Below are 117,825 nucleotides of genomic sequence, written 5' to 3'. Positions count from 1 at the left end.
CTGTGTTCATATATCTAAGGCATTCAAATGAATCAACCCTACCTTCATTTGAAATATTATAATTTGCATTAAACTGGATGAATTCTTAGATGTAACAGGCTGTGAGTGATGTGTCTGTCTAATTTGTGTTGAATTTGGAGTACAGTGCTGTATGAATATTTTTCCTGATTATATATTAATATATTTTACTAACTATGCTTGGGCTGAGTATGAAACTGATCAAATACAATTTATTATATAATACAACCAAAAATCATCATGATGAGATTAGACCAATTACACTAGAGATATCAGAAAAACAATATGAATTCATTGAAAGTAAAAAGAAATGCAGAATTTGTGTTAAGAACTATAACAAGAGTCCAAAAAGTTTTTACCTATACTTTCTTGATTACACAAAATCATTTGACAGAGTGAGACATAAATATGTTTTTGAATTGATACATAGAAGGGAAAAATTGAAGACTGCTTCAAAACACTTACTGATGCTGATAGAAATTTTAGTAAATAGATCGCTATAAAAAAGGAGTGCAAAAAGATTGTGTTTTACCTCTGAATTTTTTGCAATCCTTTCAGTGAAATGACCATTAGATATCTACCAGAGTTACCAGATATTTTAGTAGGTGGTTAGAATATAAATATTGTGAGCTATCAAGATGTGACAGTGAATGGACACAGAGGAAAACCCACTAAGAATCTTGGACATAACAGTAACAAATAGTTAAACCCCCTTGGAATTAAGAACATATTTACAGAAAGCAGAATAAGATTATTAAATGCTATATCTGATCAATGTTAGTATATTGATGCATTAGTTGAAATAAAAGCAATACAATGGAAGATAAATTAAAAGCACCAGCAATGTGGTCTCAGATGTATGAAGAGGGTTAGTTAGTTCATAAGCGCAACTAATGAGGAAGTCTTATCGAAAATTGGTACAGAGAAAAACCTTTGCAAAAAGTTCACCAAGAGCCAATTACAATTCTTTACATACGTACTTAAGAGAGAGGAAACTAAGCATTTGGCAGCAACTGGTAAAATTGACAGAAGCAGAGAAAAAAGAAAGGAAATGGGGAAATATATTTAGTTTAAGAAGTGGAACAGATACACAATTTCAGAACAACACCAGGATGTTGTCTGTTATCAAGGACCATGTTTTCATGAGACCTCTTTGCTCTCCTAATTTTTTTAAGCGACCCCCTGCCCTTTTTATACTCCTTTAGGGTATCCACTGTTCTGAGACATTGGTATTGATCATAAGTTTCCTTTTTGTTCCTCATCTAACCATGTTCATCCTTTGACATACAGGTTTAGAACATAGAACATAGAACATAGAAGGATACAGCGCAGTACAGGCCCTTCGGCCCTCGATGTTGCGCCGACCGAATCCTACCTAACCTATTAGGTTTCTTTTAACTTATTGATTCCCCCTACTTCTTTATAGGAATATATTGGTCTCACAATTATCCTTTTGAATATTTCCCTTTACTTTCCAGTAAGTTGCTGCTTCCAGTCTACTTTGGCCAGATCCTGTCTTATCATTAAAACATCAGTCTTCCCTCAAGTCAGAACCTTTATTTCTGGTCCATCTTTATCCTTAACTACCTTCAACCGTACCAAATTATGGTTACTATCACCAAAACACCTGATTGGTTTTGTTCCCTGAAATTAGATCTGTTGCTTGTGTGTATATGTGGGCTTTTAAAAGCTCTCCTGGACACATTTTAAGAAATCTGCCTCCTTTTAGCGTATTGTATTTTGTCTATCCCAGTTAATATTTGGGAAGTTAAAAACTGCAGCACAGTGGCTCAGTGGTTAGTACTACTACCTCATAGCACCAGGGACCTGAGTTCAATTCCACCCTCATGTGACTGTCTGTGTGGAGTTTGCACATTCTCCCTGTGTCTGTGTGGGTTTCTGCTGGGTGCTCCAGTTTCCTCCCACAGTCCAAAGATGTGCAAGTTAGGTGGATTGGCCATTCGACATTGCCCATAGTGTTCAGCGATGTGTAGGTTAGTTGTATTGGCCATGGGAAATGTCAGGTTATAGAGTAGGAGGTGGGGATGGGTCTTGGGGGGATGCTTTTCAGAGGATTGGACTTGTTGAGCTGAATGGCCTGCTTCCACACTCTGGGGATTCTATGATAATTACTCCATTATACTTTCTATCCCTCCTTGACTTTTGGGCTACACCCCTAGTAGAATTTTTGCCGTTTTTGTTTTTAGATTCAACCAACACAGCCTCATTTGAGGAACATTCTGAAATAACATTCCTCTTTACTGGAATGGTTGACTCCTTGATCAACATTACAACATCACTCCACCTGCTTTTACTAACCTCCTATCTCACTTAGAGATTCTGTACCACGGAATATTGAGTAGTCCTATTCTTCCTTCAACCATTATAGTAATGATATCACACTGATGCATAAATCAACACCCTCAACTCATCTGTTACTCTCAAGACTCTTTGTATTAAAATAAATGCCATCCAGCCATCCCATTGTCCCTGTGGCTTAACCTAATTATATTCGCTCTGCCTTATAGACAGACTCAGTTCTTCTATACTTGTACATCACCCCGTACTATATTTCCACTTTATAAGCCATCCTCCTGCCAATTCATTGAAATCCTTACCAACCAAAAGTATATTGTGCTTGTTGCAGTTTAGGTGCAACCCATCAGATTTGCACCGGTCCCACCTTCCCCACAAATACACCCAGTGACCCAGGAAGCTAAAATCCTCTCTCTGCTCCAACTCTCCCGCTGCGCATTCACCCACTCTATCTGCCTTTTCCTATATTCACTAGTGCATGGCACAGAAGTAATTCAGAGAATAAAACCTTTGAGGTCCTGTTTTTTAATCTGAAATTCTTGAAACAAGACCCTTTCTGCCAAATCATTGGTACCAATGTGAACAACTGTTCACCTTCATCTCCAACATGCCCTGCAGCTGTTCAATGATATCTTTGACCCAGTTCCAGGGAGGCAACATCTGTACCCCTCCCTACTGAATTTCTCACTGCTATTGTTCACTATGTCTTTCTGCTACCTCCTTTGTGCAACTAGGCTCTAGTTATACTCCCGAAAGGAAGCAAAAATCGCACTGTTTACCAACACACACAAAAAAAATTAGTTCTTGAGTGAGGTGCACTCTGGGATTTTCTGGCTGACTGCCTGCCACCTTTATGACTGGTGATCACTCATGCTGTCTCTGACTGCATTTCATTAAGCTGTGGGATGACTACATCTCAAAACACACTTATCATTACTGTGCCAAGCTTCAAATCATTGCACTCAAGCTGATTGATCAATGGAACTTCCTGCAGATGTAGTTATCCACATTGTCAAGAGCGTCTAAGATTTCCCTCATACTGCAGGCCATGCAATGCACAAGACTGAACTCCCCTACCATACCTTTCATACCTAGAAAGCATGGCGTTCCAACCGGAACTCTATCAACAAACACATCGAGTTAGACCCCATCTACCACCCCATGAGAAAAGGAACAGGAACAGCCTGCATCACCACCATGCTGACTGCAGGATACTCTCCCCAGTCTGCTTCACCACGATGCTGACTGCAGGATACTCTCCCCAGTCTGCTTCACCATGATGCTGACTGAAGAAATAACATCACCACTGGAAATGATATCACCAACCCAAAGAAACCCAAACATATAAACAGAAAGCAGGAATTTTCAGCATTGCTTCGCATGAGGTCCACTGAAAATGTTACCTAGTAAGGTAACGAAATGTCTGGAAATGAACCTTTCAGCTCAGTGAGCAAACCTACATCCAAAACCTCAACCTGAGCTACAAATCTTCTCAAAACTTGCTAATACCTTTCATAAATTTACTTCCATTATGTCAGCTTTACTTTCTTTACCTTCCATTGGCTTACTTATATTATTTTATTATTTTAGTCCAGATTCCCACTCATTTCTGATGCTTAATGATACACTTTGCTAATTTATGGAAGTCATAGAGATTTTACAGCACAGAAAGAGGCTCTTCAGCCCATTATGTATGTGCCGGTCATCAAACATCCATAACAATTGGCACATTGTTCCTAACAGCTGTTTCTTAGTAACTAATGAAGTTATAGAATTTCTGTGATGTCACTTTTATTGTTGCTTCAATAAGAACCAACTGCAGGATACTCTTCCAGTCTGCTTCACCACGATGCTGACTGCAGGATACTCTCTCCAGCCTGCATCACCATCATGCTGACTGCAGGATACTCTCCCCAGTCTGCTTCACCACGATGCTGACTGCAGGATACTCTCTCCAGCCTGCATCACCATCATGCTGACTGCAGGATACTCTCCCCAGTCTGCTTCACCACGATGCTGACTGCAGGATACTCTCCCCAGTCTGCTTCACCATGATGCTGACTGCAGGATACTCTCTCCAGCCTGTATCACCACCATGCTGACTGCAGGATACTCTCCCCAGTCTGCTTCACCACGATGCTGATGGCAGGATACTCTCCCCAGTCGGGTTCACCACGGTGCTGACTGTAGGATACTCTCTCCAGTCTGCATCACCACGGTGCTGACTGCAGAGTACTCTCCCAGTCTGCTTCACCACGATGCTGACTGCAGGATACTGTCTCCAGTCTGCATCACCACGGTGCTGACTGCAGGATACTCTCTCCAGTCTGCATCACCACGGTGCTGACTGCAGGATACCCTCACCAGCCTATTTTTTTTAATTTCAAAAATATACTATATTCATAAAATTATTTGGATCTCTATACAATTGGTCATGCCATTCTTGTTCACACATTACATTGCTTTTCATACAGACATCGAAATTTATTTTTCCTATATACAAGTCTGTACATTTACTATGCAGCTCTTCTGCTGAGGCGTCAGCAGAGCCCAAATGACTGGGTGGCCCCCCTGTTCTTCTTAGGCAGGCTGATGCTACATGGTGGTCTTTCCCCAGCGCGCCTTGGCAGCAGCTGCCCCAAGCTTCAGTGTGAACCTCAACACATAGTCCTGGACCTTCGAAAGTGCCAGCCTGCAACACTCAGTCAGGATCAACTCCTTCAGCTGGAAGATCAATAGGTTTCGGACTGCCCAAAGAGTGTCTTTCACTGAGTTGATGATCCTCCAGGCACAAGTTGATGTTCATCTCGGTGTGCGTCCCTGGGAACTGACTGTAGAGCACGGAGTCCCGCGTCACAGATGAACCTCAACAAACACCATGGCATTCCTCTCCAGACTTCTTCTACATAGGCACATTCCAGAAGGAGGTGTGTGACAGTCTCGTTTCCCCCCCACCCCCGCAGCCGCTTCGAGAGCAGTGAGCGGTGTGGCAGAGAGTCCGGGTGTGCATAAGGGATCTCACAGGCAGAGCCCTTCTCACCACCAGTCAAGCCATGTCTTGGAGCTTGTTGGAAAGTCCTGGCGATGAGGCATTCTGCCAAATGACTTTAACAGTCTGCTCAGGGAACCATTCGATAGGATCCACCCTCTCCTTTTCCCAAAGGGTCTCAAGGACACTATATGCTGACCACTTCCTGATGGACTTGTGGTCAAAGGTGATTTTCTTCATAAATTTCTCCACGAAGGACAGGTGATATGGAATGGTCCAACTACTAGGAGCGTTCTGCAGCAGCGAGGCCAGGCCCATCCTTCGCAACACTGGGGACAGGTAGAATCTCAGTACGTAGTGACACTTGGTGTTTGCGTACCGGGGATCCACGCACAGCTTGATGCAGCCACACACAAAGGTGGCCATCAGGGTGAGGGTGGCATTGGGTGTGTTTTTTCCCCTGTTGCCCAGATCTTTATACATCGAGTCTCTTCGGACACAGTCCATCTTTGATCTCCATATAAACTGGAAGATGGTCCAGGTGACTGCAGCGGCACAGGTTCTGGGAATAGGTCAGACCTGTGCCACGTAAAACAGCAATGACAGTGCCTCACACCTGATGACCAGGTTTTTTTCCCACGATGGAGAGCGACCGTAGCTTCCACCTGCCCAGTTTCTGCCTCACTTTGCTAACACGCTCCTCTCAAGACTTGGTGCACTCCCCAGCCCCCCCGAACCAAATAACCAGCACCTTCACGTGGTCAGTCCTGACGGTGAAGGGGATCGAGGATTGGTCGGCTCAGTTCCCGAAGAGCATGGCCTTGCTCTTGCCACGGTTTACCTTGGACCCTGAGGCGCGTTCGAACTGGTCACATATGCACATGAGTCTGTGCAGGGACAGTGGATCTGAGCAGAAAACGGCAACGTCATCCATGTTCAGGGAGGCCTTAACTTGTGGGCCCCCGCTGCCAGGTATAGTCACCCCTCTCAGGCTCGCATCCTTCCTGATGGACTCGGCAAATGGCTCTATGCAGCACACAAACAAGGCAGGAGAGAGAAGGCAGCGCTGCCTGACTCCAGATCTGACTGGGAAGCTATCTGATTCCCTCCCATTGATTGAGACTGCACTGACAATGTTGGTGTAGAGCAGTCTGATCCAATTGCAGATTCCCTCCCCAAAACCCATTTCGGAGAGAACATCTCTCATATATGTGTGTGATATCCAGTCAAAGGCTTTCTCCTGGTCCAGGCTGATGAGGCAGGTGTCCAATCCTCCGTCCTGCACGTAGGTGATCATATCCCTGAGGAGTGCGAGACTCAGCGATCTTCCTGCCCGGTACAGCATAGGTTTGGTCAGGGTGAATCACCGACCCCAGAGCAGACCTGACCCGGTTGGCGATAACCTTTGACAAAATTTTGTAATCCACATTCAATAGTGAGATTGGTCTCCAATTTCTGATTTCCTCCCTCTCCCCCTTCCACTTGTAGATGAGGGTGATGATGCCTTTCCTCATGGATTCACTCATGAAACCTGCCCGAAGCATACTGACATACACCTCCAGCAGGTCCTGGCCAATCAAGTCCCACAGAGCAGAATAGAGCTCGACCGGTAAGCTGTCGCTTCCAGGAGTTTTATTCTTTTCGAAGGACTCGAGGGCCTTGGTCAGCTCGTCCGGAGATAGCAGCTCTAAGACTTCCGTGATAGAGGACAGGAACGACTGGGAGACCATGCTGTCAGTTGGCTTTGAGTCATATAGACTGGCATAGAAGGATTTGCTGATCCTCATGATCTGAAAATATGTTGCTGGAAAAGCACAGCAGGTCAGGCAGCATCCAAAGAGCAGGAGATTCGACGTTTTGGGCATGATCCCTTCTTCGGGAATGAGGAGGGTGTGTCCAGCAGGCTAAGATAAAAGGTAGGGAGGAGGGACTTGGGGAGGGGCCTTTGAAATGCAATAGGTGGAAGGAAGTCAAGGTGAGGGTGATAGGCCGGAGTGGGGGTGGGCGGAGAGGTCAGGAAGAAGATTGCAGGTTAGGAAGGCGGTGCTGAGTTCGAAGGATTTGACTGAGACAAGGTGGGGGGAGGGGAAATGAGGAAACTGGAGAAATCTAGGATCATCCCTTGTGGTTGGAGAGTTCCTAGGCAGAAGATGAGGCGCTCTTCCTCCAGCCGTTGTGTTGCTATGGTCTGGCGATGGTGGAGTCCAAGGACCTGCATGTCCTTGGCAGAGTGGGAGGGGGAGTTGAAGTGTTGAGCCACGGGGTGGTTGGGTTGGTTGGTCCGGGTGTCCCAGAGGTGTTTCCTGAAACGTTCCGCAAGTAGGCGGCCTGTCACCCCAATATAGAGGAGGCCACATCGGGTGCAGCGGACGCAGTAAATGATGTGTGTGGAGGTGCAGGTGAATTTGTGGCGGATATGGAAGGATCCCTCGGGGCCTTGGAGGCAAGTAAGGGGGAAAGTGTGGGCACAAGTTTTGCATTTCTTGCAATTGCGGGGGAAGGTGCCAAGAGTGGAGGTTGGGTTGGTGGGGGGTGTGGACCTGACGAGGGAGTCACGAAGGGAGTGGTCTTTCCGGAATGCTGATAGGGGAGGGGAGGGATCCTCATGATGTCAGCCTGAGATGACGTTATCGAGCCATCTTCTTACTTCAGGCTGTGAGCACGGAGCTCTCTTTGTGCATCTTCTGGAAGAAGAAACGTGAGCAAGTCTCATCCTGCTCCATGGAGCGGACCCTGGACTGGAAGATTATCTTGGAGGACTCCGAGGCAAAGAGCGAGACTTGCTGGCCCCTCACCTCCTTGAGGTCCTCTGTGACATCGACCCCCATCGTCTGCAGCAGGAGCAGGTTCTGCATACTTTCCTGGAGGTGGGATAGTTTTCCCCACCTCTCTCTCACCTCCTGAACACCTTTGAGGATGAAGAACCTCTTGATGTTCCCTTTTACTGTTTCCCACCAGTCTGCTGGGGCTTCATGGTTCTCCAACCTGCGTAGTCCCTGTTGAGCTCCTCAATGTTTCCCGGGGTCAACAGCTTTGTGTTCAGCTTCCAAGTTTCCTTACCAGCCTGCTGCTCATCCTGTAGGTGACAGTCGACAGCAGGAGGCAGTGGTCAGAGAATAACACCGGTTTGACGTTGGTGAATCTGACCGAGAATGTTCAGGACACAAACAGGTAATCTATCCTTGAGCGTATAGACCTATCTGCCCATGACCAGGTGTATCTACGCTGCGCTTCTTCTGCAGGGGTGCTGATGACGTCATGCAGCTTGGCATCTTTTCCAGTTTCCATCAGGGTTCTGGACATGGCATCCAGTTTACTGTCCCCCCCCCCCCCACACCACTGCCGGATCGTCCATCTGCATCAATGATACAGTTGAAGTCTCTGGCCAGAATGACCGGCCTGACATAGCCAGCAACAGTGGAAGCTGCTGCAGGACGGCCAACTGTTCACTCTTATCCACTGGGGCGTACACGTTAATCAGTCTCAGGGGAGCGTTTCTGTACATGACGTCAGTGACAAGGAAGCGCCCGCCCACCACCTCCTTGACCTGGGAGATGGTGAAGTTGCCTCCTCGCAACAGGATACCCAGGCCGGAGGCGCAGCTGCCGTTGCCCCCTGACCAAACTGACGGCCCATGGGCCCACGAGCTTGACCATAGCTGCTGAGGTGCAGTATCCCACACTCCTGCAGAAACAGGACATCGGCTTTAACGTTGGCCAGGAAGGCCATCATAGAAACACATCGTGTAGCAGAATTGATGTTGCGCACATTGATACTGGCAATTATTATCACCATTTTAATAGTTTACGAGGTTACCAGTGTCTATTTGATGCTGGTCTTGCCTCTCTGGTGTAGCTGCGTGCATCCCCGTGGTGACGGCAAACTGCTGGACAGTCCCAGGGCTGAGGTAGCTGTCCGGCTTCACGCTGGGGCCATTTCTCCGCTCTGGTATCTTCGGGTTGGGCCCAGGGTCCACACAGTCCAGTTCTCTGTCTAACAGCGGGGCTGTCACAGGACCGCTGCTCCCAGTTACCTGGAGCTGTGGGGCTGTGGGCAACACTGGGTTCTCACCGGGTGGGGGATGGTCTTTACCCATCCACTCAGAGGGATCGTCTTTTCTGTTTGGGTGGTGCTGCCCTCCTTTTCCCCCGCGGCGCTCTGTCTCTTCCTCTGGTGACGACCCTCCTTGTGCCCGTCCTCACCATCTGAGGAGCTGCCTGTATCCTTGTCGTGTAGGTGTTGCTTCCCCCTTTGCTGGGTGGCTCTGGGGGCCTAGTGAGGTTTCCTCTTCCTGCTTTTGACAGTAATCCAATCCTCTGCCTTCCTTATTTCCTTCTCTTCCATTTCCTTCCTCTGTCTTGAAGGAGCTTGGATTGGCTGCTGCATCTCCCCGCTGTCTGCTGTCTGCTCCGCTATAGCCTGCCCTTCTTTCTGGGTGCCATCAGACACCGTTCCCCTGCTGGTTTGTGGTATCTTGCTGGTTTTATGCGGTTCACGGCTCGCATTGCCATCTCCAGCCATCTGTGCATATGAGGCGGCCCCTTGTCTTGGGCAGGCTTTGTACATGTGGTCTGCCTCTCTGCACAGATTACAGTTCTTGGCCTCTTTACATTCCTTAGTCAGGTGGCCTTCCTGCTTGCAGTTTCGACAGATGGTCACCTTACAATCCACTACCATGTGGCCTGACCTCCCATAGATTCGGCACACTTTCGGATGCCCTGCGTATGTCAGGTAACCTCTGCTTCCTCCGATTGCAAAGCTGGAGGATGGGTGGAGGATGTTCCTACTGGCATCGACCCTCAGGGTTACCCTGACCTTCCGCTTGCTGGTCCAGATCCCGAAAGGATCGACCACATCAGTGCTTTCTCCGTTGACCTGGACATATCATCTCAGGAAAGTCAGGACATCAGCTGCTGGGACGTGGGGGTAACAACCCGACTCCCCTGTGCAGGAAGCACACACAACGGGATCGCCAACAAGATGGAGAACAGAGGTTCCCCTTCCTTCTACTTGAAAACCTTCAGGAGCTGCTCGCAATTTTTCACACTCCTGAAGGTCACATCAAAATAGCCTGCCCCAGGGAAATCCTGCTGGCAGTACACTGCATCGAACCCGCAGCACTCCAGCAGAGGATACTCTCTCCAGACTGCATCACCATGGTGCTGACTGCAGGATACTCTCCCCAGCCTGCATCACCACGGTGCTGACTGCAGGGTACTCTCCCCAGTCTGCATCACCACGATGCTGACTGCAGGATACTCTCCCCAGCCTGCATCACCACGGTGCTGACTGCAGGATACTCTCCCCAACCTGCTTACCATGATACTGATTGCAGGATAGTCACCACAGTCTGCTTCACTGCAGGATGTTCTGCCCATTTTTTAAATTGCAAAATTTAAATTTATTCATTAAAGATTATCTGTAAGTACACACAAAAGGTCCTATACTAATTCAATACTGTCTTTGCAGAGAGAGAAAAAAATACTTTTGAATTTGACATTTTCAAAAGCTTCTTTGCAGCTGCAAAACAAGTATTTTCTACTCATACAGAGAACTATTTATTTTGAGGCAATGTGGTGGATCTAAGAACTGAATGGACCTTTGTTATATTTCGGCAGAAAGACCTTACAATAATGGTCTTTCCCCACTGCGCCTTAGTTGCAGTTGCCACAATCCTTAGTGTTATAGAGTCATACAGCATGGAAAATGACCCTTTGGTCCAACTAGTCCATGCTGACCATGGTCTCAAACTGAGCAATCTCACATGCATGCATTTGGTCCATATCCCTCCAAACCTTTCTTATTCATGAACATATCCAAATGTATTTTAATCTTTTTTAATTGTACCTGTATCCACCACGTACTCTCCCAGTTCAATCTGCAAACAAACCACCCTGTATAAAAAAGCTGCCCTTCACATCTTTTTAAAATCGTTTTCCTCTCAACTTAAACATGTGCACCCTAGTTTTAAACTCCCCCATCCTAGGGAAAAGACCCTTGCTATTCACCTTATCTACGCCCTTCATGATTTTGTAAACTTCTATAAGGTCACCCCTCAACCACCTACGCTTCAGTGAAATAAATCCCTATCGAGCCTATCTCTATAACTCAAACCCTCCAGTCCCAGTTACATCCTGTAAATTTTTTTCTGAACACTCAGGATGTAGTGTGCCAGTCCCTTCAAATATGCCAGTCTGCAATACTTGGTTGAGGTCAACTGTTTGTAGCAGAAGACCGACAAGTTTCACCAGGCTTTGTGTGTGGGAAAACATGTCTCTCAAACTTGATTGAGTTTTTTTGAAAAAGTAACAAAGAAGATTGATGAGGGCAGAGCAGTAGATGTAATCTATATGGACTTTAGTAAGGCGTTCGACAAGGTTCCCCATGGGAGACTGATTAGCCAGGTTAGATCTCATGGAATACAGGGAGTACTAGCCATTTGGATACAGAACTGGCTCAAAGATAGAAGATAGAGGGTTGTGGTGGAGACTGGAGGCCTGTGACCACTGGAGTGCTACAAGGATCGGTGCTGGGCCCTCTACTTTTTGTCATTTATATAACTGATTTGGATGCGAGCATAAGAGGTACAGTTAGTAAGTTTGCAGATGACACCAAAATTGGAGGTGTAGTGAACAGCAAAGAGGGTTACCTCAGATTACAACAGGATCTGGACCAGATGGGCCAATGGGCTGAGAAGTGGCAGATGGAGTTTAATTCAGATAAATGCAAGGTGCTGCATTTTGGGAAAGCAAATCTTAGCAGGACTTATACACTTAATAGTAAGGGAGTGTTGCCGAACAAAGAGATCTTGGAGTGCAGCTTCATAGTTCCTTGAAAGTGGAGTCGCAGGTAGATAGGATAGTGGAGAAGGCGTTTGGTATGTTTTCCATTATTGGTCAGAGTATTGAGTACAGGAGTTGGGAGGACACGTTATGGCTGTACAGGACATCGGTTAGGCCACTGTTGGAATATTGTGTGCAATTCTGGTCTCCTTCCTATCAGAAAGATGTTGTGAAACTTGGAAGGGTTTAGAAAAGATTTACAAGGATGTTGCCAGGGTTGGAGGATCTGAGCTACAAGGAGAGGCTGAACAGGCTGGAGCTGTTTTCCCTGGAGCGAAGGAGGCTGAGGGGTGACCTTATAGAGGTTTACAAAATTATGAGGGGCATAGATAGGATAAATAGACATGTTTTTCCCTGGGGTCGAGGAGTCCAGAACTAGAGGGCAGAGGGTTAGGGTGAGAGGGGAAAGATAAAAAAGAGACCTAAGGGACAACTTTTTCAGACAGAGGGTGGTACGTGTTTGGAATGAGCTGCCAGAGGATGTGGTGGAGGCTGGTACAATTGCAACATTTAAGAGGCATTTGGATGGGTATATGAATGGGAAGGGTTTAGAGGAATATAGGCTGGGTGCTGGCAGGTGGGACTAGATTGGGGTGGGATATCTGGTCGGCATGGACGGGTTGATCTGAAGGGTCTGTTTCCATCTCTATGACTCTATAACTCTATAACAGTCAATATTTTTCTCAGTTTGTGTCCCAGAGAACAGACCATAGAGCGTAGACTCCTGTGTCACAGAGCTGCTCGGGCCAAACCTCGACAAAAACCATTACATTGCTCTGCAGACCTTCCTTACAAAGGCGGTTTCCAGAAGAAGGTGAGTGACAGACTCCTCACTAGTGCAGTGCTTTGAAGATATTGTGCGATGGCACACAAAGACTGGGCGTACAATGAATGATCTGATGGGCAGTGCTCTTCTCACCAGCAGCTAAGCTATGTCTCGATGCTTGCTGGGATGTTCTGGTGATGAGGCAATCTCCCCAATGACTTTAACAAGATCAACCCTCTTCTTTTCCCACAGAGTCTCGAGGATGCTCCATACTGATCACTTCCTGATTGTCTTATGGTCAAAGGTGCTTTTCTTTGCAAATTTTTCCAACAGGTGAAAAAGATTGGTGTACCTACTGGAAGCACACCACAGCAACACATCCAGACCCCTCCTTTGCAACACTTAGGGTAGTAAAACCTCAGTTCATAGTGACTCTTGGTGCTTGTGTACAGAGGGTCTATTCACAAAGGTGGTCATGAGGATGAGGGTAGCATTGGTACCTTCTTTCCCTGTTATCTAGAACATTTTCTATGCTGTCCCTGTGGACATAGTCCATCTTTGATTGCCAGATGAGGTGGAAGGTGGGTCAGATGATTGGGGTGGAGCAGGCTTGGGGAGTAGGTTAGATCTAAGGCATCTACAACTACATCGACAATACCTCACACCTGATGAGAAGGTTTTTCACCCACAATGGAGAGGGAGTGGTACTCCGGTCTGCCTAGTTTCTGTCTCACTTTGATGATAAACTCCTTCTACATTTGGTGCATGCCTTGGCCTCTCCTGACCATCAGATCATCTGCCCTGATGGTGAAGGGTATAAGATCAGTTGGTCAAAGTTCTAAAGAACATGGCCTTGTTCTTGCCTCAATTTACCTTGGCTTCTGAGACCAGTTTGAAATGGTTGCATATGCTTATGTGTCTGTGCACTGACAGCAGATCCGAGCAGAAAACAACAATGCATCCATGTAGAGGATGACCTGCAAGTCTCCCTGCCTGGATTAGTCACCCCTTCCTGATTGAATCAGTAAAAGGTTTAATGCAACAGGCAAACAAGGCATCAGGAAGTGGTCAGCCTTGCCAGATTTCAGATCTGATTGGGAAGATTTCTCATTGTCCATCATTGATTGAGACTGCAATAACAATGTTTGTGTGTGATTTACATCCTGTATGTGGATCACATTGCCATTTTCTGCTCAATTTCACTGTCAGCATGAGCATCTGCAACCAGTTTAAACTGGCCTCAGGAGCCAAGGAGGCAAGAGCAAGACTATGTTCTTTGGGACTGGGCCAATCGATCCTTTGTACCCTTCACCATCAGGACAAATTATCTGAAGATGCTGGGAATATGGTTTGGACAGGCTGGGTGTGTGTAAAAACTTGGAAGGAGTGTGCCGCCATGGTGAGGCAAAAACTTGGCTAATGGGAGCACTGCTCCCTCTACATTTTGGGTAAACTCCCTGGTGTGAGATACTCTTGGTATTATTGTTATAGGGGCAGGTCTGACTCATTCCTTGAACCCATGCTTTTGCAGTCACCTAAGCCATCTTCCACTTCATCTAGAGGTCAAAGATGGACCGTGTTGCCAGGGACACCACGTACAAAGTGCTCGATAAAAGGAATAAAGACATACCCAACATACTCGAGGTAATACTTACATGTCAGTTGAAACTCATTAGCTACGTTACTGCCAATATACAAAGCTGAGTACCTTATAACTGCTGATTTTCTCTGGACTGGTTTACTGTGATGCTGACTGCAGGACAATCGCCCTGCTTGAGAGAAGATAGTTAAAACCTAATCTAGTTGTTGCATGCTTCAACTGAATATTAGTTTATTTAGGGAGGGCAGTGTTGAAGCGAAATAAGATTATATTTGTGGACTTCTTAAGTTCTAACACTTTTATAAATCAGGTTAATACTATCGGAAGGATGTTGTGAAACTTGGAAAGGTTCAGAAAAGATTTACAATGATATTGCCAGGGTTGGAGGATTTGAGCTGTAGGGAGAGGCTGAATAGGCTGCACCTGTTTTCCTTGGAGCATCTGAGGCTGAGGGGTGACTTTATAGAGGTTTATAAAATCATGAGGGGTATGAATAGGATAAACACCTTGGGGTGGGGTAGCCCAGAACTAGAGGGCATAGATTTAGATTAAGAGGGGAAAGATATAAAAGTGACCTAAAGGGCAACTTTTTCACACAGAGGGTGGTGTGTGTATGGAATGAGCTGCCAGAGGAAGTGGTGGAGGCTGGTACAATTACAACATTTAAAAGGCATCTGGATGGGTATATGAATAGGAAGGGTTTGGAGGGATATGGGCCAAGTGCTGGCAAATGGGACTAGATTAGCGTAGGATATCTGGCTGGCATGGACGAGTTGGACCGAAGGGTCTACATCTCTATGACTCTGATATAATAAATGTACGTATGTCTGACTGTTTTGAATGAATATGATGGTGTGCACCATAGAGTAAATGTGAGGTTCTATGTCCATGAAGCGGGAGTTTGAGAGTGGCTGAACGTGTGGTCTTCAGTGAGCCATAGGCGGTTCCGGAGAGGTTGAGGTTGTAACGGGCTGGGTTGAGCTGTCGTTCAGGCTGAGCTGGGCGGAGTGAGTGTTGGTGATTGGGCGCTGCAGTGGTTTACTGGGGCTGGTCCGGAGCTGCTTGCTGTGGGGAGTGGGCGCGGACAGTCAGTCAGTTGGGCACAGTGAGTTGTGGAGCGGTGTGGATTGTGGGCATGATGCCGATGGGGAGAGTGTGGCTCCTGGCTGTCCTGCTACGGGCGGCTGCTGTGAGCGGTCTCTCCTCAGGAGAACTTTACCCTCATGGGGAGGACGCTGGGGACAAGTTGCTAGCTCCCGGGGACGATGTCACCTCGGAGCCGGTCAAGTTGGGCCAAACGCTGCGTCTATTCGACAGGACTGTTAGAAACCTTTATGTAAGTATTCCTCATCCGGAAAAAAAAAGTTAACAAAAAAGTCTTCCCAAGTTTGCTGCTGGGGTGAAATCTTGTGATTTTTTTCTGGGTGGGCGGGGAGGGAGGATTTCATTTCTGTGAGAAACCGTTGATCAAATATTTTATTATTTATTTTGTCGATGGTTCCAAGACGAGGTGCAAAAAAACCCAACTTGTGCCCACAATCTAATGATTAATAAATATGTTCGTTTAAATTGGAATTTCACCCGTTTAGACCAGCCTTTCAAAGACTTTTCAGTTAGCGTCAACCGTAATCCGCATTGGTTCAGTTTTCATGATAACATCAGATTAAACAGTTGTGTGAAGGCAGATATATATATTCGTGCAGTTGTGCACATGTTGAAATATCCACCTAGAAAATTAAGTGAAGATTGAATGACCTACATCAGAAATTAGTCCATCCCTCCTTTAAGGTGGTCGGCGTAGGAATCTGTTTATTTTCAGCAATCTCTCTGTTTCTTCGATCATCAGTCTGTGTGTTTTCTTTTTCAATTTAGTTTCCTGGACCTGGTTTAACTGCCCGTTGTTCGGAAAGTTATGTGGAAAGTTAGTTCTCGAGTCTAAAGTCAGGCAATTTGATTCCCGCGAGAACCTGTTTCTGTTTTGAATGTGCATATTGCAGGTGATTGGAGAAAATGGGGTTTCATCTGCTTGCATCCTTCAGGGCAGTAATTCCGAAAATCGAGTCGTTAGCATGTTCTAAGGAGAGTATATTAGCAGAGATTGTTTCCTCTTGGGAGGAGGGTGGGTGGAGAGGATCGAGCTGAAGGGACATAATCTTGAACTTTTGAGTTAATTTATTCAATAATGAAATCACGTTGTACCAAACTGATACATACTTTGTCAGAAAAAATCTCTGTAATGGAGTAAGTAGAAAATTTGATTTTTTTTTGTGTGTGAAAGGACATCAGAAGATGTTATGTTTGAGACACAGACCAAATGGCAGTAAAGGATGGAGGCGCTTAATGATCTTGTTTCTGGTGGCTGTGATTTCAGGTGTAATTAGGGTGGTACAGCGCAAGAAGAGTTATTTTCTATTTTTTAAAATATATATATGTATATAATTTTGAAAATCATACTTGTGATCTGTTGTGTGACTAAAGGTAAACACAAATGGAATCATTACCATCAGCAAACCTTCTGCAGAAGTAAATTATGTCGACACTTTTCCACCAAGATTTGGTGCGATTGCAGCATTTCTGGCTGATCTGGACACTTCTGATGAAGTGGGGAAGATCTACTACAGGCAGGAGTCATCACAAGAAATTCTCCATCGTGCTGCATTGATGATAAGCAAAGGCTTCCCTGACCTAAACTTCAATCCAGACAACATTTTCATTGCCACTTGGGCCAATGTGACCGCTCATGAGGAGCTCAGACGAGGAGACCAACCACAGAATAAGGTAATGAGGTTGGTACAATCCTAGAGTGAAATAAATGGGAAATCAGAAGGAGAAGTTATTTACTGGGTTTGATGTTGGAAGTAAATCCTGTCCTCTGCAGAGTTAGCTAATGATCCAGGATAAGGGTCACATTTGCAATAAATGCCCTAGGCTAGGGAGGAGATGTTAAAACATTACAGCGCATTCCAAATGGATGTTCACTGGCTCCTGGTATAGGTATGTGCTGATATTTAGATTAGATCATGGTATGTGCCTTAACAAAATCCCTTCTATAACTATATGAAATGCTTAATGTTCAGGATTTAGATTATGGTAAAGCCAGAGATTGCTTGGAATACAGTACCAGTGCTCGAGTGACTATTAGTAAAATTGACTTCTTCAAATGAGTGGGAGTAAATTTTTAGTGCACAATCCTGAGACTTGCCTCAGACAGCTGTTCTCATCGGATCCTAAGATTCCCACACTGTGCATATGGTGACACCTGGCACTATTTCGACCTCTTGCTCCAACAACACCACATAGTGCTGACTCAGAGCTGCCCTGCTTCCCCAGTTCCCTTTTATCCTCCAGCTCATTTGCTGTTCTGACAAGAAACTTTTTTTCTTTTCCTTTCAGGCATAAAGGAATACATAAAATACAGCACCTTGGGGATTCCCATGCCCCTCCAAAACGTACCTTACTGCCTCTTCTCTTTGATTTCATCTCCTCTCTCCCAACTCCACCTCTTGTCAAGTATTTATTATGATCTTGTATTCTCCGATGCTGAGCGTTATATACTCTGCAAAAGATTTGGTTTTGGGTACAACATGAACTCTTCTGTTGCCTTTGCCTCATACCCATTTCTTTGGATAAGAGTCTTCTCCCTATGCCACAGATCCCTTTGCCCACCTCCAACACTTTTTCCTCCATTTGGATCTCTGGCTGTTCATCTGCACATGACCCATTCATTGAGAACTATCATGTGATATTGGTCACCTCAATTTCTTTGCCCCTGACCCCTTACCTATTTGACCCATATCTCCTTCTGAACTGACTGCAGTCTGTCCTTTCAGATACAACCCTGACTTTGTAATCAAGCCTGTCAATAAGGATGGTGCTTTTATTGTTTTGCGGACTGACCTCTACATTGCAGAGGCTAAGCGCCAGCTCTCAAACAGCTCCACCTTTCTCCCCCTGGACCATGACCATACCATGGAACATTCTGACACTTTTCACAATCAGGTCATGACAATATTCAAGCTTTGAATTTGGGCCACTGTTGTGGGGGGTGGGGGGGAGAAAAAAGTTGGGAAGCAGTGCTATAAACTGTCCCAACGTAGTCATCCATAGAGTTTGTTCAAGAAGTGTGCTTGGAATGATCAATGACTCCTTCACCAATTGTCTTTCACCAATTGTCTTCCGGGCTTGTAAAATTCAGTCTCTGATTGTGTAGATGTCACTGGCTAGGATGATGTTTATTTCCCATCCTCAATTGCCATTGAGAAGGTGGAGATGAGCACTGTTTTTGATCTGCTGCAGCCCATGTGATGTTGGTAATACCCACAGTGCTTCTGGAAATGAATTCAAAGACTTTGACTCAGTGATAGTGAAGGAACAATGGTACAGTTCCTAGTCAACATGGTATGTGGGTTGGAGGGGAACTTGCAGCTGATGTCCCAGGTATCTGCTGCCCTTGATCCTTCTTGATGGTAGGGATATCAGGTTTGGAAGGTGCTATCCAAGGGGTCTTGGTGAGCTGTTGCAGTGCATCCTGCACATACTGCTGCCATTGTGCAGTGGTCATGTAGGGAACGGCTGTAAAACAGTTTGGGAGCCCTTTGCGGAAGTTCCTGCAAAAATTCATGTTATAATGACTGGATCACTGATTTGAGTGTTCATTGTGGGATAAATTGACCGGGACACCAGTAATAACTCCCAGGTCTCTGAAATACTGCAGTGGGATCTGTTCTGTCCCTTTGATTTAATGTCTCGCCCAAAGCTCAGCACCTCCAGCAGTGCAATGGAGTCTGGAGTTATCAGCCGAGGGTAAATGTATCAAGTTGCTTGGGGGGGGAGGGCTTGAACTCACAACTATCTGATTCAGAGGTCAGAATATTCACACTGAGCCATAGCAGATTAATTTGTTATAACTTCCAACATTCTCATGGAATGCAAGGAGAACTAGCCATTTGGATACAGAACTGGCTCAAAGGTAGAAGACAGAGGTGGTGGTGGAGGGTTGTTTTTCAGACTGGAGGCCTGTGACCAGTGGAGTGCCACAAGGATCGGTGCTGGGCCCTCAACTTTTTGACATTTACATAAATGATTTGGATACGAGCATAAGAGATACAGTTAGTAAGTTTGCAGATGACACCAAAATTGGAGATGAAGTGGACAGCAAAGAGGGTTACCTTAGATTACAACAGGATCTAGACCAGATGGGCCAATGGGCTGAGAAGTGGCAGATGGAGTTTATGCATTTTGGGAAAACAAATCTTAGCAGGACTTATACACTTAATAGTAAGGTCATAGGGAGTGTTGCTGAACAAAGAGACCTTGGAGTGCAGGTTCATAGCTCCTTGAAAGTGGAGTCGCAGGTAGATAGGATAGTGAAGAAGACATTTGGTATGCTTTCCTTTATTGTTCAGAGTATTGATTACAGGAGTTGGGAGGTCATGTTGTGGCTGTACAGGACATTGGTTAGGCCACTGTTGGAATATTGCGTGCAATTCTGGTCTCCTTCTTATCGGAAAGATGTTGTGAAACTTGAAAGGGTTCAGAAAAGATTTACAAGGCTGAGGGGCGACCTTGTGGAAGTTTACAAAATTATGAGGATATGGATAGGATAAATAGACAAGTCTTTTCCCTGGTGTCGGGGAGTCCAGAACTAGAGGGCGTAGGTTTAGGGTGAGAGGGGAAAGATATAAAAGAGATCTAAGGGGCAACTTTTTCATGCAGATGTATGGAATGAGCTGCCAGAGGATGTGCAGGAGGCTGGTGCAATTGCAACATTTAAGAGGCATTTGGGTGGGTATATGAATAGGAAGGGTTTGGAGGGATATGGGCCGGGTGCTGGCAGGTGGGACTAGATTGGGTTGGGATATCTGGTCGGCATGGACGGGTTGGACCGAAGGGTCTGTTTCCATATTGTACATCTCTATGACTCTATGTGAAATGATATTTTGATGGCTTTTTGTGTTACCAGAGAAATACCTTCCAGGTGATATTGGCTTCTGATGAATCCAGCTCCTATGCTATTCTGTTCTACCCTGAAGATGGCTTGCAGTTTTATGGAACACATTCCAAATCAGCAAATAACATTGACTCAGAATTACCAGCTCGAGTGGGCTTCAGCAGAGGGGAAAGCAGTTTTGTGCTATTTACACTCGAGGGACCGTCGTATGCAGTTACATCTGGCAGCGAACAATCTGTTAAAAACCTTTACCAGTAAGCAAATTTAACATTTCTTCATCTGAAATGTCTCTTAATCTTTATTCCTTCTGTCAGACAGAAATTGGACAAATATTTGTCAAGGAGAAACTTACAGGGCTTTGGAGAAGGAATATTGATGTGACTTAAATAGCTCAGTTGATAAAACACAATGATCTGAACGTCCTCTTTTGAAGCTGGAGAATTCTGATTCTATTCTGTTGTGATTTCCACCCTGTGTGAAAAAAGTTATTGCTCTTCTTTGTTGCCATGTAAACTTTTTTGACACTTTCTTGAATATATAATGATCTCAAGAGAAATTGTGTCCTAATGTCCTTATGTTTATGGTGGTCAGGAAAGCTTATTGACTTTGGTTTTCTTTGTTTGACAGCTTCCGTTTTAAGAACATGTTGCATTGTTCCCTCCTGTTTATAAGATTAAGTGATTTAACTAAGACATTTTAAGAATTGGAATGGAAATATACAGATTATTTTCCCTGGCATGGGGGGAAAGCCTGGAACGTGGGGATCAGAAAACTTCGCAATTGGGACTGGCATTTTCAACCCCTCAAAGGGTTATGAAAGTCTGAACCTGTGTCTCCTAAAAAGCTGCTAAGGCTTTGGGTTTGGTTAAGAATTTCAAGGATGTAATTTTGGATATATTTTAGTTAGGTAAGGGTGCTGAGGATTTTGGAACCAAGATTGGTAATTAGAGTTGAGAGCTGAAAATGTGTTGCTGGTTAAAGCGCAGCAGGTCAGGCAGCATCCAAGGAACAGGAAATTCGACGTTTCGGCAAAAGCCCTTCATCAGGCTTTTGACTGAAACGTCGAATTTCCTGTTCCTTGGATGCTGCCTGACCTGCTGCGCTTTAACCAGCAACACATTTTCAGCTCTGATCTCCAGCATCTGCAGACCTCACTTTTTACTCACTAATTAGAGTTGAGAAGCCATGATCTAATTGATTGGCAGAATAGGCATGAAAAGCTAAATGATTAAACTGTTCTTCAGTGTACCACTTACATTTGATGCCTAGTGGGAATGGAATCTTGTATATAAGCTTATTTTGATCGTGACCTTTCAGGTCTTGGCCAAACTTGTATGTTGTGGTAAGTATACAGTATATGCATAAAATGGATGGTTTATGCAGCTGTGTTGCATAGAAAGGATCGTGCTGATCTTCACATGTTTCAGTCCTTATTCAAGCAGGAACAGTATATAGTGTCAAAGATGAGGTTACCAGACAATCCTTTCATTTGATGATAAGACTCCTGCTGACAACCAGAAAGTTGTCAGGAATTGTTGTGTGTATTCAGCCTACAATGCAATCACTGGTATGCACACATCTGTTTCTGGTGTCATTCCTGTTGATGGGTGGCAAGTGGTGCAGTGATTTTTAAAATACCTAAAGAGCTGCCACTTGTAGACCTAATGTAACCACAGCTACTTCATTAAAAGTTGCATTTCTTTGAACAAGAGAGCAATTTGGATAAATGCAGAAATTTCCTACACAGCCTCACTTGGTGGTAATGGAACTCTTTTAATTCCAAGGTCAAGGTTTTGAGTTCCACATTTGTTCTTAATTTTTGTCCTAATTATTTTATGAAAAAAAATTTGACAGGTGTCACTTTCAGGTTTTTTGAATTCGCTACTGGAATAGCTTTTGAAAAAACAGCATTGCTTTATTAATTGCAAGCCTTTATCTTAAAACGTTCCATCATAAATGTAGCTCCAAAAATATGTTGAAATGGAAACAGTTACAAAGCACCTAGTGCAGCAGGGAGCATTGTTTGGTTATAGAAAGCAGAGCTGCATTTAAACCATCTCTCACTTTAAACAGTTACAGACTGACACTACCTGTGCATACACAGGATGTGCATTCCATTGTTTGCTTCCAGTGCCATTGCATTGAACTTAAAGATTAATATACTAATTAGGGTGATAGCTGCCCTTTTACATTTGTAGAAAACCAACTTACATTAAAGATTTTCTGTTGATGTGTTAAGACTTTTGGTCCTTCTTCTCTCATGGATAAATGTGTTTGTTACTAAAATGCTATCTTTGTAACCTTCAATGTAACAATGTTTCACGTAGTTCAAGCCATTTCTGTGCCAAGGCAGCATGTTTTCTTCAAGTTTGTTATCAAATCCATTTTCCTCCATTCTAACAATGGTTGTAAGTTCTTCTATTACGTTGAAAAAAACAGTAGGCTATCTTCAAGTCGGTAACTGCATGCCTTATTTTAGATCCCCAGAGATTTTTGATTAGCTGTAGTTTGTAATCTGATTATGTCTCATTTAGTCATCGATGTCTTCAGCTACATATTATCATGCAGTTTTTATTCTACATTATCAGCACCCAGTGAGATGTTGAAGAACAGAGTATGAATGAATTGCAACTTAGGGCATACACTGACTACATAAACATTAAAAGTGAGAGTGAAAAATGATAACTAACAAAGGCAGAAATGCCTAGAGGAAGTATTTATGATCATCACCTTTTCCCAGCTGCTATTAGTTCTGAAGAAGAGACACTGGGCTTGGAACTTGAACTGTATTTTCTCTCCATAGATGCTGCCAGAGCAGCTGAGTTTCTTCAGCTATTTCTGCCTTTATTTCAGATCTCTAACATCTGCAGTTTAGATTAGATTAGAGTCCCTACAGTGTGGAAACAGGCCCTTCGGCCCAACCAGTCCACACCAACCCTCCAAAGAGTAACCCACCCAGACCCATTCTCTCTGACTAATGCACCTAGCACTGTGGGCAATTTAGGAGAAAGTGAGGACTGCAGATGCTGGAGATCAGAGCTGAAAAATGTGTTGCTGGAAAAGCGCAGTAGGTCACGCTAGAAGGGCTTATGCCTGAAACATCGATTCTCCTGCTCCTTGGCTGCTGCCAGACCTGCTGAGCTTTTCCAGCAAAACATTTTTCAGCTATGGGCAATTCACCTAACCTGCACATCTTTGCACTGTGGGAGGAAACCGGAGCAAACCCACGCAGACACGGGGAGAATGTGCAAACTCCACGCACAGTCGCCAGAGGCTGGAATCGAACCTGAGACCCTGGTGTTGTGAGGCAGCAGTGCTAACACTGAGTCACCGTGCTGACCTTAAAAGCCTACTGTACCTGGTATTCCCAGGCGGTCTCCCATCCACGTACTGACCAGGCCTAAGTCTGCTTAGCTTCGGAGATCAGGTGTTTTCAGACTAGTATGGCCACCAGTTCTTTTTCATTTTCCATTAAAATAAAATAATATTGGTTGAAGATGATATATTACAAATAATTTTTTTTAAAAAAGGGGAAGCAAGGTGAAACAACAGTATTAGATGATAAAACAATGTAAAGTCTTCAACAGATGCATAAATATCAAAAGAAAAATTAAGGTAAGATAGTGTCAGTAATGGGTGCGCACGTTAAACTCATACATGTGGTAAAATGTCGCATTGTTAATTAGTCTCAGTGTTTATAGTCGTCATTGTCTACAGGTTTAGTACAAGAGGACAGGACGATTACAAATGTTGTGCTCTTGTTCAAGAAAGGAGGTAAAGATGACCCAGGTAGTTATAGACCAGTGAGCCTTACGTCTGTTGTAGGAAAAGTCTTGAGGTAGGATTCATAATCCTCTAGTAAGCAACAATTTGATTAAATAGTCAACATGGATTCGTCATGGGCAGGTTGTGTCTCACAAACCTTATTGAGATTTTTGAGAAGGTGACCAAGCATGTGGAGGAGGGTGGGGTGGGCAGTTGACGTGGTGTACATGGACTTCAGTAAAGCCTTTGATAAGGTTGCACATAGTAGGCTATTGGACAAAATGTGGAGGCATGGGATTGAAGATGATTTAGCAGTTTGGATTAGAAACTGGCTTTCTGTCAGAAGGCAACGAGTGGTGGTTGATGGAACATGGTCAGCCTGGAGTCCAGTTACTAGTGGTGTGCCACAAGGAACCATTTGTTTTGGAACCATTGCTGTTTGTCATTTTTATAAATGACTTGGATGCAGGCATAGGTGGATACTAAGGCCATGGAGTGGCGGGTAGTGTGGAAGAATGTTGTAGGGAGACTTGGGATTAACTGCAGAATTGGGCTGAAAGTTGGCAAATGGTATTCAATGCAGATAAATGTGAGGTGATTCACTTTGGGAAGAATAACAGGAAGGCAGAATACTGGGTCAATGGAAAGATTCTTGGTAGTGTAGATGTGCAGAGGCATCTTGGTGTCCATGTACATAGATCCCTGAAAGTTGCTACCCAGGTTGAGAGTGCTGTTAAGAAGGCATACGGTGTGTTAGGTTTTATAGATAGAGGGATTGAGTTCCAGAATTGTGATGTCTTGTTGCAACTGTACAAAATGCTAGTGCTGCCACACTTGGAATATTGTGTGCAGTTCTGGTCGCCCCATTACAGGAAGGATGTGGAAGCATTGGAAAAGGTGCAGAGGAGATTTACCAGGATCTTGTTTGGTCTGGAGTGAAAGTCTTATAAGGAAAGGCTGAGGAACTTGGGTCTGTTTTCATTGGAGAGAAGAAGGCTAGGAGGGAATTTAATAGAGACATAGAAGATGATCAGAGGATTAGATAGGGTGGACGGTGAGAGTCTTTTTCCTAGGATGATGACATCTGCTTGTATGAGGGAGCATAGCTGCAAATTGACGGGTTATAGATTTAAGATAGATGTTAGAGGTAGGTTCTTTACTCAAGAGCGTGGTAAGGGCGTGGAATGCCTTGCCTGCCAATGTAGTTAACTCAGCCACATTAGGAACATTTAAACAGTCCTTGGATAAGCATATGGATGATGATGGGATAGTGTAGGGTGATGGGCTTAATTTACTTCACAGGTCAGCGCACCTTCGAGGGCCGAAGGGCCTGTTCTGTGCTGTATTGTTCTATGTTTCCCAGAATTAAAAAGCAGACAGGTAATGCTAAACTTGTCTTGAACTTTGATTTGAAACTCTTGCATGGAACTGGAACCTTGTGATTCAGAGGTGTATGCTACCGACAGAAGCATGGCTGACACACACAGCATGGAGAGGCAATGGAAAAAGTGCAAGATTAATAAGTATGATATCAGAACTAATTGATTATAAAGAATTATTATTAGGAAAAGGATGGCCAATAGGAGGTTTTTAAAAGTGATAATCAGATTAGCTTAAAGATGTTTCCACTTTGTAGGAGATTTAAAAATAAGTTTAACCCCAATAAGTGGGAATTTAGTGGAAAAAGAAACGCATGCTTGAAGGAAAATTTTATAACATGGCAATTTCAATGCATTCTGTAAAGGAAAAATAAAACTATTCTTTTCACAGAGACAGTAATGCTGGAGAACAAGGAGTTTGGATCTTCCATCTTGGCAGTTCTTCTAACCAGACCATTTTTTCTGCCGCTGTAAGCATGTTCCATACTGATTATGTGCAGAGTACTTTTAGTACTGTTCCAACCATTGACCATCAGAGGAACTCCTATGTGGATATAACCGAGAATGGGTCAGACCCAGAATATAATCTTCCTGAAGAAGGTAAAGTTGACATACCAGAGGATGCTGTAGTGTACAAGGTAGCTTCACAGCAGAATGTGGAAAACTTGACTCCAGAAGAACCCCGCTATGTAGAGGAGTTTCCGGTTCGCACACACATCAAAGTCAAGCCAGTCCAGTTCCAGCATCCACAGTTTCCCCAGCGCAGAGTTGAACTATTGGATACAGAGTTGGATGTGACTGGGAATGGTATGATGATTTGTTGATTATGTATACTTGTTACAAACTATCTATTTATAAAATCCATAAATTGGGTGAGTGCATAAAATGATCTAGTAATTTGTGATGAACAAATTATGTGCAGTTGTGAATGATCACAAATTGTTAAGTGTTTTCCATCACTCCTCTTTAACAAAACTGAAGAAAAATTCTGTCATGAACTTCCCAACTACTGTCTTGAAATTGCTGTATTTGACCTGTTAATATGAGATATTGTGGCATGCAGTGCGATACACTTTGTTCGTGATGTGGTTTATGGGTCTGACATGAAAGTTAAGAGGCTTGGTCTGGAAAGGTAACAATAAAGCTGTGGACTCACTCCTCCAGGCAGTAAATTAGTCCTAGAGAAATTTTAATCCAAAATTTTATCAAATAAGATCTTAAAGTTGCTTTGTCTCCTTCCAATTCACCCTTACCCCGTATTTATTTTTCTGTATGTAGTTGACATTAATTTGTGCTCTTGCCTACTCTGCTATTTCTCTGTCCTTTAAATTTAGGTGATTAATAAATATATTGTTGATCCTGGCATTCATGAGGTCTCAGTTGCCCTACTTTCCTTGCCATAACATTATTATTTTGCACTTTAGCACCAGATAAAGCACAAGAATATTACAACATTAAGGGTGAGGAAAGGAAATGAAACTTGTGGCACAAAGCATCCCTCCAACCAACTCTCTTTTCTTGAAATACTTGTGAATTTGCTCAATGAATGAGTTTGATCTAAGGGTGGTAATATATGCAGATATTGTGTTTCATGATTTTAGCCAAATTCAGTTCTGAAATTGAAAAAGACACTGTATGATTTTAAAATCCTGAATGTATCCTGTATTTTCTTGAATTCCACTTTCTCCTTTCTTGATGTCTTGATTTTTATAGACAATAGGTGCAGGAGTAGGCCATTCTGCCCTTCGAGCCAGCACCACCATTCATTATGATCATGCTGATCATCCTCAATAAGTATCCTGTTCCTGCCTTATCCCCATAACCCTTGATTCCACCATCCTTAAGAGCTCTATCCAACTCTTTCTTGAAAGTATCCAGAGACTTGGCCTCCACAGCCTTCTGGGGCAGAGCATTCCATACACCCACCACTCTCTGAGTGAAGTAGTTTCTCCTCAACTCTGTTCTAAGTGGCTTAACCCTTATTTTTAAGCTGTGTCCTCTGGTTTGGGACTCACCAATCAGCGGAAACATGCTTCCTGCATCCAGAGTGTCCAAGCCTTTAATAATCTTATACCTCTCAATCAGATTCCCTCTCAGCCTTCTAAACTCAAGCGTATACAAGCCCAGTCGCTCCAATCTTTCAGTGTAAGATAGTCCAGCCATTCTGGGAATTGACCTCGTGAACCTACGCTGCACTCCCTCAATAGCCAGAATGTCTTTCCTCAAATTTGGAGATCAAAACTGCACACAATATTCCAGGTGCAGTCTCACCAGGGCCCTGTACAGCTGCAGAAAGATCTCTTTGCTTCTATACTCAATTCCTCTTGTTATGAAGGCCAGCATGCTATTAGCTTTCTTCACTACCTGCTGTACCTGCATGCTTGCTTTCATTGACAGATGTACAAGAACAACTAGATCTCGTTGTACTGCCCCTTTACCTAACTTGACTCTATTTAGGTAGTAATCTTCCTTCACTTTCTTGCCACCAAAGTAGATAACCACACATTTATCCACATTAAACTGCATCTGCCATGCACCCATCCACTCACCTAGCCTGTCCAGGTCACCCTGTATTCTCCTAACATCCTCCTCACATTTCACCCTGCCACCCAGCTTTGTGTCTTTTTTCTTTCTGAAATGTGGTTCCTCGATTTCCATTTATTCCCCATTCCGGGAAAATCCCTTGGTGGGATGTAGTTTCAGCATGGGAGTGCGCTGGTAGAATCGCATCTATTGTGACTATTCAAAATGAATTTAAAATGCTCTCAAAGTCTAGGCATTGCTGGCAAGACTAACATTTATTCCTAATTACCTCTGAGAAGATGGCAGCAAGATAATTTGAACTTCTGCAACCTAAGTGCTATAGATACTCTGACAATCTGGTTAAGGAAGGAATTCCAGGACTTTGTCCCAGTAGTAGTGAAGAAATAGTAATGCAGTTGTTGTTATTCCAAAACACTGCAGAGATTCTACATGTTAGAATTTGCATGGAGATGCAGTCAAAGAAATCTTGACTAGTCTTAGTATTACATTTGTTGGATGGGACAAATTGCAGCTACGTGGAGGATCAAACTCCCAATGTGTAACTTGGTGGAGAGGCTGTGTGCAGTCATGATATGAGTCAATCAATGAACCTCAGAATACCCAGTCTATGAGCCTCTCCAGTTGTCCAAAAATTTATCTAGCTTGTCCAGTTGAATCTCTGGTCACCTTGGGCGACTCCCCACCATCCTACTCCTTCTACATTCCAACCCTGCAGAAGATTGAGAGTGATTTGGCAATGGAAATGCTATTGAATGTCATCTGGTTTTCTGCTTTCAATATCATCAATGATGACCATTACCTGGAACTTGTATGAAGATTACTTTTTATAGGTTATGTTTGTGTTAGGCTCAATCTGTTCTCAACCAGACCTATTTGCTGGGTAGTGATTAGGGACAGCAATCCTGGCCAGTTCTTTTCCCCACCCTGGCTGGGTACATGAAGCAGAACCCTTAACACTGCTGTAGTCGATTAGCTGACTCATGGATGCCAGTGATAGAAGACTTTGATACTTTCAATCTGACTCAGCTGCTCACTGCTTTAGAGTCGAGAGTGTGGTGCAGGAAAAGCACAGCAGGTCAGGCAGCATCCAAGGAGCAGGACAATCAATGTATCGGACAAAAGTCCTTCATCGGGAATTCGTCTCTAATCTCCACCATCTGCAGTCCTCACTTTCGCCTTGCTCAATGATTTAATCAACTGAAAACAGAAATATTGTGCTAAGGAATTTGTCTTTCTCATGAATAAATTACAACAATAATGTTTTACAAGATAAACTGTTCTTTAAGTTTTTGTACTGGCATTTCCTACAGTGCTGTTGGATTTGTAATTTTATCTTCTGTCTTAAAATATGCTCAAACCGCTTTCTTTCTAGTCTGGTTAAAATCCTATTCTGCAGGAGAAGTTGCCTGTCTGACAGTGGTTGGCTGAGTGCCACTTTAAATATATGGTTTTAATTTTGGATCGGAACCTTTTCCATCCTGTATCAGTATAACTGCTGATACCTTAACTTTAACATTCACGTCCACATGTTCGAATCTCTCCTTGGCTTCTCCAATCTATCGCTAAGCTCTATCATTCCTCCAAAGTTTCTGTGCTCCTCTGTTCTGGTTTCATACATCCCAATTTCCGTCACTCAGCAAATGGCAGCCATATCTTTAGCTGCCTAGACTTTAAGATCTGAAATTTCATCACTTTCAACTGTTCTCTGTTTATAAATTCTACCAAGACACCCAACATTTATTTCTCCTTCCCCCACACCCTGCCTCCCTGCTGACATTCACTTTGTCAGGTCCCTTTACAATTGTTTTAAGTTTCAATAAGACCACCTCTCATTCTTCTCAATTCCAATAGGTGTAGCCCTAGCTTGCTCAAGCTTTCATCATAACCTTGCTGTTTCATCACAGAAATCAGTTGAATGCAATTGTATCTTTTCTTAAGGAGAACAACGCTGTGCTTAGCACTCTAGCTGTAGTCAAACTAAGGTCCTATACAGCTGCAGGAACACTTCACTACTTTGATACTCAATTTCCCTTGCAATAAACATCAATTTGCCTTCCGAATCGTCTGATGTACCCTGTGTGAAAACTTGATACATGATCCAGGTCCTTCTGTACCATTTGGGTTCTACAGTCTCACTCGATTTAAATAGTATACTGTTTTTGTATACTTTTCTGCTGAAGTGAACAAGTCCATGTGTACTCACAATATGTTCCATGTGACAAATTTGTTCTGCCTCACTTAACCTGTCTAAATTCCTTTTATCGAATCTTCATGTCCTCTTAACACTTTCTGCCTATCTTTGTGCTATTAGCAATTTTAGCTGTCACAGATTTGGTCCCATCATCCAAGTAATTGATATAGATTGTATTAGAGTAATGGAGTTTTACATCATGAAAAGAGGGCCTTTGGTCTATTATACCCTCACCGATCATCAAGCATTTATCTATTTTAATCCCATTTTCCAGCACTTAGCCTGTAGTCTTATATGCCATGCCATTCAAGTGTTCATTGATAACAGTACTCTTGATATTAGGCCTTTATTAGATGCTTCTACTTATACTGTATCTGTCTTTTTCTTGACAGTTGAAAGCTTAATTAAAGAGAGACCCATTTTATCTGCCCATCCCTACCTAACCTCTGTTAGTGCCACCCAAATGTAACCTAATTTAGCTAAGGTTGAAAATTTTTTTTTCTGGAAGTTTGTTCATGTTATATTTTTTTCCTCTTTCTCAGTTTTCTCATACAATACAGAAAGACAGCTCACCTGTGCCAACAGCCGTCATGTGTGTTCGATTCATGGCCAGTGCAGAGACTATGTGGCAGGTTTCTGCTGTCACTGTAATCCTGGTTATTATGGAAATGGCAAGCAGTGTGTTGCGGAAGGTAAGTCTGGTCTGCTTCCCATTCTTCACTGCAAGATCAAAAAGCTTAGTTTAGTGAAAGAGAAAAAACGTAGAAATGGAATGCAGTATTTGAATGAATAATCTTTAGAAAGAGCAGTCTTTGGTCCTTTTTAGAGTGGTAGCTTAGCAAATGGGCATTTGGCAGAACACAAACACAGTCACAAGAGTAAAGAGTGATGGAAATGTTCTTTATCGAGTAAGTTCATTTATTGACTGATCTTTAATTTAGAAAAGCTGCAAATCTGATTATTTCCCCCACTAAAAGCCCATAATGCCTGTTTCATGTTGCCTTGCGCTGTTTGCACATCACATAAGGATTAGGGGACTATGACGGTTGTGAATGGGAGGGAGTTTGACCCATTGAGATTATTCTATGGGTGACCCGCAACACTTATGTGAGTGATTCTTTTTTGTATTAGTCAAAACCAGTGAGCATCACAGTTCATGTAACCATAATGGAGCATTCAAAAAGAGTTGGTCACTCATTCCCTTAAAATCTATTTCCAGTTGATCACAGCTGATCCATGGAAGGGTCACTGGATCCAAAATGTTAACTTTGATTTCTCTTTACAGATGCTGCCAGACATGCTGAGCTTTTCAAAGTTAGATTAGATTATCTACAGTGTGGAAACAGGCCCTTCGGCCTAACAAGCCCACACCGACCCTCCAAAGAGCAACCCACCCAGACACATTCCCCTACATTTGCCCCTGACTAATGCACCTAACACCACAGGCCAATTCACCTAACCTGCACATCTTTTGGACTGTGGGAGGAAACCGGAGTACCCGGAGGAAACTCACGGAGACACGGGGAGAATGTTCAAACTCCACACAGACAGTTGCCCGAGGCTGGAATCAAACCTGGGACCCTAGTGCTGTGAGGCAGCAGTGCTAACCACTGAGCCACCGTGCTGCCTGTACCTACTCTGTACCTCAGCTGCATTTATCCAGTTATTCTCTTACTCAAATACTACCTATTGATGCCATTACCTAATCAATAATAGTGAGTAATCAATCTTGAAGCCCTAATTGATCTCAGCATCCACAGCCTCTTGAATCATAGAATTGTTACAGCACCAATGTAGGATGATTGCTCTGTCATTTCTGAAACATCTCCCTCTAGGAACAACTTGTGTCACTTCCCTGCCCCTGTCTCCATAGCCTTGAAATATTTTTCTCTTCAGATGTTTATCTAATTTCCTTTTGTAAGCTATGATTGCATTTGTCCCTATGATGCTATCAGGCAGTGCAATCCATATCCTAACCACTCCTGCACAAATTTGACTTTTCTGTTATTACTTTTTCTTTTGGTACGTGATCCTTGTGTGGAATTTCTACCAGTGGGAAAAATTTCTTCCTATCTACTTTTGTCTAGACTCCACATGAACTTCAAGGTCTTTGTCAAGTCTCCTCTTGACTTCCCGTTCATAAAGGAGGACAGCCCTAGTTTCTCCAATCTATCCATGTAACTGATATCACTCGTCCCTGGAACTATTCTTGTAAATCATTGCTGCATCCTCTCTTAAAAAAAAATTCGCAACCTCCCTAAAGTACAGTACTGTATTTGGACACAATATTTCAGTTAAGGCAGAACCAATGCTTTATACATGTTTATCACAACATAGGCAGTGTGGTGGCTCAGTGGTTAGCACTGTAGCCTCACAGCACCAGGGACTTGGGTTTGATTCCCACATCAGGCGACTGTCTGTGTAGAGTTTGCTCATTCTCCCTGTGTCGGTGTGGGTTTCCTCCGGGTGCTCCGGTTTCCTCCCACAATCCAAAGATGTGCAGGTCGGGTGAATTGGCTATGCTCAATTGTCCATAATGGTACATGCATTACTCAGAGGTAGATATAAGGGAGGGAAATGGGTCTGGGTGGGTTACTCTTCGGAGGGTCGGTGTGGAGTTGTTGAGCTGAAGGGCTGTTTCCACACTGTAGTGAATTTAACTCTCTGGACTTCTGTATGCCTTTATTTTCAAACCACTCTCTCATCTTTCTCTACTTCAATCAACAATTTGAGCATGTCTACTAATCGGTGTCTCCTTTCCTACATTACTCCTTTAGAATTCTACCTGTTTATTTTATGTTGCTGTCCTTGTTCTTCTAGCCAAAATATATCACTTTAAATTCTGCTGCAATAAATTTCATTGCCATTTGTCTGTGCATTCCATCAGCCATCTATATCCTGTTGAAATCTATTACCGTCCTTCTCAGTTCGCAATACTTTTGGAAGTGTACCTTGTGCATCTAAGTCTAAGTTATTAATGTGGATCAAGAGAAGCAGTGGTCCTTGTACCGACTCCTCGGAAACCCCACATTCCTCAGTCCAAAAACAGCCATTTGCCACTACTTGTCCGCCATCTTCATATCTCTGCTGCCACTCTGCCTTTTATGAGCTGCAGGTCTATTACATGGCAATTCATCAAACACCTTTTGGAAGCCTAGGTACACCATATAAAGCACCTTTCTCTAATCAGCCCGCTGTTATTTCATCACAAAACACAGGTTAAGCATGATATGCCTGTGACCATCCACATTGTTTTTCCTTTATTAATCTGATTTGTTCAAATGACTGCTAATTTTGTCCCGGGTTATCATTTATAAAAGGTGTTTCACCACTAATGCTACACTGGCTGGGCTGTTGTTGCTGGGTTTATCATACCACCAGTTTTTGTACAATGCAGTAGTATTTGCAGTTCTCTCTAATTTTGTGACATCACTCCCATATCTAAGGAGAATTGGAAGATTATGGCCAGTATATACACAATTTACTCTTGCTTTCCTTAGTATCCTCAGATGGATACCATCAGTCCTAGTGACTTCAGACCTTCAGGTATAGCCAGCCTTTCTAATATTTCTATAACAATTTTTAGCTCATTCAGTATCTAAACTACTGCTTCACTCACTTTGACTTTGCCAGTATCATTTTTTATTGTTAAAGAAGGACACAAAGTATTTATTTCGTACCTCAGTCTCTATTTTTAGATTTCTTTTTCTGATCCATCATTGACCTTCCCCTCCACTTGTACCCTTTACTATCCTTGTGGCTGTAGAAGACTTCTTCAACACTCTTGTACTGTTAGTGGACAGTCTGTTCTCATAGCCATGACAAGAAAATAAGTATCATGTTTGCATCTTTATTCTTATCCATTTCACACTGACCTGAAAATCACTGGATAGCAATAGACGTAGAAAGCCCTAGCTGATCAATTCTTATGTTAAACAGATTAAATCCTGAAATAAAAATACACAGTATTAGAAAAAACTCAGCAAATCTGACAGCATCTGCAGAGAGGGAAGCAGAGTAATATTTTGAGTCCAATATAATCCTACTTCGGAACTGCTGTGTTCATTCATTTAGTGACATGATCCCAAATCATGAGGTGGGCCATTTTGAGGTTGGGATAAGGAAGAATTTCTTAATTCCGAAAGTGGTGAATCCTAGGAATTCTCTACGCCAGAGGTTTATGATACTTGAACATGTTCAAGACACAAATTGATAGATTCTGAAGACTGTAATTATGGGGAGATAATCCATCTCAATACCACTTTACTGCATTATTAACTATGATTTAATTGAATAGGGGTAGCAGGCTGAATGGCCTACTCCTGTTTCTATGAGTTCTGAAAAAGTTATATTGGACTCAAAATGTCAACTGTTTTTCTCTGCACAGGCGGTGCCAACTCTGCTGAGTTTCTCCGACATTTTGTTCTTTCACTGAGGCTTCAAACGTCTGCAAGAATTTGCTTTTAAATTCCATCCAGAAGTGAGTTTAAAAATCTTCTGACTTTTTTAAACAGGATCTCCGCAGCGTGTCAATGGAAAGGTAAATGCAAAGATTTTTGTAGGAACCAATCCAGTACCTATTCAGTTTGAAAACATCGACCTGCATTCGTATGTGGTGGTAAACGATGGGCGATCATATACAGCTATAAGTCGAATCCCTACAACCCTAGGCTGGTCTCTTCTGCCACTATCATCTGTTGGAAGTATCATTGGTTGGATGTTTGCTCTGGAGCAACCTGGCTATGAAAATGGATTCAGTATTGTTGGTAAGTAGTCTCCACTCCAAAATACTGGGTCATGTACATACGACTTGGATTGTTACTGACTTGGATTGTTACTGACTTGGATTGTTACTGACTTGGATTGTTACACCATTGGCAGCCATGCCTTCAGCTACTTCAGTTTGAAGCTCTGTTAAAGTCCCTTCTTAAAACGCCTCTAGTGTTACAAAGGCAAAAGTATGTTTGAAATTTTCCTTGCCTTGTTGAATGGAAAGCAGTGAGGAAAAGAAAGCATTGTAAGAGGTGGTCATAAGGTGATCAAATTCATCTTTGCAAATGGTCAACAAGATGCAGTCACCCAGTTTAATACCATGAAATTTGTATAGGAAATGATGGGAAGATAAAGGACTACAAAGGGTCTGGTGCAGACACGAGTCTCTAAAGCAGAAATGAAATAACTGGTTAACATTTGACGAAGTTGATAGGTGGAGAGGGGAGGGAACTTTGATTAAATGCTGCAGAGCAAGCTGGGATAATGTGTTTTCTGGGAACGATAACAATAGGAAGGTTTGGGTATTGACACGAAATATGAAGAATGAGGGAGATTGATCCAAATGTCAGTAATGGTGAGGTTTATATCCATGACAATTTGAGAGAATAGTTTAAAAACCTTTTTGTAAAATTTAATAGAGACACATTTTGCTACAATCACTAATCATTGTTTTCTGGAGCCTGTGTTACAGTATTTCCCAGAAAAATGACCAAATTCTGTTGTCGACAACAAACTACTGAATCTTTCTGTTTACAATGGTGTAACCAGGAGTACTGAAACAGTGCCAGATCTGTCATCCCACTAGAGGAATGCAGCTCCTTGAGTAAGAGAAAAGACAGATGGAAATGTTAATCTTTCAGTGACAGTTTGCAAATACATCTTTTACCATAAATTATTAGCTCCATTAAACTTGTGGAATAGAAGTGAAGGGCTAAAGAAAATCTAACTGCTGTAATGTTCTCTTTTCTTGAGCTAACCTTTCTCAGCATTTGTTTCCATGGACAAAGTTTTGTGTTGTCCATGATATGATCCCAGACCAGACTATCAAATATAAATTATGATCTGGTCAGAGACCAGGAATTTGTTTTCTTAAAGTTTACAATTGAACTTGAAACCTCGTGCTGCTCCATCATGGACTGTCTTAACTGCTCATGTTCTGCCTGATCATTCTCCTTCCCTGGGACTACATTCCCCTCGATTCTGCAAATTGCACTCCAGGCACAACCTCGGCTTTTCACAGGCAGCTATCTTCATCAATCTGTTTTGAGTGTTCATACTGTTCATGTTTTGAGTGAAAGTGTCCTTCTGCTTTCACTGTTGAGTGGCCTAGTTCAAATTTTAATATTAGGCCTGTTGTTCTGAACTCCCTGCCAGCGAAAGTATGTCTACTTCAGTCATCTTAAACATCAGATGCCTCCTCCAGTTCCATCTGTGTGCTGTGAGCTAAACCTAATTCCTGTATTTCACATCTCTTACAAAGAACTACATATAATTTATAGCACAGTAACTGGTCACTTTGGGTGGTGAGTTCTGCATTCCCTATTCACTCTGAGTTAAGATAGTCACTAATAAATCTAACAATCAGAAGAAACTATCTTGTATTTATGCTCCTGAGTTTTGGGAGGCTCTTTGGCTGGAATATGAACTTTAGCATCTTCTTCAGTGTCAAAAGGATTAGTTGGGGTAACTGATCCTTTTCAAGAATATCAACACTGTTTAGGTCATCAAGCCACATGAACAATTTAGCTTGGAGGAGCTATGAAGATAATTGCAGCAATCCATTTCAGGGTTTTGCAGATTGTTCTAACCTTTTGCATGTTTATAGAACTGTCATCTTTTTCATTGTACGTTACCTAGAAAATTCTGCTGATAAACACTTTGAGAATAATTTGAGAACTAGGCCTAATGTTCTAGGAGAAATTGAGGACTGCAGATGCTGGAGATCAGAGCTTAAAAATGTGTTGCTGGAAAAGCGCAGCAGGTCGGCAGCATCAAAGGAGCAGGAGAATCGACATTTCGGGCATAAGCCCTTCTTCAGGAATCTTCTAGGAATATGAATTTGAATCTACCCATGCTAGATGGTATAATTTGAATTCAGTAAAATCTGCAATTTTAAATAAAACTAGTCTCACAGTAACCATGTAACCACTGTCATTTGTCACTAAAAATAAATTGTCATCTTTCAAAGAAGGAAATCTGTCATCCTTGCCTGGTCTGGCTTACATGTGACTCCACAGCAATTTGAAATAGCTGAACAAACCTCTCAGCTCAAGGATAAATAGGAATGGGCAATAAATGATGTCCTTGCCAGTGGCACTCACGTCCTATATAGCAATAAAAAAGGAACTGTGTTTTCATGTTGCATATACTGAGTTTGAACAAACTCTGTCTGAACACAGGAAATGCCCTTTTGTTACAACATGGACTCCAATATGCAAAGTTTGGCCTTGTGATTAAATTTAAGAAATCCTTATGGAAATTCTGTTGACGGCCAAAGTGGAACATTTGCAAAATTGCAGATCATTGTATGTTCTACGATCATTTGGGAACTTATAACATCTGTCTTCATCCATATGGTTAGCATATTAATTGAATCCAAACCTCTTGAGGGAACTTGCGGAATAGTGATATTCTGTCACTGCAAGACTGTATTGCACGTGTTGTGTTTCTGAGTCCATCTCCTGTTCTAATCATCAGTTCCCACTGCCTTGCCTGTAATATTTAGTACCGGTGTTCAAATTGCTTCAGTACTTCATCTCCCCCTTAAATAACTCAACAGAGGCCAGTATCCCGTCACCAAGTTTATTTACATATGAACAGTTTTGATTATAGTACTACCTCCTATAGAGTCAGGCACCAGAGCCTTGAGTATGGGAAGATCAGACTTAACTTGGTGCGAAGTCTTCTACTCATTAGCAACTCTGCTGCTGCTATCCTTGCAGTTGCATGTCGGAGGGTCCTATAATCAAACTAGAACTTGGCGTTTTACCGAGGCAAAGTTTGGACCACTCTTTCTGCCAGGCCATTGGATGATGGTTGGTATGGAGCTGCCCTTCTATGACAAATTCCATTCGACCTGTTAAAAATAACCACATTCCCTGTTAGTAAACAACGACCCGTTATCTGTAACCAACACTTGCAGGACTCCGTGTGTTGAAAAATGTGTTGCTGGAAAAGTGCAGCAGGTCAGGCAGCATCCAAGGAGCAGGAGAATCGACGTTTCGGGCATAAGCCGTTCTACGTCGATTCTCCTGCTCCTTGGATGCTGCCTGACCTGCTGCGCTTTTTCAGTAACACATTTTTCAGCTCTGATCTCCAGCATCTGCAGTCCTCACTTTCTCCTAGTGGACTCTGTGTGTTGCAAAAGATATGTGCAATTTTTCTATCACTGTCCCAGTGTTTGACAAATGGACCCTATGTACGTATGGCCAAGAGTTGGGCATCTCCAATGACCAACAGCATTGATACCATGAAAGGTCCTGCATAATCGACATGTAATGGAGTCCAAGGTTTACCCAGCCATTGCTGTAGATCTGGGGGAGCTGCTGGTGGTAATTTTTGTCCTTGTTGATACACTGTGCCATGCCCGACTAACACAGCTATTTCTGCATCCAATCCTGTGGCACCAGACAGAACATCTTGTCAACATCTTCATTTTGTAGACCCCTGGATGACCCTTGTGGAGTTCAGCCAGAGTTCAGGAGTTTGCTCAGGACAATCACTCTGACTTATCATAACTCTATCCAATCCTCAACTGTGAGCTGGTCTGTCCAGGTCCAAAAAGATTTAAATCTAGTTTGCCAGCCCTTTGGATTCCCCCCATTTAATATCAGGCCTTTCAGTTTGGATAGGACTGGATCTTTTTGTGTCCAAAATCTGATGATGTTAGCTAAGACTTTGGCGGGGGAGGGGGGGTGGGGGGTGGGGGGTGGTGGTGGGGGTGGTGAAGAGGAGTGTGTCCATAAAATGCATCATCATTACAGACTCTTACATGGTGGCTACCACCAGTGCTATATCTATTAACGGGAGACAGCTCAATGCATCTGCATCCACTACTCTGCCTCCCAGACAGTGTTCCAACTTGTAATTATTGGCACTTAGTATTATAGCCCAACACTGAATGCAGCACAAACCTATGGGCAGCACTGCTTAGTCGTCTTTAGGCACACCGAGTAGGGGTTTGTGATTAACATGAATTTTTGTTCATAATGGTATTGATAGAACTTCCTGACTCCAAATATGACCAGCAATCCTCCTTTTTCTCTCTGGGCATATTTACGCACTGCATTAGCCAAAGTCTTAGATGCATAAGCTATTGGGCATTCCTCTCCATTTGGCCACCTATGAGCTAAGTAAAAACAATGACTGCAGATGCTGGAAACCAGATTCTGGATCAGTGATGCTGGAAGAACACAGCAGTTCAGGCAACATCCAACAAGCAGCGAAATCGACGTTTCGGGCAAAAGCCCTTCATCAGGAATAAAGGCAGAGAGCTGGAAGCATGGAGAGATAAGCTAGAGCAGGGTGGGGGTGGGGAGAGAGTAGCATAGAGTACAATGGGTGAGTGGGGGAGGAGATGAAGGTGATAGGTCAGGGAGGAGAAGGTGGAGTGGATAGGTGGAAAAGAAGATAAGCCGGTTGGACAAGTCCGGACAAGTCATGGGGAGAGTGCTGAACTGGAAGTTTGAAACTACGATGAGGTGGGGGAAGGGGAAAGGAGGAAGCTGTTGAAGTCCCCATTGATGCCCTGGGGTTGAAGTGTTCCGAGGTGGAAGATGAGGCGTTCTTCCTCCAGGCGTCTGGTGGTGAGGGAGCAGCGGTGAAGGAGGCCCAGCACCTCCATGTCCTCGGCAGAGTGGGAGGGGGAGTTGAAATGTTGGGCCATGGGGCGGTGTGGTTGATTGGTGTGGGTATCTCGGAGATGTTCCCTAAAGCGCTCTGCTAGGAGGCGCCCAGTCTCCCCAATGTAGAGGAGACCGCTTCGGGAGCAACGGATACAATAAATGATATGAGTGGTTTTTCTGGTGGTGAGGGAGCGGCGGTGAATTTTTTCTGGTGGTGAGGGAACGGCGGTATGAGCTAATACCACCCTGATGCCACATGGGGAGGCATTACATGTCGATACTAGATCCTTCCTGGAATCACAGTGTGCCAACACCCTAGAGGATGATAGCCATTTCCTTTCCTTTATTGAAAACTAGGGTTTGTCTATGCGACCATTTTCAAGGCTGACCCTTTATTAAGGAGTTGATGCCAGGTTATATATGAACTTTCCATCATATTTACCAGACCAAAATATGTCCTAAGCTCCTGAACAGACATTTGATCACCCTCACATTATTGTCCAATGCGTGCAATCTGCTCTTGTCAACTCTGTAACCCAAGTAGGTAACTTGTGGAACACACATTTTCTCCCTTTTTAGGCATATACCTCTCTTAGAAATATGGTTTGGGACAACATCCAAGTTCTCTAAGTGTCACTTTATTAGTTTTCCCTGTTATCAGAACATCACTAGGCAAATGGCGATTTGAGGTAGACCTTTCAAAATGTCCCCCATCATCCGCTGAAAAATTGAACAGGCTGATGATACCCCACCTAGACAAGGAGGAAGCTGGAAGAACACAGCAAGTCAGGCAGTGTCAGGAGGTGGAGAAGTCAACGTTTCAGGTGTAATCTCGCTTCAGGACTGAAAGAAGGGTTACATGTGAAACGCTAACTTCTCCACCTCCTGATGCTGTCTGGCTTGTTGTGTTCTTCCAGCCTCCTGCTTGTCTATCTTGGATTCCAGCATCTGCAGTTTTTGTGTCTTTTAAGACGATACCCCAAATGGCAGTCTCATATATCAGTACAAGCCCTTAGTTATTAATTATATCATACTTTAGGGAATCTTGGTCTAAGTGGAAATGCACATAATCAGTTTATGACCAGCTTCATGAAGGACAGCGCCCTCCCCCGTCCCCCGTCGGCTTTGTGTATAAATCCTCCATCTGAGGGATTGGATATTTATCCAGCTGGAAAAAAATGGTTTTCTGTTTGTTTAAAATCCCCACCTATCGGGCTTCAAAATTGGTACACCTGGTGCTGCCCGTTACCCAAATTAGACTGCTTTGAGAACCTTCATTTTCCAGCCTTCTGATTTCTCCTTCTACTTTTACCCGTAAGGCAAATGGCACTGGATGGGCCTTGTGGAATCATGCAATTGTGACCTGGTCAACATGCAAAGTTGCCTTGGCTCCTCTGATCATCCCTCACCCTTCCTGTGTATACTTCCAGGTATTTAATTAGGACTTCATTCAGGCAGCTATTTTCTAATTGAAAAACTTTGAACCAATCTAGGTGAATCTGTTGCAAACAATTTCACCCCATCATACTTAAGCCTGAGCCTTTTATTATAATCACTGCTAACTGACCCAATTGCTTCGCTGAAGTTTTACACATAATCTGTAACGTTTTCCCGGTGTAAGAGCTCAGCCTAGCTGTGGTCTTGTACAAAGTTAAGGGTTGGTATTCAGAGCGAACTTTGTTTAAAAAACTGGTTCTGTGATCACTGATATGGCCCCCCCAGTATCGACCTCCATTAGAACCAGATGCCTGTTTAACTAGACATTTATCTTGATCGCTTCTGACTTGGATGTTGCTAAACAATTTAAACTGTTCCATGCTAGATGCAGGGGGATTTTACAGGGTATGAACTCTCCAGGATACACTCCTGAATACAGAACATCCTCAGTTATCCGAACATCAATTATCTGAATTTTGGATTATTTGAACAAAATCTCCTGTAAACATGTTACATCAAAGAGGTGTTACTGACACTGATGTGACGATCGCTTCTTTTGTTTACAATGATTAAAAGTGAATTCGGTTTATAGAAACGCTGCCAAGAACAGTCCTGGATTCTCGCTCTCTCTCTCTAAACGAAGACAGAATGACACAGTGTGCAAATTCAGAGCGCTGCATAGTGTCTTTCTCAATGGTGATTTCTAACCCTAACAGAGTGGAGGTGGGGGAGCTGTGTTAAAACTGTTTTCAGAGCACATACACACACAGAGCAGCTTTGCAGCAATCCCCTAACTTTGCAACTGACAGATGTGAAAATTGTCAATTTTCTGTGAGGAAATAGGAAAATGGGTTTGACACAAATCTCCATCTGATTCACACCATCCCAATACCTGCCTCTGAGCAGCAAACAAATGGAAAATAAAAGATCAGAGACTGCAAGTCCCTTACTTGGTTTGTACTTTTCACATTCTCGACAGCACGTTTGAAGTCTCCAAATCTGAAAGGAGATGAGTTTTTGAACATGTTTTGTTTTAAAGATAACATAGTGGCTGTGTCTAACCAGGAGGTCACAGTCCATTACTTCATTTTGTTCTGGAGTCCCATTGGGGAGAAGAGATAAGAGGCATTTGGCCAATTCAGTCCATCCTCTGGCTGGAAATGTGGAGAGTTGAAAGCATACTACATGGGGGGGAGGGGATGGTGTTTCCTGACCCACTGGGCTGCTGCCTGGTCTCCTGAATGGGGAGCAGACTCAAAGTGCTCACTCTGTCAATCCCGTTGACGTGAAGCAGATGATGAAGGAGCGATGCTCTGAAAGCTAGTGCTTCCACATAAACCTATTGGACCATAACCTGGTGTTGTGTGATTTTTAACTTTATACACCCCAGCCCAACACCGGCTCCTCCAAATCCTGAGAGAGAGGGGAAAAAGGAAACTTCAGAAAACTGTGTCAGAGGAGAGGCATTGAACTAGCTATCCAAACAATCAATTATCTGAACAAAATACTGCCCGCCCATCTCATTCATATAATCAAGGTTGTTCTGTACTGGTCTGTCTTACAATCTTACTAAATTTAGGCCTAGCAGGACAGTTTGCTATCTTGAGTCCATATACCAGCAACTTGCCAGCCAGAATCTTTAGAAAATGTTAACCCTTTCAGCAAAGCTTGACTTTGTTTTAGGGGTTTGCTGTGGGCAGACCCAGAGTCACTGTGATCAGAATATTTCCTGAGTGAGGCTATGCAATTTTCTGCAGTCAAATGGTGTTCCCAAACTCAGTCAGATTGGTGTGGGTGTCCACTTCCATCAAGATTAGAGTGGTGCTGAAAAGGCACAGCACCACTCTAATCTTGGTGGAAGTGGACACCCTCACCCTCATTCCTGATGAAGGGCTCCTGCCGGAAACATTGATTTTCCTGCTCATCGGATGCTGCCTGACCTGCTGTGCTTTTCTAGCACCACTCTAATCTTGACTCTGACCTTCAGTGTCTGCAGTCCTCAGTTTCCCCTGTCCACTTCTATTGGAATACCTTGCAACTTGTGCTCCACTTATTGAATTTTCCAATGACAAAACTAGTTGTAATCCTGTTTGAAGTCAAGTTGAGCTTCAGCTAGCAGGTATTACATCATTCATAGTTACATCATTCATCTCGCATAACCAGATGGTCTCTAAGCAACTCATTCAGAGGCTTCTGCCAGTCGTTTTAACCTAGTCAAAAACTCTGATATGGATATCCCACATTCTCGAATTGCCAAGTAAAAGTGATAGCATCTCAGAATTAAAGGAGGTTTGGGATCGTAATGTTCCTTAACTATGTCAGTCAACTCTTGAAAGATTTTAGTATCTGGTACCTCAGGGAAAGTTAGACTCTTAAGAGCAGAAAAAGCTGCAGCTCCACAAATCAATCTAGGGAATTACATGTTTCTCGTCTGCCACAATGTCGGTTGCCTGGGAAAAAAAACGTACTCTTTCCACATACTGGGCACAGTCATTGACATCAAGAATGAATGAATCAAGCTATCCAAACAAAAGGCATGATCTACGAAATGCTTACCCCAATCTTAAGAGGACTGTTGCTAGTGAATTTCTTAAGGAGCAACTTTCCTTTTGTTGGCACTGAAATAACTTGACAGAGACTGGTATCCTGTCACCAAATCACTCTTTTGTACACACGTGAACAGTCCTTAGCTACAGTATTGCCCCATACAACATCAGGCACTGGATTGTTGGGTTCGGCATTGGAGTTCTTGATGTCATTTCATCCCCATTCCTGTAACCTCTTGCAAACCCTACAACCTTTCCTTTCTCTGTAACCTCCCTGAACCTCTCCCATCCTCCCTCACTCTGTAACCTGTTCCAGTCCCACAATCCTCCCTGTCTCTATAATCACCTCCACTGCATACAACCTGCTGAGAGAGCACTGCATTTCTCTTGTGAATCGCTGATTTGCTTGAGGCTATTATCAGGTGCTGTATCTTCATTTGCCTGGGCCCTAAGCTCTTGAATTGCCTTTATAAACCTCTGGTGCATTTTCACCCCCTCTTTTAGGACACACCTCCCCAAAAAAACACAGCTCTTTGACCAAACTTGACCTATTGTTTTATGTAGCTGAGTATCAGATGTGTGACTGCTTCCAGTTCTTTGCAGTGACTCCAGACATGAGGGATGCTATATAAATTTGAATTGTTATATTGCCATATGTTATTCCATGTTGTGATACTGGTTGTAACTGGCTGGTCTTGATGTTTTATTTCCCACCAGGTGGTGAGTTCAGCCGTCGAGCGGAGGTGACTTTTACACCTGGTAATGAAAAGCTTACCATCAATCAACAGTTCAGTGGTATTGATGAGCATAACCATCTCACCATCACCACCTCCCTAGAAGGACGAGTCCCTGAAATTCCACAGGAGTCAACTGTGCATATAGAACCATACAATGAATTGTACCACTACTCGAGCTCTGGTAAGCAAACAGAGGAAAGCTCTTTCTTATTTATAGTCAAACAATATTGATAAACATTGAACAAATCACTGACAAGTTCAGGTCCATTGTAAATGAGCTAACAGATGGATGGGCGAAGAAAACTCAACATGTTGGGTAGAAGCCTTTTATTACATCTTCTATTTAGCTCTACAGAAGAGTCACCTTTGGAATAGAACTTATCTTTTTCCCTCCACTAGTTCTGTGTCAGCTGTCAGCTGCTGGAGAAATGATGTGGAATGTTTTTTCTCTTTTATGTTCTGGTGGTTTGATGAATGCAGGAACACTGCCAGGTACCACAGAGGATCCCCAGCTCAATCTGTCAGTTTTGTTCTATTAGCTACCTCCTAGGCTCACTGGCAAGGCCCTAACCAAATGATTGACAGATATTGATAGTTTGCTTCCATTATTATAACCAGGCCTGATAACGACTTTGTTTAACATGCCAGTGCATGTCATGTAAGAATTTAATATTAGTTTCCAAGACACTGCTGCAAGCAAAGTCCAGTTGATAAATTATAGTGGCAGTTCACTGAAAGAAATGCTTTGTGTGATTTACTTTAAAAAATAATTTCCTTGGATATTTCCGTTGTAGACAGGATTTTAACAAATCTGTGTGTTGAGGATTATACAAACAAGCAATTACAATCCTGTTTGATTTCCACTGGGTGTGGGAAAGTGGTGTGTCGCAGACATGGCCATTATAATAGTAACATACATTGCATTGGTGCGAACTTGAAAAGGAGAAACTTCCAGGGCTTTGGGGAAAATGCAGGAAGTGGGATTAATTCAATGGCTCTTTCAGAAAATCAGCAGTCAACAGACTAGCTTCCTTCTGCCATATCAGGATTACAAACATTGATTGTTGCTTTTTAAACAGTGGTTGTAGTTCAGAAAATGCATGCCCTTTAACATTTCTGAGCATTCAACAACATTTTTTTTGTTCTGAAGTGTCGTATTGGAATCGGAAGGTTAAGTGTTTTTCTCTCCACAGATGTTGCCAGACCTGCTGAATTTCTCCAGCATTTATTATTTTTATAGCAAATTTCTCAGTTTACACATCATATCTTCAAATGTGTTCTTTCATCTCCAAAGTGTTTTCTGACATTACTCTCTGAATAGCCAGTTCCAGTTTTATGATTATGCTCCTTTTGTTCTGAGGTCCATCCACCACAGGAAATATTTTCCCTCTGATGTACTCTATCAACTCCTTTTAATCATATTAAATGTAGATGTTTTATAACTTGTAGATAATGTGGTGCACTATGTTTTGTGCTTCTGATGAGATTGATGGTGCAAGTCACAATATTAGATCAGCTATCAGCTTGGATGGATGGAATTCCTTGAAGTTTCTTTTCTTCCTCCAAATCCATTCTGGCATTTCATGACCACTCAGTGTGTTATTTCTGCCCAGTTAAGGGATGGTTAGCTTAGTTGCTTGCATTGCAGAATGGTGTCAACAATCCAGGATCAATTCATGCATCACCTGAGGTGACCGTGAAGGTTTATCTTCTCAACTTCATTTCCCCCAGTTAAACCCAGCCCCAATTGTGCCTTTTTTTGTTTACTGAGGATCATGAGTCTTTGAATCTGAATATTTTTATGACAGATGTGGGTCAATCTTTACTAAGTGAGGAGATGAAAAGTTGTCGGTGCAGAAATAGTGTAATCAGATCAGCCATGATATTAATAAATGATGGAGCAGGCTTGAGATATCATAATGAGGTTGTGAAAGTCATGGTATGAAATCAAGTTATTTAAAAAAATATTTGTTTAACAATGTAACTGATTCCTGAAATCTGAGAATGATTATCTTTATTCTCTTCTCCCTCCAGCGATCACTTCCTCTTCAAACATACAGTACACAATAGAATTTCCTGGTGGAGCCTCACGGAGCCATTCCTTCCAATTGAAACAGACTATCACCTTCCAGGGCTGTATCTATGATGATGATGATGCACGACTTGCACCTGCCACTCAGCAGCTGTCTGTTGACCGCACATTTGTCCTGTATGATAAAAATGAGCAGATACTCCGATATGCAATGAGCAACAAGATTGGGCCAGTTCAAGGTATTTGTCTGTACTATTTACCAAGTGAAGTACAATTTCAAACTACATTGCAAAAGAGAGATGCACAATGAATGGTTGTTAGCTAATTACCAGTTTTACAGTACAACATTTGCTTTTGAGTGTAGAATAAAGAGAGATTATTTTTACATGCTCATGACAATGGGGTTGACTTGTTTCAATTCAGACTCTTTAAAAATAATCTTGATTGTCAGCCCTGTTGGAGATATTATGAAATATCTAATTAAGAAAAATGGTTGTTCATCCTGTTGCATGGAATTTACAGCATGAAGGCATACCGTTCAAGCCCACTTATAATTAAATGCAGTGGTCATAACTGCAGTTTTACAATGCAAAAGGAGGCCACTTGGCCCATTGTGCTTGCACCTCTCCTGGTGACCTACCAGCATATTAAATAATTGGTTGAGCTTGGGGTGGATAAATCCATTTAGTAATTCTGATTCCCCGTGTTCCTGAATCAATACGATACCTTTGGTACAGTTCCATTTAGAGACCAGTCAGTGTATTTAAGGCTTCACTGGTTTAATGGGAACAGGATCAAAGGAGCAGCACAAGGGTCTTGTGGGAAAAAAGACCTCTGGGAAGGATTGAGCAGAGATAGATGAGACTAATGTAGGGCTCAAGTTAAGGCCTAGAGCAGGATTGACCATTAAAATCTCAAAAACAGGGAATGTACATTGATTGATGTAGGAAAAGAGATTAGATCAGTTAGAGCTAAATCCACAGGAGTTTACAAGAATGAGGGGAGAATCTCATAGAAACCATAAAATTGTAACAGGAATTGGTGGTAACTTCAGGAAGGATCTCCCAAATGATCACGGAGTCCAGAATGATGGGTCACAGTCTAAGAATACAGAGTAGGCACTTCAAGGCTCACATGAGGGAAAGTTTCTTAACTCAGAGTGGTGAGCCTGTGGAATTCTCTAGAACAGAAAATGGTTGAGGCTAAACATTGACTGTTTTCAGGAAATATTTGTATATAGTTCTTGGGGCTAAAGGGATGAAAAGGTATGGGGAAAAAACAGTAACAGGGCCATGAGTTGGATGATAGGCTGTGACCATTTTGGCTGGCAGACGAAGCTCGAAGGGCTGAATGACCTACTCCTGTTCTTATTTTCTATGTTCCTTAACGTGGCAAAGACTGCCAATGAGATTATTTCAATCTTAATTTTAAACAGTCCATAAACTTTTTCCACTTGTTGGAGTTGAGGCTGTAGAGGACAGTGAACGGGGTTTAAGAACATGGTTTAAAGAAAAGAAAATGTGGGTTCTAAAATGATCCTGAAGCAGTGAGCTGTATTAGAGCACAAGGGCAGAACCTGAGAGTGTTTGAAGTCACCTAACCAAATCTAACGGTGGATGAATTCTGATTTATCCTTTCAACTTGTGCCTCTTGGACCAAAGGGAGTGTAGGTGACTGCCATAACAAGGGTTTATGGGCATGGCAAGAGAGCATGTAATGGTTTTGGTAGGGATTAGGACATCAAAAGTGGAGGTGAGAATGTATTTGAGCAGATCAATAATTGCAGCAATGTGGGTAGAGGCTATTCATTTGAGATTTTAAAATGTGCCTGTAATTGAACTTTTTTTTTCCATCCAGGGGCTCCTACAGTAGAAGATAGGATTTGGGCTTGAAAGGTGAATGAATAATTTGAAGATGTGTTTAGAGTTGACCTTTATCTATAATTAATTCAGTGGGAATCACTGTGAATTGGCAAAGTTTCCAGTGTAGCCTAAATATAGGTTGGGACTTTATATTCCAAAAACTTCCTTTGCCCTTTAAGCCAAGATTCTCCAAAAAAGATTGAAGTACTTTATTGTGTCTTACAAAGAGCAGCCTAATGACTAATCGTCAGATAATGGAAATTGAGAGAATGAGAGTATTAACTTAGTTTGAGAAATTCCACAAGCATTCCATCATACTCTGAAGCTACTCAATGTGGTTTTTACATTATATGGTATAGAACATTGTGTACACATCTAGTTTTTCCTTTCATTCTTCTTGAGTTCTTTTAAAGGCATTATTTTCCATTATCCTTGTCCATCACCAGCTAAGAGAGGAGGTTGTTATTCTCAAATCTTTGTCAGTGCAGATTTGAAACCTGCTGTTCGTGAGACGTGATAATGATTTGACCTTTGCTTCCGTGAGATTAACTTGCTGCCCCTAATTGGTTGCTTTGGGTCAGAAGAGCTGTAACATGCTTTTTGTTATACAGCATTTTCAATATCACAAAATATCTTGGTGCTCTAAAGGAGCACAGTCAGTCAGGCAAAAGTTTACATTTGGTCCATAGAGAGATATCAAGACACCAGCGGAAATTTGATTTAAGGGGCATCTTGAGGAGGAGAGAAAAACTGCAAGATTTAAGGAACTTCAGAGCATAGGCCCTTGGCAGCTTTTTGCATTGTTGTGGTTCTGTTCGCCGAGCTGGGAGTTTGTGTTGCAAATGTTTCGTCCCCTTTCTAGATGACATCCTCAGTGCTTGGAAGTCTCCTGTGAAGCGCTTCTGTGATGTTTCCTCCGGCATTTATAGTGGCTTGTCTCTGCCGCTTCCAGTTGTCAGTCGCTGTCCGCTGCAGTGGCTGGTATATTGGGTCCAGGTCAATGTGTTTGTTGATAGAATCTGTGCATGACTGCCATGCCTCTAGGAATTCCCTGGCTGTTCTCTGTTTGACTTGCCCTATAATAGTAGTGTTTTTTTGCATGGCTGAAGAAAAGCAAATTGAAGTGCACAAGAGGCCAGAATTGAATGAGCACAGAGTTTTTGGTAGTTGGCAGTGCAGGAGGGGATTGCAGAGCTGAGACATTTGGTAGGCCTTAGAGGGATTTGAAAATAAGGATGGTGACTTCAAATTGGGTTTAATATCTGACGATGTTGCAAGGTAGACTATCTAGTCCCAATGTGATGGCTGAATTGGATACAGACCATTGAACTGTGGATGAGCTAAATCATTGGAAAGAGGTGGGATAAGTAGACAGAGTAGATGGGGAGAAACTGTTCCCATTTAGGAACTGATTCAAGAAGAAAACATTTATGTCCAGAGACGAAATAGCTCCACTTCACAGAAGAGAAAACAGCCATAGACAGCTAAAGAGATAAGGGGCAGCGTAAAACTAAAGGAACCCAAGATCCTATTGAATAGAAAAGATGCATAGATCAGCAAAAGGCAACAGAGCAGCTGATTCCTGTTGCAGAGCTTATGCTTGAAGTGTTGACTCTACTGCTCCTTGGATGTACTTTTCCAACACTACACTTTTTGATTTTGCTCTCCAGATCAACAGCAATCTCACTTTCTCTGCAGAGCAGCTTATAAGAGTTGTGATAAACGTCAGGAAAGGAAACTTGCCAGGGACTTCAAAATCAATACGAAGAAATGTTATTATTACATAAAGGGAAAGCAGATGGTTAGTAAAGATGTTGGACAACTAAAGACTAAAAGTAGGGCTATTGACAATGGCCATGGGAAAAGGGCAGATGTTGAATAATTAGGAACAATAACAGAAATTGCTGGAGAAACTTGGCAGATCTGGCAGCATCTGTGGAGAGAAAGGAGAATTAATGTTTTGAGTCAAGTGACTCTTCTTTAGATGTAGTTCTGACATTAACTCTCCTTTCTCTCCTTAGTTGCTGCCAGACCTGCTGAGCTTTTACAACAATTTTTGTTTTTGTTTCTGATTTACAGCATCCACAGTTTTTAGTCTTTTATGTTGAATAATTACTTTGCCTCAATACTTAGAGTAGAAAAGAAGGAGAGCTTGCTGGAAGTCCCAGGAAAATTAACAGTGGATTGATGACAGGTACGGAATAAAATTAACCTAAGTAAGACATCGGTAGGGAGGAAATTAATGCAATTAAAGATATCAAATTCCCTGGGATTTGAAGGTGTTAAAGAAAGTAGGGGAGCACATTGTAGGCGTCCTAACTATAATCTTACAGAATTCTCCAGATACAGGAGTTATAGTTCTGGATTGGAAAATTCCACATTTCACTCCACTTCTAAGAAAGGTGAAAGAGGAAAACCAGGAATTGCAGACCAGTTAGCTTAACATTATTCACAAATGACTTCTATAAAGGTATAGAAGTATTATATCAGGATTTACTGATGAAATAAAGTTAGGCAGCATTATAGACAGTGTAGATGATAGCATAAACTTAGGGCTATTGATAGACTAAGTGAATGGACATAACTATGGCAGGTGGAGTTTAGTATAATCCAGTGTGAGGTCATCCATTTTTAACCAAATAAGGATAGATCAGGGTACTTTCTAGATGGAATGAAGTTGAATACATTCAATGTTCAAAGAAACTTGGGAGTTAGGTGCATAGATCTTTAAAGTTTCACAAACAGGTGCAGAAAATAGTCAAGAAAGGTAATGAAATGGCTGGTCTTTCTGTCTAGAGGGCTGGAATGCAAGGATGCAAACGTTATGCGGCAGTTATACAAAGTCTTGGTTAGTCCTCACTTGGAGTAGTGAGAGTACTACACCATAACAAGGTCATATTAGCCTTGGAGGGAGCACAGTGTAGGTTTACAAGAATGATATGTGGGCTTAAGGTGTTATTATGAGAGATTATATAAATTAGGCCTGTTTTCTGTACAATTCAGAAGTGTTGATCTGATTGCAGTCTTCATGGTTTTAGCAGGAAAAGGCAGGGTATATAAGATCAACTGCTTCCACTGGTTGGAGATTCGAGAACTAGAGGACAAAGTCTGAGAATTAGGGCCAGGCCATTCAGGAGAAATATTATGAAGCACCTCTACATACAGAGGATGGTAGAGGCTTGGAACTGTTTTCCAGAAATAGCAGTGGATGCAAGATCAGTTGTAAATTTTAAATCTGAGAGAGAATTTTTAGTTAATCCAATTAAGGGATATAGACAAAGGCAGTTATATGGAGTGAGGCCACAGATCAGCCATGATCTCATTGAATGGTGAGACAGGCCTGAATTGCTAAATGGCTTACTCCTGTTCATGTGTTCCTAGTTTTTTAAAGTATCTTGTAAAGAAGTGAGCTGAGGAAAAAGGTTTTTCAGAGTGAATAGTTAGGGTGTGGAATTCATTGCCTGTAGGTGTGGTAGAGGCAGGTTCAGCTGAGACATTCAAGATGGCATTGGATGATTGCTTCTATTTAATTAATGTGCAAGGACAGGAGTGGGGTGGAAAAGCAGGAGATTGACATTAAGTTGAAATACTCAAGAGGTATTTTGGACTGAATGGCTTCCAACACAATTCTGTGACAAAGGCATGGATGAGGGTTTCAACAGTAACTATGTAGAGGATTGATATACTGTGTCACTCCTAAACTGATGTGTTTGGACCAGCGGTGAGGTTTTCAGAATCATTGTCTGCTTTTGAATGTGTACATCCAGGGTAAGTGTTTTTGATATATTCAGCTTCACATAAAATTGAAATATGTTGTCATAGACATTTAACTGGATTTTTAAATATTAAAGGCATCAAGAGGAGTGAGAATAAAGTAGGAATATGGCATTGAGATAGAAGATCAGCCATGATCATTTTGAAGAGCCAAATAGTCTACTCCTGCTCCTAGTTTCTATGATGCTTTCAAGCATTGGAAAAATCTTAAATCCTCAAAACAGAAAAAACAAATTGATGAGAGTGAATGTATAAATCTGATTAGAAATTGTTTCCCCAAAACACTTGCACCTGCCAACACAGATTTAATGCAAATACAGGTAACCCCTGCTGTCCGAAAGTAGAGCATTCCCAGGAAACCTTTCGTAAGCTGAAAATGGCGTAAAGTGAAGCTGCATGATTTATATGGGGAAAGGTATCAGCATTTCTCATATAAAAATGAAAATCCTCTTTGGATTCATGAAAACAGATACTAAAGTAGGTCTTTTGTAAAAGCAAAATTGGGTAAAGCGAACTTTCAAAAAGCAGGGAATACCTGTACTTTGTTGTTGAAAAGATGCATTCTAGCAATGATTTTCTTTAGCCCTCAAAAGCAGGTTAATATTTTATGGTCACTATTGATCAGCATGGCAAGGCTTTAAATCTTTTTATATTTCAGCTTCTATTTCCAATTTTATTATTTATCCCTTCCATTCCTGGAGAAATAGCAATGCTGCAGGAAGTGTTTAAAAAAAACAAATTTGCAATGATGACATGAGAATCAAGAAGTTATAAGTATCAGGAAAGACTGAACAAACTGCGACTTTTCTATAAAATCAGAATGTCCTAACAGAAGTATATACAAATATGAAAAGGTTTGGTAGGGTAGATATAGAGATGATGTTTCCCCTTGAGAGTGGTCAATACTAGGCCCACAAACTTAATGTAGTCCTTATAATACCAATAAGAAATTCAGGAGATACCTCTTGACGAGACAGTGATTAAAAGGAGTAACTTACTACCATGGATTTGGTTGATGTGAATAGCATTGCTGCACTCAAAGGGAAGTCGGTTAAGTACGTGAAGCAGAAGGGAATTGGAGAGTATGTTGCAAGGATGAGATGAAGTTAGGCAGAAAGAGTCTCATAGACTACTTGAGCTGAACAGACTGATTTGGCAGCAGAAAAACAATGCAGTTATGTGTACTCTGACTGAAAACGTAAATTTGACCTTTTGTTCTCCCATTCAGTGTCACAGTGTACAGGAAAAAAATGTAATCTCTGCTTGTTTGGAAAATATAGGCTTTTAGTTTAAAAAAAACGAATGTCAATTGGATCAGTTTTGAAGCTTGTTGCAGATGGCTAATTAGATAACTGATGCTTGAAAAGGGAACATACCACAGCCAACCTCTCTCTGACCCCAAACTGATGCACAGTTAAGTTTTGGAACTCAGGAGCAGTTTGCATTCCTAGCAATATACAAGTGAAAAGCTTCCAGCTTGTAGGCTTACAGTATTCCATTCTGTGTAAATAAAGGATGTGTTAGTGCTTGATTTTGCTATTTAATTAACATTTTTATAAGCAAGACAAAAGTGCTTAGTCCAACCCAAAACAGTTCCTAGCATAAGTACATTTCAAGTACTTTATTGGTTGCTGATTCTCCTCCTTCCAAAGGGTGGAGAGGTTTCCAGAACTACTATTGTAAAGGAGGGTCCTCATACCTGATTAAAGTCTTTAATTGATCTAAATAGTAGCAGGTTAGAATTCAATTTAAAATTTCAGTTTTATGAAGATTGCCATTCCTGATTGCCTTGAGCAACTTCAGCTGAAATTAATAATAGATATAGGAGTGAGGCTTCTTCCTAGCTTGGTTGTGCTCTTCTGAAGAAAGGTGCTTTAATATTTGGCACCTTTAATATTTTTATTTTTCTTAAAAAGGACTTGTCGCACTACCTGCAGAGATCTCAAAGCAAAGAGCCAGGAAAGTAGCATTGAGAAAATTGGTTGCCACACCTTCTAATTTACAATGTGACTATAATTCATAGGTATTCATTGACTGTAAATAATTCTGGAATGTTCTGATTATTTGAAAGATGCAAAGAATGTAAGTTAAATTGACAATATTAGTGATGTGCAACTGCGCAGGAAGCTTGGTCACAAATTGTTTCTTCTACTTATGTAACCTTAAAACATTTCCTCTTATTTTTGTCTTTGAACCTGCAATGTATCATTGTATATATCAAAATTGTAGCCAATGGTGTAGGAGCTGTATGTTTCATTGGTAGACTTTGTTCAAGCCCTACCATAGGACCTTAATGGTAAAGGGAGGGGCGATCATAAGGTGGCTAAACAGGTTGAGTATCAACTTCTACATCTATCCAATATGCCTGAAGAGATGCAGTAAGAGCAGGAGCGTTTCTTGGTCAGTTGTCCACTAGCAGGCATGACAAACCACTTAGAGTCTCTTGCCAAATATAATCATGGACCAACATAAACCCAGAGAAAATGCATGATAATCAGTGGCCTCTTAGGTATGATTAGATTAGATTAGACTTAGTGTGGAAACAGGCCCTTCGGCCCAACAAGTCCACACCGACCCGCCGAAGCGCAACCCACCCATACCCCTACATTTACCCCTTACCTAACACTACGGGCAATTTAGCATGGCCAATTCACCTGACCCGCACATATTTGTGACTGTGGGAGGAAACCGGAGCACCCGGAGGAAACCCACGCAGACACGGGGAGAACGTGCAAACTCCACACAGTCAGTCGCCTGAGGCGGGAATTGAACCCGGGTCTACAGGCGCTGTGAGGCAGCAGTGCTAACCACTGTGCCACCATGCCGCCCACAAATATCTGAAGAGAGAGCAAGATCAACCGTGTTACACATTTAGGTTTTTATAATTAACTCAAAACGATCTTTTGCTGCCTAACCTGCTGTGCTTTGACCAGCAACACATTTGCAGCTCTGATCTCCAGCATCTGCAGACCTCATTTTTTACTCAAAACGATCTTAAAATGCTTCTTCTTTTGCATGTATTAATTCACTTGGCTTTTATTCATGATAAAATATAGCACAAATTCTGAGTATTCAAATGTTACAAGTTCCTTTTAGAACTGTTAACTATTTGTTGGGGTGGTTCCATCTCTTATGTTCATGCTATAGCATTTCTGGTTCAACAGACAAGAGTTTATCAAGTTCTCAAATCGGTGGAGAAAATGTAAAAGCACAATCCTCCAAGCAGTGTGAAGAAGGCAAAAAGCTCCCTGTTGCCCTCTCAGAGCTTGTGGGTTCAAGTCCCACACCTGAAGCATAACTGCAAAATCCAGAATAATTCTCTCAATATAGTGATTGAGGGAGGGCTGCACTCTTAGAGTTGCTGCATTTACAACTAATGTTAAATCTAAGCTCTGTCTATACTGTTGGATGGTGAATTGGATCCCATGATGATATTTTGAAGAGGAGTGAGGCAGCCCTCTGTGCTGTCCCATATTTATCCTTCAACTAATATCACTCAAATAGATTGTGTGGTCATTATTGCAATGCTTTTGTGGGAGCTTGTGTGTAGAAGGTGGCTGCCACATTTCCTGCATTACAGCAGAATCCACAATTCAAAAGGTACTTGGCTGTAAAATGCTTTTGGATGTCCTCAACTTGTGAAATAGCAGCCGTAGATGCATCTTATTTTTAAAGGTTAAAGCATCTGATTGAGCAGCAAAATTTGCATTCAAAGTTAACACTTGAATTACTCCTTCATTGTCATTTTATCAATTAATGCAAAATGCTCTCTCTCTTCTGTTCCATTAATTGTTGTGAGCTTTTGCAGAAGACAAGCTGACTTTGCATTTTTTTTGAGGCAGCCTTTTCTTATTCCACAGCATGTTTCCATCAGGCATATAAATTTTGCAAAAGGTATTTGTTGGTTTGAGTCATTAAGGGGCCCAGAGTGGGATTTCCTGCAAAGTTGCCCTGAGGGGAGATGTTTTTTTTCTGGTCATAGTAATTAAGGAAGAGGAAGTTGCTTATTTTTAAAGAAAGCCACTAAACATTGTTGAGAACAATTAGACCTGAATTTTGGTTATTCGAGATTACCACTTAACAGCAAAATACAGGAGTTGAGACCAAATGTAGCAGGGCAGCACAGTTACTTATGGAGAACCCACGAATATCTCTTCAGTTGCTGTTTTATTCACTTCATGGAAGGAGAACTGTTTGGCTGCAGTTCAATAAATTGATGTGCTCCAAAAGCAGCCAGTAAAGATAGTGTTGAAATGGCTTGCATTTCAGTGGTTAACTTTCTATAATTTACCCTAGGACTGAACATCAGGTTTGAAGTTTCTAAACTTGAACAAGATTGTAATGAGCGGAATTGCAGTGCATGTGGCTCAAAGGTTTTATTGGTCTGTTATCAATATTTGAGCTTCCTGCATGCTGAATGATAGAAGTATTCTTGGAATAGTGATATGAAGCAGGATTGATCATTTTTCCCCGGCTAAACTCTCTGCTTAAATTCATATTTTGTCAACACAGTGCCTTCTTGGACTGTCTATTTGGTGTTTACAATGTTGTTTGTGTGCATAGATCATTAAATAAGATCAATAACTAAAGAACTTGTAGAACTTAATTTTTTTTACTGCTGTTGATCTTGTAATTATTTGCTCTGTAGCCATGGGAGTGAAGAGTGGGTAAATTAAATCAAATCTGTATAAAATGAAGGTTGGACACCTGCTAAAGTATAACGGCCAATTCTGAGCACCTCTCTAGGGAGGATGTTCAAGCCTTTGATTTTCTAGAATAACAGCAGGGATGAGGGACTTCAGATATGTGGACAGTTGGAAAAGGTGGGCTTGCTGTCCATTACCAGTGAAGTCAAGAGAAGATTTGATAAAATTGTTCAAAATGATCAATGATTTTGATAGAGTTAAGTAAGGAAACACTGTTTTGTATTGGAAGGAGGGGGCAACAAATAGGATGTAAGATAATTTGCGTAAGAATCGGAGGGAATCGAAGGGAATTACTGGGGTAATCAGGAAGTGATTATTTGGAATGCCATGCTCACAAGATGATGGAAGGAAATGTAGTGGTAACTTTCAAAATGGAAATGAAAAGGAAAGAAAAATGTGGGGAGAGAAAAAGGATTAATTGGATATTTTTTTTCAGAGGCAAAACTGTCATAGTGCACCAAATGGCTGCCTCCTCTGCTCCTTGATTCTATGAAATATCCAGTTTCTCCCTTGCTATAGAATTGTAGTAGTTTAAAGTTGACCCAGTGCAGTGTAAAGAAATAAGTCATTGCAAAACCTAAACTGTTCTCATAGCAGAGGCATAGTGGCCTGCAATCTATATTGACAATTGATATGTCAAAAATCTAGTTGCCTAACGAACAACAAATGTGGCTCAAATCTGCTGATTGCTGTGGTTCCATATCTGTACAAAATCTGATCTGCTTTGTTTGACTGTAAGCATGCTGCTAGAGAATGAATGAAAGAAACCTATAAAGTGTATTAGAGTACCAGAAGTTGCTTCAGAGTTAAACCAACAAGATATATGAAATCCTATATGCTCAGAGTTCTTTATTGCTGTCCTCTGTACCAGCTTGACTTGGTAGTGCTATTGCCTGGAATCAAAAATCTGAAGTTTGAAGCTACATTCAAGACTCTAGCTCAGAATCTTGTCTCATCATTCAGTACACTACCTAGGAACTGTTGCTGCAGTTATACCGACCATTGAGTTTGATGCTCTTTGCGGATAAAGGTACGGAAATCCTTGTTAAAGTGGAAGTTGTGGATTGTCTGGAGAGCAAAAAAAATCAAAAGGTTGTCAATATGACCTCATAACAAAATGGTCGTGTCGGTCTTTTGTTAGTCTCAGGTGGTTTTCTTTGAGAGAATGGCAATGCAGTTCTATAGAGAGAAAGCTTTGGAGACTGTGCACTTGGTGTTTGGTGAATTCTTTGGCATTGTTCCTCTGAAGCTAGTACTGACTGTATGAAAATGGGAGTCAGTAGAAATGTTTTACCTCAGATATAATTGGTCAGTTGATAGAGTTTTAAGGGTGGGAGAGGGTTTGTCATCGAGTGGCAGTTTAATTCCTTATTATAATATCTATAAGAATATACTGATGCATTCTGATTATGGGTAAATGAGTTTCATTTTTTTCAGCCTCCTTGGTTGATGTCAACAAAGATTTAAGTTGTTTTTGGCACAAAGCTGTATCTTTCTCTAGTCAGTTAAAACGTAGTTCAGTAACTTTTCTCTATAAACAATATGACCCAATCACTAGGTTTTCTTGAGTTAAAGCAACAAGTTTAATACTTTCTAACTGAAGAGAAATAATAAAGAGACAACATCAAGCATAATAGTCTCCCTGTTGTCACTTGGACCTTTTTCACATGAGACAGCAGTTGGTAAGTTGGAGTCTTGAGTGCAATCAGCAGTAGTTAATATTAGTTATTCATTTGAAGTCCTCAGTTTGCTCTTCATCTTTTCCAGTTAATGCTGTCAAGCTGAGTACTGTTCTTCTTAAGACTGCGTTCAAGTCTGCATTCTTAATTCCATCTATCCTAGTCTAGCTAAGAAAAATCCAAGAAAAAGACGCTGTTGTGTAGTCCAAGACTGTGGAGGTAATTGTTTCCAGGTTTGATAATTGCAGTAAATGTTTCATCTCTAACATGTGAGGATTCTCATGGTTGTGTAAATCAAATTGGTGGTGAAAATCTTTTCACGCATCCCCTCAGGATCTGATCAATTGATTTTATTGGCCTTGAAGAAAGTGTGAATTTTAGCGGAAGCCTATCTTTGATCAAATCCATGTCAGTTTTATGTGCATTGTGACTTTTATCCAGGTTGTGTGGTTCAGATAAAGGGCGTTTGGTGCTGTTGATGAATTATGACTGGTCCCACTGCATCCCTGCCCCCACCCCCAACCCCAGAAGTTTAGAATGTGATTTTATCTTAAATTGGATTTAAAATGTGATCTTCTTAAAACCTGTCACAATAGGTAACTGCCTGATTAACCTGAACAGTTGGCTGGCTCTGATTAGGTGATTCCTGAGGCCACTTTTAAGTCAATGTTTCTGTCCGCGAAAATGTTAGATGTTAAATCAGTTGCTGAAATTCACAGATCAGTTGTAAGTACTTTGTTATGATGGGTGTAGACAAACTATAATACATCTGTAATTAGAGTTTAAAACTTATTCACCCAGGTTTTCCAGTAACATTAGCCACATTTAATTTATAAGTCTCCAAAGCTGCTGGTACATTGTTAAGCTTTTACCTTGTATATATTTCTCCAGTGTCAGAGGTTAGAAGTGAGCCTAACCTGTTATCAGATATTCATTTAGTTGCAGTAAGGTTCAGGGTTGAACATAAACCGTGGAAATGAGTTTGCTAGATACAGTTTGCATCACCATATTGTTTCCTTACTTCAGCAAATAGAATAATCAGTCATTTTGTTATCCAAGCTGCTAACAATTAGTAAGGCTCACGAAATAAGAAGCAAAAGAGAGATCAGAATAAAATAAATTAAATTGTGTCATAAGGATTTCCTGTCTTCCGCAATGGATCAATGATCAGGTTGTCAAGGCACCCGGGAGGTCTTTAAACAGCATCTGGAATCTTTTACATACATCTGGCACCTCAGTTTAATGTATAATCTGAAAGAGAGCTTCTGTGACAGTACAGCAATCCCATAGTCCTTCCTCGATTGTATGTTCAGTTTGATTCAGTAGAGCTTTGAACCTATGGCCTTGTAACTTGAAGTGAGAGTTTGGCCACATTTCATGTGTCTGTGTGTGTGTGTGTCCCTGACATCACTGGATGGATCAAGTTCTTGATCCCAGGTCATCTGGCCCCTTTTACATCCATGTGCTCCCAAAATTGTTCACTGAAATTAGTTATACTGCATTTCAGTCAGTGTCTGCTTTTTTTTTAAATTCAAAATTTGAAAATCAAACATTCATTTAGAGTCAGAGGGATGTATAGCATGGAAACAGACCCTTCAGTCCAACTTGTCCATGCCGACCAGATATCCCAACCCAATCTAGTCCCACAGAACTGGGAGAATGTATTGATTTGCACCCGAACATTAGGAATAACAAAATAAATTGCATTCAACTGCAGAGGTTTTTCATGAAAATGTTTGAATGAAGAGCACAGATCCCTGTGCTCCTTCAATTCTCATTCTGGTATATCCCAGTTTCAATCTCTTATAACTTAGTAGATGTATCTTCAGCAGCCAAAGCCCAAAGCTCTGGAATTTCCTAAATCCTTCTGCCTCCTTCAGTTCCCTTTCAGAGAGCCAATGAAATCTACCTCTTTGACCAAGCTTTTGTTCATTTGCCCAAGAGGTCCTTATGTGGATCAGTGTCCAATTATGTTTTATGATGTTTGATAATGTATCTTTTGTTATTTTCCTACTTTAAAGATGCTATTTAAAAACAGGTTTGTATTTGTTGGAAGAACACAGTTGAAGGATGGGTTATTCTACATCAGTTGCCATGGGAGTTAAAATGTAACAATATATCAGAAGGGCTGCTTAAGCTAGCATGTTGTTCAGCTTAAGGTAAAATAGGCAACATAATAATATCCCTTTAATTTTCCTGTGGCATCAGTCGAAGTTTGAGGAACAGTGTTATTTATAGGGCTGAATTCTAATTCTTTCCCATTTTTACAGACGATTCGAGTTTGGTGAACCAGAACCCATGCTACACGGGAACCCATGGATGTGACACCAACGCCGCATGTCGCCCAGGACAGGGGAATCGGTTCACTTGTGAATGTTCTGCTGGTTTTTATGGAGATGGCCAGACTTGCTATGGTACAAAGGAAACTGGTGAAACAGGCTGCAACTTCTTTAAAATATGCTCTTTGGTCCTATCCACCTTCAGAGAAAAACAACATTAATGCCCTTCCCCCTCCATATGTGATCATGTTGGGAGCTTTCTCAATTGGTGCTGGTCATTTTGCATTGGATTTATATCACAGTGTCCATTTGACCCAGCTGGCCTGTGCCAGTGTTTCTATTGTACATGACCTTCCTCGAAACAGACATCACCTCCCCAATTACCATATACTTGTCTTCCTATTGCTGTAAATTAACAAAATAATGGAAAGAAAAGTTTTTTTCATGCAGTGGGTGTCTTAAAATTTTATGAATTGATGATGTTGGCATTGCTGAAAAGGTCAGAATTTGTTGTCCATCCCCAATTGCACTTGAACAGAGTAGCTTGCTAGGTAAGGTCAAAGGGTATTTAAGAGCCAACCACATGACTGTATGTTTGGAGTCACAGGGGAACTAAAGCAGGTTAGTATCCCAGAGTTTCTTCTTTGAAGGACATTGGTGAACCAAGTGTGTCTTTACAGCAGTTGGTGATAATTTCTCAGGTCTCTATTACTGATGTTAGTTTTATGTTCCAGGTTTATAAAATTACTTTTAAATTCTGCATGCTTGCACAGAGGAATTTCAATCTGTGTCCCCAGTGCTTTAGCCTGGACCCCTGGATTACCAGTGCAGTGATATTGCTGCTAAAGCACTGTCCTTCCTCATCATTGATGTCTGGAATGTGTTGCCTGAGACTGTGGTAGATGATTCATTTGAAATATTCAGAAGGAATTAAACTCTTAACTGAAAAAGAAGACTATGCAGGGTTACCAGGAGAAGGCAGAAAAATGGCACTAAGGGAATTGCTCGTTTGGAGAGTTGGGACAGACACAATGGCCTGAAAAGTCTCCATCAACACTATAACAAATCTGTGTTTCTCTGAATTTTAGCCTGAAGGAGTTGTAGAATCTGAAGTTGTGGTGAGGTTTCTGTCTCTCCTGTTACTCAAACCAGAATAGTTGCAGATGTCTTTATTTACATTTCATGGGGACTGTCTTCAGTTTTGGTGAATTTCTGGGAGAAAGGAATCTATACAATTCAATTTATATTGCTAGAATGAGACTTGTCACTTAAACATTTGGCTTTGTTCATAGGACAAATACAAGAATGACAAGAATGTCAAATGACAGTAAACTGTAGGTTTTCCAGATTCCAGGAATTCAAGAAAAGGTGGAAGTGTTGAAAAAATCTTGCATTTTCAAAGAACAAATTCTTGCAAATAAATGTACATTACTAAAAACGTGAGACTGATTATCTTAAAATGGTTGTTAGGGTCACTCCGGATGAAGGGCTTATGCCCCAAAACGTTTCTCGGATGCTGCCTGACCTGGTGTACTTTTCCAGTGCCACACTTTTCAACTCTGATCTCCAGCATGTGCATTCCTCACTTTCTCCTAGTCTCTATTAGTACAATCAGGATTGTTCAGCAATTCCTACCAAGTTGCAGAAACACATCTAGCAGTAGGCATCTAAAACAACTGAGAGGGCCCGAGGTAATGTAAGAAAAATAACTGAAGATATGAGTTCAGGACTCGGGCAGAGTGAATTGGGGTTTTGGGCGAGGGACAAAAGGGAAGTGCAGAAACCGCTGATCAAAGGGTATATAACTCAGAATAATACTGACGTGGCTGTATTTTATTCAGTTTCTGTAGTACATATATTCTTTGCATACTGAATACATTGGAAATGTTAGCTGAAAGATGGGCAAATATGAGTTATATTCTGTAAAGCATATTGGTTGTTGCTTAAAGAACTATAAATACCAGAGACTGGCTTTGACATGGAATGATTCCTGGCGTGGAGCAACCTAAAGAAGTTCTTAAATTGAGAAGTCAAAATTATAATTATCTCCATTTACTCTGAATATTCTTTCTTAAGTCTATCACCTCTTGCCTTTCTGTCACAGTATTTCCTCCTGTGGTGCAGTATCAAATTTTGTCTAAGAACAGAACCTGTGATGAGCCTTATAAATATTTTACTAAGTTAAAAGGTGCTATAAAAAATTGAGTTGCTCCCCTTGAAGAAAAGTTCACAACCAAAGGTTTTACATACCTTATATACTCATGTAAAGGTTGATCTCCTGTTCCCCTGTTTTTGGCCAAACAAATTTTGTATTTTCCATATATCTCATGTAAAAGTCAGCCCTACCATATTGGATTACAAACCACATGCAAAGGAAATTGCATGTTCTGAGGAAGGGTCACTGGATCCAAAACATTAACTCAAATTTCTCTTCAGATGCTGACAGACTTGCTGAGCTTTTCCAGCAAATTCTGTTTTTGTTTCTGATTTACAGCATTTGCAGTTCTTTTGGATTTTATCTTTAAATTTTGGGTAAGGCAAGAAATAAATTGCATTAAATGGCATAGAACTATGTGTGTGTCAAAACATTTCTATTTTTAAAATTATTACTAAGCTTAAAAGGCAGTTATGCTCCTTGGTCTCTGCCGGATAAAGTTCCATGTGCTATCATTCCTTATCAGATGTTGATGAATGCAGAGACGATCCTTCCATTTGTGGAAATTACGCTGTCTGTAACAATCAGCCAGGAACTTTCCGATGTGAATGTTTCACAGGTTATCAGTTTGCAGAAGATGGCCGAACCTGTGTGGGTAAGTTGTACTTCTTGAATATGAAATGTTATTTATATTTGCAGTGTTTTTCACAGTGTACTTGGGAAGGACTTATGGAAGTGAAAACAATTATACAGTGGAAATGGAAGATGTGTTTGTTTTAAAACAGTAAATGAGGCATCAGAAACTGAGGATTGTATGACTGATAAGATGCTTGTTTGGCCCATATCATGTCTGTGCTGACCTTTTGAAAGAGCTGTTTAATTATTTCCACTCTCTTAGTCATTTGCCACAACCTGCGTTTTTTTGTTTGTCTCCTGCGTATTTATCCAATTCCTGTTTGAAAGAAATTGGGGCAGTGCATTCCTGATCAAAACTAGCTGCGTGGCCAGATTTAACAACAAAAAAAATCCTTCATCTCCTTTCTGTTTCTTTTGCTGATTGCCTTAAATTTCTGTCTTCTTGTTACTGACCTTATTAACATTAAGAACTTTATCCATATCTGTTTGAGCAAAACCATTGTTGGTTTTTTCATTCCATCTTTACAAAATTCATGCCTTCTGTCCGTTCATGGGATGAGGAGTCGACTTCTAAACTTAATTAGAGGCCAACAGACCCATTCTTTTCATTCAGTGTTTATGTTTGAATGCAATGTTTACCTCTGCTAACGACCTATTAACACTTCATCCCTGTTCATCACTTTGGCTGCACTCTTAAATTCTTTTTCTCTCCCCATGTAATGACTTACAATTCAGTCTCCTTATCCAATTACTTAATCCATTGCTGTGTTGATCTTTGGTGAACCATTGCATTTGTTCCCAGTTTAGGAGTTTTCATTACTCAGAGTTATGTATTACACTGAGAAAGGATTAAGGTGGAGTTGACCAGGCAACCATTTTGAACTATGTTTATTTACACCTCCCCAACAGAGGGTGGCAATATAAAATGTTCCAACTTTGTAGTATCAATTTCCTCCCCACTTAAAAAATAAATTAAATATAAAATGGTGCATGTTCCCAAGATACTTTATGACTAAACTAACATCAATAATATTTGTCATGGCATACTTGTTCAGCTGTAACTACACCAAAACACAAATAACTGATTCTACCAGATAATTCTTTTTCCATCAATATATATTTAATGACTATGCCATCATTTGACAAGAAATAATAAAAAGAAAAACTTTTTATTTTCATTTTTCTGCATAATTTCAATGAACCTAATTGGCTTCTTTCTCTTTCTAGGCGAAAGTGAGGACTGCAGATGCTGGAGACCAGAGTTGAAAAATGTGATGCTGGAAAAACACAGCAGGCCAGGCAGCATCCAATTCTCCTGCTCCTCGGATGCTGCCTGGCCTGCTGTGTTTTTCCAGCATCACATTTTTCAACTTCTTTCTCTTCCTCTCTAGGTTTTTTCCTTCTATTTCTGTTAGCTTGACTCCATTTAATTGTTAGGATTGTGTGAGATCCAGTGATATTTAGTCTTAATCAAAGGCCATGACATACTTAAGTCTCCTTGTGAATTCTGTGATATGAGAAGACATTCATTTTTTTTGACTTTTTCTTTCTGATATTCATTTGGGCTGTAAGGAAAAATAAGAATATAGGAGACATCTCCCACTTTCCTTTGTCAGATTTCCTGTTTCAAGGAAATCAATCTGCATGATACAAACAGTTTCTCTCCAATCCTCACTGGATACATGAATACACTTTTTGCAAGAATTCCAGTCACATACTACTACTTATCTCAGTGGTCTTTCAGCATGACCTTCTGATTATTAAGTTTCATGCTAGTGTCTCGTGACTCATTTTTACTCTGTCTTACTTTCCTTTTATTGAGGTTGGTTTAATCAAATTGAACCTTGTCCCTGTGTTTAATTACTAACTCATAAGGTAAGGTGAGCAATTTTTTTTAAGAGACTGCCGTTAATCTGTAAGAGATTTAGAGAATTGTCAATCCTGTGGCAAAGAGAAATGTGGATATTTCAGCCTAGCTTGTCACTTCACAAATAATTCTACAAAGGCTGTTTTACAATTTGTCCTGTAAGAAACAGTGCTGGGTGACAAAAGGATCAGTGCTGGGTCTACTGCTTTTCATCATTTGTATAAACGATTTTGATTGTGAATATAGGAGGTATGATTAGTAAGTTTTCAGATGACACTAAAATAGTTTGGTGTATTTGAGAAGATTATCTCTGAGTACAACATGATCAGACGTGCCAATGGGCCAAGGAGTGGCACAAGGACTTTTAATTTAGATAAATGTGAAGTGTTGCATTTTGTTAAGGCAAATTAGGGGAGGACTTATACAGTTAATGGTAAGAATCGAGAGTGTGGTGCTGGAAAAGCACAGCTGGTCAGGCAGCATCTGAGGAGCAGGAGAATTGATGGAATGAACTTATGCTCAAAATGTCGATTCTGCTGCTCCTGGGATGCTGCCTGACTGGCTGTGCTTTTCCAGCAGCACACTCTCGACTCTGATCTCCAGCATCTGCAGTCCTCACTTTGTCCTAATTAATGGTTGGACCCTGGGGAGTGTTGCTGAATAAAGAGGCCTAGTGGTGCAGGTACATAGTTCCTTAAAAGTGAAGTCACAGATAGACAAGGTTGGGGAAGATGGTGTTTGGCATATTTGCCTTTCAGAACATTGAGTATAGGAATTGGGATGTCATGTTCAGGTTGTACTGGACATTGGTGAGACCACCTTTTGGAATACTGTATAATTCTGGTCACCCTGCTATAGGAAGAATGTTGTTAAACTTGAGATGGTGCAGAAAGGATTTACAGGATGTTGCCAGCACTGGAGGGTTTGCTGAGAGAGAGAGCTGGGGCTTTCCTCCCTGTAGCATCAGAGACTGAGGGATAACCTTTATGGAAGTTTATAAAATTATAAGAGGCATGGATAGGGTGACTAGCCACGGTCTTTTTCCTAGGGTAGGGGAGTCCAAATAGGGGACATAGGTTTAAGGTGAGAGGGGAAAGATTTAAAAAGGACCTGTTTGGTAACTTTTTCACAGAGGGTTGTGCATCTATGAAATGAGCTGCAGAAGAACTGTTGGAGGAAGTGGGCACAATGGCAAAATTTAAAAGGCATCTTGACGTATTTGAATAGGAAGGGTTAGAAGGATATGGTCCATCTGCTGGCAAATGGAACATGCTCAGATTGGGTTGTCCGTTTGATGCAATGATTTGGACTGAAGGGTTTGTTTCCATGTTGCATAGCACTTTGACTTTTATGTGGTGGCGCTAGAGTGTTGTTGTCTGAGCTTAGACTCGTCAAAGTGTCCAATGTGTTAAAAATACTTTCACTCATGGCACTTGAGTAGGTGGGCAAAGGGACACAGAATTTGGTTTGCGGTTCAACTATATTTTATTAACAAAATATTTCTTATTGAAAACACAATGTGAACATTTCCCAAATTCCCACAATATTTACTCTCTAAAGGATATTACCTGCAATGATGCATGTATTTGAGTTGGGCCATTGGAATCTTTCTCTCCAACGTAAACCTGGCTCTCTTCTGCTAAAATGTGTCTCACAGGTCAGGGTGGGTCTTCTTGATTTGCCACATGGCATTGAATATTGTTATGAATTGTCTCTGCCAGTCATTGTTGAAAGGGTGGCTTCCAGGTATGTGTGTTTTAATCCACTTTGCCCCATGCCACAGAATGTTCTGTTCAGGTAAGTATCAAATCTCAGATGGATAGCCTAATTCTCTGATTATCTGGGTTTCCCGTTGTGCATAAACCACAATAAACTATCTTCTTTACTCATATCTATAAGCATAACTGTACCTATCCAATAACTTAGAACATTGAGAATTAAGCCCTGTTTACATACAGTGGCTCATCCTTGAGCCTCTTGGGCAATTATAGAGTCATAGAGATGTACAGCATGGAAACAGACCCTTTGGTCCAACCTGTCCATGCTGACCAGATATCCCAACCCAATCAAGTTCCACCTGCCAGCGCCCGGCCCATATCCCTCCAAACCCTTCCTATTCATATACCCATCCAAATGCCTCTTAAATGTTGCAATTGTACCAGCCTCCACCACATCCTCTGACAGCTCATTCCATATACGTACCATCCTCTGTGTGAAAATGTTGCCCTTTAGGTCTCTTTTATATCTTTCCCCTTTCACCCTAAACCTGTGCTCTCTAGTTCTGGACTCCTTGACCCCATGGAAAAGACTTTGCCTATTTATCCTATCCATGCCCCTCATAATTTTGTAAACCTCTATAAGGTCACCCCTCAGCCTCCGATGCTCCAGGGAAAACAGCCCCAGCCTGTTCAGCCTCTCCCTGTAGCTCAGATCCTCCAACCCTGGCAACATCCTTGAAAATCTTTTCTGAACCCTTTCAAGTTTCACAACATCTTTCCGATAGGAAGGAGACCAGAATTGCACACAATATTCCAACAGTGGCCTAACCAATGTCCTGTACAGCTGCAACATGTCCTCCCAACTCCTGTACTCAATACTCTGACCAATAATGGAAAGCATACCAAACGCCTTCTTCACTATCCTATCTACCTGCGACTCCACTTTCAAGGAGTTATGAACCTGCACTCCAAGGTCTCTTTGTTCAGCAACACTCCCCAGGACCTTACCATTAAATAGGTTCAGCTCTGATTTGCCTTTCCAAAATGCAGCACCTCATAGTTATCTGAATTAAACTCCATCTGGCATTTCTCAGCCCATTGGCCCATCTGGTCCAGATCCTGTTGTAATCTGAGGTAACCCCCTTTGCTGTCCACTACACTTCCAATTTTGGTGTCATCTGCAAACTTACTAACTGTACCTCTTATGCTCGCATCCAAATCATTTATGTAAATGTCAAAAAGTAGAGGACCCAGCTCCGATTCTTGTGGCACTCCACTGGTCACAGGCCTCCAGTCTGAAAAACAACCCTCCACCACCACCCTCTGTCTTCTACCTTCGAGCCAGTTCTGTATCCAAATGGCTAGTCCTCCCTGTATTCCGTGAGATCTAACCTTGCTAATCAGTCTCCCATGGGGAACCTTGTCGAATGCCTTACTGAAGTTCGTATAGATCACATCTACTGCTCTACCCTCATCAATCTTCTTTGTTACTTCTTCAAAAAACTCAGTCAAGTTTGTGAGACATGATTTCCCACACACAAAGGTAGCGGCATTTGATAAATGAAAATTCATTCTGCACAACAATTCACATAGTTCTTTCGCAACGCAATCAGGCTTCATTAATTTCTTGGCTCCTGCTGTAGGAGTGTAGAGCCTATGGTTAGTTTCTGGCTGAGTTTCTTCTTCCAGCTGACTAATTTAACTGAGGATGGTGAGGTAGATCAAAGTAAACAGGATGAACAACACAGTCAGGAGACATATCCACAGGGTATAGCTCCGTGTTTGAGCCCCAGTCCCAGAAATTATCCGGTCAGTTAGTCAATTTTATTTCCCTGATATCCTTTTGAAATTGCTGTCTACTGAGTAACAGTAGCAAAAACTTTGTGCATTGCTGGACTCTTGGTAAATGCTTTTGGTGTAGTTCTCCATCTCTCTCAAAACCTTGGTGAAAGAAGAACTCTTGCAACCTACTAGAGACAACCTCAATCTAGGCTCAATTCACTTTTACATTTGAAATACTCCTTGAATTTCTCATCATGCACTTTAGGCCAATCAGTCATGACATAATTGAATGCTTTATTGAGCACCATGTATTGAGTTTTATCATAAACTTTTCTGAGACGCTGATATGATAGTTGTAACTGGCTGTGAAATTATTGGAAAATTTGAAAAGATGGCCATATCTAAATGACCTGCTAATTTGAATTGCTTTTACTTGTCGACTATCAAATTCAATGTCCATGTCTGAGACCATAATTCTGTAACGATGTGCTCCTTCTTTGATGATTGTAAGCATTTGAGAGTTGATTACTAAACAAAGTGGACTTGCTTTGTACAAGTCTATATCAAACTCAGAACACAATATATGATTGATGATAAAATTATTCAAAAAAAAGACTGAATTCTGTGTTTGTTCAAGTCAGTAAGATACATATATATTACAAGTTTTCTACACCATCTCTCATTATGTAAGAGAATGCCACACCTCACTCCCATGTTGAGGTATCACATACTGAAACCAATTGTTTCTTGCATTCATAGTGGGTTCTAAACAGTATATATTCTTCAAGTTGATCTTGGACTTTGTTCACCTTTATAATGTGCTGTCCCTCTGTCTTAATGATAATTAGAATGTCATACGAACACTAACTAGGAGCAAAAGTACACCATTTAGCCCTTCAAACCTGCTCTGTCATTCAATAAGAATTTCACACACCCATCTTTCCTGATAACCTTTCATTCCCCTAACAAGATTCTGTCCATCTTTATCTTAAAAGCATTTAGTGACCCTTTCTCCATCACCACCTTCTTTGGAACTCTGCCTCAGTAGCATAACAGGAGAGAAAACATTTCCCCTCATCTCAGTCCTAAAAGGAAAACCCCTAACTTTAAAATAGTACCCCCAGTTCTACACTTGTTTGTTTTTATTTTTGTTTCTGTTTCTGAACTGTTTCCAATGCATTCGCATCCTCGTTAAGCAAGTGAACAGGACTGTGCGGAGCACTCTAAATGTGGTTTCATCTGTGCCCAGTTTTTATATTCCATTTCACCCATGATAAATGATAACCTTCTATTAGCTTAGTACTTACTGTACCTGCATATTAATCTTCTGCATTCCGTGTACATGCACCTCAAGATCCTTTTGCATCTCTGAACTCCGCAATTTCTCACTATTTAGATAATAATACTATCTGCCACTGCCAAAAAGGACTTGCATTTTCACATGTAATCCGTTTGGCACATTTTTGCCATTCCCGTAACATGCTAATATATTCCTATAACCTCCTTATGTCCTCTTCACATCTTACATTCTTTCCTATTTTTGTGTCATCAGCAAATTTGGTAACCATACCTTCCATTCCTTTATCTAAGTCATTTATATAAATAATGAGCAGTTGGGTCATAGCACTAATCCCAATGGCACACCACTTGCTAACCCAAAAGACTCACGGCAGCAAGGTGGTTCACAGTACCAGGGACCTGGGTTCGATTCCCGCCTCGAGTGACTGTCTATGTGGAGTTTGCATGTTCTCTGGGTGGGTTTCTTCCATGTGTGCCGGTTTCCTCCCACAATCCAAAAGATGTGGAGGTCAGGTGAATTGGCCATGCTAAATTGCCCATAGTGTTAGTGATCGGGGGGTGGGTTACTCTTTGGAGGGTTGGGTTGGGCTGAAGGGCCTATTTCCATACTGTTGGGAATTTAATCTAATTTTGCAAAATTATGTTGACCCTGCCTAATTGCATTGAATTTATATTTGTTGTAATTTCTTTATTAATAGACTGTAACATATTACCCATGATAAATGTTAAGCTGATTGGCGTGTAATCCCTACTTTGTCTCCCTGACCTTTTCAGTACAGGAGTTATTTGATATCCCTGAATCAAGGGAATTTTGAACCCAATGCATCAATCATCTCACTAAGCAGTTCCTTTAAGATCCTAGGATGAAGTCCATTAGGACCCAGACACTTGTTAGCCCACAGTTCAAACAATTTAATTAGTACCATTTCTTTAGTGATTGTGATTTTCCTGGGTTCTGCCCTTTCTCCCATTTCCTGTTTTATAGCTCCTTCTTGGATATTCTTTGTGTCCTCTAGACTGAAGGCAGATGCAAAATACTTGTTCAATTCATCAGCCAAATGTGTAACCTTTTGTAATTATACTGACTCTCTTTGTAAGGGTTGAATTCCCTCATTGTTCCCAAAATGTATTTATCATGCTGACTGAGCACAGGAAGCAATCTTTCAAGTAGCTGAAACCCATTCAAAATCAAATTTAGAAGTTCCAACAATATGTTATAATGTACTTCACTCAATAATTTCTCAAAAAATGTGTAAAGGAAAATTCCATCTCCACCTTGTTGCAATCTTTGTGTCTTGCACTGAGAAAAGATTAACATGTGGACTCTCAACAGACAGCCATATTGCTCTACCTTAACTTACATCTGCCTGACAGAGGGAGGAGCAAAGAGGGTAATGTAATAAAGTGCTTAAACCTTGTAATATTCTACAAGGCTTAAGAGAGTAGCCAAAAACTGCAACAGATGGAAATTGTTATGTCTTTTGATTGATTATATTTAACATATTTACAAATGTACATTTTCTTGAAGGTGGAGTTGCAGGTAGGTAGGATAGTGAAGAAGGCATTTGGTATGCTTTTCCTTTTATTGGTCAGAGCATTGAGTATGGGAGTTGAGAGGTTATGTTGTGGTTATACGGAACATTGGTTAGGCCACTTTTGGAATATTGTGTACAATTCTGGTCTCCCTCTGTTAGAACAATGTTGTGAAACTTGAAAGGATTCAGAAAAGATATACAAGAATGTTACGAGGGTTGGAGGATTTGAGTTACGGGGAGAGGCTGGATAGGCTGGGGCTATATTCCCTGGAGCATCAGAGGCTGAGGGGTAACCTATAGAGGTTTATAAAATCATGCAGGTGCATGGATAGGATAAATAGACAAAGTCTTTTCCCTCGGGTTTGGGAGTCCAGAACTAGAGGGCATAGGTTTAGGGTGAGAGGGGAAAGATATAAAAGAGACCTTTCACGTTGAGGGTGGTACATGTATGGAATGAGCTGCCAGAGGAAGTGGTGGAAGCTGGTACAATTGCAGCATTTAAAAGGTATCTGGATGGGTATATGAATAGGAAGGGTTTGGAGGATTATGGGCCAAGTGCTGGCAGGTGGGACTAGCTTGGGTTGGGATATCTGGTTGGCATGGACAAGTTGGACTGGAGGGTCTGTTTCCGTGCTGTACATCTCTATAACTCTATTTATACTAATATTGTCGGAAGTGATGCACTGTCACGTTATTTATTTCTTTTGCATGTACATGCTGGTATAAGGAAGCTAAAGCAACGTCTTTGCTAAACTCAGTGTTCAACCTCTGTGTCTGCCTCCATTTGGTTTGCGTTTTTCTGAAACAAGGAAATGCAACAAAGACAGCGCAAAATATTCTGTGAACTCTTGAATCTCAACTTTGTGCCAATATATTAAGATAGGGTGTGCAACCATTTAGGAATTGGATGAGGATAAATTTGTTCATTTAGAAGATTATAAGTCTTTGGAATTCTCTACATCCAGGAGCTGGGGATGCTTAAGCAATGAATGTAATCAAGGTGGGAGATAGATAGGATTTGTGAACACTGGGGGAATTGGAAGGTATGGCGATTGGCTGAGAAGGTGGAGTTGAGATTGACAATCATCCAGTAGAGACTGTTCTTTGAGTGTTTTAAAGGTCCACAGTTTTCGCCAAAGTTAGTTCAAAGATCGAAGTTGAGTGTGAGCTAAATGAAGAAGATGTGAATTGAGCTGTACTGTTACTATTTTAAATAGCAGCAGCTTGTAATTCATCCTGGTCACTCCTCATACAGTTTAACACACAGCAGCAAAATAGTTTATTCTACATTTTGGCTGCAGAAATCTGAATGAGTAGAGCTGAGATTTGGAGTATCATTCACCAGGATCATATAGGCATGTCAAAATAATTCAGTGTCTTTGAAAACAAAGAGTATAAAAACATTCCATCCAAATAGATTAAAACAGGAAATAGATAACCAGTGGAAAAGAAAGGAAATAATTACGCAAGATTTGGCCATGGGAATGAATGGATTTTTTTTCTGTCTTCCACTGCTTAACGCCAGACATACTTGCACACAAATGCTTGCAAACACACATGTGCGTGCACAAATACAAAGACATAAAGTGCACAGACACGTGCATGCCCCAAAATCCCTCTCTTTGAACCCCTTGCTCCATGCCTTAACTTACTCTTTCCACACACCTTACCTGGTTTTCTTAATTTCTGTTTTAAATGGGTGATCCCTTATTTTTCAACCTTGATCCCTAGTTCTAGATTCTCCCTCAAGAGAAAACATTCTTTCCACACACATCCTGGCAAATCCCTTCAGGATCTTATATATTTCAATTAGTTACCTCTGACTCTTCTATACTCAAGAAAATACAGGCCTGGCCAATCCTTATGAGATAATTTGCTCGTTTCAGGTCTAGTGACCCTTTTAAGAACTGTTTTTAATGTATTACCATCCTTCTCTAAGTATGGTAACCAGTACTGTAAGTGGTACTCCAGATGTGGTCGCACCAATGTCCTGTATGACAGAAGTGTAACTACCCGACTGTTGAATTTAATTTCCTTTGCAGTAAAATATAACATTCTATTAGCTTTTCTGATTACTTGTTATCTTTTCCTCTCATGATACCAGGAGCCACTTCTCCAAATTGTTTCTTGCTTAATGGGAACTCTGGCTTTCTGATACCCATTCCTAACCCTTTGAGAGTACTTACATTTCACATGAGATTAGCTAACTATGTACAATCTTGTCATCAAAGGTTCATCTCAGGGGCTTTTCAGCAATCGCTTAAACTAATAGTGCAGTGTAAAGACAGGGTTAACTGGCTGTTTGGTTGTTTAAATCAACATTGGTAGTTTTGGACTGAGACGTGTACAAGAAATTGAGCTAAAAAATTCGTCATTGAGGAGTCTGTGTTGTAGGATTTGGCAGAAATGACAAAGATCACATGTTTGTATTTTAAACTATTAAAACTTGTTCTACTGCTTGTTTATATAAAGATGAATCCACCAAATAGATTGAGCCAAAGGTACAAGTGCCAAATTTGGAAGTAATATGAAGTTGAACCCAGTTCAACTTACTCTGTAAAAATGCAACCCCCCCCCCCCACCAAAAAACGACACTGACCCCCTGATCTGATTGCCCCCCACCCGTCTTCCTGTCTTAATTAGTGCAATGTCCAACGGTCAGATTGCAGCTGCTGAAGTCATATGTGAATGTGGGTGGAGAACCTCCAATACATTCTGACTCTTGAGCATCTGATACTTGGTTTGTTTTCGGAGTCCTTAAAGTAAATTTCTCGACACTGCAAACCCCTTTCTTCCAATGCTCCTTGTTCCTGCTTTAACTTAAATTGAAAATCATGTTTTAAAACAAAACTTGCAGTGGAAGAAATGACAAAATGGTTGCAGTTTGGTTTGTTCAATTATCAAAATGTTAATAAGGTCTTGTTTTTACAATATTCAGACAAATGGAACAAAATACAATGCTATTTCAATTCTGATAAAATTTAAACCAGGATCAAGGAGATTTTATTTCCACACTGTCAGTGGTCTCACCTTTTCCTATCTATTTCACATCCTCCTGCCCTCCAATGCACTAAAATAGCAATACTCCCCAAGTTCTGGCCTGTTGCACACCCCTGATTTCCATTCTGCTACTGTTGGGTGCCAAGACGTTGTAATTTCTTTTTCTCTATTCCTATACTCACTTCCTATGAATTGTTCCTTCAAGCTTATCTTTTTGACTAAGCTTTTAGTCACCTCCTTATTGTCTCCTTGTGTGTCCTGGCGTCAACACATTTTTTGATATTAATCCTGTGAAGCACATGGGAATATTTTCCAGTGTTAAAGGCACAAAACAAATACAAGCTGTTGCTGCCTCCTTGCTCATTACTAAAGTTTGTGAGCAGGAAGATCCCCTCTTCCAGATGAGGAATGAAAGGTAAATAATGTATAAGTTTTTATTTGTTTTTATTCTTGTAGCTGTTCAGCGGCCGAACAATCCCTGCCAAACTGAAAGCCACAACTGTGACTCGCCTGACCGTGCTCGCTGTATTTACACTGGCGGCTCAGATTTCATGTGTGTCTGCTTACCTGGTTTCTCGGGCGATGGAAAATCCTGTGTTGGTATGGAAAATCCTGCTTCAGTTGAAACACCTGTCAGTTTTCTTCCTGAACATGTGCATGAATCAGAGTTGCGGAGGGTGGGGAAGGATTAGATATTTTTAACAAACACAGTGCTGGAGAAACTCAGTAGATCTGGCAGCATACATGGGAAGAGAAACTGAGTTAACATTTCAGATGTGATATTCAGAGCAACTACTTTTCACTATGAAAAGTGTCATACTGGACTCAAAAATTAACTCCCTATTTCCCTCTCCATGGATGCTGTCTGATGTTTTGAGTTTCTCCAGCATTCTCTGTTCTGATTTGCAACATCAGTATTTTGCCTTCACTTCAGGGGTTTTTACACACTAATTCCAAAAATTGTATCGGTTTTGGGCATCCATTGCTACAGGCCCATTTGGGAGGGGTCAGGTCCATTTGTTACACAACCTTTAGAGGCTACCAAAAGATTCTAAGGGTGGAAGTAATACTTTAAACTATTACGTTAATAAGAAGCACAAAGATTCACTGAGCAGCTGCATCAATTGAAATTAAATAGAACAAAAGCAAAATACTGGCAATAATGAAATTCCAAAGTAAATATTGGAAATACTCAACAGATTAAGTAGCAACTGTGAAGCAAGGAAGAGTTTAGATCCGTGATCGGTCATTAGAAGTTTATGAAACAGTTTATAACTAAGCACAGAGCTGCAGGATAGGAGGATGAAGGTGGAGAGGAGAACAAGAGGAGCGTCCCTTGTGTTTGGAGGAAGGCAGGAGAATTAAATGACAAAAGGGATGATCGTGATGGTAATGGGCCAAATAAACAAATCGAGATGCAGTAAAACTGAATATTCTTTCCATATTAAAATGATGATGGAGTTCAGTTATACAAGCAGAATAAAAGGCCTGAGATTGTTCTCCTTGGAGGGAGAAGCCAAGAGAAAATTGAGAAGTTTTGATAGACTAAATAAAGAGAAATGATTTCCATTGGCAGATGTGTCAGTAACCAGAAGATACAGATTTAAAGTGATCAGTGAAAGCCCCAGAAGGAAGATTAAGATATTTGTTTCCACAGAAAGTTGTTGTGATCTGGAATGTGCTGCTTGAAAACCTGGTGAAAGCAAATTGAAAGAGAATTTGGAAAAGTACTTCAAAAGGATGCATTTACAGAGCTATGGGGAACAACAGTGAAGTAACTTGATCAAAGAGCAAGCAAAGGCAGGGTGGACTGAATGCTCATTATTTGCTGTGAAGAGCTCAGAACATGGCTGCACTGTGCTCAATGTTTCTGACTAACAGCAAACAAGACTTTTATTGCTGTAACTGAATGAAATTAATGCCTAGGTTTTTTTTTTACAAAGACAACATTATGTACAACGTCCTGTGTTTCACTAATTAGAGTTATGTTATGCATATGAAAAATCAATTGCATAGATTTCAGAGAACTGGGCCGTTTTTGGTTGAAATGACAATATTGATTATTTTTAATGGCTCAATAAGGTTAAACTTATGCAAGCCTACATTTAATTTGCTTTAGGTACACACCATGAGATGATTTAATTGAGTTGCTTATGGTGAATAAAGGGTAGAGAGAAACTATTCCTGTTAATGGTGTTGGAGTTGAGAGCAAGGGGACATATTTAACTTTAGAGAGAGGTTGTGGGAGTGGGGCTGGTGGGTAGGAATGATGTTGAGAAACACATTTTTCCACAAAGGATTTCAATAATCTGAGTTACTCTCTCTCTCTCCATCCTGTTGAAGCTGGAGGTTTTTTGGGGAGTGGGATAGGTGTTCATCAATTGAAACTCTGTTTAATAGAATTTGATTAGAAGAAATTACAAAACCAAAAATAGTAGATGGAGTAAAGTAACAGATGAGCCATCGCCTCATTGAATATCAGAACAGGGCTGAGGTGTTAAATGGCTACTTGTGCTGTCATGTCTTCAGTTACAAGAAACCATTTTCCTCTTTCAAGATATTGATGAATGCCAGCCAAACCGATGCCATCGATATGCTCAGTGCTACAATACACCTGGATCCTTCACTTGCCGTTGTTCCCCTGGCTATCAAGGTGATGGGTTCCAGTGTACACCTATAGGTAAGGAAATTATTTCACTCACTTCAATCTTCACACAGTCACATTCTCATAAATTTCTAAAAGTTAGCAATTGAAATCTGGGGACTGTCGAACAGTGTACCATATGCAAGATTTCTGTTGTGTGTAAACTTTTAGATTTTAGTCAGCTGTCTGGAATATTGATCCACTACATTACATTACTCAATCTCCCCTGATATTTCTTATGGTCCAGAAAATTACCCCTTCACATTTATCCAATTCCCATCACTATTGAAAAGCAATTTAACAGCTCAGCCAGGTAAATAAGTTTGACTCTTAGTCCTGGGTAGCTAATACCCAATGCAGTCAGTTCATTAAATTGGAACGCTACCACCTGATGTTAATCATCTTATTCCACTAATTTTCAGCATAACACTTCTCGAGTGGGTGGGACTTGGGCCTGGGCCTCCTGGCTTGGGGTGGGTACACTGCTGCTGCACTATGGGAACTTGTCTACTCATTTATTATAACCTTACAAAAGAAAAGAGGGGAAAATATTCAATTTGATATGCCCTTAAGTTTTAGTGTGTACTTCACCTGATGGACTGAATCTTTTTTCTACAATGCCAAAGAAGGTAAGGGCTTGCATTTCTGTGGTGTCTTCCTCAATATCAGGATATCCCAAAACACTTTACAAACAATTAGGTAGCTTTTGAAATGCATTTGCAGTTATGATGCTGGAAATGCAGTAACGAATTTGCACACTGGCATCAATGTGAAAATGATGAGATCATGGTATATTTTCATCCATCTTACTGGGCAAAATGGAGCCTCGGTTTAACACTGCAATCAAAAGAGAGAACCTCCAGCAGTACAGCACTCCTTCAGAGCTGCACTGGGAATGGCAACCTGCTTCATGTGCTCAAGTCTCTGGAAAGGACCTTTAAAGCTTCAATTAACAAAAGACCCAAGTTTTTATAACAGACAAATAATATCAACAAAACAATTTTTCTGCATTACAAAACTTACAAAGGTATTGCCAAGGTTGGAAGTTTTGAGCTGTACGGAGAGATTGAATAGGCTGGGGCTGTTTTTTTCTTGGAGCATCAGAGGCTGAGGGGTGACCTTATAGAGGTTTATAAAATCATGAGGGGCATGGATAGGGTAAATAGAGAGGGTCTTTCCTCTGGGGTGGGGGAAGTTCAGAACTGGAGGCATAGTTTTAGGGTGAGACGGGAAAGATTTATAAGGGACCGAAGGGGCAACATTTTCACACAGAAGGTGGTATGTGTATGGAATGAGCTGCCAGAAAAAGTGGTGGTGACTGGTAACAGTTACAACACTCAAAAGACATTGCGATGGGTATATGAATAGGAAGGGTTTAGAGGGATATGGACCAAATACTGGTAAATGGGACTAGATTAGGTTAGGATATCTGGCATTGATGAGTTGGACCAAAGGGTCTGTTTCCGTGCTGTACATCTCTATGACTCTATTGCTGGGGTGCCTGCTTGTGAGTTGTAAGAGAGTATGCTGCTTTTAAACAATTTTTCACAAAAGCAGATGACATAACAAACACTTGGAAACTTGGAATTTCTTTGGTGGTGTAATGTTAAAAGTCAAATAGTTTTTTTAAGTACAAAGGCAGCACAGTTTATATGCTGACCCTAGATTAGGCAAACTACCAGAAAATCCTTGTTAAAGTATGTATTTGCCTTTCTGTCAAGTCTATTTACTTATTTAAATAGTTTTCTTTGTTGGGACAATAATCTGTATCATTTTCAGAGAGTCAGAAATTTACTTTTATAAAATGCAGCTGTTAGAGTATCACATGAAAGGAATTACCACAGAATTTAGCTATTCATGAGGTGAATAATTTTTCTAGAAGCACACTTTGGAACATCAAAGGGATGTCAGCAGATTGTAAGCTCTTTGAATTGGAGAAGAACAAATTACTTAATGGTCTTTATTTTTGAATATAGTTTAGATCTTATATGTTAATGAAGGTGTGGCCAAATATGGAGGGATGTTTTACCTTCTATGTCCATCACTAACACTGTCTCTATACAAGGCTCTCAGACTGAAACATATTTTACTTCCTGAGTAGTGGGGGCAGCAGTAAAAGAGTTTTTTTTATGGGCCCTTTCCCACATGAGAATTTCCTAATCCACTTTACAGCCAGTTAAGTGCTTTTGGTGTGTTTGTAATGTATAATTTGTAGCAACTGATTTTGCATTCACAGAGTTCCAGATAATGTTATTGGTTGAGGAATAAGTGTTGGCCAGATCACTGGGGAGAACTCATCTGCTCTTGTGAAATAGTGCCGTGGAATTTTTGGCTACCCAAGAGGGCAAGCAGGGTCTTGATTTAATGTCTCATCTGAAAGGCCGGTAATCTCTGACAATGTAGCACTCCTTCGTTATTGTACAGGGCATGTCTGCTTGGAGAGTCTTTGGAGTAGGCCTTGAACACAAGACCTTCCTTGACTCAGGTGAGAGTGCTGCCCAAGTGATACCATGACTGACACAATGAGAATGCATTCCAGTGCTACCACAAATGTTAGACCATTTCCAATTGTTGCATTGCAATACACACACAGAATTTCTGCCCTGTAATAGTGGACTTGTGAATGAATATCAACAGATGGTGAGCTTAATGTCACAGAATTTTCTGAAGTGGAACATCTTGCAGTGTGCCATTTTGTTGCTTCATCCTTTAGCTCATGTGCTTTTTGCTATTAAAAGTATGAAGTGATAAAGGTTTGGTTAGAACCATGAGGTCAGTAATCTATTTCTTTAACTAATGAGATTAAAGGACTGAGGAATAATCAGGAACAACTATCCAATTAATGGCGCTCCCTCTTCTTTACAAATTGTCCTGCAGGTTTTAGCCACATTAATCTGGTTCTGTATTGAAAGGTTTAACATGGATCTGCTGTCATTGTCCCAACAACATATTTCCATATCACAATTCCCTGTCATAAAGACAGCCCTTTGTTCTTGATAAATGAGGCTCAAAACGTGGAAATTGGATACTTGCTCATGTTGGGCTGTTTCCCTTTTTGTGTGAAGATATAAAAAGTTATGAGAGGTATAGATAAGACAAACAGAAATAAACTTTTCTCTTTAGTGGATAGATCAATGACTGGGGGCATAGATTTAAGGTAAGAGACAGGAAGTTTAGAGGGGATGTGTGGATAAGATTTTTCACCCAGAGGTTGGTGGGAATGTGGAATTCATTGCCTGCAAGAATAGTAGAGACAGAAACCACCATTTTAGAATGATCGAATGTGCTTGTTTAATGCCAAGGCACACAAGGGTATGGGCAAAGTGTTGCAAAATGGAATTAGAAGAGTTAGATGTTCGTTTTTGACTGGTGCAGAATACTAGGCCAAAGGGCTTTTTTCTGTGCTGTAGGCATCTGATTCCATAACAGCTAAGGAGGATGAGTTGGAGTTAAATTGGATACAGAAAGAGAAATCAAGAGAAGGAAAGATTGAATCAAGAAAGACAGAAAAGAGAGAAAAAAATTAACAAATGATAAAATTTTGAAAAGTAATGACTGTAGAAATGAAACACCACAGTTCAAGCTGTTAACTTTTCTAGCCAGCAAATTAGCGGCATTAAGGAGTATAAATTGTCTCATTAAAAGGTTCTTTAAGTACCAGCCCTAAATATCTGTAGCGAATTTAATAGACAACTAATTTATAACATTTTTTGTGAAACACGCAGTAGGCTTACAAGGCTAACAGTGGGCAATGCAAATCCTCCAACTGGTGGCAATTCACAATCGAGGAGTTACGTCCTCAGTAGAAATTGCTGGACAGCATCAATATTTGACTGCCATTAAACCAATGGATGTTTTGGGAACCCCATCTGAGCCAATGTCCCATAATCATCTTTTGGAACTCTGTCCTGGTTAATTATTTATATGTTTTGGCTATATGTCATTGATTCCTATTTTACAAGCTGTGAAGAAACTTCAATAAGTCCATGTTGAATGAGTGGAAAAAAATTAATCCCTGTTAAATGTTGTACTCGATTGTTAATTAGCTCCAGAACCTGACAGCATGTAAACATTAGGCATGACTGTAGTCCAGACTGTGGTTGGAGATGAAAACTACCACATGTCTGGAAACTGTGGGGGATTTGATGCAGAAAAGAATAATCCAACAGTGTGTCTAGGCAGGATATAAAATAAATGCGCTTCAGTCCCTGGGTGCTTTTGCTCTCCCACACACCAGATCCTGAAAGCAGACATAAAATTTTCCTATTTCATCCTTCTATGATTTGGTCCTAATCATGAACATGTTGACTGTCTTATCTTGACACTAGTTCTCATGAGTAGGGCTTGACTTTCTTGAGCCAGTTCTACACTTCCTTGCCAAAGTATCTATGTACTGACCCAATTCAAAGCTGGATGTCCAGTTCCCAAACTCTGTTTAGAAATTGTAATTTTGGTTGATTTGTTCAAATGATGCCTGGACTGGGGAGAGATTGCAAAAACCAAAATTGTATTCCCTGGAATTTAAAAAGGGTAAGGATTGATTTGATCAAGTTCCAAAGAATAAAGGGAGACAGTTGGACTACATGAAGAAGTCTATCAATGTGACTTTGTTACTGGCAGCCAGAGAAACTGGCTTTTATTTTCCAATGCTGACTGATGGCAACAGTTACTGATCCAAAACTCAATTCTGGATAAGGTGTTCAGTTTGGAGTGACCGCTTGTGGGACTTCATGGCAATCTGTGGGTGGGTATGTTATGGGTGCCCTTCCAGATGTTTTTAGCCAAGGGGTCTTACATAATTGCTGATTAAGTTGGGTTTATGAGTAGAAAGTTGTGCCCAGACTGGAGGTACTCCTGTATTCTTTGGAGCAGACATCTTTGTGTAATGAGTTCATTTTAAGATTAATCTAACATTCATTTGTCATTCATGAACATTTGCTTCAATGATATTGATTAAGTGATACATATTGACCAGGCCACTAGCCTTTACTTTCAGTCATGAAAGTGGGTCTGAATGGACAAGTGGATATAAGTGGAACCATTAGACTATAGTACTATGGGGAAGAATTTGGGGTGAACTGTGTTGAAAATTGGTTGTTCTGTGCTTGTGGGTGTGTTTGGTCAGAAAGAAAGGAAATGTTGCTGTGATAGTACAAAGTATTGATGACTTCGACCATCCAACAGAGACTAGGTTACAAATCCCAGCTGGAGGATGGGAAACAGACTTTGAAAGAATTTGCAGAATTAAATGGTTTGGACAAGCTGAGTGTCATTTAATTTTTTTTTCTTGTGTTAACTTGTGGTTTGGCAGGTAGTCCCAATAGGTAATTATGGATGGACAGCAGTAAGATTAAGGATTAGATGGGAAGTTGGATATTTAAGAGCAGGGTTGCAAGTCAGGGGAGCAGGTATTAGGCTTTAGCAAAATTTGGGTATATGGTTCTATCTGATGAGGTCCATTTAATCATGGTTGAGGAATTGATCCTTCTTTCAATTTCCTCTGCCCCTTTGTTTGGCAGGTGCTTTCTACCTACCAACTTCATTGACAAAGAGTGGTGTTAGTATGGCAAACAATTTAAGGATCAAGACAACAGTGAAATAGTCTGTTTGAAAACATTTAGTAAGATCTGGTTATGTTTTTTTTCAAAGATATTATTATTGTGTCTGATTATATCTGAATATCCAGCCTATGCCCAGTTAAAATAGTCAGCCATTCTGTGTGAACTCAGACCTTAAACTATTGCATTTTCTATTTGTTGCTGAACAGGCTCCGAGAAAACGCAATGTGAGCTCCACAGGGACAGTATTGTGAGTAGCTTGCAGCCAAGAGGACCCAGGCCTGCTGGCTTCTACATCCCTGAGTGTGATGTCCATGGGAATTATGTGCCAGTCCAGTGCCTCACAAGCCAAGAGAGCTGCTGGTGTGTGGACACAAATGGTAATGAAATTGCAGGAACCAGGACGAGCCATGGAGTGCGACCCCCATGTAAGTATTGGCGCTCTTGGATTAAGTTATTAAAAATGAGTGCAAATAATCCATGTAAAGTGGCCTGTTTGAAACCAGAGAAGTTAATTGTCAAAGATCTAAATATTTGTGATATAGGAAATATGAGAGGCTAGGTATTGTTTACAATATTTACTTGACCTCAAACTGTTTTTGTCTAGCGTCTTTTGAATGTGGTGAATCATATGAAGGTGCTTCACAGGATAGAGATATTGAGCGAAAGAAAGGAGCATAGGATTGATGACAAAGCCTTGACCAAAGCTTATGAGGAGGGTCATAAATGAGGGGTGAGAAGCAGAGTGATGCTTACCAAGGGAATTTTAGTGTTTGCGGCCTAGATAATTGAAGGCGTTGCTGCTAATGATAGCATGAAAAGAGTGGGACCTATGTAAGTTGTCAAAATTGAATGGAGTTGAAGGTATGTGCATTTAAAACGTTTCCATTTACTGCTGGATTCTTTGTTTGTAAGCCATTCATACAGCTGGTCACCCGTGGAACGGCTTCATCACATGCTCAAATTAGCTCGAGTGTAGTTGTTTTCATATACAGTCATTTTGAAGATCCTATGGGAAATAAAGTTGCTTGAAGCATTTTCTTCCAACTGCCTCCTGCTATCCACATTCCTTCCATTGACATGGCTTGAGAAAATATTAATTCATTTGAGAGTTTGAAAGCATGGGGTCTCAGCTTGCTCATGAAGCGAGTTTATCTTGTGTAGCATCAGTTAATACTGTGGCCAGTAATACAGTGCAGTTCTCTGCTCCCACTCTCTGTACAGTAAAAAGAGCTGAGCTGCAGTAGATTTTTTTCCCCTTGCTATGTTTACAAAAGAGATGGTATTTCTGGAATTTGCTATTCATTGCAGTAAATACTTGCAAGGAGGGGGTTTATCATAGCACAGCTAATGAGAAGTGAACTTTTAATACTTATAAGGCAACAAATACAAAAAACAAAATTATCACTTTGTGAACCTGTTTGACAGTAAATTGACTATTTTCGATCATGTGAAAATCATTTTTTAAAAATAGCAGTTATTATTCTGATCTGGCAAGTAGCTCTGGGAGAGACAAGTTTTTAAATATTCCAGTAGGTGTGTTTTTCTTTTGAAACACTCTTGATGTAATCGTCTACTTTTCTAAAGAAGGGTTTCCACATTCAGAGGTCAGATTCACAGCTGCATGAAAAGTTTACTCTTTATAGCAGTTTATGCCACAAGCCTGCACGTCAACCGAAAATAGCACTTAGTTAATACATGTCTTTGGTTTGGGATAAGCTCTTGTCCTTTTAAGGTATATACACATTCCCAGTTGTGTAATGTACAGTCACATGGAGGACAGAGAACCTGATGGTCATGTGAAATATGTGAACAGCTAAATCTGACTGGGAAAGCTTGAAAATTGTAATTGAATCTATTGAAGCGCTACTAAGATAAAGGTTTAAGGCCAAGAACTGTATAAAGATTTGTAACAAAGCATCAAGTGAGTTATTATCTGTCATTCTGAACTGAATGCTTCAGCCATGTCGCAATCTTTTAATAAATCCCATTGCCAGCAATATATGGAGAAGTCTCTTCGGCCCTCTAAATTGTAAGACATCCTAAAATCTGCTATCTTTACATTTAACTCTTAACATATCCTATTACCTATGATTATTTGTGCTTTCTGGCTCCCAGTTTCTAAATATCCCAGTTCTAAGATTCTTATCCTTGGTTAAAACCACCTCCATGATAGTGCTCTTTCTAATGCTGTAATCTCTGGATATGCCATTGAATGTAGGTCAGATCAGGTAAGGATAGCAGATTTCATTCTATATAAGGTATTAAAAACCAGATGGTTTTTACAGCAATCAATAAAACTTATCATTACGGAGACTAGTTTTATATTCTAGATTTATTAATTGAATTTAAATTCTACTGACTGCTGTGATGGGATTTGACACTTTATGCCCACGCTGTTATCCTGGGTCTCTGGGTTACTAATCCAAAGACATTACCACCTTGCTACCAACAACCCATTTTATACTTTCTTTTTTATAGTAATCACCTCTCAGCTCTGATGTCATCCTCGTAAATCTTATCTGCCATTTCTCCAAAATCACAATATTCAGTAATGGAAAACAATATTGTTATTCTATGTATCCACAGTTCTCCAAGTATGATCTTGCCAAGGTCTATATAGATTCAACGTAATTTTCTTGCTTTTCAGTTCAATTTGGTTTGAAAAGAATCTCAACTTGCATTTTAGTGGCCTTGTTAAACATATGCTGTTGTTCTTAATGATTTTGTGTCTGTACCCCAAATCATTTTATTATTGTATCACATTTCTGAAGAAAAAAGCTGGCTGAGTTAATTCATGTACTGCCCTCAATGTGTGTTTGTTTAAATAGTGTGATGGAGTGCTATCTAAACATGACCATCTGGTTTTCTTCTACTGTTCTGACAGGCCTTGAGACAGTCACTCCTCCTGTGATAGTTGGGCCCACACCGAGACCAGATGTCATTCCACTGCCCCCAGGCACACACCTCCTCTATGCACAAAGTGGAAAAATAGACTACATCCCAGTGGAAGGTTCCAGCCTGAAGAAAAATGAAGCAAAGACTTTACTTTACGTTCCTGTAAGCAGTGTGTCAAAACATCTTCCTTTGTCAAAAGTCTATCAGATAAACGTAATGTAACTGTACAGTTTTCTGATAATCTGTGCAGAGTTTTCGTGAATTTTGTTTTAAACATATAAGTGATCCACTTTACACGAAGGTTGCCATTTTGTGACTATTTTGTTTTATCAAAATGTTCAAGTATCAAGTTTAGGTAATAGATTAAGTTGTGTTGTTTTAAATTTGGTCAGAAGTCACACAACAACAGGATATAATCCAACAGATTTATTTGAAATCACAAGCATTCAGAGCACTGTCCCTTCGACAGGTGAAGTAACCTTTTGGACTATAGCCTGGTGTTGTGTGACTTCTGACTTTGTCCACCCCAGTCCAACATCAGCACCTCCATAATATTCTAAAATTGGGCATGTATTCTTGGCATCTCTGCCTGTGCAGTCCTGCGGGAGAAATGCACTGCTGGAAATGCTAAACTTTTGAAAAAGATATTAAACTGAGGTCCTGCCTGTCCTTGGATGGACTTAGCAAATTCTATGGCATGATGGAAAAAACAACAGTGACATAATGATTCATTCATTGCAGTTTGTGTGATCATGTGAAGTGCAAGTTGTCTGTCTGTGCTTCTTGCATTATGACAGTAACTATATTTCAAAAAATAATTAATTGACTGGAAGTGCTTTGGATCACCTTGCAGTCATAAAAAAGTAGTATTTTAAAGCAGGTTCATGTCTTTCTGTATAAACAGTCACTTGTTAGTACAGAGGTTGAATACAGACCAGTTGCTGAAGTTTTCCATGTTTCAGTCAAGAGTGCCAAATTTCAGATGATCAAATAACTTTTTTTTAAAAAATCATAGACAGGGACCTGTCTGTCCAAACCCAAGGAATATGTTCTCCTTTTTGAATTAATTGGGAGATTGAAAAGCCCATCGTTCCTCATTGCTGTCAGCATGGGCAAGCTTCAGTCAATCAGTCAAACTGTCAGCCAATCAGCACATTTTCTCCTGTAGTACCAATTGTTGTCATGAGTTGAAATTTAGAAAGTTTACATGTGGCCTGATGCAAGGTGTAAAACTTCAGTGGCACATCTCTCTTCACAGCACTATTCTTTGTGTGTTGTTCTTCTTAAAATGATGCTAACCATGTTTCCCGTACTTGCCCCTTTTGAGTAGAGGTTAGTTACTCTGATTTGTGGATGTTTCTCCACCCAGGTTTGAACTCTTAATCAATTCGTAGCTGTTACTGCAACAGCAAAATGTATATATGTGGAGCTTTAACTTTGTAAGTGTCTCAAGGTTTTTCACAGGAGCTTGATCAATCAAACATTGACAGCTGTCCTCAAACAGAGATATTAAAAGTGCTAACCAAAAGTTTGGTCTAAGAGATGGATTTTAACAACATCTCAAAGTAGGTGTGACTGGGAGATGTGTGGAGGGGGGGGGGGGCGGGGAGTTTCAAGCTAAGGCCTTAGTGGCTGAAAGTAGAGCTATCAATGTTGCCAATTTTAATTGGTCCAATGTGCATGAATGAATTGTACTGCTGTAGATCTTGAACAAGTTGCACACTTGTTCAATGTCAACTGTAGCTCAAATAGTTAAATGGTTATGCTCCTAACCAGAAGGCACTGACATTTATGGCCAACTGAATGCAAATATTTTGATTGTTGCCTTTTTTATAAACATCTACCTTTTTGGAGAATGGCAGGAACTGGCAGAAGTTTTATTTGGTCATTTTTATTGGGACTACTTGCTGATACTGAAGTAGTAGTATTGACTACTGTCTAAGTAAAAGAATTCTGGTACTTCAAGAGATATAATTTAATTTGTATCCAAAGAATTTTGCAACATGTGCACCTACCTGAACAGATTTTACTGCTTCCAGTGACTAAGCAAGAATGTGAAGGCAGCTGGTCTTAGGCAGGTTTGGCTGCTCCAAGGCACTATTAAAGCTAGTACTGCCCAGCCCCCACTCCATTTCCAGCTCACGCCACCACAAGCTCCCCCCCCCCCCCCCCCCCCCCCCCCCCCCCCCGCTCCCTCATTAATTGAACATACTGAGGTCAGCAACTGTTTAATGTCACTCCTTCACTATCCCTCCTCTCTACCCCTACCCCCCCCCCCCCAACATTGCTATTGACCTGCCATAAAAATCCACAAAAGCCACAAGAGTATCTGAAAACGTGTATTTGTTTCTGCATATTCTATATCAACAGAAACAAATGAGAATAGTTGTTTTGTAATAGGTTTCTGTACTAGAAGGAAAAATCAGGAGAGGCAATCTAAATTAAATGGTACAACAATAAAGAGAGTGCAGTAGCAGAGTGACCTGAGGCTGTATGAACACAGATCCTTTTGAAGGTGGCAGTCAAGTTCACGAAGCAGTTTATATTTTTAAAGATACAGATCCAGGGCTTTATAGATAGAGGCATAGAGTACCAAATGGGAAACCTACAGGAAAGCTTTGTAATTCAATAGTTAGGTTTCAGCTGAAGGATAGTGGAAAATCTTCAAGCACAGGGAGATGCAGGGATATTTTAGAATATTTTACAGAATGCCATCTCTTTGTGAAGCAGAACAATGATATTGGTTCTTGCATTGTCTCTGTAAGAGCTACACAACTAGATTCACTCACCCTGCCATTTCCCCTTAGCCCTGCAAAAAAAAGATTCCCTTTGGTGAATTTTCCAATTCTTTTTTGAAAGCTGCCTCCAACTTGCATTCAAGAATGCGTTCTCTCTAAAAGTCTGTTGAACTCCCCCAGAGAGTGGTGGAGACAGGGTCATTGGATGGTTTTAAAACAGAAGTAGGTAGATTCCTTACTCACAAGAGACTCGAAGGTTATCACAAGTAGTTACCACAAGAAAGTGGAGTTGAGGTCACAATCAGATTAGCCACGATTCTGTTGAATAATGACTGGGCTCAAGGGAATGAATGGCCTGCTGACCTTTCCATTTAATGCGTTCTAGATCCTTACCACTTGCTGCAGAAAGAAACATTATCTCATGATGCCCCTAGTTCTTTTGTCGATCACATTTGAATCTGTATCTTCATGTCCTTAATTCTTCTGCTACTGGATGTGGTTTCTGATTAATTACTCTGACTTGACCTCTCAAGATTTTGAGTACTTCTATCAAATCTCCTGTCAACCTTTTTAATGGTGAACAGCTCCAGTTTTGCAGCCTAACTACATGACAGAAGACTCTCATCTCTGAACTCTTGTATATTTTTTACACCTTCTGCAATGCCCTCACATCCTTGTGTAGTGCCCTGAATTGAACACAATACTCCAGTTGAAGCTGAACTAAACATTCACCATAATTCCTTTGTTTTTGTGCTCTGTCTCTATCTGTAAAGCCCAGAATACATGTTTTTACATTTTCTGGATCAGTTTACTGCCTTCAATAATTTCAGTAATATATACCTAGGTCACCTTGTTCCTGCATAATTTTTATTATATTATTTCTCCTTGTGCTTCCTTTCAAAATGTATCATTTCTCACTTCTTTGCATCAAATGACATCTGCTCCGTGTCTGCCCATTCCACTAGCCTGTATGCCTTTTGAAGTCTACCACAATCCTCTTCGCAGTTCACAATGCTTGCAAAATGTTTTGTCATCAGCAAATATTTCAGAATACTATAGAATTTGTGCTAATATAAAACATCAAGTTTACAGTGCCCTTTATTCTTTCGGAAGGAAGACAAGTGAAGAATATTTATTCAGATAACATGTTGGCCATCCTCAAATTATTTCTCTGGGTACAACATTCAAAATAGTTTGCTCAATATAACTGCAACAAAAGAGAATAGCTGAAATGTTGTGTGACTACCCACACTGTTGCATAAATGAAATGATGCTTCACTGTGTTGGGAATTGATATCATTGTGTATCAATTGACTGATGTAAGAAGGACAATCTATTATACATGCCACATTGTACAACATATATGCAAGCCCGTTTTTAAAAGAAAAGGTATTTTGAAGTGGTATTCAAATTCTTTACACAATTATTGGGAAGGGTTTCAGTAGTCATGTTTGTCTTTGAAAAAAAAATCAGCAAGTTAACTTATTTCAGATTAATTTCCAAATCACAAAAACAACAAACACCTTCCATCCAAATGACTATTTTTTTCCCATTTTAGTTGATGAAATTATGAGGATAGTTATGTTGAATTTATTTTGTAAATGATTACTTGATTGTACAAAACATATTCTCCAAACATGAGGCAGACCACAATAAACTTGTCCAAAAGCCAAACTATGTAGCAAATTGTTAACATTTGGAACATTATGTCTGTTTCAGTTCATGCGTATTCCAGTGTTAACTGGCAGCAATTTGCTAACTCCAATCAATGGTCCAGACTTTGACGATTTTGCTATTAATACTGCCACAATGTTTATAATCATTACTCTGAAATTGGCAGCAACTTCTGTAGATTTCACGTGCAGATTTGTGTGGGAATCCAGAAGTTGCTGCCATTGATTGGACATTGTGGAAACTCCCCTGCATGGCAAGCAAGTAGAGATCACTAAACAAGCGCAAACCTTTTATGCTATTTCTAGAATCTCTAATTGCACCTTGTTCAATGAAATGTGACTGTATAAAATTCAGCTGAAGAGCCTTCATTGTCTGTGGAAAGTTAGTATTATATTTGAAATATCAAATTTCTCCAATTTGATTCATTTAGAAAAATCTACCTGAATGCCATGTGCCTGAATCATTTTAATTTGTTCTTTTTAAAGTTTTTGGTAGAAAGGGAAAAGTAATTGTACTTTTGCTTCCTTATTTGCTGTCTGTGAGAATGCTGGACTGTGGTTGACTGCTTATCCTATTTGGTGGCATTACTACACCATCAGGAAGATCCCCTTGGTTTGATACCAGATTCAAATTGGGGTTAGGAAAATGGAAGTTCATATCACAACAATTGCTAGATCTTTGTGGTCAGCTTTCTTTGAAGTCACTGGTGAGCACTTCCCCTTTCATGTTGCTAATGCCTGTGAGGTCTGAAATGTTGTTACTTCTGCAGGCTTTGTTCAAAAGAAAGTATTTTAGATCTGTAGAAAGGTGCCAATGGGCCCAACATTATGGTTCAACAGTAGAAGCACTTCCCTCTGCTAATTGTCAAAACACCGTTATCATTACAAAAATGAAGTTTGTAATCCTGGAGTTTTATATGACACATTTAGCTTGTTTTTAAATTATCTGTTGATCCTTCCCCTTTTTATTTCTGGAACTTGTTTCAGCCTTCCAACACACTGAGAACTCTGTATTACAGAATCATAGCCATAGAGATATACAGCACAGAAACAGACTCTTCAGTCCAATTCATGCATGCTGAACAGATATTCTAAATTAATTTTGTCCCAGTTGTCAACATTTGGCCCATACCCGTTTGAATCCTTCTTATTCATATACCCATCCAGATGACTTCTAGTTCTGGCCTTTTGAGTATTCCCGATTCTCATTCTATGCCCACAGCTACCAATGCCCAATACTCTGGGATTTCCTCCCTAAATCTCTTCTTCATTCTATCTCTCTTTTCTTCCAAAATCCATCTTCTGGACCAAAAATTTGGTGACTTGTTCTAATATCATCATATTTGGCTTGGTGTCAGTTTCACGTCTAAAGTGCTCTATGGGACATTTTACTTAATTATTGGTGCCATATATATTCAAATTGCTGACCCTGTGGTGCTACACTATTAGGTTGAAGGCTGTTCAGCACCAACAGTAACAGAAGCAGGAGTTGCAGTTTTCTTGATGAAGAGAAAGTATTCATGCATTGTGTCTTTTGGCAGATGCTTCATTTTTATTTATGTATAATATTGGATTAAAGGGGATTAAAGACTTTCATTTATGTAGTCACTTTTGCAGTTTCAGCACTTTCTAAAGCACTTTACATCCAATTAAGTATTCCAAGATATGGTCACTTGTAACGTAGGAAACGGGCCTTCCAATATGCCCACAGCAAACTCAGGCAAACAACAATGTGACGTTATAACATATAATCTCTCTTTGTGATGTTTACAGAGAAATAAATAATGACCATCGGTATCTCTTTTTTTTCTAAATAGCGTTACTATAACTCTTAGATCTTCCTGTTAGGGCAGATGGGATCTTATTCTGACTTTTCAACCATAAGGCAGTACCTGTGATAATACAGCAACCCTCCTCAATGCTGCAGTACAGGAGTGTCAGCCTGGATTTTCCAAGTCCTGGTGTGGGAGTCCTGAACCAAAATATTCTATGGCAAGGATGTTCCAACTGGGCCATGTTTGACATAAGGTCGTGAAACTAGGTCGGTGTAGTAAATTAATCTGCCTAGCAGCAGCTCAGAGTTCCTGTGTCTGAGCCAGGTTTTATTTGGCATGGGAAAGTTCACAGCTGGGAGAGTATTTGGGAAAAAAAACCTTGGACTGATTCTGACTGTGTGATGTAGAAATTTTGTCAGCATCTGGAGGAAACTATCACAGTCCATAAAGGCATCATTGGAATGCAGGAGTGCGTGTTTGGTGAAAACATTTGCATCCATATAGCCCACATGCAACACTGGGTGCTGTCTTCAAAGGCTCAAGCATTAGTTTATTAGTTCATTGACAAATTTGCTTTGTTTGAAATGTACTGGGTTCTAATTTGGAGACTTGTTAAAATCAGCAACTAAATTACTTGTAAAATTTAACAGAACATGGAATGTGTTCATATTTCACTCCCAAAGCTCCTTGAAGCTGAAACACTTGGACATGATTATTGTAATGGTAATCACTTCAATAATTCCTTGTTTCAAGCCACTAAATTATTCACAAGTCTTCTTTCACTGTCCTATAAATAGTCTGTTCTCTGTATAATTTGTTATTTCTTCTGTTTATAGGATAAAGTGGTCATTGGTGTTGCATATGACTGTGTAGACAACATGGTGTACTGGACTGACATTGCTGGGCGCACCATCAACCGAGCCAGCCGACATGGAGGGGAGCCCACTACTATCATTGGAATAGGTTGGTATGAAACCGAAGAACAGCAGGAAATGAAGTCTCCACTAGGCCCATGTCTTTTTGAAACCAGTCCCAATTATGTCTGTAGATTTGATCCCAATTCTTGGTGGAGTTATTTGGTGCATGGTTACTTGGTATTACATACCTTGCATCATTTTTGGCTTAGTTGGTAATATACCTACTGAGTCAGGAGGTTGTGAGTTCATTTCCCACTATATTCCTGATACAGTACCTAACAAGTGCTACATTGTTGGCAATGCAGTCTTTTGGATGAGCCAGTGTTGCTGGGAAAGCACATTAGGTCAGGCAGAATCCGAGGAGCAGGAGAATCGACGTTTTGGGCATAAGCCCTTCATCAGGAATGAGGCTTGTGGGCCAAAGCTGAGAGATAAATAGGAAGGCTGTGGCATGGGTAGCTGAGAAAGCGATAGGTAGATGAAGGTGATAGGTCCGAGGGGGTAGTTTTGGACAGGTGCAGAGGGTGATGTTGAGTTGGAGACTTGGACTGGGATAACGTGGGTGGAGGAGGAAGGGGAAATGAGGAAGTTGTTGAAATCCACATTTATCCTGTGTGGTGGATGAGGCAGTAAAGTTCAGGCCTTGCCTCCCTATTACATAGGAAATATTCCATACCAGTTATTTTGTTTAAAGACCGATTTCTATGAATGCTATCTCCGGGTTGTGCAAAGAGTGCACGTGTCATGGAATCTACGGACATTCTTGGAAATGTCTGAAGTGAATATCTGCATTGGTGAATGATGGGCAGAGATTGAAGTGGAGGGAACAGGGGCAGTAGTAGCAACTCAGGGCAGGTGACCATTGGAGATAACAGCTCCACCATGCTACCTCCCAGCTGGAGCACAGAACGCAGTGATGTAATTGGCATGGCCTGTCATAGCCAGGTAAGGTCAGTAGCCACACCTATCCAAGCGCAGCAGCCAAACTCTGTTATGGACAATCACTCTAGTTGGTTACAAAAAAATCAAATTTGAGAATATCGTCTGAAATTGAGGGCTACAGCAGTTAGGTTAGAGTTAATTTTCTTGATCATTTGACCTTATCCAATTTAAGCACTTAGCAAATCTAATAATTGTTTGTTGTATTTATGCTGGACCTGTGTTAGGGCAATCTCGTTGCATTCATTCTCTCTCTCTCTCTCTCTCTCTCTCTCTCTCTCTCTCTCTCTCTCTCCTCTTCTCAAAACTACATTTATTCCAGCTCCTTCATGTAGCTAATGAATAAAGATTACTGATTCTGCAACTTTCTTTATTAGTCTTGTAAATTTTAATGTTCAGTTAGTTCTGGTAGATTAGCTTTCTGAAACTGTTGTATTCTTCTACTCACCAAAAATTGACATGTTTCTTCACTCTTTGCTGTTGTACTCCAAGCCCCTATTCGTAAGCAATGAGATCCTGGTGCTTTGTGTCTTTTATCCACCTGCCTGGTGTGTCTGTTTATTTGCGCTTTTCAAAGTATTTTCATTAGGAAATACCTCTCTTTCTTGAGTTTCTTACCTTGACCCATCTCTGCCTCAAATTGCATTTCCTATCTGTCTGCCTACTTTGTTAGGAATTCACTCCATGTTTACTTAAATTCTGTATGGACACCCCTTCACCATCATGATATCTGTGGTTGTGCAAACAGTAAGGCCACCATCAGCTATCAGGGCAATTAGAGAGTGGGAAATAAATGGCACTGCCAACAATGCCTACATCCCCAGAACAAAACAGTTTTACTTTGTGATCAAGTTCTGAAGCTGACTTTCCCACTCTCCTTTGGTCTCCCAGCTGCACGATCAGTTGAGACTTTGTGGACGTAGCCCATAAGCCTATACTATATAACTTGTTGACCATAATTTGTTCTTTTTCTTGTTTTGTGTAATCTGTGATTTTGGTTACCAGGATTAAATGTTTAATTCAACAGTACTTCCTTGCTGTACTGTGTAAAGACCAAGCATAATTACCCAATCTGGAAAACAAATGTGTCATTGTCTGCAGCTTTGATCCCACATCCAATCTGCCAAACCCCAGCTATGTTTTAATATGCAATTTATTTATGCATTTATGACCTTCCCAGCCCTAAACTGCAACCACAAAGGAGCAGTATTCTATTGGAATGCTCTCGCCCACTCCAAAGAATATCCAGTTATCACATGTGGATACTGCTTCTCTGGTTATTTGTCCATACAATGACCGTCTGTTGATATGAATAGATTCTACAGAAACATTACAGAAATAAGCAAGAGTATAGGTTTCTTAGATATATACAGACATTGCTCAACATTGCTTATTGCTGACTTTCTTACTCTCAACCTCCAGTTAGGCATTCAACATTCACAAAACTATCATTTAAATCCCTGTATTGCCTCATTCCCTCCCTATCTCTGTATTACCTCCAGCCCCTGAACCCCCATGAACTCTGCATTCTTCCAGTTCTAGTCTGTTGATCGTTACCAGCTTCTGTTGCTCCACAGTAAGTGGCTGCACCTTCAGATGCCTAGATTGAAATCTCCTGAATTCCATCCTCCGTTTCTCCATCTCTTGATCTCTCCCTTTTCCTTTAAGGTGACTGATCAATTATTTGGTCACCTGTCCTACGTACCCTCATTTTGATAGGAATCTACTTTTGCTTTTTCACATTTCTGTGATGTGCCTTGGAACAGTTAAAGATGCTGTATAAGTTAAACACCACTGCAATATAACTATATTGACAGCAGTACATAACTATACAGGCCAGCTCAGCAAAATTATATTAGTCCGTGTACCAGGGTACAAAGTCCAGGCTAACATTTCAGTGCAGTGAAAATCCCATGCTAAGAAATGTCAAACTAATGAGTTTTGGAGATTTCTGAACTTGGCTTGCCTTTGATTTTCCAAATACACATTCACATGTCTCATTCTGGAGCTCCATTAGTCTCCATCTATAGCAAATATCTGCTGTAACTGACGGGTACAGATCATGTGACATAAAGTCACACTGAAGGCAGCAGTAAAATTTTAAAACTTCTGATGTCATTTTGGGATGGGGAATCAGTGACTAAATTCTAAAGAGTTCCTATATTTTTCAAAATCTAGAAGTTTGAAATTTGGAGAACTAAACCTTTTCTATTTTATTTTGCTTTGAAATATAATGCTGCTCTCACCCAATGTCTCCCTCACTTGTTATTCTTACACTTCAAACCTCTTTCAAACAGAAACAGAGCAAAACGTCCACTGATCATTTATCTCTGTGCCATTTAACCCCACTCTGCCCATATCTCTTGATATCATTTAGTATGCAGAAATCTATCAATTCTGTCTTGAACATGCTCATAGATTTGAACTTCTGCTATGTCCGCTTCTGTCAGATGAGAAATACTGATACAGTCTGGGTCATTCGACTCGGAAGAGAGCTTCCAATTATTTAACTAAATGTTCTCCAGTTAAAGATTGCTAATGTATTAATAGTGGAAGATAGTTAATATACTAAGAGTGGGAAATGGCTTAGATTCCACGATTAACTTGTAATAATATAGTATTTTTAATATTAATACTTTAATTTGGTATCTGCCCTGTGTCATACCTTGCTATTTGTTTGGATCTTCACTTGCCATCTCTGCTAGGACTTTATTTGTCTCTGTTATTATGTTAAAGATCTGGTGAGCCCTGAAGGCATAGCTGTCGATCATCTGGGCCGCAATATCTTCTGGACAGACTCTGGACTAGACAGAATTGAAGTGGCTAGAATGGACGGAGACCAGAGGCGGGTGCTCTTTACTGATGACCTTGTGAACCCAAGAGCAATTGTTGCAGATCCTGTCCACGGGTGCGTACTAGAATGAAAGCTCTCCCAAACTCCTTTGAGTCCTCAATGTGTCAGGAAGAAAGAAGATGCATTTCCTTAGTGCTTTTCACTTCCTCAGATGATCCCGAAGCATTTCATGGCCAATTAAGTGCAAGGAATTCCTTTCTTGTGCCTCTTTTTGAATTATAAATACCTTGGATTCGCATAATTTCACAGTCATTTTTTTAAGGAAATGTTTGAAAGGTGGATTATCTGGTTTATGGGATTACCATCAATATCAATGTTTCTCTATCGACACAAATCAGTATTTCTTTGCCTTTTTCATTGGTTCCCAATGGTATAATCTTTTTAAAGCCCCTAAAGCTGGCTGTAACCCATCCCATTTGAAACAGAAATTGGATTCAGATGCTCTAGCTACTACATAGGAGATATTGAAAACAGAAGAAATAATTTTTTCTGTTTGGAAAAACGGCATGCTTGAAAAAATCCATTTAAGTAGAGGAGGAAAGAAGAGTGAGACCAATGCTCTTATAGAGTGTCAGTACAGGTACAAATGGCCATCCTATGTTCTATATGATTCAAGGGAGCCAGTTAACTCCAACAATCTTATAGAAGGTTATAAACTCATGAGGGTCATGGATAGGGTAAATAGACAAGATCTTTTTCCCTGAGGTGGGGGAGTCCAGAACTAGACGGCATTGGTTTAGAGTGAGAGAGGAAAGATTTATAAGGGACCGAAGGGGCAACTTTTTCATGCAGAGTGTCGTGTGTGTATGAAATGAGCTGCCAGAGGAAGTGGTGAAGGTGAGTACAATTACAGCATTTAAAAGGTATCTGAATGGGTATGTGAATAGGAAGGGTTTAGAGGGATATGGGCCAAATGCAGGTAAATGGGACGAGATTAGATTAGGGTATCTAGTGGCATTGATCAGTTGGACCGAAGGGTTTGTTTCCATGTTGTACATCTCTACGACTCTATTACTGTCTAACTGTCAGGTAACATTTCTACCAGTTGACATTAAGCTACCTTTTAATGAATGACATTAAGGACATAATTCACAACTTTACATAGATTCAAGAGGTAGAAAATGTGATTACGCAGTGGTCATTGTGAAGCTGTTGGATTGTTGTTTAAACCCAATTTGTTCATCAATGTCCTTTTGTGAAGTAGTAACCTTTCATCTGTGACTAGTTTGGACCCCTATGTGGCTTCATTTTCACGTCAGTGAACATTGAAGTGATCCAAGCAAGCCGCTCGGTCATACCATACCACCCCCAGTGGATCAAGAAGATGGCTCGCCATCACTACAGCATAACTAGGAATGAGCAAAAGACCAACAACACCCATAATCCAGTAATGAGTATAAAATACTACATGTCTGCAATAAACTTCATCAGTTATTGTTTATCCCACTCTCAGAACTTCAGTGGAACAGATTTTTCTGGACTCAAGATTATCTTGTTTCCTGTTCCACTGGCTAATTGTGTTTCATTAAACATAAAACAGTAAGATGTAGTTCCTGTCGAAATCTGGTATGGCACATTTGTGACTCCAACTGCACCCCACTGTGTTTGAATTACACATGTGGTGCACTCCAAGCTTTCTGTTTTTGAAGTATTGAAAGACTCCAGCTGAGCACGGCTTTTTTTAATATAACACAAGTCATATATTGCACAAGCAATTATGAGAGAAATCCCATTATCGAGAGATAGGAGCTGTTGCAAGCTGACTAAGGAAATGAGGGAAATCTGATCAGTCAACAGCAATGTTCATGTTTCTGATTCATGTAGATTTCAGTTCACCTCAACACTGGTAAAATGTCAGAGCGCAGGATCTCGTGATAGCAGTGCTAATTCTGCTGTAGGAGCATTTTAGGGTGGGTAGCTAAGATATTGACACCAATCTTTCATCTTTCCACAAGTATATTAAAATTGTGTCATAAACACAATGGTTTCTATTTTATGGTATAGAGTGGGCACAGTGGAGACCTTGTGAAATTGTACCAAGGGTGAGAGAATTCAGATTTGTAGCAAGATAAAAGAAGCTGGGATTATTCACGTTAAAGGACAAAGTTAAAAATCTCACAACACCAGGTTATAGTACAACAGGTTTATTTGGAAGCACTAGCTTTCGGAGTGCTGCTCCTTCATCAGCTAGCGGTTCTGAATTTTTTACTTTGTCCACCCCAGTCCAACACTGGCTCTTCCACAACATGGCTACCTCCTTTAGGAGAGAAGATCAGTAAGGAGGATCATTCACCGGAGGATGCTGTTTTAAGATGTTTGACAAGCAGAATCAGGTGGGAGTTGCCATTTATTTTATGCAGCAAGTTATGATCTGGAATACATTGCTTGATAGGCAGTGACTCAATAGTTAAGTCTCAAATGTTTTTGAATAATGCAGGTAAAGTGGCAAGAGCAGGGGACTAGGATTAATTGGAATATTGAATGGCCAAATGTAAGAAAAAAAGTGAAAGCACAGAAGTGGGTCATTTGGACCTTCCGGTCTGATTTTCTACTCAAGCTCGCTTTCCAAATTTATCTCAACTTCTGATTTTAACCAACTTGGAATCCCATCTTTGAAAATTGGCCACAGCCCACTACTTCAGGTTTTACTAAGTAGGCAGGAATGCTGATATTTGGAAACGCTCAGGTTCCCAAGAACTTTGACTAAGAGCAAAATTTCAGCAAAGAGTTTTATAGCATTATATTTCCTTCTGTTTGGAGAACAGCAATCTATGTGAACAGAGAGTTGCTAGGCAAAAATTAGCAGAAGGGCCTCTAAGCCTCTCAAAGATGTTTTTTCTTCAGTAATTAAGGGATTAAACTCCTCTCTTATTTCTTTGAAAACATTCCCTAGCTATCCCTCCAAATTCACTTGATTTCCATTAAAGATTTGATTGTGTACAGCACACATTAAGCTGTTAACTTTTGCAACAAATTACATGATAAAACCATTCTCAACCCAAATAGTTCAAAGTCTTCAAAGTATTTTCCAGATCATCCTAAAATGCAAGTATGTATCCCCAACCCCAGGAATCCATCAAATAGGCATCATGCCCCCTCTAAGGTGAATACATCTTTCAGTAAGGAGCCTAAAACTTGTTTGTTGTTTCCAACTCTCATTCCCATCCCCAAAATGCACCTACTTACCCTAAAATCTATGCATATTTAATGAATTCATTGTGCTATTGGACGTAATTGTCAAACTTGTTCTTTCAGTAACCTGTATTGGACAGATTGGAATAGAGCTGCTCCCAAAATTGAGACCTCCTACATGGATGGAACCAACAGACGGATCCTTGTGAAAAATGATCTTGGCCTGCCTAATGGATTGACCTATGACCCCTATAGTGCATTGTTGTGCTGGGCTGATGCAGGTATGTTGAACTTAGATAAAATTTCCACTTTTAATAGACAATAGACGATAGGTGCAGGAGTAGGCCATTCAGCCCTTCGTGCCTGCGCCGCCATTTAATATGATCATGGCTGATCATTCCTAATCAGTATCTGCTTCCTGCCTTATCTCCATAACCCTTGATTTCACTATCTTTGAGAGCTCTATCCAACTCTTTCTTAAATGAATCCAGAGACTGGGCCTCCACTGCCCTCTGGGGCAGAGCATTCCACACAGCCACCACTCTCTGGGTGAAGAAGTTTCTCCTCATCTCTGTCCTAAATGGTCTACCCCGTATTTTTAAGTTGTGTCCTCTGGTTTGGCACTCACCCATCAGCGGAAAAATGTTTCCTGCTGCCAGTGTGTCCAATCCTTTCATAATCTTATAAGTCTCAATCATATCCCCTCTCAGTCTTCTAAACTCAAGGGTACACAAGCCCAGTCGCTTCAGTCTTTCAGTGTAAATTAATCCTGCCATTCCAGGAATTGACCTTGTGAACCTACACTGCACTCCCTCAATAGCCAGAATGTCTTTCCTCAAATTTGGAGACCAGAACTGCACACAGTACTCCAGGTGTGGTCTCACAGGGCCCTGTACAGCTGCAGAAGCACCTCTTTGCTTCTATACTCAATCCCTCTTGTTATGAAGGCCAACATGCTATTAGCCTTCTTCACTACCTGCTGTACCTGCATGCTTGCCTTCATTGACTGGTGTACAAGAACACCCAGATCTCTCTGTACTGCCTCTTTACCTAAATTAATTCCATTGAGGTAGTAATCTGCCTTCCTGTTCTTGCCACCAAAGTAGATAACCATACATTTATCCACATTAAACTGCATCTGCCATGCATCTGCCCACTCACCTAACTTGTCCAGGTCACCCTGTAATCTCCTAACATCCTCATCACATTTCACCCTGCCACCCAGCTTTGTATCATCAGCAAATTTGCTAATGTTATTGCTGATACCATCTTCTATATCATTAACATATATTGTAAAAAGCTGCAGTCCCAGCACGGATCCCTGCGGTACCTCACTGGTCACTGCCTGCCATTCCGAAATGGAACCATTCATCGCTACCCTTTGTTTCCTATCAGCCAACTAATTTTCACTCCAATCTAGTACTTTGCCCCCAATGCCATGTGCCCTACGTTTATTCACTAACCTCCTGTGTGGAACTTTATCAAAAGCTTTCTGAAAGTCCAGGTACACTACATATACTGGATCTCCCTCGTCCATCTTCAGAGTTACATCCTCAAAAAACTCCAGAAGATTAGTCAAGCACGATTTCCCCTTCATAAAATCCATGCTGACCCTGTCCTATCCTGTTACTACTATTCAGATGTGCCGTAATCTCATCTTTTATAATAGACTCCAGCATCTTTCCCACCACTGACGTCAGACTAACTGGTCTATAATTTCCTGCTTTCTCTCTCCCACCTTTCTTAAAAAGTGGTATAACATTAGTCACTCTCCAATCCTCAGTACCGATCCCAAATCTATCGAATTCTGGAAAATAATCACCAACGCATCCACGATTTCCCGAGCCACCTCCTTCAGTACCCTGGGATGTAGACCATCAGGTCCCAGGGACTTAGCAACCTTCAGACCTAACAGTCTCTCCAACACCAAATCCTGGCAAATACAGATTCCCTTAAGTTCAGGTCCTTCAGTCACTGTTACCTCAGGGAGATTGCTTGTGTCTTCCCCAGTGAACACAGATCTGAAGTACCCATTTAATTCTTCTGCCATTTCTTTGTTCCCTGTAATATATTCCCCTGCTTCTGTCTTCAAGGGCCCAATTTTAGTCCTAACCATTTTTTTGCCTTGCACATACTTGAAAAAGCTTTTACTATCCTCCTTTATATTACTGGCCAGTTTATCTTCGTACCTCATTTTTCCTCTGCATATTTCCTTCTTAGTAATCCTCTGTTGTTCTTTAAAAGCTTCCCAGTCCTCTGTTTTCCCACTTATCTTTTCTATGTTATACTTTTCCTCTTTTAACTTTATATGTTTCTTAACTTCCCTCGTCAGCCACGGCCGCCCATGCCTCCTCCTGGGATCTTTCTTCCTTTTAGGAATGAACTGATCCTGCAACTTCTGCATTATACACAGAAATATCCACCATTGTTCCACCACGGTCATCCCTGCTAACGTATTGCACCATTGAACTTTGGCCAGCTTTGAACTTTAAAGTGTGATTTGTAAAGTTAATATTTGAATTTTATTTCTTGTACGCTTAGTTCTGAGATGATGAACTGGAGTCTGAGCTTCCGACAAAGTTGATGATCTAAAGCCACCAATGGATTTTAATGAGTATTATTTGATTGTCATTACAGAAAAATAGCTGCACGTAACCAGGACTGGGAATTCAGTATTTAAGGAAATTCGATGTTTAGGAATGCAGAGGAGATGGAATTTGCACAGACACTGAGGGTTGGGATCAGTACATGGGTGGGGAAGAATCGCAGATTGGAAGGTATATGCAATCCATTTATGTGAAGCTAAGAAACAGAAAGGGCAGCAAACATTGATTGGAATTATTTATAGGCCATAAATTAGTAGTGGTAGTGTGGGATGTGGTATTAATCAGGAAATGAGAGAAGCAGAGAGCATGGGTGACTTCAATCTGCATATAGACTGGATAAAGAAAATGAGCATTAAATCTATGGAGGATGAGTCTCTGGCGAATGTTAGAGGTGGTGTTCTAGAACAGTTTGTTGAGCCAGCGAGAGTAAATATTATTTTAGATCCAACATTACGCAGTGAAAAAGGGACTGAATAACAATCTTATTGTAAAAGAACCTTCAGGGATCGTTGACGAGAATGTGGTAGAATTTTATATTATGTTTGAAAGTGAGGCTGTTCATTCTGAATAAGGGTATTAAATTTGAATAAGGGAAGTTATGAAGGCATAAGGCACAAATTGGCTGATGGATGGATTGGGAAAGACATTAAAGTCAATTAATAGGCAATGGATAGTCTTTAAAAATAAACTATTAGATGACTTAAAGCAACTATACATTCCTTCAAGATGCAGAAACTCAATCAATCAACTGGAGTTGATTGGAAGGTGTGAAATTGAAAGGATGGGGGTCATAATGCTGCCAGAGTTCATAGTGAATCAGAGGATTAGAATCTTTTCGAATGAAGTAAAGGAGGACCAAGAAACCAATAAAGAAAAGGAAAATAGAATAAGAATTCAATCTAGTATTTTTTAAAAATCAGACTCTTAAAGTCTTCTATAGGTGCATAAAAAGGAAACATTTGAATCATAGAATCCCTACAGTGTGGTAGCAGGTCAATCTGTCCATCAGGTCCACACCACGTTTCTAAAGAGTATCCTACCTAGAGCCATCTTCTTACCCTATTCCGTCCCTATAAGCATGCATTTCCCATGGCTAATCCACTTAGCCTACACGTCCAAGGATACTATGGGCATTTTAACATGTCCAATCCACCTGACCTGCACATCTTTGAATGTGGGAGGAAACCAGAGCACCTGGAGGAAACCCACACAGACATTGGGGGAATGTGTGTACTCCACACAGACAATTGTCCAAGGGTGGAATTGCACCCGGGTCCCTGGCTCTGAGGCAGCAGTGTTAACCACTGAGCCACCATGCTGTTAAGACGAATGTAGGTCCATTACAGTCAGGGTGAGGTGAATTTAAAAAGTGTGGTAGAGAAAAGGCGGAGAAGCTAATTGGTTCATTCGTGCATATTTTCCCTGAGGAGGATACAAGGAATCTCCCAGAATTAGAGATTGATTTGACTAGGGAGAATTAGGAATAGAACTAATACTTTGCATGAGTAAGATGATTGTACTGTAAGTCCCTGGGACTTGATATTCTGTATCTGAATTCTGAAGAAGATGGCTATAGAGTTACTTGAAGCATAGGTGTTCAGCTTCCAAAAATCTATAGATTCTGGAATGATGTCTGTAGATTGGCAGCTAGCAAGCAGCACCCCGTTATTCAAAAAATAAGTTAGTGAGAAAACAAGTAACTACAGAGTTGTTAGCCTTGTGTCAGTAACATGGAAAATGCTAGACTTTTGATAAGATCCCCAGCAGGAGGTCGGTTAGACAGAAAAGAGTAGGAGTAATTCTCATGTTGGTAGAATCCCTACAGCGTGGAAACAGGCCATTTGACTCTAAGTCCACACCGACCTCCGAAGAGTAACCCACCCAGACCCATTTCCCTACCACTCTACATTTACCCCGACTAATGCACCTAACCCACACATCACTGAACACTATGGGCAATTTAGCATGACAGTTCCCCTAGCCTCCATGTCTTTGGATCGTGGAAGGAAATCAGAGCACCCTGAGGAGGCTCACGCAGACATGGGGAGAATGTGCACACTCCACACAGTCACCCAAGGCTGGAATCAAACCCGGGTCCCTGGTGCTGCGTGCTAACAACTGCGCCACAATGCTGCCCATAGGTAGACTGTGACTAGTTGGGTACTGTAATGATTAGTACTTATCCCCAACTGTTTGTAATATTTATGAATGATTTAGAAGTGGGGACCAAATGTATTGCTTCCAAATTTGTAGATGATATAGTAAATGCCCTGTTAACGTGCATGAAAATTCTGGAACCAGATAATAGAGGGGATTTACTGTACTTGATAGAGAGGGGATGTGTGTTGTATGGAAAATGTAAAATGGCTTCAGGAGCATTTACAGGCTTAGTGAGTGAACAAGAACATGCAGGTGGAATACAATATGTGAGGAATGAGGGTTTACTCACTTTGGTAGGAGAAATACACATAGCAATATGTTCCTTAAATGATAAGAGGTTGGAAAGTTTAGATGTACATTGGGACCTAGATGTCCTTGTTGATAAGTCACTGAAGGTTAACGTGCAGGTGTAGCAGGCTATTAGGAAAGCTCATGAAATGTTAACCTTTATTCCAAGAGCATTTTAATACAGGAATTAAGTCTTTGGGTTAATTGTATAAGAGCTTGTTAGACCACATCTGGAGTAGTGTGTGCTGTTTTGATCTCCCTTTCTCAGGATGTCTTTTATTATTGCTATGGATTCATCACACTTATTTCTGGAATGTGAGACATCCTTTGAAAAGCGATTGAGCAAACTGAGCCTGAGTGGCAGGTGGAGTTTAATTTGGTCAAGTGTGAGGTATTGCATTTCATTAATACAAACAAGGACATGACTTATACAGTTAATGGTATGGCACTGGTAAGTTTGTAAAACTGATAGACTTAGGGTTTCAGGTGCGTAGTTCTTTGCAATTTGTATCACAGGTAGACAGGGTGATTAAGAAGTTATTTAGCAAGCTTGCCTTCATTGCTCAGATTTTTGAGTGTAGGTGTTGGGATGTCCTTGTGAAATCTGTGAGGCCTTTTCTGGAGTACTGAATGGTGTTGCCCTGTATAGGGAAGATGATATCAAATTGGAGAGAGTTCAGAAATGTTTTACCAGGATGTTGCCTGGAATGGAGGATGTCAGATATAAAAATAGACTGGAAAGGATAGAACTTTTTTCCCTGGAGCATAGGATGTTGAGGGGTGACTGTACAGAGGTTTATAAAGTCATGAGAGGCAGAGAGAAGGTGAATGACAAAGGTCTTTTCCTAGGTGGGGAGTTCAAAACTAGAGGGCATATTTTTAAGATGAGAGGAGAAAGATTGAAAAAGGACATGAGGGGCAACATTTTTACACAGTGGTTTGTGTGTGGAATGAACTGCCAGAGAAAGTGGTGGATGCAGATACAGTTACAACATTTAGAACATACTTGAATAAGTTCATGAATAAGAAACGTTTGGCGGGATATGGGCCAGGTGCAAGCAGGTGGAATTAGTTCAGTTTGGGAACATGGTCAGTGTGGGCCGAAGGTCCTGTTTCTATGTTGTATGACTCTATGACTCAATGAATGAGAAGTGACCTGATTGAAAAATAGTCATACTGATAGAAAGAGTAGATGCCGATAAGTTGTTTCCCCCATTTAGGTGTTTCAAACCGAGGATATAACTTTAAAAAAAGGAGATGCCACTTGGACTGACTTCGGAGTAATTGTTTTATTTGGAGAGTTGTGAATTTTTGGAATTCTCTTCCATAGTGGGTTGTGGAAGTTCAGTCTTTGAGTATGTTAAAAGTAGAGATTGATCGATTTCTCATTACCAGTGACATATGCAGGGTTATGGTAATAGTGTCGGTAAAAGCTGTGGAGTGTTTGGTCAGCTCAGACTGTATAGAATTGCAGAGTAGACTTGATGTGCTGAATGGCCCGCTGCTTCTCCTGTGTTCAAGTATAATTTACGGTCAAGTACAGGAAGGTGTGACCATCAGAAAGGCTGATATGAAGATCCAAAGATAGCAACTGAGGCGCCTCAGCCATTGCAGTAAGTCCAGCAGGTTTGATATTCTTGCAGTCTGTATGGGTGACAGCATGAGAAAATGGACTGTGTCATTGTGGTGCAGGAAACCATTTGTTTGTTGGAATGAAATGGATTGTAGTTATAATTCAGCATAGTATAAATAGAGGGGATGGATATCATTCTTTGCAGCTGAGGGTAGGAGTCCAAAAGGCTGTGTCACCTGCTCTGGTGCAAGAGCGAAGGCTTCAGCTTAGCGCTGGTGAGGATCTTGAAGTGCTAGCAGATTGATCCAGTTGTGACCTATGTGGATACCAATGACCTAAGTAAGGCAAGAAAGAGATTCTACTGAAGGTAATAATCAGCAAAGAACTAAATTAAAAAAGCAGTACCTAAAAGGTGGTAATACCTAGGTTACTACTGGGCCTGCAAACAAATTGGCACAAAGTAAATAAGATCAGAGAGCTGAATACATGGTTCAGGGATTGTTGTGGGAGGAATGGGCTTTGATTCCTGTAGCTCAGACACTGTTATTGGGTACAGAAGAAGCTAAACTATTGAGATGTCCTTCACCTGATAAATGCTGAGACCAATGTACTGTTGAATATAACGAGGAATATAGAGAAATCTTTGAACTAAATAGTGTGAGGTGGTGGGGGGCGGGAGCTTTTACGGAATCATAGAATTATTTCAGTGCAGAAGGGTCATTCAGCCCATCATTTTTGCACTGGCTCTCTAAGAGCTTTAAATTAGTGCCAATCTCCTGCCTTTGTCCAATAAGTCCGTGCACTGTTGCAGTTTAAGTAATTATCCAATGCCAATTTGGAAATTTAAAAACAAAAGACAAGGCAGTAGTGTAGTGTAACAACATAGGTCTGTAGTAAAGGCTAAGGTTGGTACAGTATTGATAAATGATTTAGGTTGAGAGGATCAATATGGATGAAGATAAGATTTAGGACCAGAAAGAAGTAATTGGTTGGAATGGGTTTATAGGCTTACTGATAGCGGTTATACTGTAGAATGGCATGTAAATTACAGAAACCAGCTATTTTAGACCTGGTGTGATGTAATAAGGGAGAATTAATTATGTCATGGTAAAGAATGATCTAAGTAAGAGCCATCATAATGTAGAATTTCAAATTCAGTTTGAGGGTGAGAAACGTAGTTCTGAAAATAGTGCCTTAAAACTTAAAGGCAATTACAAAACTATAAAGACAAAGTTGGCTGAGGTGGAATGAGGAAATGGGTTAAAAGGAAAGAGCATAGAGCATCTGTGGCAGATATTTTAAGGCTGTCAATAATGATATATGCCACTAAGAAAGAAAAGCTCTAAGAAAGATATGCACTATCCATAGCTAAGTAAGTAAGTTAAGGATAGTATAAACCTAAAATGCAGCAAAGATTAGTGGTAAACTACAAGATTGGGAATATTTTAGAAATCAGCAAGCCATAACAAAAAAAAAGGTTAAAGGGAGAAATTGAAATTTAAGAGAAAATTTGCACAAAATATTAAAACAGACTTGTAAAATCTTCTACAAGTATACAAAAAGATTGGCAAAAATAAGCATTGACCCCTTAAAGGATGAAACTGGGAAATTTAATAATGGGAAGCCAGGAAAAGGCAATTGTTTGAGCAAAGTAATGGGACTAAATACTGATGACTAAATCTCTGGATCTGCAAGAAAATGGAACAGGTAATGGAAGCAATGGTTATAATCATCCAATACTGAAATGGTGGGATCGCTAATCAAAATGTGGAGGTGCCGGTATTGGACTTGGGTAGACAAATGCAAAAATCACATGACACCGGGTTATAGACCCGGGTTTATTTGAAAACACAACCTTTCAGAGCTCAACTCCTTCTTATCTCTAATCAAGAAAGCAAAGAGACAAAGCAAGAAACTTCACACCATTTAACTGAATATCTGTCATGGGAAAAGGCTAGAAAATATTATAAAACTAGTAGCAGGGCATTTGGAAGATCATAGCAAAAATCCATGTTGACTGTTTTGATTATGGAAGGAAAATCATGTTGAGAAATTTGATTGTGTTCTTTGAGGATGTAACAAGCAGGGTGGATAACTGGGAACTGGCATTCAGTAAATTGCCATATAAAAGTTTATGTGGGAGATGAAAGCTGAAGGTGAGGATGTGGTATGTCAGCATTGATAGAGGATCTCATCAATGTCTGGGACTACACCTTTGGCAACCATGGTGTCCAATTTCTCTTAAGCTTTGTTTCTGACCTCATAGCTTCCCCATCACCAAAACAGCCTAACTAACTCTACCTGACATAGCTGATCTTTGTTCTTCTCTCAGTTCATCCATGCTTTTGTTAACCTTAGGCTTGACCGTTCCAGTGCTCTTATATCTTCCACCTTTCACACAGCTGCAGTATGAGATGCATATGGCTTTAGGCCACCTTTTACAAGTATTTTTGAAATTCAAGGTGAAGTTGGTTTTTATCCCTCAGAGAAACACTTTGATATCTTACTCCACTGCTGTCATTGAGCCTCTATTAGACTGGATTGAGTGCTTCAATATCACAGCCACACAGGGTACTTATAATCAAGAGCCATTTATCTTCCACCATTGGTACAATGTAAGCTCATTCAAAATTCTGCTGCACTAATTCTAACTTGTGCCCCTCCCGGTTCCCCATCACCATCCCTAATTTTCATGGCTCTGATGTGCCAAGCCCCTAAGCTCTCAAAACCGGTGAGCCTCTACCTATCTGTCTTCCTTTTGAGATGCTCTTTATCACCTGTTTCCTGAACCAAGTGTTCGGTTGTCTAATATTGCCTTATATGATTTTAATATTTAATTATGTCTTAAACATCCTGGGGTGTTTTATTGCATTGAAAGTATTGTGTAAGTTGTTGTCATTTAGTTTTTTAGTCCATGTGATAGACAATACCACAACTGGGCGAAAGCAAGGACTTCAGATGCTGGAGATTGGAGTCAAGATTAGAGTGGTGCTGGAAATGCATGGCAGGTCAGGCAGCATCCAAGGAGCAGGAAAATCGCGTTTCAGGCAGGAGCCCTTCATCAGGAATGAGGCTGGAAGCCGTATGGTGGAGAGAGAAATGGGAGGGCGTGTGGGACTGGGGAGAAGGTAGCGAAGAGTGCAATAGGTGGATGGAGGAAGGGATAAAAGTGATAGGTCAGAGAGGAGGGTAGAGTGGATAGGTGGGAAGGAAGATTGACAGGTGGGACAGGTCATGAGGACGGTGTTCAGCTGGAAGGTTGGAACTAAGGTAAGGTGGGGGGAGGGGAAATGAGGAAACTGGTTAAGTCCACATTGATGCCATGTTGGAGGGTCCTGAGGCAGAAGATGAGGCGTTTTTCCTCCAGGCGTCGGGTGGTGAGGGAGTGGCGGTGGAGGAGGCCCAGCACCTACATATCCTTGGCAGAGTGGGAGGGGGAGTTGAAATGTTGGGCCACGGGGCGGTGGTATTCATTGTAACGGGTGTCCCGGAGATGTTCCCTGAAGTGTTCTATGGGAAGGCATCCAGTCTCCCCAATGTAAAGGAGACCGCATCAGGACAACAGATACAATAAACGATGTGTGGAAGTGCATGTGAAATTTTGATGGATGTGGAAGGCTCCTTTGGGGCCTTAGATGGAGGTGAGGGGGGGAGATGTGGGCACAGGATTTGCAATTTCTGTGATGGCAGGGGAAGGTGCCAGGATGGGAGGGTGGGTTGTTTGGAGGGCTGTGGATCTGATGCAGTAGTCACAGAGGGAATGGTTTTGCAGAAAGCGAATAGGGGTGGGGAAGGAAATATATCCCTGGTGTTGGGTCCGTTTGTAGGTGGGAGAAATGTCGGCGGATGATGTGGTTTATACGGAGATTGGTGTGGTGGAAGGTAAGGACCGGGGGGGAGGGGTGGTTCTGTCCATGTTGCAGTTTGAGGGCGGAGGTGCAGGACGTGGATGAGACGTGTTGGAGGACATCTTCAACCACGTGAGAGGGGAAATTACAGGCCATCTGGTGTGTTCTGTGTAGGAATTGGGAATACAGGTCAGCATTTTTGCAGGAGGTAGGGTGGGAGGAGGTGTAATCCAGGTAGCTGTGGGAGTTGGATTTGTAAAAATAAAAGTCAGTGTTGAGTCACTCATCGTTGATGGAGATGAGAGGTCCAAGAAGGGGAGGGAGTGTCAGAGATGGTCCATGTGAATTTAAGGGCAGGGTGGAATGTGTTGGTGAAATTGATGAACTGCTCAACCTCCTCATGGGAGCACAAGGTAGCACCGATATGGTCATCAATGTAGCGGAGGAAAAGTTGGGGAGTGGCGCCGGTGTAACTGCGGAAGATGGACTGTTCTGTGTAGCCAACAAAGAAACAGACGTAGCTGGGGCCCATGCAGGTACCCATGGCTACCCATTTCTCTCCGACCTATCACCTTTACCCCTTCCTCCATCCACCTATTGCACTCCCCAGCCCTACCCCTCCTATTTATCTCTCCACCCCTGAGGCTTCCAGCCTCATTCCTGACGTAGGGCTCCTGCCCGAAATGTCGATTTTTTTTTTCCCTGTTCCTCAGATGCTGCCTGTCCTGCTGTGCATTTCCAGCACCACTCTAAGCAATACCATAACTGGATAATTTTCTCTGTATGGGAACATTCAGCTGCACCTGATGTATCGCTTGCTGAGCAAGCAGTTTTAAAGCATGTCATAGTAATGAGAGTTCTATTGGCCATTTATGGTCATGGAGGATTTAACCACAGGATGAGAAATTCAAATTGGTGCCCAATCAGCAGCACCTCCAAATTCAAACAGCAAAGGCAGGGATGATGAGTGACATAGATGTAATGATTGACAGCAAATAACCAGGCTATGATCTTGATTATAAGTGCCCTGTGTGTCTGTGATATTGAAGCACTATATCTAGTCTAACAGAAGTTCAGTGCTGGCAGTGGAGTACAACATCGGAATGTTTCTCCAAGGGATAAAAACCAGGTTCGCCTCTAATTTCAAAAATACTTGTAAAAGCTTGGCCGAAAGCTGGATGCATCTCCTATTGCAGCTGTGTGATAATGTTGCTGATTGCACGCTAAAGGACCAGTTTACCATTCCTGATGACATTTTCTTGATGTGGAAAACTGCTTTAATGTGATAGATTTTTGAAATCTCCTCTAGAGGTTTCTCAGGATTTGACTTGGATAAATTGTTACAGTACAGCTTGTGTATTTAATGGTTACTAATTTAATTTTATTTCAGTGAATGAGCTGCCAAAACAAAGCTGCCTGTCGACCATGTTTCCGATCTGTAATGGGTCACAGCTTCCCATTAAACTGCTGACAAGACCTGTTTGTTCTCTTGTACTCATTCACATTCTCTCTTGCCCGAGCTGTACTCTTCCATGTGGGGTTTGTAACTGTGTTATTCTCTGCAGGAACCCAAAGGTTGGAATGCATGAACCCGAATCGAACTGGACGCAAACGAGTGCTTGACGGCATCCATTATCCCTTTGGGATTACAAGTTATGGAAGGAATTTGTACTATACAGACTGGAAAAGGTACAATATCCATTATATTTAGGTTTTCTGAGATTATGCTAGATTGTGCCTTGAATGTCGTCTTATTTAGAGCATATTAATAGGCCATTGGTCCAACAGTTCCATGTTGGATGTATATGCTTCACACAAAGCTCCTTCACCTCTCTTCAAACACCCCTTTCAGAATATCCTTCTATTCCTTTTTCCCTCGTGCATTGAAATAACTTACCCTTATCTCAGCTACTCCTTACAGCAATGAGTTCGTGTATTAACCATTCTCATTAAAGAAGATTCTCCTGAATTCTTTTTTGGATTTATTAGTGACTGTCTTTTGTTTATGGACCTGAGTTCTGGATTCCACACACACTGAAATTGTTTCCTTCTGTCTATTTTATGTAAGCTTTTTATAGTTTTTGAAGATGTCTATGGAGTCATTTGTCAGCATTTCTTTCCCAGTCAAAGGGTGTCCCAGCCTTTTACAGTCTTGCCTGAATATACAAACTGCAGCAGAGGTCAAATTGAATTGTGATACCATCAGTGTATACAATCCCACCCTAATCAAAACCATGTGATTTCCAGGGGGAATCAAAAGCCTGGGCCAACTTAGGCAAAGCTTAATCTAGAAGTTCCTTTTTGATCCTTCCCAGCTAACCCACCAGGGATAAAGTCCAGTTTTTCTGATTCACCAAAATTGTGCCTCATGCATTAGACAGGAGCCTTTTTGATTGTTTTCTGGGAAAATGCAATTTTGACATCTGGCCTTGGGCCATTTATAATTGTGACCATAATCAATTTTATTGAAGTAAACTGCATTTGGCATGTCTTATCCTGTCCACCAAATTTATTGTATGTTTTAAATTAGACTAGATGACAGTTTAGAAAGTCTTCTGTGCAGACCCTGGACCTAGTTATGTAAACGAAGCTGCTGACAAATCTATTTGGTATTTCCAGAATTTAATGTTTTTGTTTCAGCTTTTGAATATTTGAACCCAAAATAACTGATCTGAAATTGCGCCATGTTAGAGGAATCCCTTCACGTTAAGCTGCAAATCATTTCTTATTTTACCTATTACGTTCCATTACCTAACATGCAAGTAGTTTTAGTTGAGTTTTACCTTTTTCAATAGCTTTTTTGTTTTTAATTTGCAAATTGAATGTTTCTTCACCTTTTGCATCCAAATAAAATTGTAAAACATGCTAATGTGCAGGAAAGGTTTTAAGAAATGAAAGCTAATTTCTTTAAGAGGTAATTTTGTTGGGCTTGGTGATGGTGCGGACTGCTAACTGTTCCAGTGTTGTTGCTAAGGTTATGGTTTATGAAGGAAAGAACTGTATTGTTGTGAATTGTCTGCACAGCGTCTACTGTGACTTTCTGCAGTTAGTGGAATAAAGTTTTGTCTTTGCAGATAAATTACCATAGGGGAGGTGGGGGCTAAAATGTGCTAAATAACTATCGCGTGCATTCTGTTATTTGAAGAGTGCAGTGCATTGGCATAGGTGTAATGTGAAACACTCAGCAGGCCAAGCAGCATCTGTGGAGATAAATGGGACAGTTGACACTTCAGATTGTTGAGAAATCACTGAAACATTAAATCTTTCATTCTTCATAAATGTTGCTTGACCTTTTGAGCTTCATTCAGCTCTTTTTTGTTCATGTTTCCAACATCTGTAATATTTCACTTCTAACTTGTATATTGTCTCTCAACGTGTATTGATGATAATACGCTGAAGAAATGTAACACCTTGAGCTTGTCTCTTGACTGGAAAGTCTTTCATTGTATCTTAATTGTTCTATTCATGCAGGGAATCTGTCATAGCTGTAGATCGTATCTTTGGACGAGAGACTGATGAGCAACAGCCATCCAAACAATCTCGTCTCTATGGAATTACCACAGCTTATTCTCAGTGTCCACCAGGTAACACTCGCTGTTCTGTGCACTGCTTCAGCATCTATATCTTTTGAATGTATGCATCAACTGGATAACAGAGTAGGTTATTTTGGATATTTACATCACAACGTTGATTGTATATCTTTTGAAGTGTTTTCAATCAGAACATCTGCCTGTGCTACAGGCCAATACTGGGTACCATTGTGATCTAACCTCACAGAGACTCGTTTTCTATGAGTGGAATTGATGCCCAGATCCAGTTAACACATCAGTCCACTGACCTCTGTGCTCACTGACCTCCATTAACCTTAAATTTAAATTTCACATCCTCACGTTCAAATCCTTCCATGGCCTTGTGTCCTGCTTATCTACGTATCATTCTCTACCCATACAAACTTGTGCTCTTCCTGTCTCTTGCCTATTTCCTGAGTTTTGTTTTCTAGCTTTTCACAATTAGTCACCATGTTTTCATATGGTTAGAATCTGCACTTTGGATTCCCTCCCTAAATCTTATTCCCTCAGAAGACATTTAGCGTGTCACATTTTTAATCAGTGACAGATTGAGTGAGCATAAACTTTGCCGATATAGTGTAATGTTGGAAAAAATTGAGGTGATGCACTTTGACAGGAAGAATAGAAGAGCTGAATATTGAATGGAGAAAGACTGTGGAAAGCTGCAGTACAGAAGGATTTGGTGGTCTTTGTCCATGAATCACAAAAGCTGGCTTCCAACTTCAGGAGGTAATAGGGAAACCTGATGGAATGTTGGTTTTTAATTCCGATGGAATAGGATATAAAAATAGGGAGGTTATATTGAAATGATTTAAGGCACTAGTTAGACACCAGCTAGAATACTGTGAATAGTTTTGGTCCCCTTATTTAAGGAAAGATGTACAGCCACTGGAGGCAGTCCGGGGAAGTTTCACTAAATTGATCCTTGGTATGGAGGGATTTTCTTTTGAGGAGAGCTTGAGTACGTTGGGCTTGTGCTCTTTGGGGTTTATGGGAATGATTTTATTGAAACGTACCAAAATATTTTGGGACTTGACAGGGTAGATGTGGAAAAGTTTGTTTCGCCTCGTGACATAGCCCAGGACCAGAGGGCAAAATTTCTTCAAGACATTTGAGACTGGTAGCAAAACTCAACAGGTCTGACGGCATCTGTAAGGAGAAAGCAGAGTTGACAATTTAAATCCAGTGATTCTTCTCCAGAACTGATAGCTGCTAGGAAAAAGTGGAAATTATGTTGAAGATGAGGTTGAGAGAAATTTTGGGGGGAGGCAGCAAGTGGATTGGTGGAGGCAGCGCCTAGACAGAGCGAGAGAGTTGAAAGGGGTAGGCAGACAAGGAGATTAATGCTCGTAGGCCAGATCAGAGAGAAGCTGAATAAGTGACAGTGAGAACAGAGGGTAGAAGACAATGGGTAGGCTGTGCTAAAATCAACCCATGTTGTAACAGGCCTGGTTATGGAGGTGAGTTTAAAAAAAAAAGGAAGGACAGACTCCGGCTATAAATGTTGAGTCATTGAGGCTGCAGGATCCCAAAGGGAAGATTAGATTCTGTTCTTCAAATTGCACTGAGGTTCACTGGAAGGTTGCAGCAGGTTTGCGACAAAAATGTTGGCCATGGGTCACAGTGTTGAAGTGGCAGGCAACTGGAAGCTCAGGGTTATTTTTACAGATGATTATAGATGAGGAAGAATATTTTCTGAGGGCATTGAATCTGTGGAATCCATTACTGCATAGTGCAATAGAGGCTGGGTTATTAAATATATTCAAGGCTGAGATAGACCAGTTTTTAATCAGTAAGGGAATCAACAGTTATGAAGAAAAGGCCGTTGAGGATTATCAGATCAGCCATGATCTCATTGAATGGCAGAACAAACTCAAAGGGCCAAATATCTGACTTATTATGGTGTATGTTTTAGGTAAAAACAATGACTGCAGATGCTGGAAACCAGAGTCGAGATTAGAGCAGTGCTGGAAAAGCACAGCAGGTCAGGCAGCATCCGCCGAGCAGTAAAATCAAAGTTTTGGGCAAAAGCCTTTCATCAGGAACGCGTATTGGCCGAAACGTTGATTTTAATGCTTCTCGGATGCTGCCTGAACTGTTATGTTTTACTATGCTAAAGGTCTGAGAAGGAAGATTTCCATTTCTATAGCACCTTTTTTATGTCTACGTAGTGTACCAAAGTGCTTTGCAAACAATGAAGTGCTTTTTGAAGTGTATTCACTGTTAGAATGTAGGAAATATGCTAGTCCATTTACACGCAGCATGCTCCTACAAATAGCAATATGATCATGACCAGATAACCTATTCTCTGATATTGATTCAGGGATTTAAAAAAATAGACCGGGAGACCAGAGGACTCCTCCACTTCTGTTCCCGCCAATATTGTGACAGAGTATTGTATGTACATCTTAAAGAACAGATGGATCTTCTCTTTAAAATAGCCTCTGAAATGTGAAATCTCTGACAGTGCAGTACTCCCTCAGTGCTGCACAGGCGAGTCAACATTGATGGTTACACTGAAAGTCCTGGAGTGTGGTTTCAGTCCTCAACCTTTAGACACTAACGCAGAAATTAATATCTAAATGCCAGTTGTTATTTTGTGAGAAAACTTGTAAAACAATTTCAATATTGTCTGTTTGTCTTTATTTTGATAGGACAGAACCACTGTGCTGTTAATAATGGTGGCTGTACCCATCTATGTTTGGCAACGCCATCGAGTCGGTCCTGCCGCTGTCCTGACGCTTCAGTGGGGGTCAGCTGTGTGGAAAGAAACTAATAACCAAACATTTCAGGGAGTTCCCATTCCTATTTCGAGTCCAGTCTCTTCCTCATAAGTCAAAATCTGACTTGAAAATGCTTTTAATTTTTAAAATACCATTTTTTAAACATTTTTCATTACATTTTTAAAAATTATTTGGATTTTTATTCATGTTTTTATAAAAGAATTACAACTGTAAATATGTTTTCTTATGATTCACTAAATTGTTACTGCGAATGATGTTTAATTCTGACATGATGGTGCCTTATTGTATTGTTACTTCACCATGAATGAAGCCATCACATCAGGTATTATGATATGCTCTGTACAGCTTTTCATCATATATCAAATAAAATAGAACTTTTTTGTATATATTTATGTTTTCCATTGCAGCATTCCCCTGAGTGTGCTACAGGAGGTGGTTCAAGTCAGGGATGCGACACCATAGTCGGTGGGCTTACTCTTTAATAGCTTTCCCCAGTTGGATAGAGTTTTCTTGCTTTATGTTGGGCTGCAGCCATTGCTGGCTGGGCTGGTTTTTAATCTCTGATCCCTGATCTCTTAATCTCTGATCTCTTAAGAAGCTGGTGGTGGAACCATCAACTTGAACCTTTTTATACCAATTGATGGGAACTTTCAGAATTTGACTGAGAAACAACGGGCTGTCAGTTTGTGTTATAGTTAAAACATTGTGAAAATCTTAAGTGATGGTCTGCCAGAGTATCTTTGTATCAGAAAAGGGGCTGAGAGATAAATAGGAGGATGGGGGTGGGGGAAGGTAGCTGGGAATGTGATAAATGGATGCTTGTGGACTGTAATTATGATTGGTTGGTGGGGAGCGTGGAGCGGGTAGGTGGAAAGCTAAGATGGACAG

General features: G+C 40.9%; 1 protein-coding gene and 1 pseudogene across 1 annotated transcript; one reads left to right on the top strand and one right to left on the bottom strand.

Moving 5' to 3' along the window:
• The first annotated feature begins 15,612 nt into the window (after positions 1-15,612).
• nid1a (nidogen 1a) lies at positions 15,613-117,321 on the top strand. Its single transcript, XM_060852696.1, has 20 exons — positions 15,613-15,867; positions 17,010-17,309; positions 20,494-20,735; positions 26,017-26,432; positions 30,903-31,052; positions 34,875-35,126; positions 44,678-44,878; positions 46,732-46,968; positions 61,021-61,164; positions 63,711-63,839; positions 75,478-75,621; positions 77,579-77,701; positions 83,433-83,651; positions 86,111-86,283; positions 93,144-93,270; positions 96,900-97,071; positions 100,273-100,430; positions 112,190-112,313; positions 114,096-114,208; positions 116,848-117,321. The coding sequence occupies exons 1-20, from the start codon at positions 15,667-15,669 to the stop codon at positions 116,967-116,969; spliced, it is 3,747 nt and encodes a 1,248-aa protein (XP_060708679.1). The 5' UTR covers positions 15,613-15,666; the 3' UTR covers positions 116,970-117,321.
• Positions 23,828-23,936, bottom strand: LOC132809053 (5S ribosomal RNA; annotated as a pseudogene).
• Positions 117,322-117,825: the final 504 nt, after the last annotated feature.

The sequence above is a fragment of the Hemiscyllium ocellatum genome, chromosome 3 (genome assembly GCF_020745735.1).
Source record: "Hemiscyllium ocellatum isolate sHemOce1 chromosome 3, sHemOce1.pat.X.cur, whole genome shotgun sequence".
Lineage (NCBI taxonomy): Eukaryota > Metazoa > Chordata > Chondrichthyes > Orectolobiformes > Hemiscylliidae > Hemiscyllium > Hemiscyllium ocellatum.
Note: the sequence above shows the minus strand (reverse complement) of the source record. Positions and strands in the feature narration are given on the sequence as shown.

Coding starts and splice junctions, on each gene's coding strand:
- nid1a (XM_060852696.1), top strand. CDS start 15,667: ATGATGCCGATGGGGAGAGTGTGGCTCCTGGCTGTCCTGCTACGGGCG. Junction 15,868..17,009: donor GGACTGTTAGAAACCTTTAT/GTAAGTATTCCT, acceptor GTGTGACTAAAG/GTAAACACAAATGGAATCAT. Junction 63,840..75,477: donor AGATGGCCGAACCTGTGTGG/GTAAGTTGTACT, acceptor TTATTCTTGTAG/CTGTTCAGCGGCCGAACAAT.